General features: G+C 48.1%; 3 protein-coding genes and 1 pseudogene across 14 annotated transcripts in view; 2 read left to right on the forward strand and 2 right to left on the reverse strand.

The window, feature by feature from the left end:
- Positions 1-6,864: 6,864 nt before the first annotated feature.
- Positions 6,865-7,234, forward strand: LOC101603444 (annotated as a pseudogene).
- A 24,144-nt stretch (positions 7,235-31,378) lies between these two features.
- Gpat4 (glycerol-3-phosphate acyltransferase 4) lies at positions 31,379-78,205 on the forward strand. Its single transcript, XM_004669007.2, has 13 exons — positions 31,379-31,461; positions 50,114-51,101; positions 63,597-63,666; positions 65,097-65,397; positions 66,417-66,491; positions 67,513-67,602; positions 67,775-67,868; positions 68,383-68,498; positions 70,411-70,466; positions 70,969-71,054; positions 74,788-74,916; positions 75,008-75,087; positions 77,185-78,205. Exons 2-13 carry the CDS (start codon positions 50,937-50,939, stop codon positions 77,291-77,293), a joined length of 1,371 nt encoding a protein of 456 aa, XP_004669064.1. The 5' UTR covers positions 31,379-31,461; positions 50,114-50,936; the 3' UTR covers positions 77,294-78,205.
- Positions 78,206-100,766: 22,561 nt separating this feature from the next.
- Positions 100,767-104,627, reverse strand: Nkx6-3 (NK6 homeobox 3). The gene is made up of 3 exons (XM_004668982.2): positions 104,044-104,627; positions 101,970-102,139; positions 100,767-101,006 (listed from the first exon to the last, which is right to left on the reverse strand). The coding sequence occupies exons 1-3, from the start codon at positions 104,423-104,425 to the stop codon at positions 100,767-100,769; spliced, it is 792 nt and encodes a 263-aa protein (XP_004669039.2). The 5' UTR covers positions 104,426-104,627.
- A 3,186-nt stretch (positions 104,628-107,813) lies between these two features.
- The window catches only part of Ank1 (ankyrin 1), a 241,506-nt gene continuing 207,096 nt past the window's right edge, over positions 107,814-142,223 (reverse strand). For 2 of the 12 annotated variants that reach the window (XM_045131507.1, XM_004669009.2), the window contains 10 exons: positions 141,882-141,960; positions 141,535-141,609; positions 140,368-140,499; positions 138,800-138,946; positions 129,602-130,139; positions 126,529-126,805; positions 118,198-118,281; positions 116,832-116,897; positions 116,427-116,561; positions 107,829-109,541 (listed from right to left, as the gene is read on the reverse strand). In XM_045131507.1, coding sequence (XP_044987442.1) covers positions 116,463-116,561; positions 116,832-116,897; positions 118,198-118,281; positions 126,529-126,805; positions 129,602-130,139; positions 138,800-138,946; positions 140,368-140,499; positions 141,535-141,609; positions 141,882-141,960 — 1,497 coding nt within the window. In that variant the 3' untranslated portion in view covers positions 107,829-109,541; positions 116,427-116,462. Of the gene's footprint in view, positions 109,542-116,426; positions 116,562-116,756; positions 116,898-118,197; positions 118,282-118,929; positions 119,227-126,528; positions 126,806-129,601; positions 130,140-130,761; positions 130,879-138,799; positions 138,947-140,367; positions 140,500-141,534; positions 141,610-141,881; positions 141,961-142,223 lie in introns of those variants that run through there. The other 10 variants (XM_045131506.1, XM_045131505.1, XM_045131510.1 and 7 more) reach the window with 9 other exon arrangements.

Here is a 142,223-nt window from a genome sequence, read left to right on the forward strand (position 1 = left end):
GCTCATTATGTTTCTTAGAGATAATAGACCGTTAGATATTGTTTTTAATCCAGTCCTTTAGCCTGCATCTTTTTTATTGGTGAGTTGAGACCATTTAACTTTAAATTTTAGGTTATTAGTAGTTTTATTTTTTTCTTTTTTGACAAAGTGGCAATGAGTTTATTTGGCTTAGTTACAGAGCATGGATGAGGGTTTACTTACAGGAGCATGAGAAAGTCTTCTCACCTCCCCCAAGACAGACAAACAGCTACCACGTAAGGAAGGGAGCAAGTAGGTAGCCAACAAACAGACCATGCAGAAGAACAGTTCACTTGTCAGCAGTTTACAGTGGCAGCAGCCAGGGTCAGCCAGCCATCCACAGTGCCTGTGACCTCTGCCATTGTCCAGTCAGTCCTGTTAAAAGTCTTGGGCTGCGTGGGGAGAGGTTACAGCTCTGTGGTGTCAGGTTGCAGCAATCCAAGGCTAGCTGCCGGCAGGCTTAGGAGAAATGCTTACTGGGAACCAGCTCCCAATTTACCGCTTTTCTTCTACATATCATACGAGCACTTGGGAGGCATAGTTCAGATGATTATGTACATCATGAGTTTCAGGGCAGGCTAGCTAGCCACAAACAAATTAGTCAACTGATTGACTGGTCAGAAAAAGGGACAACTGGTCGACCTTGGTTTTTAGAGCAAGGGAAAAAAATTTTTTTTTCCCTAAGGTTCTTTATTTATTTATTTATTTATTTAGTGGTGCTGAGCCATTTCAGCTATCTCCATGTTTTTGACTTCCATTTTAGAGAAGTTGCACAGTAACAAGCCTGCTGTGATGGTTTGTCTTATAGTTTTGTGTTTGTTTTGTTTCTTTGTATGTCTTGTGTATTTGTGGGAATGGATATATCTCCCATTTTTTTCAATTTTTTATTTTCACTTTATTTATTTATTTGCTAGAAGAGAGACAGAGAGAATGGGTATGCCAAGACCTCCAGCTGCTGCAAATGAACTCCAGATGCATGTGCCTCTTTGTGCAAATCTGGCCTTGCATGAGCACTGGGCAATTGAACCTGGGTTGTTAGGCTTTGCAGGCAAGTGCCTTAACTGCTGAGCCATCTCTCCAGCCATGTCTCCCAATTTTATCTCTTTACCTTTTTCCAACTCCACTTTGTTGTTTGTTTGTGTGAGTCCTCCTAGGGTTATGTCACCACTAGGAATTGTTTTCTGCAGAAGTTTAGAGGCAGACAGTGTTGATTCTCACCAATTTGTTGGCAATTTTGGTTTTATCTAGTTCTAGAAGGCTTTTGCATTATACCTGCATTCCCTTTGGGTTAAAGAGACTGCTGCATTATGATACTGTTTGGAGAAGGTGAGGCTTAAAGAAATTATTTTAGAGCAAAGGGTAGCAGTGAAATTAGGAAGTAATGGAAGAGGATGGAAGGGATAAGTATGTGGGTTGGAAGTTTACAAGGAAGGATGGAGGTTGTTGTAGATGTAGGAATGTACAGAAGTAGATTTTTACAGGTGTAGAACAATAAGACAAAGTCAAAAAGTTCTATTCTGGTGTGATGGAGGTTTTAAATACACTAGTTTAATAATTGTTATATGTAGTTATACATACTAATAAAATTAAGTAATGAGAGAGAAAAAACTATTAAAATATTGATGCAAAAAAAAAAACTGAAAGACAATAGCAGAGATGTAAGGAAGAAAAACGGTAAACTAGGAAAGGCAATAAGAAAAGAAGACAAGCGCGGTGGCGCACGCCTTTAATCCGAGCACTCGGGAGGCAGAGGTAGGAGGATCGCTGTGAGTTAGAGGCCACCCTGAGAATACTGAGTGAATTCAAGGTCAGACCCTACTTTGACAAACCAAAAATAAAAAAAACAATGATAAAGTAAGAAGAGAGAAAAAAATAAACCAATAAAAATACCAAGTACAACCACGGGTAGTGATGCACACCTTTAATCCCAGCACTCAGAGGGAGAGGTAGGAGAATTCCCATGAGTTCAAGATCACCCTGAGACTACACAGTCAATTCCAGGCAGCCTGGACCAGAGTAAAACCCTACCTTGAAATACCAAAATCCTCCAGATCCCATATATAACCAGACTCAAGTGACATGAGCATGCAATGCCAAGCATGCCCACAAGGGGCCGCACAGGTCTGGAGTTAGTTCACAGTGGCTAAAAAGCCCTGGCATGCCCATTCTGTACCTCTCTCTCTCTTTCCTCTCCCTCCTCTCCCTCTCCCCTCAAAAATAAAATAAAAAGTTGGACATGGTGGTGCACGCCTTTAATCCCAGCACTCAGGAAGCAGAGGTAGGAGGGTCACCATGAGTTCGAGGCTACCCTGAGACTATATGGTGAATTTCAGGTCCGCTTGAGCCAGAGCTCTATAATGATAATTTGAAAGCACTGAAAAAAGATATTTAGGAAGACATTAGAAGATGGAAAAGGGCTTCCCAGTTAAGGCATTTGTCTGCAAAGCCAAAGGATCCCAGGTCTACTCTCCAGGACCCACATAAGCCAGGTACACAAGAAGGCACATGCATCTGCAGTTTGTTTGCAGTGGCTGGAGGCCCTGGTGCACCCATTCTCTATCTCTCCCTCCCTCTTTCTCTCTCTCAAATAAATAAATAAATAATATATTAAAAACGAATAAATTAATAAACAAAAATAAAATATTAAAAACTTGGGCTGCAGGTTCGATTCCCCAGGACCTGCATTAGCCAGATGCACAAGGGGGCACACACATCTGGAGTTCGTTTGCAGTGGCTGGAAACCCTGGCACATCCATTCCCTCTCTCTCTCTCTCTCTCTCTCTCTTTTCCCCTCTTTCTTTGTTAAATAAATATTTAAAAAAAAAAACTTGGGCTTGAGGGACGGTTTAGCGGCTAAGGCATTTGCTTGCAAAGCCAAAGGACCCAGGTTTGATTCCCCAGGACCCACGTTAGCCAGATGCACAAGGGGATGCACATGTCTGGAGTTCGTTTGCAGTGGCTGGAAGCCCTGGTGTGCCCATTCTCTCTCTCTTTCTCTCCCTCCTTCTCTGTCAAATAAATGAGTAAACAAAAATAAAATATAAAAAAAAGAAGATGGAAAGACCTCTGTCACAGTCAGGTTCACATTGCTGACAGAAAACAGCTGACCGAGAGCAGCTTGTGGGGAAAAGGGTTTGTTTTGGCTTAAAGACTCAAGGGGAAGCTCCATGATGGCAGGGGAAAACACTGGCATGAGCAGAGAGGGGACATCACCTCCTGGCCAACATCAGGTGGACAACAGCAACAGGAGAGTGTGCCAGACACTGGTTAGAGGAATCTGGCTATAACACTCATAACCCCACCCCCAAAAATACACTGCCTCCAAGAGGCTTTAATTCCCAAATTGCCATCAGCTGAGAACCTAGCATTCGAAACACCTAAGTTTATGGGGGACACCTGAATCAAACCACCACAACCTCGTATGCTGATGGATCAGAAGATGCCATCCAACCAAAGGCAACCTAACATAGTCAATGCAATCCCAGTCAAAATTCCAACACTATTTACAAAAATAGGAAGAAAGAAAAAAAAAGTCTTGGGCTGGAGGGATGGCTTAGTGGTTAAGGCACTTGGCTGCAAGCCAGAGGATCCAGGTTTGATTCCCCAGAACCCATGTTAGCTAGATGCACAAGGGGGCGCATGCCTCTGGAGTTCATTTGCAGTGGCTGGAGGCACTGGCGCGCCCATTCTCTCTCTCTCTCTCTCTCCCCCTCTTTCTCTGTCAAATAATAAATAAATAAAAATATTTTTAAAGTCTTAATTTTATATGGAAACACACCATCTTTCCATTTCTACTTGATTTTTTTATTACTTTTTTTGACACAAGATCTCCATCCCAGGCTGGCCTCAAAACAAACTTCCTTTGTAACTGAAGGTGGCCTTGAACTTCTGATCCTCCTGCCTCTACCTTTCAAGTGCTGGAAGTACAGCTTTGCACTACTATGCCTCATTTATGTAGTACTGGGGATCAAACCCAGGGCCTCCTGCATGCTAGGCAAACACTTTACCAACTAAGATACCTCCCTATCCCATGTCAGTCTTTCTAATTAGAACTGATTGGTAGACCTGCTGCTAGTGATAGGAAGTAGGAGTCAGATAGTTCATATTTTGTGCACAGCTAGTCAGTCTCGAAAAGAATAAATAGATATGTGTATGGCCTGACAGAGCAGATGAGCACTGAGATTTTATGTTAAGTACAGAATGCAGAACTGAATGGGAACTGAAATCCAAAGGCTCTGACTTCCAAAATTCAAAAGCCCTGACTCATGCTGACAGACCAGGAAGTCAGCTGACCCACACATACAAAATAAACAATCCTTTGTCTAGCTCATCAGCTTATCAGAAGTCCTCCACATACATTCAGAGTAACCAACAATCTACCCTGACTTAATCCTTAATTTATTTACATCTCCCAGTCAGTATGTGACTCCCCAGTCAGGTCCCCTCTCTGTCAGGTTTCCTCTCCACTCAGGACCCCTCCCCACTCAGGACCCTCTCCACTCAGGACCCCTCTCCACTCAGGACCCCTCCCCACTCAGGACCCTCTCCACTCAGGACCCTTCTCCACTCAGGACCCCTCTCCACTCAGGATGCTTTTCTTCTCTGGAGCTTCCCTGCTTTGCTTTTTCTAATAACTCCTTATTTAACTCGTCCTGCTTTGTCTGCACTGGTCATTCTTCAGGGGCCACAGATGATGAACTTTAGAACCACTGACTTGGGGAGTTTTAGTGGCCGATGAGCATCTGGCACTCTACCTCTAAGCTAAGCCTTTTTAGATCCCAGAAAGGCTCCGTGCCTCCCAAAACCCACAACACTAGATCTCACTTGGTGCATCGAGAGGGCACATGCATTACTATCATAAATTTTGATAAGTTTTGCTAAGTGTGTTTCAATGTAATAAGCTACCTTTTAAAATTATATATGTGCATTTTGTCCTTAGCTTTTTTATTTGTTTGAGAGAGAGAGAATGGGTGCACCAGAACCTTGAGACATTGTAAATGAACTGCAGGTGCATGTGCTACCTTGTGCATCTGGCTTACTTGGATACTGGGGAATCAAACTTGGATCTGAGGCTTTTGCAGGTAAGTACGTTAACCACTAGACCATGTCTCCAGCCCTTATCCTAAATGTTTAAAGATATTATTGTGAGGAGTTCATAGCTTCCTTAGAATGCCAAAGGGATCTGTGAAACAAAAAATGTTAAACACTCTAGCCTAGGGGTATCAGAGTGACAACTAGGGTGTTCAATGCCCAGGATCTCCAGGAAAGCACACTCACACACACCATTAACTAATCCAGTTTGTTTTTCAATGTAAGAAACTTGGCTTATTTAGATACAATTGTTATTTATAATAACCATTCTACCTAAACATTGGTCTCAAGTGCTCTTTAGACAATTTATTGGTAGTGCTAGGGATTGAACTCACAGCTTCTGATTGTTGGGCAACAACTCTCCCATTGAGCTATACCAACAGTCTAACATGCTGTTTAAATACACTTGACAGTATTTAGCACAATTAAGAAAAATTATGCTGGAACTGAGCTGATAACCTCCTCCAGCTGACAGAAAACTGGAAGATGCCATTATGCATACAGTTCAATGGGAGAAAGAGAAAACACCAGTGAAGATACTCAACAGTGGACACTGCAAGCCTTATATTTGGCCAGCCAGGCCAAATGAGCCAACGGGCGCAATAGTGGCCTGTCTGTCATGGTGGAAACCAACTGCCCTCTAATTGGACTGGAGGCTCGCTCCATGGGAGAGAATACATCCTTGATACTGCAAACCTAAAACAGGGTTAGTCATGAGCCCTAGGGGTGTAACGTCTGCTGCTGTCTGGCTAAATGTATATACTATACTTATCAAACTGCCCAGTTAGCACTTCTCTTAATGTTCATACCCTTATATTAATGCTACTCTCATTTTTGGTAGAGAATCTTCTCTTTTCAGATGACAGTGACCTTGGGACGACTCAGAAGGCATCATAGTGCTAGAAGGAAGTGACAGGAGTGCTCAGTACGGCAATATCTCCATCACACCTTCCAAGGCTCAGGGTCTATTGTGGAAGAGGTGGCAGAAAGAATATAAGAGCCAAAGGAAGGATAGGACTCCTTATAACGTGCTCCTCCCAGACACAAAAAGGCCTGGATATCCATGACTTCACAGTGCCTGACATTTACCTACACAAGACCATCATAATAGGAAGAAAAGATCATGACATCAAAATAAAAGAAAGACTGATTGAGATGGGGAAAATGGAGTTTCAAAGGGGAAAGTGGGGGGAGGGAGGGTATTACCATGGGATATTTTTTTATAATCATGGAAGTTGTTAATAAAAAAATTAAAAATAATTTCCTTTTCTTTTTCCTTCCTTCCTTCCTTCCTTCCTTCCTTCCTTCCTTCCTTCCTTCTTTCTTTCTTTCTTTCTTTCTTTCTTTCTTTCTTTCTTTCTTTCTTTTTCTTGGTTTTTTGAGGTAGGGTTTCATCCTAACCCAGGCTGACCTGGGAATTCACTCTGTATTCTCAGGTGGCCTCAAACTCATAGATAGTGATCCCCTACCTTTGCCCCCTGAGTGTTGGGATTAAAGGCATGTGTCACCACCTCTGGCTCCCTAATCAACTATTTAATTAAATCAATTCCATAAGAAAAGAATTTTCACCAAGCATGGTGGTGCACACCTTTAACCCTAGCACTTGGGAGGCAGAGATAGGAGGATCACTGTGAGTTCAAGGCCAGACTCAAACATAGTAAATTCCAGGACAGCCTGAGCTAGAGCAAGACCCTACCTCAAAAAATAAACTGAAAGTTTATTTTTTTTTATTTAAAGTCAGATTTTTTTTTTTGTTGGTGTTGAGGACATTTACCACCATGGCTTCCGGTGCTTTGGCAAAACCTCAGATGCGAGGTCTTCTGGCCAGGCGTCTGCGGTTTCATATCGTTGGAGCATTCATTGTCGCCGTGGGAGTTGCATGTGCCTGTAAGTTTGGTGTGGCTGAACAAAGAAAGCATATGCAGATTTCTACAGGAATTATGATTCCATGAAAGATTTTGAGGAGATGAGAAGAGCTGGTATCTTTCAGAGTACAAAATGATTTTGGAATATAAAGAGTTTCTTTGCATTGAATTCCATAGAAGTTTCGTCACTGACCTGTGTTCCTGAACTGTGAATATGTGGGTTAAGGAGTTGTTTTTCTCAATAAATAAAAATTACTATGCATAAAAAAATAATAAAGTCAGATTTTTCTTAGTATAATGATATTAAGTTATTAAGTGATAGTTAAAGGAAAATAGCTTATTGGTTAGGAAGCAAATATAAGCATTTTCCTATTTAATCATTTTCACTGGTGGCCTTAAGACCAGTTTTGAATTATGAAGATGTCTGAAAAACCTTCAACTTACAAACTGCATTAAATCTATCCATATTGCTGGTGTCTCCAGGCTTTTGGCAGGACAGACTGAAATAATCTCTGAGGACAGATAACATCCTAGGCCTCAAGTGATTTCTATAAATAAGTTACAGTGCCTAGTGTAAAGATAAGCAGGCCCAGGAGGAAGAAAGATAATATGAAGGAGAACTGATAGAAGCGACTCAGATAGTGGAATTACTAGACACGGGCTGTAAAACAGCTCTGCTCATGAAGATAAGTCTCAGCAAGGAACTAGAAGCAATAAACAGTAGTTGGGAGGTGTGGTGATATGTACCTGTAATCCTAGAAGCAGTCCCTGCAGACTGTCACATAGGGGAAAAACCAGGAATGGAATGTTTAATGTGTGCTTTATTCATAGAGTCAGACTTCTGAGGACACAGTAGATTAACATCCTAATCGTCTGTCTTCCATCTTTTGCCAGCAGGTTATATAGGGAGGAGAAACAAAAGGAGTCCACCACTTCGAAGTTTAGTCTTAAGTTGTGGTGAGGTGGTCATTCTCCTATGTGCTGATGGTGCTGGACTCCTTTCCATCTCCTCTCTCTGCAGCAGGGGAGGGTTATGCTCTGCGGCAGGGGAGGGTTAGTATGCACCAAGGCAATGCTTTCCTCCGGACCCTCCATGTTGGATGAGATTGAAGGGAAACAAAACAAACTAACCTTCTGTGGTGGGCACATGCTGCGTTGCTTATGACAGGCACACGGAGGTTCCTCGCTACCACTGTGCTCATTCAACATGAGCTATGGAGTGCCCATCACCGTGCCTCTTGTCAGTCCTGCATGTAAAAGGTAGAGGCAGGAGACTCAACCTGAGGCCAGCCCGGGATCCACAGTAAGGTCTTACTTAAAAAAAAAAAAAAAAAAGAAAGAAAAGAAAAAGAAAAGATGTACAAAGGCCTACTTTTATTTTATTTTATTTTATTTTATTTTATTTTATTTTATTTTATTTTATTTTATTTTATTTTATTTTATTTTTTTTTTTTTTTTGGTTTTTCGAGGTAGGGTCTCACTCTAGCCCAGGCTGACCTGGAATTCACTATGTAGTCTCAGGGTGGCCTTGAACTCATGGCGATCCTCCTACCTCTGCCTCCCAATGAGTTGCCTTCTTGATGCTGTGAACAAAGTGGAAGCAGTTTAAGGGAGGAAGGATCGCCATGAGTTCAAGGCCACCCTGAGACTACATAGTGAATTCCAGGTCAGCCTGAACTACAGTAAGACCCTACCTCAAAGAAAAGAAAAGAGGTAAACTTTTAGTAATAAATCCAGTGAGCTATTTTCAATTTTGAAAAATGTTTTCTTATTTCTTTGAGAGGAAGGGAGAGTGTTGTAGTGACCTTCTTCTTGCTGGGATAAGCACAACCAAAAGCAGCTGGTGGGAGAAAAGTTTATTTTTGTTGTTTATTTGGTTGGTTTTTTCTAGGTAGGGTTTTTACTGTAGCCCAGGCTGACCTGGAGTTCACTATGTAGTCTCAGGGTGGCCTTGAACTCACAGTGATCCTCCTACCTCTGCCCCCTGAGTGCTGGGATGAAAGGCATGTGCCAACATGCCCAGTCTAGTACACTGATTTTTTTAATGAACTCAACAACTCAAATACATTTTTAGTTTTTATATTTATTTGTTGGGCCTTGAGAGGCCCGGGCATGAAGGCTAGAGGAACTTCCTGAGCCTACCTAAAGTTTGGTGACCTGTCTCTGGACAGCTAGGACTCAGCAAGACGCCTAATGGCTTCTGGCCTGCCACTTCCGCACAGGAGTTGGAATTTTCATTTCAATAGTCACAGTTTACTATTGGCCCTTACCTCTCCCCCCATCCTAAAATCCCCGCCTTTGTCCCCAACATTATATAGGCAACTGCTTGTAACAATAGAGCAAGTTCCTGCTTCAACAAGACTCCCGACTCAGTGTGGTGTTTCTCCCGTGACTAGGAGAGGTTCTGAGTCGTCCGACGCTCATCTTCCTTTCCAACCCCTCGGGGGGACACCAGCGGGCCTGGTCCCTCCTCAGCACTACCTGCCCGCCGGGGAGGAGCCCAGCGTTTACTATTTGCACAAGTATGTTCGTGTGGGTGCTGGTGCCAGAGCCTCTTGTCACTGCAAACGGGTGTCAAATGCTTGTACCACCTTCTTTGTTTTGCATCTGGTTTACATGAGTGGTTTGGGAACTCAACCCACACCAAGACTTTGAACAGCACCAGGACTGTTAAAGTTATGGGGACTCTTGAAGCTGGAGTGAATGCAGTTTTGCATCATGACATGACCATGCACTTTTAGGGGTCAGGGGCTGAATGTTTTGAGTATAAAATGTCTCCCACAGGTTCATGTGGTTCGCACTTGCGTGCTGGTTTGGGAGGTTATGAGGAATGGCAGGCAGAGGTGGGTTGCTGAGGTGGCCTTGGCAGGTATTGCCCAGCTCTGATCTAGACCTCTCCGTGTCCCGGTCCACCAAGATGTCACAAGACACATGACAGGTTCTCATCTTCCCAGACCCCATTACGTCAGCCACCATGTTTCCCCCACTGCGATGGCCTGTATACTCTGGAACTGTGAGCCAAAGTAACCTCTTCTATGCTGCTATTGTTAGGTATTTTGCCACAATAACAAGAAAAATTGAACGTGTGCTGGCCCTGGCTGTCAGGGTTTACACACTAGTGCCTTTAACCCCTGAGCAATCTCTCCCACCCTTTAAAATCTTTTAAAAATTATTTCTTGGGCTGGAGAGATGGCTCAGCACTTAAGGCACTTGGCCTGCAAAGCCTAATAACCCTGGATTCAATTCCCCAGTTCCCACATAAAGCCAGATGCACAAAATGAAGCATATGTCTGTAGTTTGCAGCAGCTAGAGACACTGGTCCACCCCATTCTCTCTCCCCTTGTAAATAAATAAAGTTTTGAAAATCATGTCTTTATTTGTGTGTGTGTGTGTGTGTATGCACGTACATGCACACCAGTGTCTCTTGGGGCTGCAAACAAATGCCAATTCAGTTTTACATGAGTGGATTAGAAATTTAATCTGGGCCTGCAGCGTTTGTGATACGAATGTTTATCTGTGAGATAAGTTATCAGAAAGATGGGCTGTGTTTTTTCCTAAAGACATTTCCTCTTCTAGTGACTTTCTCCTTGGCACCAGAGCTCCAGCTTATTTTCACCCAGCATCTTTCTCATCCTCTTAGCATGGAATTTCCTGGAGAGATTCTAGTTCTTCAGAGCCAGTCTGTCACTGTTACAAAGAGGTATCAAAAGATTAAGAGCCAGAGGGCTGGAGAGATGGCTTAGCGGTTAAGCGCTTGCCTGTGAAGCCTAAGGACCCCGGTTCGAGGCTCGGTTCCCCAGGTCCCACGTTAGCCAGATGCACAAGGGGGCGCACGCGTCTGGAGTTCGTTTGCAGTGGCTGGAGGCCCTGGAGCGCCCATTCTCTCTCTCTTCCTCTATCTGTCTTTCTCTCTGTGTCTGTCGCTCTCAAATAAATAAATAAATAAATAAATTTTAAAAAGATTAAGAGTCAGGGGGCTGGAGAGATGGCTTAGCGGTTAAGTGCTTGCCTGTGAAGCCTAAGGACCCCGGTTCAAGGCTCAATTCCCCAGAACCCACATTATCCAGATGCACAAGGGGGTGCACACATCTGGAGTTGGTTTGCAGTGGCTGGAGGCCTGGCATGCCCATTCTCTCTCTCTCTCTCTCTCTCTCTCTCTCTCTGCCTTTTTCTCTCTCTCTGTCTCTCTCAAATAAATAAATAAATAAATAAATAAATAAATAAATAAATAAATAGGGGGCTGAGAGATGGCTTAGTGGTTAAGCACTTGCCTGTGAAGCCTAAGGACCCCGGTTCGAGGCTCGGTTCCCCAGGACCCATGTTAGCCAGATGCACAAGGGGGCGCATGCATCTGGAGTTCATTTGCAGTGGCTGGAAGCCCTGGCACGCCCATTCTCTCTCAATCTCTCTCTCTCTCTCTTTCTGTCACTCTCAAATAAATAAATAAAAAATTTAAAGATAAATAATTAATTAATTAAAAGAAAAAAGATTAAGAGGCAGGCATGGTGGCGCACGCCTTTAATACCAGCCCTTGGGAGCCTCTGGTGGGAGTATTGTCATGAGTTTGAGGCCAGCCTGGGAGACAGAGCGAGTTCCAAGTCAGCCTGGGCTACAATGAAACCCTGCTTCAAAACAAAACAAAACAGTCTTGAGAACTAAAATCGTATGCCTCGATAAATGATTCCCCCATGGACTTCGTCCACTTCCAACACTCTGACGTAGACAGAGCCGGCGTGTGTGGCCGTGCCGACAACGTAGCACCCCCACCTCAGACAAACCAGCTGCGTGCCTCCGACCTCACTCTATCCTCAGGGGAAAAGTACGCCCTGGCCCTGCGTCGTTTAGGTGGCGCTCACACAGCTGGTACCTGCCCCAGTGCCTGGTTTCCAGCTGTGTTAAGTAATAAGGTTGCTTTGGTTGCTTTGCCTTTTCCAGTTCTAGCTGGCTAAAATGTTCTTTCAACTCAAGGTCTCTTTGTAGGTGAAAGGTTTAAGGTCGCTTTGTGGGTGAAAGGTTTTTGAATGTGTGTGTGTGTGTGTGTGTGTGTGTGTGTGTGTGTGTGCGCTCTGCTCCGCCGACTGTGTTGTCCACATCTTCGGAAGATCTACCCTAAGCCTGTAGCGTTCTGTGGAAGCTGTCCCGTGGTCTCTGCCCGTGGTTCATCTTCACAGCTCTACATAGTGGCCTCACAGATCCTCCCTGGCGGGCTCTGAACCCTGCCTCCCATTGCCGTCTTCAGAGTCATGTGCACTTCACCACCTCTTTCCTGCCTTTGTGTCGTAGTTACCTTCTTATTGCTGTGGCCAAGCACCTGACTAAACGGCGGCTGATGGGAAGAATTTTTTTTTTTTAAGTTTGTTTTACAGTCCTGAGGAGAAGCTCCATGAAGGCAGGAGAAAGGATGCCACAGCAGGCGGAAGCAGCAGTAGGAGAGTGAGCTGTTTCCTGGCAAGAGAGAAGTGGTTATAGCACCCCTAAGCCTGCCCCCCAAAACACGCCTCCTCCAGCAAGGCTCTACTTCCCAAATTACCATTAACTGAGAGCCAAGCATTCAAAACATATGACTTTGGTCCCCCAACTCAGGAGGCCGAGGTAGGAGGATCACTGTGAGTTTGTGGCCAGCCTGGGACTACATATAGTGAGTTCCAGATCACCCTAGGGTAGAGTGAGACCCTACCTTGTAAAAAAAAAAAAAGGAACTCTCTCAAGCAGCTCAAAGGGGTCCTAAAACAAACAGGAAGGCAAAGTCTGATGGGCACTGACGGGGAGAAGTTACCAAGGGTCAAACCTTCTCAAGAGTCCAAAACAAAGTCCAAATACTCATTTTTCTGCTTCATAGAAGTAAAAAGCAGCTAGTGCTAGCTAAAGTAGGAAGATATGAAAAGTCCCTGTGATAAAATTGTCCCACAGCTACCAGCCTAAATGAGATGTTCAGCAGCTGACAAATGGATAATGAAGACGTACACAATGAAGGTTTATTCAGCTGTATAGAAAAAATGAAATCATGAAATTTGCAGGAAAATGGATGGATCTGGAAAATATTATATTAAGCCAGGTATGGTGGCACACACTTTTAATCCCAGCACTCGGGAGGCAGAGGTAGGAGGATCACCGTGAGTTGGAGGCCACCCTGAGACTCCATAGGGAATTCCAGGTCAGCCTAGGCTAGAGTGAAACTCTACCTCGAAAAACAAAATAAAAAAAAAATTATATATATATATATATATATATATATATATATATATATATATGATGTGGTAACCCAGACTTGGGAAGACAAACATTGCATATTCTTTCTGACATGTGGATTCCAGTGAATTTTTAGGTTTGTATGTGAGTTGAAGTAAGAGTCAGTAACAGAGGCCAGGAAGCTAGAAAGGGAGGGAGGAGAGGGGAGAATAAAGTAGATATATAATTAGAGGAATACTGGGGGTGGAATGGTCTAAGTGGGGTCAGAAGGAGATGAAGGAGAGAAGCTAAAAGGAGGATTAATCAAAATTCAAGATGTAGCCAGGTGTAGTGGTGCACACTTAATCTCAGCACACGTGGTAGTGCATGCCCTTAATCCCAGCACTGAGGAGGCAGAGGTAGGAGGATCACCATGGAGTTCAAGGCCATCCTGAGACTAGAGAGTGAATTCCAGGTCAGCCTGAGCTAGAGTGAGACCCTACCTCGAAGCCCCCACCCCCCCAATAAAAGAAAAGTATATTTTAAAAGAGAGATAGAGAGAGGGAGAGAGTGTGTCTTTGGCACTTTGGCAGAACCCTGTGGGGATAGATAAGGCTACACCAAGAAGCCATGGATTATTAAAATTTCAGTGCCAGGAGTGAGATGCCTTCCACTGATTGTTGGTCAGAGAGGTCCCTGATGCCCCTACAACAATACAAGCTATTGCCAAGGCTCTGATAAATAACTGAACATCTGATCATGTGCTTACAATGTTCAGCAGAAATGACTGGAGAAGCCTATGGGACAGTCAGTGGGAGATCCTGATAGATACATAGTCTGGGGTCAGCCTCTTCCCCTTGGGCAAAGTTTCCAATGAGCAATTCCCACCAAAGGATTTTCTTTCTTTTTTTTTGTGGCTGTACTAATTTATTTTTTCCAATTTTTATTAACATTTTCCATGATTATAAAAAATATCCCCTGGTAATACCCTCCCCCCCACTTTCCCCTTTGAAAATCCATTCTCCATCATATCCCCTCCCCATCTCAATCAGTCTCTCTTATTTTGATGTCATGATCTTTTCCTCCTCTTATGATGGTCTTGTGTAGGTAGTGTCAGGCACTATGAGGTCATGGATATCCAGGCCATTTTATGTCTGGAGGAAGCACATTGTAAAGAGTCCTACCCTTCCTTTGGCTCTTACATTCTTTCTGGCACCTCTTCCACATTAGACCCTAAGCCTTGGAAGGGGTGATTGAGATGTTACTCAGTACTCCAGTCACTTCTTTCCAGCACTATGATACCTTTTGAGTCATCCCAAGGTCACTGCCATCTGAAAAGAGAAGATTCTCTACCCAAAGTGAGAGTAGCGTTAATATAAGGGTATAAATATTAAGAAAAGTGCTTACTGGACAGTTGATAAGCATAGTATATACATTTTTCCAGACATCAGTAGATGTTATACCCCTAGGCTCATAACTACCCCTGTTTTAAGTTTTCAGTATCAGGGATGTGTTCCCCCTCATGGAGTGGGCCTCCAGTCCAATTGGAGGGCGGTTGGTTTCCACCATGACAGACATGCCACTATTGCACCCGTTGGCTCATTTGGCCTGGCTGGCCAAATATAAGGCTTGCAGTGTCCACTGTTGAGTATCTTCACTGGTGGTATCTCTTTCTCCCATTGAACTACATGTAGAATGGCTTCTTCCAGCTTTCTGTCAGCTGGTCTATATGGAGGAGGTTATCAGCTCAGTTCCAGCAGGATTTCTCAGTGGCCTTGCAGCCCAAGTATGTGGAGTCTTTAGCAATAGGGTCTTAACTTCTATTCCTGGTGGGAAACCAAGGGCCTCGGCAGTGGCCTATAATGTTTTGGGGGCATCAGGGATCTCCCTGGCCAACAACTCACTGGAGGTATCCCATCCCTGGCACTGAAAATTTTCTAACAACGGTCTATGTTAATTTTATTTTTAAATTTATTTATAAGCAGAGCTGGGCATGGTGGTACACACCTTTAATCCCAGCACTGGGGAGGCAGAGATAGGAGAATCACCATGAGTTCAAGGCCACCCTGGGACTACATAGTGAATTCCAGGTCAGCCTGGGCTAGAGTGAGATCCTACCTCAAAAAACCAAAGGACAATTCATTTATAAGCAAGGAGAGAATGGGCACACCAGAGCTTCTGGCCACTGTAAGCGAGCTCCAAATGAACACGCCACTTTGTGCATTTGGCTTTACATGGATACTGGGGAATCAAACTCATTAGTTTTTACAGGCAAGCAGCTTAACCGCTGGGCCATCTGTCCAGCCCACACAGGTATTTTCACCAAGGGGTAAACAATACTGTCAAGTCAAAGTTCAAGCCTGAAGAGCTGGAGCATGCCAGACAGCTTCAGTGTTTTCAACCCTTGGACTATAAACATGCTTGGGTCTGAGACAGGGAGGAGGGGCTTACCAGGTTCCCAGAGTGGGTTCTTAACAAGGTGAAACAGCTTGTGGAAATTTGCCAGTGTAGCTTAGGTAACAGGCCACACCGGTAAGAACAAGGCCCAAGCCTGTCTTGTCTTCTGTGATTTCTTTGAACACACTTATAATCATCTATCTGTCAGCGGTGGTGAGTGGGATGGCAATTTTATTCTCAGTCCTGCAGCCTGAAGAATTCCTTTTAGAGACCTCCACCCAGGTGGATTTCCAGGGTTAGTGGATTCTAACCCTGGGAATTTGTTGTTGTTTTGTTTTGTGAGATAGGGTCTCAATCTAGCTCAGACTGACCTGGAACTCACTATGTAGTCTCAGGTTGGCTTCAAATTCGCAGAGATCCTCTCACCTCTACCTCCTGAGTGCTGGGATTAAAGGTGTGCGCCATCACACCTAGCTTTATAACCCTGGGAATTTTAGGAAATTGAATTTTAGGCTGACCTGATTGAGAGAGCTGGTAACTTTTATTAAAAGACAGAAAGAGCTGGGTGTGGTGATGCACACTTTTAATCCCAGCAGTCAGGAGGTAGAGGTAGGAGGATCGCTATGAGTTCAAGGCCATCCTGAGACTACATAGTGAATTCCATGCTAGCCTGGGATAGAGTGAGACCCTAGCTCAAACAAATAAAAAAATTAAAGTGGGAAAAATATCTAGGGGCTGGAAAGATTGCTTAGCAGTTAAGGCGCTTGCCTGAGAAGCCAAATGACACAGGTTCAATTCCCCAGGATCCATGTAAACTGGATGCACGAAGTGGCTCATGCATCTGGAGTTCATTTGCAGCCACTGAAGGCCCTGGCATGCACATTTTTTTCCTCTCTCAAACAAAATAATTTTAAAAAATGTATCTAGGAGGGGAAATGTGTGATACTGTTAGAGTCCACAGGTGTTAAAGGTTATTAAAGCTATGGAAAGTTATAGTTATGAAGTATAAAGAAGAAGAGATAATAAAAGGGAAAGTGGGATAAAAAGTTGTAATGAGAGGGAGAGTATGAGTTGTGTGTGGAAAAATTAGTAGAGTGCCCAGTTGTAGACAGGGTGGAGAAACATATAGGGCAATCTTAAAGTCCAACTGAGCAAGGCATCATGAGAAATGCATGCAAGAGTGGAGATTAAAAATAGTCACTGAAAATTCATACTAAAAATGATGAAAACATGCCATCAAAAAAAGGCATAGTAAGGGCTGGTGATGGCTTAGCGGTTAAGGTGCATGCCTGCGAAGCCTAAGGGCCCCGGTTAGATTCTCCAGTCCCATATTAGCCAGATGCACAAGGGGGCACATGGGTCTGGAGTTCGTTTGCAGTGGCTGGAGGCCCTGGTTCACCTATTCTCACTCTCTCTCTCCTTCTGTTTCTAATAAATAAATAAAAATTTAAAGGTATAGTAAGCTGGGCATGGTGGTGCACGCCTTTAATCCCAGCATTCAGGAGGTAGAGGTAGGAGGATGACCGTGAGTTTGAGACCACCCTGAGACTACATAACATAGTGAATTCCAGCTCAGCCTAGACCAGAGTGAGACCCTACCTTGAATTTTTTTCTAATTTTTTTAAATTATTTATTTGAGAGCGACAGACACAGAGAGAAAGACAGACAGAGGGGGAGAGAGAGAATGGGCGCGCCAGGGCCTCCAGCCTCTGCAAACGACCTCCAGACGCATGCGCCCCCTTGTGCATCTGGCTAACGTGGGACCTGGGGAACCGAGCCTCGAACCGGGGTCCTTAGGCTTCACAGGCAAGCGCTTAACCACTAAGCCATCTCGTCCAGCCCCCTACCTTGAATTTTAAAAGATTATATTCATCAGTATTTATGCCTTGCATAAATGGGTTTGAATTGTTTTCTTCCCTGTGATATTTGTTCATTTTTCTTTATTTCAAGGCAGGGTATCACTCACTCTGTAGTCCTAGGTTGGCCTCGAGTTCACGGTGATCCTCCTACCCCAGCCTCCCAAGTCCTGGGACTAAAGGCGCGTGTCACCTGGCTTTCCTGTGATATTTCATTAGCAAACTGCACTGATAGGGGAGGTGCAATTTACGCTTCCAGCTTAAACCTATAGAACCAGATTTGGGGTATGCACTGCCTCAGTGGAGCTCAAACAAGCACCTCAACCACTGAGCCATCTTCCCAACCTCCTCAGTGGAGTTCAGACCAGTTACCTGTGCCAAGTTGTTGACTCCATTCCCCGTCTGCTTGGCTTGGCTAGGCTCTGTGCTATGTGAGAGAGGGGTGAGTGGGGAGCCCTTGGCTTCCTCTGTCCTCTTAATTTTCCCAGGGCTGGCATATGGGACAGGAGAGACTGTGAGATGCTACCTGATGGTTGCCATGGAGCTCAGCTGCTCCTGTCCTTGACTTCAGGTTCTTCTGATCTTGCAAGGGGTGTGTGTGTGTGTGTGTGTGTACGCGCATTTAGAAAAACATTTCCCAGCAACCAGTGATGGTTTCAGCTTGGCATGCAGAGCCACAGCCTCCTGCTTCCCACAGAGAGCTCACCTGGCTTAATAAATTCATTTACAGATCATGTATTTTGCAGAAAAAGAGCTTGTTATGGACTGACACTTCTTCTTTCCCTGGGTTTTGTTAGTGACACTTCTAATCCATCAGCTTACCCAGAACCCTCCAAAAGAAAATTTTAAAAATATTTTAGCTTTATTTATTTGAGAAAGAGAAATAGACAGGTTGGGGGGTGGGGACAGTGGGTGTGCCAGGGCCTCCAGACACTGCAGATGAACTCCATATGCATTTGCCCCTTGTGCATCTGGCTTACATGAGTCCTGGGGAAATCAAACCTGGGTCCTTTAGCTTTGCAAGCAAGCACCTTAACTGCTAAGCCATCTCAAAAAAGAATTAAAAAAATATATTTTTATTTATTTGCAAGGAGAGAGAGAGAGGGAGAGAAAGGGGGGGAGCACGAGAGAGAGATGGGTGCACCAGGGCCTCCAGCTGCTGAAACAAACTCCAGATGCATGTGCCACTTTATGCATCTGGCTTTATGTAGGTACTGAGAAATAGAACTGAGGTCCTTAGCCTTTGCAGGCAAGTGCCTTAACCACTAAGACATCTCTCCAGCCCCTCAAAAAATTTTTGTAACCACAAAGTCTTTAGTGGACATGGTGATATATGCCTGTATTCCCAACACTCTTGAGTGGGGGCAGCAGTAGGATCAGGAATTCAAGGTTATCCCTGGCTACGTAGCAAATTTGAGTCCAGCTTTAGCTACATAAGGTCCTGTTTCAAAAAGGGGGGGCCTGGAGGGATGGCTTAGTGGCTGAGGTGCTTGCCTGCAAAGCCAAAGGACCCCAGTTCAATTCCCTAGGACCCACATAAGCCAGATGCACAAGGTGGTGCATGCATCTGGAGTTTGTAGTGGCTAGAGTCCCTGGCGCACCCATTCTCTCCCTCTCTCTGTTTTTCAAACAAGTAAAAATAAAAAATAAAGCCAGGATGGTCGTGCACACCTTTAATGCCAGCACTTGGGAGGCGAAGGTAGGAGGATTGCAATGAGTTCGAGGCCAGCCTGAAACTACATAGTGAATTCCAGGTCAGCCTGAGCTAAAGTGAGATCTGCCTCAAAATAAATAAACGAATAAATAAAAGAAAAATAATAAAATCTTCTTGGGCTAGAGATGATGGCTTAGTTGGTAAAGTCCTTGTTTTGCAAGCATTAGGATCTGCATCTCATCCCTAGAACCAACATTTTAAAAAAGCTGGGCATGGTAGCATACCCATGCCAGCGCTGAGGGCGGAAAGACAGGCAGGCAGATCCTCAGGCCTTGCTGGCCAGCCAGTCTAGCCTACCTGAGACAATCTGGGGGTGTCCTCACACAGGCTGTAGCCACTACCTGTGACAATCTGGGGGTGTCCTTATGCAGGCACAGTGGTGGGATTCTCTCACGGGTACCATGCATCCCAAGTGTCTGTCTTGTGGCCCTAACTGATCCCCACCCCGCAGATGTCATACATCTAGAGATACGGACAGCTCAGACATAGAAACCAGGTCCAAAGGGGATCATGACAGAGTGTGAATGAGCACAGGCCAGGGGGTGTTTACAGTGTTGCAGAGAAGCTGACTCAGTGAACAGATGGGCGGAGGATAGAAAAGTTAGGAACCCCTGGGAAAATTCCACCTACAGGGTGTCTGCAACTTCTCACTCGTCCAAGCTTGTTTCACAGCGGAAGACCGGCCGTCACCTGGCTCCCTGGCCGCAGGCACTTTTCTGTTCGTGGCGCTTTTATCAGGTCATCAGCCCCTTTGCTTGAGGGGGAGAAAGGCTGGGATGCCCGCGGGGGGTGAGGGCAAGCCTGGGAGGGCAACAGCTGGAAATGCCTGGTCGTGTCCTCATCGGGATTTTCTCCCCTTTTAGTGGGAGGTCGCTTGCGGAGCGAGGCACCGCCACGGAGACCACAGCCTGTCCCGCAGCCTCTGAGAGCGCAGCTGCGGCGAAGGGACGCTCCCGCCCGGCACCACCTCCCGCCGCTGCAGGCGCAGCGCTGCGGATGCGCACTGCTCGCTGCTAACGGTGCACGCCTGCGCAGACGGCAGGCCGCGGCTCTGCGTGGACTCCTGTCTGCCCGAAGCAGCCTCGCCCAGCTCGCCCGGGGTCACGCTATCCACGTTCATGATCTCCGCGGGTGCCCAGGGGAGCCTGCGCGCCCGGGGCGTGCGCCTGGAGCCCTGTGTTCCTGCAGGTGGCAAGGACAGCTTCCAAGTCCTTTCAGGTGACTTTGCTGCGTACACCCGCCCCGTGGCCGCGTGCAGGACTGCTTGTCCAGCACGTGCACAGCAGCTTCTTGGGGAGGGGGGCCGCGCAATCAAGGACAAAACGACTGGAGCTGGATTTGCAGGCCCTGATCATCAGAGGACTGCTGAGCACTTCGCTGCAGTTCCCTTTTCTGGCAGGCAAAACCTCGATTTTGTTTTCTTTTTCTTTCTTTTTTTTTTTTTTTCAAGGAAGGTCCCACTCTAGCCTAGGCTGACCTGGAATTCACTATGCAGTCTTAGGGTGGCCTCGCACTAAGGACGATCCTCCTACCTCCCAGTGCTGGGATTAAAGGCATGTGCCAACCCGGATTTCTTGAATAGGATTATTTATTATTCCCATCTCTTCCTGAACTTTGCTCAGACTCTCTTGCCCCTGAATGCATGGACACAGAAGAGATCATGTCATGCAGAAGATCTCAAGTTGAGGCAGGATAGAGACAGGGGAGATGAAAGGGCCATGGGAAGGAAGAGGAGTCCCTCTCGCTTGAATCTGGTAGGAGTCTGATGAAGTCTCTGGTCAGCTGGTGTTGCAGTCAGGTTCTCATTGCTGGCAGGAATCACCCGACCAAGAGCAGCTTTGGGGGGAAAAGGGGTTTATTTTAGCTTATAGGCTTGAGGGGAAGCTCTGTCATGGCAGGGGAAAACAATGGCATGAGCAGAGGGTGGACACACCCCCTGGCCCACATAAGGTGGACAATAGCAACAGGAGAGTGTGCCAAAGAGACTGGCAGGGGAAACTGGCTATAACACCCATAAACCCACCCCCCAATAATACACTTCCTCCAGGAGGTGTTAATTCCCAAATCTCCATCAGCTGGGGATCTAGCATTCAGAACACCCAAGTTTATGGGGGACACATGAATCAAACCACCATATCCTGCCCCTGGCCCCCATAAACTGATTTCCATATGCGATGTAAAATATAATGCATTCAGTTCAACTTTAAAACTCCCCATAGTTTTTATCGATCACAATGATGTTCAAACATCCCCATAGTCCAATATATTTTTTCAAAATATTCTATTTTTACTTATTTATTTGACAAAGAAAGAGCGAGCGAGAGAGAATGAGTGCACCAGGGCCACCAGCCACTACAAACAAACTCCAGATGCATGTGCCCCTTGTGCATATGGCTAACGTGGGTCCTGGGGAATTGAACCTGGGTCCTTTGGCTTTGCAGGCAGATGCCTTAACTGTTAAGCCATCCCTCCAGCCCTGTCCAACATCTTTTTATAAAAAATATTTTTATTTATTTATTTGTGAGAGACAGGTAGAAAAGAGGCAGACAGAGAGTGAGTATAGGCATACCAGGGTCTTCTGCCACTGCAAACAAAGTACAACTGCATGCTGTCCAACATCTTTAATTGAGCCATAATACCAAAAAATTCCCCCCCAAAACCCATGATAGCACAGAATAAACACTCACACTGCAAAAGATGGCATTGGGCACAGCAAAGAAATATTCAACCAATACAAGACCAGGGCAAACATCAAACCCTGTAGCTTCAAATCAAACAACTCTATTCAGTGACAAGTCTCTAAATTCAGTAATTCTAACCAGCAACAAGTCTCTTGAGTTCCAATTCCACCCCTCCAGCTAAGCTACTCACAGTCCTGGAAAACTTCATCAGGGTCGGCAGTTCTCCTTGGCACCCATCTCGTGATCCCAGCATCTCCACTAGGTCTCCATTGCAATTCACGTTTCAGCCTCATGGCCCCATGGGGTCTCTATGCAGGCAACCAGCAAACCTGCTTCACTCTGCCCATGGCCATTTCCAAAACACAAGACCACATTGCAAACTCAATGACCCTCTTTTTCCTGTATTTCTTTTACTCGATAATACCAGGTAGAGTGCCAATTTGTCAATCCAGGGGGAAATATAGCAGACCTTGAAGAACAGGACACTCCTTGAGCACTCAGTCCCCTCCAAAAGAGTCTACATTCTTCCTGTTGCCCCAGTGCAGTTCAGCTGGCCCAATTTCAAAGGTTGCAATCTCTCAATTCCAGCTGAATGGGAAGCAGTTCACCCAAAGACTTTTCTTTCTGTGCCATATCCCTCTGCTCACACCAGTTCATTTCTACACAAAACAACCCCACACAGCTTCTTAGGATACAGGCATAACAACAAGCTTTTCACACAACTGCCTCTAGCCCAGTCCAAGCAAAGCTCTTTCTTACCCTTATAAGCCAAACCTCACCTTCCATAGTCCTTACTGCATTCAGGTCTTTCAATTCTGACCAGAATAGTCCATCAAGCTGTATTTACAGCACTGCAAGGTTTCTCTTAGGCCAAGGTTTCAAATCCTTCCACATTCCTCTTGAATATCAGCTCCAAAAGGCCAAAACCACACAGTCAGGTGTCTAGCAGCAATCCCACTCCTCGGTACCACTTTACTGTTGCTGGCAGGTTCGCATTGCTGGCAGAAATCACCCGACCAAGAAAAGCTTTTGGGAAAAAAAGGTTTATTTTGGCTTATAGGCTTGAGGGGAAGACCCATGATGGCAGGGGAAAACAATGGCATGAGTAGAGGGTGGACATCAACCCCTGGCCAACATAAGGTGGACAATAGCAACAGGGGAATGTGCCAAACACCGGCATGGGGAAACTGGCTATAACACCCATAAGCCCAACCCCCCCCCAATAATACACTCCCTCCAGGAGGTGTTAATTCCCAAATCTCCATAAGCTGGGAACCTAGCATTCAGAACACCCAAGATCAAACCACCACAGCTGAAGAGTCAGGAAGTCCAGCATAATTAACAAAATTTGCTCTGAGGGCTGTGAGGCATAGGAGAGATGTTCTGCCTTTTCTGTCAAAGGATTAAAAAGAAACTAGAAAAAAAAAATTTTTTAAATAAAAAAAAAAAAAACTCGAGACTGGAGAGAATAGGATCAGTGGTTAAAGGCACTTGCTTGTAAAGCAATTCCCCAGTACCTATATAAAGCCAGGGTCACAAAGTAGCACATGCATGTGGAGTTTGTTTATAGTAGCAGGAGGCCCTGGCCAATCCATACTTTCTCTTTCTTTAATAAATAGAACTATAGATAGATAGATAGACCAACAGATAGATAAAAGATTTGGATGGTTTCATCTTAAAAAAAAAAAAAAAAGAGGAAATAAATAAATAAATAAGCCAGGCATAGTGGCGCACACCTTTGATCCCAGCACTCAGGAGGCAGAGGTAGGAGCATCACCATGAGTTTGAGGCCACCCTGAGACTACATAGTGAATTCCAGGTCAGCCTGGGCTAGAGTGAGACCTAACTCAAAAAAACAAACAAAAAAAAAAAGAAAGAAAGAAAGAAAGAAAGAAACAAGTATAGAAAGATGCCATGCCATTCTGTGGAAAATTCCCCCTTCCTAAACCAGCTGTCCTTGAGACCAGAAGTCAACAACCCTAAAACCAAGTTCCTACTTCTGCATTTGGTAAAAGGTCCCTAAATATTCCATGCTTTAGCTTTCCCCTAGAAATTGTGTCATTTTTATATTTTAGCCAATTGTGTGACATTGTGAGGCCAAACTCAAGAGTAATGCCCAGGACCCTGCCTGTGTTAGGGAATAAAAACCTCAGCAGACTTACAGTTGGTTGTCTGCTTGTCTGAACTCTTCAAGAGGGTTGTACCCTTCTGCAGCAGGCATTGCCTTGCCAACATACTTTGGATTGTATGGTTATTCTCAGACCCTAGATCCATCTCCAACAAGGCTGTCTGTCTACATAGAGACAATCTTCTTTTTATATAGAACTATTTCAAATAAGCCCATTAAAATAAAAATAACAATGAGACATACTTAAGGCTTCACTGTATATGACCTTTGAGTGTGGTCTTATTCTCCTTTTTTTTAGAGAGAGAATTGGCATGCCAGGGCCCCAACCACTACAATCGAACTCCAGACGTGTGTGCCACCTAGTGCACACGTGTGACCTTGTGCTTGCCTCACCTTTGTGTGTCTGACTTCTGTGAGATCTGGAGAGAGATCAAACATGAGTCCTTAGGCTTCGCAGACAAGCGCCTTAACCACTAAGCCATCTCTCCAGTCCAGTGTGGCCTTATTCTTATGATATGCTAACCTTTACTTTGTGTATGTGTGTTGGTATGCCAGAGTCTCTTCCTGCTGCAGAAAAAAAAAATATACTTGTGCTACTTTTTTGTTTGCTTGTTAACAACTTCCATGGTGATAAAAAATATCCCATGGTAATTCCCTCCCTCCCCCCACTTTCCCCTTTGAAACTCCATTCTCCATCATATCCCCTACCCCTCTCAATTAGTCTCTTTTATTTTGATGTCATGATCTTTTCCTCCTATTATGATGGCCTTGTGTAGGTAGTGTCAAGCACTGTGAGGTCATGGATATCCAGGCCATTTTGTGTCTGGAGGAGCACATTGTAAGGAGTCCTACCCTTCCTTTGGCTCTTACATTCTTTCTGCCACCTCTTCCACAATGGACCCTGAGCCTTGGAAGGTGTGATAGAGATGTTTCAGTGCTGAGCACTCCTGTCACTTCTTTCTATTGTGTTACTTTTTGTGTCTGGCTTTTTAAAAAAATTTTTGTTTTATCTTTATTTATTTATTTGAGAGTGACAGAGAGAGAAAGAGAGAGAGAGAGAATGGGTGCGCCAGGGCCTCCAGCCACTGCAAACGAACTCCAGATGTGTGCACCCTCTTGTGCATCTGGCTAACGTGGGTCCTGGGGACTCGAGCCTCGAACTGGGGTCCTTAGGCTTCACAGGCAAGCACTTAATCACTAAGCCATCTCTCCAGCCCTGTGTCTGGCTTTTATGTGGGTTCTGGGGAGTTGAACCCAAGCTGGCAGGCTTTGCAAGCAAGTACGTTTCACTGCTAAGACATCTCCCCAAACCCTTAATCTACAATTTTCCAGGTATCTCACCAAAAACAATAAACTTTATTTACAGGAAAAACATATTTTGACCTGAGGTTACATAATAGGTAACCCTTGTGACATGTTTTTTTTTTTTTTTTTTTTTGGTTTTTCGAGGTAGGGTCTCACTCTGGTCCAGGCTGACCTGGAATTAACTCTGCCATCTCAGGGTGGCCTTGAACTCATGGCAATCCTCCTACCTCTGCCTCCCAAGTGCTGGGATTAAAGGCGTGCGCCACCACGCCCGGCATGACATGGTTTTTATCTTATCAGATGTAATCATATCCAGTACACCTCAGGAGCTACCCTGTGATCTCATTTACCAAAGAACAGATTCCACAGCAACCCTTTGGGCTGGAACTTCAGAATCCATCCGAGTCATACATATGGCTACTGCTAAGACATGTCAGACTCTCCACCACACACCCGCTCGCTCGGAGGCGCACTCTCCCTTCCTAAAGCGCCACTCTGTGCTGAATTCTATGTGAAAATCTCTTCCTAATAAACTCCAAATTGGCATCACAGAGACGTTCTGAAGTTATTTTGATGTCAAGATTTCCGGCCTCCCCTCAGTCAAAAGTGTGTGACGACAGCTCCTCAGGCTGCTGCTGCAGGACCAGTTGGAGCCCTGTGTCTCCAGCCACACACCCAGGAGCACAGACAGAAAGCCTGGTTCTTCTCAAGGAGCAGAAGTGCTTCCTGACTCAAGAGATAGTAATGGTCCAGCCCTTCAGGAAGATTCTGGAAATGACACCCTTCCCCATTTGCAGGACACCTGCTAAAGGGAGGAAATGGAAGAAATGTAAATAAAACTTTTTATATGTAATTATTTAAAAGTACTACAGGGCTGGAGAGGTGGCTTAGCGGTTAAGGCGCTTGCCTGTGAAGCCCAACGACCTAGGTTCAATTCCCCGGTACCCATTAAACCAGATGTGCAAGGTGGCACATGCATCTGGAGTTTGTTTGCGGTGGCTAGAGGCCCTGGAGTGCCCATTCTCTCTATAGGCCTCTCTCCCCCCCCCCCCCACCCAATGTCAAGTAAATGAATAAAAATTTAAAAGGCCTACATGAGTGTCTACAAAGACCTGGCCAGTTCATGGGCCCTCATGGGGGCAGCTTGCATGTGTGTCTTGTGTAAGACGGAGAAGCTGGGGAGGGCTGTGTACACGGAAGAGTGGGGTCTTTTATTCTCCTCTCCATCTTGGAAGTCTAGCTTTTGTTGTTGGATTTTTTTTTTGAGACAAGTTCCTATAGTAGCCCAGGCTGATCCTGAACTCACTATGCAGCCAAGGGTGACCATGAACTCATGATTTTCCTGTCTCCATCTCCCAAGTGCTAGCATTACAGGTGTGGGCCCCCACACTCAGCACGAACTCATATTGGAAGGACTGATGAGGTACCTTAGTGGTAGAGTTTTTGCCTAACGTGTAAGAGCCTGGGTTCAATCCCTAGCAATGTAAAATATAAGTTTAAAAAGCAGAGCCAGGAGTGGTGCCTCACACCTATAGCCCAAGTACTTGGGAGGCTGAGGTAGGAGGAGTGCCTTGAGGTCAAGGTCAACCGGGCCACATAGTGAGGTCCAGATCAGTTTGGGTAACGGTTACCTGTGGGTGCTCTCTGGCTGTTTCCAGATGTTTGGTGTCTTACTCAAAGTATTAGAAAAGACGCACCATACAGATGGTAAAGTGGAAACTTTGTTGTAACCCACTGCCAAGAGGGGCAGAAGACCTCTTGAGTGGGAAAGCATTTTAGGGCTCCAGGTAGTTTCCTGGGACTTCTCTCTATGGGATTTTAGGGGAAAGTGTTGCTGATTGCTAAAAGTAGTTTGGGTGATTTCCTGGTTTGACTGACAGGTTTAGGTTATATAAACTTTTTTTCTACTGTGCATGTCCCTTCTGATGTTGCATCTGATTTTAATCATATGTATACTCAATTATCCATAAGCATAAGATGGTAAATAGGGGATTTTGCCTAATAGTTCAGTCAGGACATATGCACCCAAAAATAGTCTAGGCCAGCTGTCTTCCCAGATATATCTTAGAACATTGCTAATTGGTTCCTAATGGTCAGGAGGAGAGGAGAAACAAAATAAAATTTAAAAATTGAAATATTTGATATTTTCAACACCTTATAAAAACACAATTTTGTTTATTGCCCTTTTTGGTTCATTCTTTTTCGTGTTAAAATATTTAAGTGTGAAAATGCATATCACAATTGTCTTTCTTCCTCCCTCTCTTTTAAAAATTTTATTTATTTAGGTTTTGTAAGGTAGGGTCTCACTGTATGTAGCCCAGGCTGACCTGGAATTCCTTATGTAATCTCAGGCTGGCCTTGAACTCACATCCATCCTCCTACCTCTGCTTTCTGAGTGTTGGGTTAAAGGCGTGCACCACCATGCCTGGCAGAAAGGTGGGGGAGAGATAGAATGAGCACACCAGGACCTCCAGCCACTGCAAATGAACTTCAGTTGCATGTGCCACTTTGTGCATCTGGCTTTACAAGGACACTGGGGAATTGAACTCAGACAAACACCTTAACTGCTGAGCTATCTGTCCAGTCCTAAAATTATTTATTTTTGAAGAGAGAGAATAGACGCTGCAAACAAACCCCAAATATATGTGACACTCTGTGCATCTAGCTTTACATAGGTACTGGGGATTTGAACCCAAACCAGCAGGTGTTCCAAGTAAGTGCCTTTAACCACTGAGCAATCTCCTCAGTCTCTCTTGTGTGCTGTCTCTCTTTGAAGTAGGGTCTCTAGCCCAAGATGCCTTTAAACTCATGGCAATACTCTACTCAGCCTCTCAAGTACTGGGATTAAAGTGTGTGCCATGGGAGATGGCTCAGTGGTGGTTAAAGATGCTTGCTTGTGAAGCCTGCCTGCTCTGGTTCACTTCTCCAGTACCCACATGAAGAGAGATGCACAATGTGGTGCATGTGTCTGGAGTTCATTTACTGAAGCAAGAGGCCCTGGCATGCCCATATTCTCTTTCTAATAAATAAAAAAGATTAAAGTTAAAATAAAGTTATGTGCCACCATGCCCTCTCTTCTTTGAGATCTGATCTCACTCTATAGCTCAGGCTGGCTTGGAAATATGTAGCCCAGGTTAACCTCAAACTTGAGGCAGTTCTCTTGCCTCAGCTTCCTGAGTGCTAGGATTACAGGAGTGAGCCAACATGCTTAGCTAACTGTCATTTATTCTTTTTTCCATACACCCCAAGCATTGACTACCAAACTCTGTGCATCACGAATGAATTTAGGGCTTCACTTTATTAATAAAATATGTGCATAATTTTCCTAGAGTCTAGTAGTAATCATGTGGCTTTTCCTCCTTCAACTTATAAAAGCAGCTACCACGTGTCCATGTGGGATGGAAAGACGAGCAGGAGCCAGACATTCCGAGAGGTAATCAGTTAAGCAGTGTTAGAGAATGAACCCCTGGAGGAGAGCAGAGAAAGCTTCCTCTGGGAGCTGACCCGAGAAATGAGTTCTTAAAATAGGAGTAGATATTGATTAGCCAAACATAACATTGACATTAGTTTAAGGGGCTTTATTCAGGTTCGATCTCTACTACACTTTTTCTTTTTTTAAAAAATATTTATTTTTATTTATTTGAGAGAAGGAGAAAGACAGAATGAAAGAGGGAGGGAAAGAGAGAGAATGGGTGCAGCAGGGCCTCCAGCCACTGCAAACGAACTCTAGTCACATGTGCTACCTTGTGCATTTTAATTAAGTGGGTCCTGGGGAATTGAACCTGGGTCCTTTGGCTTCGCCAGCAAATGCCTTAACCGCTAAGCCATCTCTCCAGCTTCTACCTTTTTTTGAAATTCACTATGTAGTCTCAAGGGTGGCCTCGAATTCATGGCACTCATCCTACCTCTGTTCTCATAGTGCTGGGATTAAAGGCGTGCTCCAACATACCTGGCTCTACTAGACTGTTCAATTTTTTTTTTTTTCTAGGTAGGTCTCACTTTCCTTCGTGTTGGCCAAGAATTCACTATGTAATCTCAGGGTGGCATCCAACTCACAGCAATCCTCCTACCTCTGCCTCCCAAATGCTAAGATCAAGCCACCACACCCAGCTACTCAAAAAGTATTTTTAATATATTTTTTATTTTTATTTATTTATTTGAGAGTGACAGAAAGAGAAAGAGGCAGATCGAGAGAGACAGAGAAAGGGCGCACCAGGGCTTCCAGCCATTGCAAACGAACTTCAGATGCAAGCGCCCCCTTGTGCATCTGGCTAACATGGGTCCTAGGGAACTGAGCCTCGAACTGGGGTCCTTAGGCTTCATAGCCAAGTGCTTAACCGCTAAGCCATCTCTCCAGCCCCCCCAAAAGTATTTTTACTGGGCTGCGGAAATGGCTCAGCAGTTAAAGGTGCTTGCTTGCAAAACCCACTGACCCAGGTTCCATTCCCCAGGACCCACACAAAACACACAAAGTGATGTATGCACCTGGAGTTCATTTACAGCTGCAGGAGGCTCTGGTGCTGTGCCTAAACACTCTCACTGATTGCAAATAACCATTCCTCAGCATGTAAATATCAAATTAGTATATCTTTAGATTGAATTGTATTAGTGATTTTAAAAACTGCTGTTTGAGTTACTTGGTTCAGAAAAAAATCGTTATAATGAAATTTGGTTTGAGGTCCGGACATATTTTCCAACAATTTTCGAAGTGGCCTTGAACCTTCTACTGCTACTTTGTACTAAGTATTTGTGCAAAACAGCACTGACCATTACAAAATGAAAACACAGATCTGCTCTGAGCGACACTGAAGACGCTCCATGCCCTCCCTGCAGCAGCAAATGTTCGGCCAGTTTTTTTGTAAAAAGTAGACAAGTGCATCCGAGGACGCAAATTACCTTTCATCCTTTTTTTTTTGTTGTTGTTTTTCGAGGTGCGCCACCACACCTGGCTTGCTTTCATCTTTAATTCATGGCAAGGTATTTAGCATTATCATAGAATTATTTTAAGATAAAGTTATGATTTATTATCAGTAAATGTTTGTCTCGTGTATCTTTTTAAAATATATGTGCCAGGGTCTCTTGCCACTGGAAAGGAACTCCTGATTATGTACCAATTTGTGCATCTGGCATAACGTAGGTGTGAGGGAACTCAGGCCGGGAGGCTTTACAAAAGCAAGTGCCTTTAACCACTGAGCCATCTCTCCAGCCCCTTACCTCTTTTAGATACCTTTCTATCGAAAGTCCTGTTTTTAAAAAGAATTCCTAGGGAAGAAGGGGCTGCAAGGTGCAAGTAGAAAAACTTTTTGTAAAAAAATAAAACAAAACAAAACAAAAAACCCTAACTAGGGGCTTGGTACTGGAGAGGGGTGAGAGGCTTTTAATAGGAAGAAGGAAAATTCTGTGTGTGTGTGTGGGGGGGGAAGCCGGGCGTGGTGGCGCATGCCTTTAATCCCAGCACTGGGAGGCAGAGGTAGGAGGATCGCTGTGGGTTCGAGGCCGCCCTGAGACTACATAGTGAATCCCAGGTCAGCCTGGGCTAGAGTGAGATCCTACCTCGACAACCCCCCCCCCCCCCGCAACCCAAAAAAAAAGGAGGGCTGGGAGGCTGGCTTAGCGGTTAAGGCGTTTGCCTGCTAAACCAAAACACCAGGTTCGATTCCCCAGGGCCCACATAAGGCAGCAGCTGCACAAGGTGGCACACGCGTCTGGAGTTCATTTGTAGTGGCTGGAGGATTTGGCGCGCCCATTCTCTCCCTGTTTCTGCCAAAGAAATGAATAATACTTTAAAAGAAGAAAAGCCCAAACGAAATTAATAGTTAGAAAGGAGGACCCACTTCAGGCGAGGAGCGCTAGGGTTAGGCGCCGAGGAGACGGAGAGAACCCGAGCGCACGCCCGCCCGCCCGCGGGGGCCACGCACACGCCCCGCAGCTCTGCCGCGAGCCTCGGGGGCCGCCGCTCGCGGTGGCGGCTCCCGCTCGTCGCCGCACCGAAGCGCTCCACACCACACGACACGACACGGGGACGTGGCGGCTCAACCGTCGCGCAGCCCCGCCACGCCGCGACTCCCGAGGCGGCCGAGCGCGAAGGCCAGGGCGGAGCGGGCGGGCGCGCGCGCGGGGGGGGGGGCGACGTAGACAAAGGCGGGCGCGCGCACGCTCTGACGCACGCCTGAGCCGACGTCTACGGCGGCGGGAGGGGGCCGGCACCGAGGACCGGGAGCCGGAGCCTCACGGGCGGGTAAGTAGGAGGGATCGGGCCCCCGGAGAGCCCCTGCCCGGGCCGAGCGCGGACGGGGCGGGCTGCGGTCCGGGCCCCGCGCGAGGCCTACGGATCCCGGCGTGGGGCGCGGCCGCCGCGCGGAGCCCGAGCCCTGGCCGCGCCTCCTCCTCCTCCTCCTCCTCCTCCTCCTCCTCCTACGCCCGCCCACATGGGCCGCTCCGCGGGGCTCCCTCGCGCGGTTTCCCTCCCCGCAGGCCCCGGCGGAGCCGCTCGCCTGCACCTATCCTCCCGGCTTCCCCGCCGCCCATCGCTTCCGCTTCCCGGTGGGCTTCTCCCCCGCACTCCCACCCCGGGCCTCACCGCAGCCCGGGCTCGCCTGCCACGCGTGACAGTCCCGCCTCGCCCTCCCGGCTGATGAGATGACCGGCGTGGCCCACCACGCCGAGGGTCCCTTTGCCCTCTTCGGCCCCTAAAATGTCCCCTGCCCTTCAGCTCTGGTTCCACATCCCCCCCACACCCCACCACACAACACTCCCTGAGGGTCTTGCTGCTTTCTTCACTGTACACGTGAGCCCGGGGCTGTAAACTTCTGCAGTGTAGGAGTTATTATTAAATCTGTAGGGAACTTAGTACAGCTTTATGGAAATAAGTTTCATCCTATTATCAGATACTGGGACCTTGTCATTGATAGCCTTGAAAGCATCTGAAGCATTTTGTTCGTGGTTTGTTTTCCTTAATCTTGGCAGAACTTGAAGAGCCTCTTCCGACTAGCAGTGTCTTGGAGATTCTATCTCAACCCAAGGGAAACGGTGTTGTGAAAGCAATTATACTGAAACCAAAGGTTGTATGGATAAAATCCTGTAATTGTGCCTGCCAGGTAGCCTTTTCTAGCATTGAAAGCAAGTTTGCTTGCACACGTCTGTATGATGGGGAATTTCAGATGTCCAAAAATAGAATAGCGAACCAACATATATCCATCATCTGGCCACAGCGCGGTAATTCACCCATGTCTAATCCTGTTCCACTCATCTCTCTATCCATTTCCCTTCTTGTCTCTCAAGTCGAAATTTTTGTTGAAGCTTAGAAAGATTTTATTATACACCTTTAGTTTTTAGAAAGCGGGGTGGGTCTCTCTCTAAGCCAAGCTGACGTGGAACTCACTCTTTAAACTCAATTTGGCTCAAATTCAAGGTGATCCTCCTACCTCAGCCTCTCAAATGCTGGGATTAGAGGTATGTACCACCGCACCTGGCTCAAGTAGGGGTGTGTGTGTGTGTGTGTGTGTGTGTGTATGTGTGTGTAGTAAGAGAAAGAAAAAGGTTTATTTCAAATTGAGAGAAAAAGAAAGCATAGAAGAGATTCCTAGGAAGAGGGTATTCTGGAACTGAAAAAGCTCTTATTTATAGTTTTAAATCATAATTTTTGTTGTAGATGGAATCGATGGCTTGGTACATAAACAATGTGTGTTTTATCACTGTGCTATATCCCCAGCCCAAGGAGAAATTGTGGATAGAAGATGAACCTTTATTTCTCAAAAGTATCTTCAGATTAAAAATAGAAATCATAGTATTGTATAAAGCTATAATGTCCTTTATTGGGAGGAACTAAGAAACACATGAGTTGGAGAAAGGCCATAGAAAGTTATTTAATATCAGACTTCTGGAGAACAAGTTAAAAAACAAACAAAAATATTTCTGATCAGCCAGGTGTGGTGGCGCACACCCTTAATCCCAGCACTTGGGAGGCAGAGGTAGGAGGATCTCCGAGAATTCAGGCCACCCTGAAATAAATAGTGAATTCCAGGTCAGCCTGAGCTAGAGTGACACCCTACCTTGAAAGAAAAAAAATTCTGATTTGGATGAGAACTGGATCTTCTTGTCCAGTTCTTCATTTAAAAAATATTTTTATTTATTTGAGAGAGGGAGAGAATAGGCACTCCAGGGCATCCAGCCAATGCAAACAAACCTCAGATGCATACACCACCTTGTGCATCTGGTGTACGTGGGTCCTGGGGAATTGAACCTAGCTCCTTAGGTTTTGCATGCAAGTGCCTTAACCGATAAGCCATTTCTCCAGCCCCAGTTCATTGTTTTTGTATTTAAAAAATTTTTTTTTGTTTATTTATGTATTTGACAGCAACAGATACAAAGAGGCAGAGAGAGAGAGAGAGAGAGAGAGAGAGAGAGAGAGAGAGAGAGAATGGGCACACCAGGGCTTCCAGCCACTGCAAACGAACTCCAGACACATGCACCCCATTGTGCATCTGGCTATTGTAGGACCTGGGGAATCGAGCCTTGAACCAGGGTCCTTTAAGCTCAACTGCTAAGCCATCTCTCCAGCCCAGTTCATTGTTTTTTAAAGTGTGTGCATGTATGTGTGTGTGTATTTTCACATATGTGTACAGATTGGTGCATGCGGAGGCCAGAGACCTTCAGATGCTCTTCTCAGTTACTAAGCTGCGTACTTCCTTAGGATGGGGTGTTTCCCTCTACTTGGAGCTGCTGTGTTTGGTCACTTAGCCCCAGTGTTTCTCTTATCTTGGTCAGCAGATTAGGGTGATTATTAGGTCTAGCTTTTTTCTTTGTTGTTTTGTTTTTTGTTTTTTGTTTTTCGAGGTAGGGTCTCACTTTGGTCCAGGCTGGCCTGGAATTAACTATGTAGTCTCAGGGTGGCCTTGAACTCTCGGGCGATCCTCCTACCTCTGCCTCCCAAGTGCTGGGATTAAAGGCATGCGCCACCACGCCCGGCTAGGTCTAGCTTTTTAAAAAAAGTTTTTCTAAGTTTTTTTTTTTTTTAAGCATTTTTAAGAGAGAGAGAGAGAATGGACGCATCAGGGCCTCCAGTCCAGATGGCATGTGCACCTTGTGCATCTGGCTTATGTGGGTACTGGGGAATCAAGTCTTGAACTGGGATCCTTTAGCTTCACAGGCAAGTGCTTAACAGCTAATCCATCTCTCCAGCAATATTTTTTTTTAGATTTATTTTTATTTATTGAGAGAGAATGGGTGCGCCAGGGCCTCTGGCTACTGCAAATGAACTCCAGACACATGTACCACCATGTTGCATCTGACTTACGTGGGATCTGAAGAGTCATACCTTGGTTCTTAGGCTTCGTAGGCATGAGCCTTAACTACTAAGTCATCTCTCCCGCCCTATTTTTTTTTTTTTTTAATGTGGGTTCTGGGGGACCCAAACTTGAGTGGTCTTGGGTCCTCCCAAGTCTCCAGGCTTAAGCAGCAGTGCTCTTAATCACTGAGCCATTTCCCCAACCCCAAACATTTTCATTTTTTATGAGCTTTCAGGTCCAGAGAGGTTTAGTTGTCTAGACCCACAGTATGAAGATGCTGAGTGAGAAAGAACATCTCCGTCTCCCTTCTGTATATTCAGTCTTTACCACAATGCTTATTGCATTCAGGTTGCCTTCCCGAAGGGAATGTATAGGGAGGTCATGACTGAAAACTTACATTCATGAAGGGTTTCGGTGGGTAAACATGAACTTTCCCACCAAGGTCCAAAACAGTAAAACAGGAATATGATTTAAATTATAATTTTAATTTGTTTTTGACATTTTCATACTTGTATTACATTTTGTTCATATGTACTCCACATTACCCACCCTTATCTCCCTCAGTCTCATTCTACTCCTCATGACTTACCAGTGGCCCTGACAGAAGAGAATGACTCACCTCCACTGGGAATCCTTAACTGTCTTTAGTTCATTAGGGAGGGGAGTGGCCTCCTAAGCACCTCCCCTATGTATAACTGAATGCTGGGTCCCATCATGTGTAGGTAACCACAGCTAGTTTGAGTTCATGTGTGCAATGTCCTTGCAATGTCCAGATGCCAGAGTGGCACAGTGCTCTTCCCCATCTTCCAGTTCTTTCCATCCATATTCAGTGGTGGTCTCTAAGCCCAGGAGGGGTTGGTCTATATGGCCTGTGTAAGACCAAGCACTCATCAGTTACTTATTTTCAGTATTTTACCAGTTATAATTCTCTGCATTGACCACTTTCCACTGCCAAATAAAAAAATCAGCACAATTTTTTAAAAAGTGCCAGGTGTTTCCAAGGCTCAGGATCCATTGTGGAAGAGGTGACAGAAAGAATGTAAGAGCCAAAGGAAGTGTAGGACTCTTTACAACGTGCTCCTCTAGATACCAAATGGCCTGGATATCCCTCGCAGTGCCTGACACTACCTACACAAGACCATTATAGTAGGAGGAAAAGATGATGACATCAAAATAAAAGAGAGACTGATTGAGAGGGGGCAGGGTATGATGAATGATGGAGAGTGGAGTTTCGACGGGGAAAGTGGGGGGAGGGAGAGAATTACCTTGGGTCATTATCTATAATTATGGAAGTAGTCAACAAAAAAAAGAAGGCAAAAGTGCCAAGTGTGGCTCAAGCTTTTAACCTTGCCACATAGGCGACTGAGGTAGGAGGATTACTATGAGTGTGAGACCAGCCTGAACTACAGAGTGAGTTTTAGGTCAACCTGGGCTAGAGTGGGACCCTGCCTTAAACTAAACAAAAGATAACCAACAACAGAAATGCTTTTCTGACTGGGGCTGAGAGCAGAGCTGATCTGTGATATAAAGATAAATGTTACCAGGCATGGTGGCACACACTTTAAAAAAAAAATATTTATTTATTTGAGAGAGAGAGAGAGAATGGGCACACCAGGGCCTCCAGCTACTGCAAACCAACTTCAGACGCATGTGCCCCCTTGTGCATCTGGCTAATTTTGGTGCTGGGGAATCAAACCTGGGTCTGTTGGCTTTGCAGGCAAACACCATAACTGCTAAACCATCTCTCCAGCCCTGGCACACTTTTTTTTTTTTTCTTTCCGAGGTAGGGTTACACTCTAGTTCAGGCTGGCCTGGAATTCACTATGTAGTCTCAGCGTATCCTCAAACTCATGGTGATCCTCCTACCTCTGCCTCCTGAGTGCTGGGATTAAAGGCGTGCACCACCACTCCTGGCTACCTGGCATACACTTTTAATCCCAGCATTTGCGAGGCAGAGGTAGGAGGATCACCATGAGTTCAAGGCCATCCTGAGACTACACAGTGAATTCCAGATCAGCCTGGGCTAGAGTGAGGCCCTACCTCAAAAAACAAAAAATAGTAAATAAATAAATGTTGAGGCAGTTGACGACACATTTTAGTAATACAGCAATGGTAGGGTCCTCCTAGGACCTACATTCTCCCCAGCCTAGTTTCTTGACCTGGCTTTCAGCACCAGACATGTCTTTGCTCCTGTGGAGAGGGTCTCAAATCCAATCAGAAGTTCTTGGTTACTCCTTTAACAGTTATGCCATCGTTGGACCAAAGGGCATGTCTTGCCTTTTGGGTCAGTATTGTAGAATGCAGCATTCACCACTGGGTGGTATTGTTGATGACGTTTTTTTCTGCCAGCAGACTGCATAGCATCTTCTGGTGCTATGAAAATGAGCCAGCTTGGTTTTTCTGTGTCCTCTAACCAACAAGTGTGTCTTCAGCACCTTTCAGTTCTGGTGGGCTGCCAGGAGCCATGACAGTAGGCTGTTCTGTTGGAGGGTCTCAGAGGCTTGTTGGAGGCACCCCACGCTGGCCGGCCTCGGATGGTGTTTGATAGCCCACAGCAACTGGAAGCAACGTTATCCATGTGTAGGACACCTCTGTTCATTCTATTTGTGTGTGTGTGTGTATAAATATACATAACTTTTATTTTATTTTACTTATTTATTTTTCCAAGGCAGGGTCTCACTGTAGCCCAGGCTGACCTGGAATTCACTATGTAGTCTCAGAGTGGCCTTGAACTCAAGACGATCCTCTTACCTCTGTCTACCAAGGGCTGGGATTAAAGGTGTGTACCACCACACTCAGCTTACTTTTATTTTTTTATTAGAGAGAGAGCGAATGGGTACAGCAGAGCCTTCAGCCACTGCAAACAAACTCCAGACAATGCGCCACCTTGTGCATCTGTCTTAATGTCGGTCCTGGGTAATTAAACCTGGGTATAAGTTTATTACATAGTAGGTTTTCTCCCATCCAAGTACTAAGCAGGACTGATCCTGCTTAGCTTCCAATATCAGATGAGATTGGGCACATTCAGGGTAGTGTGGCCATAGACAGTAGAAGGTTTTCTTAAGTTTTTTTGTATATCTTCTGAATTTCGGTTATCCCTTCTTCAATCCCTCTTCTCCCCACCCAACCCTTTCAATCCCAGTATCTCCCTTACCCCTGCTGCTTTTCTGTCCCCTGTGTTCATCTTTCTTCTCCTGAAGGGCTCCCCCACATCCCTCATCCCTTTTCTGCATTGATCACCTAGTCAACTTTCTGTCTGTGCAGACACTGTAAGTTGTCCTCACAGCTCTGGAGATTTGAAGTTAGGCTCTGCATATGAGAGGGAAACATACAGTGTTTGTTATTTTGAGCCTCAGTTACCTTACTCAGTGGAATTTTTCCAGTTCCATTCATTTTCCTCCAAATTTTGTTATTTCATCATCTTTTTATAGCTGAATAAAGTTCCATTGTGTGAATGTACCATATCTTCATTATTCATCAATTGATGGACATGTAAGCTGATTTTATTTTGTAACTGTTGTGAATAGAGCAGCAATGAACATGGATAGTAAGTATTTCTGTAATAGGCTATATATATTTTCTTTGGGTTTAAGCCCTGAAGTAGTATATCTGGGTCATACAGTAATTTTATTTTTAGTGATTTTATTTTGAAGACCCTACACACACTGACTTCTGTTACTGTACCAATTTGCACTCCCACTAGTTCCCTTGGGGCTGGAGAGATGGCTTGGTGGTGCTTGCCTTCAGTGCCTAATGACCTGAGTTTGATTCTCCAGTACTCACATAAGCCACATGCACAAAGAGGTAGGTGCTAACAATGCACTTTTTGGAATGGTGTCCTTGGGCTGAATAGCTGGCTCAGCGGTTAAAGGCACTTGCTTACAAATGTAATGGCCCAGGTTTTAGTCCCCAGTAACCATGTAATGCCAGATGCACAAAATGGCATATGTGTCTGGAATGTTATTCCCCATAGTGGCAGAAGGCTCTGGCGTGCCATTCTTGCTCCCTCAAATAAATATATAAATAGAATATTTTTACAAAAAAAACAAACAAACCCAGAATGGTATACTTACTGTTAAATGTTATATATACTGGAATTTACACATCTTTTCATGTATTTATTTATTTTTACGTGAGAGAAAGAGAATTGGCATGCCAGGGCCTCTAGCCACTACAATTAACTCCAGATGTGTGCATAAGAATAAGAAATAGGCCAGGCATGGGGGTGCATGCCTTTAATCCCAGCACTCAGGAGGCAGAGGTAGGAGGATCACTAAGAGTTCACGTTCAAGGCCACCATGGGAGTACAAAGTAAATTTCAGGATAGCCTGGGCTAGAGCAAAACCTTACCTACCTGTTGTTAGCAGGTTTGGGTATTGGAATACCATAGAGTATTCTTGAACAAACTAAGATAACAATATTGCCTGCCAACGAACAGTAAACTTTCATGGGACCACTATCCTATAGGTGGTTTGGTATTGACCAAAATGACCTTATGCAGCAATGTGATGGTTAATCTTGTTAACTTGATTGGATTGAAAAACACCTAGGAGATTAAGACTCTGAGGATGTCTGGTAAGGTATTTCCAGAGACAGGTAGCTCCTGAGGACTCTGAGTTAGTGAATTAACCTGGATAGATTCATTATATGATGGCATGATTGGAAGGTGGTAAAAGGTGAGAAGCGTGGTCCACTGGGGTCATGTCCTTGGGGGTTTTGACTTGCCCTGGTCCATGACTGTATTCCATGTCTGCTTCCTGTGTGCCATGAGGTGAACGGCTTAGTCCACCACACACTGCTGCCATGTTTGATCCAAGTGCCTGCAGCCAAGCAACTGTGGACTGACCCCTCAGAAACTGAGTCAAAGTAAGTCATGTTACTCTTAATCTGGTCACAGCAACAGGGAGTCTAATACAGTCTGACACGTGTGAGCCTAGTTATGCTTGTACCTCAGTTTTCTTATTGGTGATTGTTGCAGTCCGGTTCGCCTTGCTGGTAGAAATCACCCAATAAGAATAGCTTCTGGGAAAAAGAGATTTATTTTGGCTTACAGGCTCGAGGGGAAGCTTCACGATGGCAGGGGAAAACGATGGCATGAGCAGAGGGTGGCCAACATAAGATGGACCACAGCAACAGGAGGGTGTGCCAAACACTGGCATGGGGAAACTGGCTTTAATACCCATAAGCCGGCCCCCAACAATACACTCCCTCCAGGAGGCATTAATTCTCAAATCTCCATCAGCTGGGAACCTAGCATTCAGAACACCTAAGTTTATGGGGGACACCTGAATCAAACCACCACAGTGATGTGTATATGTGGGGGTGTTTTTTTTCTCCACACAGTGCTATGAGCAAGCAAACCCTAATATGGAGGGTTCTTTGTGTTTGCTCATAGGGACAGACTAGGTCGCAATGTAATTGTACATTTATGTTCCTGTTGGACATTTGCAAATTGGTTACCACAACAGTGTCCCTATCATGCAGGTGAAGCTTATGGAAATGCCAGTAATGTAACACACCTTGCTGACACAGTAAAACATTACTTCTGTGGTGCAGTCTGTGTTTTGTGTGTTCATGATGTCAAGTTAGTCTCTCAGGATTGTAGCCCAACTACTTTCTGCTAAGGAACAAGTCTCTTCTCATCAGTGCGTATGTCACCAAAAGTTAACTTTTCTAAGAACACCTTGCTTTCTAGAGCTGACTGGGCCTGTTGAAACACAGGACGTATTGCAGTTTAGCTCCTTCCACTAAACTAGGACCTCATATTATTGGCCTTTTTTGTTTTTTGAAAGTTTATAAAATTGTGTTGGGTTTTTTTTGTTTGTTTGTTTGTTTTTGTTTTTCGAGATAGGATCTCACTGTGGCCCAGGCTAACCTGGAATTCACTCTGTAGTCTCAGGGTGTCCTCAAACTCTGGCAATCCTCCTTCCTCTGCCTCCTGAGTGCTGGGATTAAAGGTGGGCGCCACCACACAGGGCAAAATTGTGTTTTATGTAGTTTTTTTCACTGGGTGCATAGTCTTGAAGCATCCTTTTGAAGATGGTCACTTAGTCCAACTTAGCAAAGCCTGTGCATCTATCTACAGTGCTGCTGTGAACGCTGCTGGCCCACAGTCATCTGGTGTTTCTGAGCAGGCCACAGCTGTTTGAGTAAATGCACCACGGGCGAGACTCTTGGCTCATGAGTGGCCCTGGTAGAAGCTGGTGACCATCTTGCCTTCAGAGGTACATGGAGGGAAAAGGTCGTTTCTTTCTTCTCCATCATTCTGCTCGCCGAGACACCTTGATGGAATTCTCTCCATTCCATGTCTCACTTAACAGAATAGTGCCCCTAAAATGTGATTGATGCTTTTTGAGAGAATGGAATTGGGAAGTTAGGAGTATTCTAAGTGCTTGGAGTTGTACTTTAAGGGAATTTTCTCTTGCTCTGTCTCTTTAAAAGTTTATGCATTTATTTACAGGAGAGAGAGAAAGAATGAGACAATATGGGTATGCCAGGGCCTACTGACAAACTTCAGACGCATATGCCACTTTGTGCATCTGGCATTTTGTGGGTACTGAGGAATTGAACCCAGACTGTCAGGTTTTGTAAGCAAGTGCCTTTAACCACTGAGCAATGTCTCCAGACTACCCCTCCCCCTTTTGGAGATAGTCTGCTGTGCAGCCTAGGCTTTTGCTTTCCTCTTCTGAGTATTGGAATTTCAGGCACACACAACCACATTTGGGTCTCTTTTTCCCTTAAAACACATGTACATGCCACACAGTCACGGGCTTGTCACCTTGGGTAGGGCACTACATTGTATAATAATCATTAGCTGTTTGCCTTGCACCTGTTAAACTATATAAGCCCAAGGTCTGTGACAGTGGGAAAATGCTTTATCACAACTTAGAACATTATTATTATTATTGTAGGAGCTTTCTTTTTTGGGATGTGAGGAATGAAACCCAGAACCTCAAATGCATTCTCCCACTTATGTGCCCTTCACCTCCATTTATTTATTTGCCCACAGAGAGAGGAGGAGGGAGGAAGGGGGGTGCACTAGGACTTCTAGCCACTGCAAGCGAACTCCAGATGCATGTGCCACCTTGTGCATCTGGCTTTATGTGGGGAATTGAGCCTGGGTCCTTAGGCTTCCTAGGCAAGCACCTTAAACACTAAACATCTCTCCAGCACCTCCCCCTCTTTGTTTTGTTTTCTTTGAGGCAGTATCTAACTATGGAACTTGGGCTGGCCTTGAACTTGTGATCCTCTTGCGTCTGCCTCCCAAGTGCTGGGCTATTACAGGTGTGCACCATCATGTCCAGCTCACCCTATGTATTTTTTAAAATATAGTTATTTACTTGAGAGAGAGAGAACAAATCAGAGAGAAAGGGAATATGGTCATACCAGATCCTCTTGTCACTGCAGATGAACTCCAGATGTGTGTGCCACTTAGTGCATCTGGCTTTGTATTGGTACTGGGGACTTGAACCTGGGCTGTCAGACTTTGCAAGCAAATGCCTTTAACTGCCGAGCCATTCTTCCACTCCTTGTTAAAAATATTTAATTATTTATTTATTTGAGAGAGAGAGAGAATGGGTACACCAGAGCCTCTAGCCATTGCAAATGAACTCCAAACACATGTGCCATCTTATGCATCTGCCTTACGTGGGTATTGGGGAATCAAACTTGGGTCTTAGCTTCACAGGCAAGGGCCTTAACTGCCAAGCCATCCAACTTCATCCCCTTTTTTGAGGTTGGGTCTTGCTCTAGCCCAGGCTAACGTGGAGTTAGTCTCAGACTGGCCTCAAACTCATAGCAATTCTCTTACCTCAGTCTCCCAAGTTCTGGGATTAAAGGTGTTGCGCCACCATGCCTGGCCAGCCTCCCTCCCCCCACACAGGTAGGGTCTCATTCTGGTCCAGGCTGACCTGGAATTAACTATGTGGTCTCAGGGTGGCCTTGGAGTCATGGTGATCCTCCTACCTCTGCCCCCCCCCCCCCCAGTACTTACTGGGATAAAAGGCATGTGTCAATACGCCCGGCTTTTTTTTTTTTTTTTTTTTTTTTTGAGGTAGGGCCTCACTCTAGCCTAGGCTGGCCTCAAACTCACTACAGTCTCCCTACCTTAGTGCTGGAACTAAAGGTATGAGTCACCACACAGGGCAATCCCACATTGCATTTAACCAGCCCTTCTCATCTTCAAGACTATTGTCTGGGCCCAGCTCTCTTTTAAATTAAAACAACAACAACAACAAAAACCTGGCAAGGATACCTAAATCCAGGAGAGCCGCATTACTTATTCATGATCATAAAAACTAGAATAACACCATTGTCTAGAATGGATAAAAGTTGTCAGTTACAAAATGGAATAGCTTATGGCTGATCCTAACAATGTGGAGTTGGGATACTAAAGGAAGATCTGTTACACACCCAGGTGTAAAAACTTACAAAATCTCTCTGAAAACCAGGACCTTAAAGAGTACTAATGTGAGGAGGCCTACCAAGCCACTGCTCATTCAGCCTTAAGACTGATGCTTCTGGGGCTGGAGAGATGGCTTAGTGGTTAAGGCCTTTGCCTGCAAAGGCAAAGGACTTAGGTTCGATTCCCCAGGACCCATGTAAACCAGCTGCACAGGGGCACATGCGTCTGGAGAACCCAGTTTATCCAGAATATTAGCTCAGTATGTAACCATTGTAAGCATCACTGATGGGGTCATTTGTGCAGTTTTCATGTCATAATGATCAGGTGTACTTTACACTTACGGCATGTGCCAGGTGCCCTGCGGGCCTCTGCTCTGTTGGACTCTGCAGCATCAGTGCTGTTGGAACATAAAGATGCACACATTTTCTTGTGAGCTTGTAGAGCCTGTTATTGGTTCCTTTCATGTTTTTGTGATTTATTTGCACTGCTAGGATTGTTTTTAGTTCATGGAGTTGAACCAAAAAGACCGATGTCATAAATTTTGTGATGAAACTTTTCTCTTTCTATTGTGTTTTAAAATTTTATTTATGTATTTATTTGAGGGGGGGAGAGAATGGGCACGCCAGGGCCTCCAGCCACTGCAAACAAATTCCAGAAGTGTGTGCCCCCTTATGCATCTGGCTAGCATGGGTCCTGGAGAATCAAGCCTTGAACTGGTGTCCTTAGGCTTCACAGGCAAGAGCTTAACCACTAAGCCATCTCTCCAGCCCTCCTTCCCTTTTTTATTTACTTATTAGTTAATGCTTTTTTGCAGTGCAGAGGTGGAAATAGGGCCTTGTGTGTGCTAGAACAAGCGCTTGACTGCTCTACTGCTAATCAGCATCCGCAGTTCATATTTTAGCAATTGTGAATTGACTGGAGCAGATAGGGGAGTACATGTGCCTTTGGGCTGCAGTTGATTTCATCTCTTTCTGATCAGTAGTGGAATTCCTGAATCATATCAGTGGTTCTATTTTTACTGCTTTGATGAATTACTGTATTTCCCATAATGGCTATGCTAATTTGCATTCCTACCAATAGTACATTAGAGTTCCCTTTTGTTTCTACCCTGGTCAACATTTATCTTTGAATTCAGTTTTCTGTTACCTGCTCCAGGATTCCCATCTTCTCCTGGTTAACCACCATGCGAGCTTGGAATGATGATTTTTACACTTACTTGCTTATGTCACTCTTGTTTGTAGGCATTATTTCATTCACAGCTTCGTATCTGACCCTAACCTGATGTCCAGCATGTAGTGTCTGCCCAGTAAATATCTACTGAATTAGGCTATTTGGAGACCTAAAACCCTGGATTTACCAGTCAGGGTGTTGAAGAACTTAGTTGACTCCAAGATGGGCTCTGTCAACCTCCTGTGAAAAGTCATCTTCCTTTCTGACAGGCTCAAAATGAATTGGTTAGTGTGTTTTTCTCTAGAACAGCTGAGCTGTTGGGGTGTGGGGGGGACTTTGATCCACATGATTCTCAGTTAGTTTGGCAGGTGTGGAACATGTATAAAGATGAGTTAATAGCCTCCTTACCTCACCTGTAAGAAGTCATATTATGGGCTGGAGATATGGCTCCATAGTTAAGGTGTTTGCCTGCAAAGTCTTAACAACCTGAGTTTGATTCTCCAGTACCCATGTAAAGCCAGATGCACAAAGTGGCACATGCATCTGGAGTCCATTTGCAGTGGCTGGAGGACCTGGCACACCTGTTCTCTCTGTGTCTCTTTTATTGCTGTCTGCTTACAAATAAATAAAAAAAATTTTTTTTAAGTCATGTTTATGTAGGTTCTTTGTCTTTTTTCTTTTTCTTTTTGTTTTTCAAGAAAGGGTCTTAAGCTAGCGCATAGCCCACGCTGACCTGAAACTCACTCTGTAGTCCCAGGCTGGCTTCGAACTCACAGCAATCCTTCTACCTCTGCCTCCCAAGTGCTGGGATTAAAGACATGTACCATCACATCTGTGGTTTGATTGAGTTCTGATGTGGGTACTTTTCTTGTTCACTCATCAGTCTGTGGTTAAGTGGGCATAAGGTGCCAGGTACTTCTGGCTTTAATGAATTTTTTTTTCTACTGCTCCCCCAAGATGTTTAGGGGATTATTTGATAACCATAGTTTGCTTGCTGTTTACTTCCAAGAATTTATGTTAGGGTTGGTGTTGGCCAGAGAACTAGTTTGGCCAGTTCTCTGCTCTGGAGGGAGCATAACGTTCGCGTTCACGTTCATGTTCACCAGTAAGCACGTGCTCGGTGTGGGGCGGGATGAGGAGATAGTTCACCACCTCTGAGGGAGAAGGATCAACTGGGCCACAGGTCAGGCACAAGTGGTTTCTGTAAAGGGTTGGATAGTGGATATATTAGGCTCTGGCAAGCTTGATATTTCCTTGTTTCCATATCTCTCTAAGGATGTAAAAAGCATACCAAGCTCCAGAGCCTTGTAAGACCATAGCCAAACGTAGCCCACTGGCTGTGGGTGGCCAACTCTTGAATTAAGTGAAGAAACTAGTTTGTTGCTACATATGTTTAATGTTTTGGGGACATGAACCCAGAATAACCTTGGGAATTCTCAGTTGATTGTGATCCAAAAAAGAATGATCAAAACTTTGACTTTGTAGGGTCATATTTGATGTGTGGCAGTCACATTGGGCCCACAGAACTGAGTAACCTTGGCCAGTGGGACAGAGGGCTCTTTCTGCATCTTTCCAGTGGGAATGCTGGTCAAGGGTAGCAGGGGACAGGAACGGAAGGGAGGAATGACAGGTGCAGGAACATGGTGATGCAGACCTGCTTTGCGGATATAGCTAGAAATCTGTGTGGACAGTGAGTTGAGCCAGCATACAAAAATGAAAAAGCACATCTGTACTTTGGATTCTGAGAAGACCAAACTCTGATATATGAAGCCAGATCTGCCCTTTGGGTTTTCCCTAATCACAGGAAGTTCTGTAGTGCAGGCCTGACATGGGGGAGGTGTTAAGTATTCTCGGGGCAGTTTGGGAGGTAGGAAGGCATAGTGGCTAAATAGCATGAGCTCTTTATGTCCCTGTAGAGACAGATCCCACTGTGCCACTTACAGGTTGGGAGGCCCTGGGTAGTTTGTTTACTTAATCTCCAAAGTCTCATGTCCTCACTTGTGAATGGCAGCAGTGACTCCACCGTGGAGTTGTTATGAGAATTATGTGAGGACATTATGTGGAAAATGCTATTATTAACTCAGTGCGTGTTATGTTGTAACCACTCAGCAAATGTTAGCAGTAGTAATAATGTGACCATGGAAGAAGTGGGGATAAAAAGTAGAGTGCGTGTGTGTTACCATCCCTATGAACTGCCCCCAACTGAATATTGACTGCTAGCTAGGGGAATGTACTGGGAGTAATTCAGGAGAACTGGCTGTATGTCTGCCTTGTCTTGTTTCCTGCTTTGGAAAATGGATGTAATACATGTTGACAGGTTAGGGATAACCAGATGAGATTACATGTTGAATTTATAAAACTGAACAGAGCTTAAGATGAAGTTAGTACCTATTTGTTCAGTTTCTTTTTTTTTCTTTTCTTTCTTCTTCTTCTTTTTTTTTTTTTTTTTTGGTTTTTCGAGGTAGGGTCTCACTCTGGCTCAGGCTGACCTGGAATTCACTATGTAGTCTTAGGGTGGCCTCGAACTCATGGCAATCCTCCTACCTCTGCCTCCTGAGTGCTGGGATTAAAGGCATGAACCACCATGCCCGGCTTGTTCAGTTTCTTGAAATAAATCATGTATGTACATGGTTATTCAATATGACATATTTTCCTTTTTTAAATTTTAATTTTTTATTGACAATTTACATAATTATAAACAATATCCCATGGTAATTCCTTCCCTCCCCCCACATTCCCCTTTGCAACTCCATTCTCCATCATATGTTTTCCCCTCTTACTCAGTCTCTCCTTTATTTTGAGATCATCTTTTCCTCCTATTATGATGGTCTTGTGTAGGCAGTGTCAGGCACTGTGAGGTCATAGATATCCAGGCCATATTGTGTCTGGAGGAGCGTGTTGTAAGGAGTCCTACCCTTCCTTTGACTCTTACATTCTTTCCACCACCTCTTCTGCAATGGACCCTGAGCCTTGTAAGGAGTGATAGAGATATTTCAGTGCTGAGCATTCCTCTGTTACTTCTCAGCACCACGGTGCCTTCTGAGTCATGCCAAGGTCACTGCCATCTGAAAAAAGAGAAAGTTCTCTAACCAAATGTGAGAGTAGCATTAATATATGGGTATGAACATTAAGAGAAGTGCTTACTGGGCAGTTTGATGAGCATAGTATATACATTTAGCCAGACACCAGCCGATATTATATCTCTAGGGCTCATGACTATCGCTGTTGTAGGTTTTCAGTATCAGGGATGTACTCCCTCCCATGGAGTGTGCCTCTAGTCAAATTAGAGGGCAGTTGGTTTCTCCCATAACAGACATGCCACTATTGCACCCATTGGCTCATTTGGCCTTGGTGGCCAAATGTAAGGCTTGCAATGTCCACTGTTGAGTATCTTCACTGGTGATTTCTCTCTTTCCCATTGAACTGCATGCAGTGTGGCTTTTTCTAGCTTTCTGTCAGTTGGTCTGCATGGAGGAGGTTTTCAGCTCAGCTCCAGCAGGATTTCTCAGTGACCTTGCATCCCAACATATTTTTCCTTTTATCTTTTATTCTAAACAGAAAAATATAAAAGGTTAACATGTCATGCTTGCTACTGGTATCAGTAGTAACCTTTGATAGCCTTGACTGAACAAATTCTGTTGTTAAAACAACTGTCATGTGATTGATCACCCATAAAAAATAATTCCAGTGACTCGTTCAACAAATACTGACCAAATGTTGAGATTATGAAGATCTTTAAAATGGAAGATAGTCTTACTTCTGACCATGAAGTTTCTGAAACATCATGTGGTCAGTGGTTGTTGCCTATTACTAGGAGTGTTTACCATTTACTGTAAGATTAGTGCTGAAATGCTTGCCCAGAGAGAACACAATTCATTACTTTTTTTTTTTTTTAAATTATTTATTTATTTATTTGAGAGCGACAGACACAGAGAGAAAGACAGATAGAGGAAGAGAGAGAATGGGCGCGCCAGGGCTTCCAGCCTCTGCAAACGAACTCCAGACGCGTGCGCCCCCTTGTGCATCTGGCTAACGTGGGACCTGGGGAACCGAGCCTCGAACCGGGGTCCTTAGGCTTCACAGGCAAGCGCTTAACCGCTAAGCCATCTCTCCAGCCCACAATTCATTACTTTTAGTTTGTTCCTTGAGATATTTAAACAAACAATGTTTTTGTAGTTAAATATTATCTTTTCCTTTAGTATTGTATGTCCAAAATGCATTTAATACAAAATGAACTACAGGGCTGGGGAGATGGCTTAACAGTTAGGGAGCTTGCCTGTGAAGCCTAAGGACCCAGGTTCAATTCCGTAATACCTGTGTAAGCCAGGTGTGCAACGTCATGCAAGTGTGGGGAGTTTTCAGTGGCTGGAGGCCCTACCATACTCCTTTTCTCTCTCTCAAATAAATAAAATATTTTTTAAATGAACTATAATTATATGCTTTCAAAGTTAGTATGACATGATATCTTAAAGTAAAATTTTGCTACACATCAAGGACACACTGTAATGTACTGACTTACATTTAGTAGTCAACATAGTTACTCTGGGATCTTTGCAAATTGTAACTGGTAATTGATTTTTTACTATCATAACTTTGAAAAGCTTAAGCTGGTCGTGGGGCACACACCTTTAATCCCAGCACTCAGCAGGCAGCGGTAGGACCACTGTGAGTTTAAGGCTAGCCTGGGACTACAGAGTAAGTTCCAGGTCAGCCTGGCCTAGAGTGAGACCCTACCAAAAGCACACTGGTAACACATAAGCAGATCAGATGCACACTGCAGCTGGATTAGTGAAGAAGCAGGTTCTATAGAAGGTGGATACAAGTGTCTTTGTTTGTTTTTGTTTCCGAGGTAGGTCTCACTCTAGTTCAGGCTGACCTGGAATTCACTATGTAGTCTCAGAGTGGCCTCAGACTCATGGCAGTTCTCCTACCTCTGCCTCCTGAGTGCTGGGATTAAAGGCGTGTGCCACCATGCCTGGCTTACAAGTTTGTTTTTTATATTTGTGTGTGTGTGTGTGTGTGTGTGTGTGTGTGTGTGTGTATGTGTGGTTTGTTTGTTTGAAAGCAGAGACAGAATGAAAATGAGCATACTAGGGCCTCTCTAGTTATTGCAGATGAACTTCAGACCATAGATGGCTTTACATAGGTACTGAGGACTTGAACTTGAGTCATTAGGCTTTGCAGGCCAAGTGCCTTAATAGCTGAGCCATCTTTCCAGCCCCCCAGAATTGTTTTTCTACCCTAGAATTTTTTTAATATGCTATTTATTAGAGACAGATAGAATGGGCACACCAGGGCCTCCAACCACTGCAAGCAAATTGCAGATGCTTGTGCCACCTTGTGCGTCTGGCTTACTTGGGAACTGGGGAATCAAACCTGGGTCCTTAGGCTTCATAGGCCTTAACCATCTAGGCCATCTCTCCAGCCCCCAGAATTGCTTTTTAACAGTTGAAAGGTAGATTAGCAGCATCTAGTCATAGGAGAGAGATGGGTTACCTGAATGTTGGTATGTTCTTAGAGTTGCATACTGGGCACTGGGAAGAATGGGGAGCTCTGTCTGCATGGATACAGCTCTTGCAGGTTAGTTAAAGTAGAAATCAAGATGAGGAACTGTGTCCTTGTTAATACTGTCGTCGTCGTTGCCAGGGCCTGGGAGGGGAGAGGGCCAAAAGGAAACAACTGACTTTCCGCGTAGTGGAGACTCTTTGGGAAAGAGAATGGAGCTGGGGAAGAACAGTGACATCTGTGGAAAGGAACTCTGGGTAACTAGGAGACAGGTGTATGGAGACTTATTTCACAGTGTTTCTTTAGATAATAGTCTACTCAGAAAGTTGGAGTGGCTACAATTCCTCTCATTGGAATTGAAAATGGTACGGAACATCTGTGCTTTCCTCTCACATCTGAGTCTGCCTGCCCTCTCCCTTTGACCTTGTTGGTTGGACTCTAAAACTCATGCCGCACTTGTGGAAGGAAGCATTATTGACATTTCTGCTCTTGATTTGTGTGACTGTGTTTGTTTCCACCCCCAGCTCTGGCAGCATGTAAACAACCCTTTGCCAAGAACCTGGGTCACTGCTAAGAAGGACCTTCAGGGGAGACGACTACCAGAGGACACCAGTGCCAGGCACGTCTGGGATTGTGCTCATGGCAGGCAGCATGAGACGTTCTGTGCCTACCTCTGGATGCTACTGGCAGAGGCTGGAACTGTCCAGGTAGGAGGGTCCCGGGGCAGCCAGCGCCAGGAGCCTCCTGAGGGAGCATGGAGCCCAGATATGAACTCTCTACAGTGAACTTGGTTTCAGTTTATGAAGGATTTTAAGTCAAAGTTATTTAATTTACACATACCGACTTTTAGAAGCCTTTGGCGTGAAGTGCCAGCAGTCACCCTTGCCCACTGGACTTACTGGGATTTTTCTGGCACCAAGGTGTGCTCTTCTTGGTACTTCTGGCAGCACGGATCTGCAGGACAGGTTTACCTACTGAACGTCTCCGGCAGGAAGAAAGTCGACCTCTGGAAGTGGAGTACACATAGCCCCACAGAGCTCTGGTTTGTGACAAGCTCAGCTGGGACTCGAATGCTGCTCCTGAAGCCTTATCCTGCCTCATCCCTCCAAGGTCCACTGCGCTGGGGAGACCTGGCGTTTTGGGGCAGCCTCCTGTGGCCCTTTTCTACTGTTACTCTGCCCACCCAGCCATATATGCAAGCAGTTGGATGACGTGATTTTTGGGATGGCGCTTGTTACTCATGGGCAGCCGGCTTCCTTTCTCATGCTGATACTGTTGGAAGGGACTGTCTGAAGGCTGTATTTTTGTGTGAGGAGGAAGGCATCGGCCTGGCCTGCATCCTCCACCATGTTCCTGTTGTTGCCTTTTGATAGCCTTATTGTCAACCTTCTGGGCATCTCCCTGACTGTCCTCTTCACCCTCCTGCTCGTTTTCATCATCGTCCCTGCCATTTTTGGAGTCTCCTTTGGTATTCGAAAACTGTACATGAAGACCTTGTTAAAGATCTTCGCGGTGAGTTGTGCTGTTGTGGTGGGTCTGTTGATCAAAGAGGCAAGTGTACTTAGCACAAAGAGTGCTTCTTACCCAGCTGCTGCCTGTGGAGAAAGCTGGGAGTGGGAGCTTATACTTGGGGTAGGAAAGATAGTGAATGTACACTCTGAAAGTTACCGGAGTCGTCTTCTCTGAGCTAAGCTGGTGTGTGTGTGATTCATGCTGCGCAAAGGGATCTATTCTAGGACTCCACAGCTTGCTTGTTTATGTCACAGAAGGATCTTAGAACTAAAGAAAAAAAAATCACTGCCAGGCCATGTCTTCTTTTATAAGCAAGGCCTTTAACAGCTGAACCACCTTTCCAGCCCTGTGTCTTCTCTTAGAGCAGGTAGTAAGGCATACAGCTCCTGCCTATGAGCCTCTGATAAGTCTTTCCTTCACTCACTTTAAAAAAACGTAATTTATTTGAGAGGGAGCAAGGGGCAGATAGAATGAATGCACCAGGGACTCTAGCCACTGCAAATAAACTCCAGACACATGTGCTACCTTGTGCATCTGGGGAATTGAACCTCCAGACACATGTGCCACCTTGCGCATCTGGGGAATTGAACCTGCTTCACAGTCAAGCACCTTAACGTTCTGAGGAGATCTTGCATGTCAGACTCAAGTTATGACCAGAAAAGGACATTTGAATTGTTATATTTTCTGGGCAATGTAGGAAAAGGATAAAGACTTTGTGAACATGTGCCAGAACTTACCTGATTGTGCCACTGAGGACAACTGGCCTTAGAAGCAGGGGGAGGCAGCTTTCCGAGAACTTGTTCTGCATGTGACACAGGACTTTTAACATTTAGCCAAAGACTTTGTAATGTAGTGTGTAAGGTATATTTTCAGTAGTCAACAAATCATCAGGGATTTTTTCTTTATTTGCAAGCAGAAGAGAGAGGGAGAAGGGGTGGGGAATAGGCACACTAGGGCATCTTGCCACTGCTAATGAACATCAGATGCATGTGCCACCTTGTGCTTCCAGCTTTATGTAGGCACTGGAGATTTGAACCCAGGCTGTCAGGATTTCCAAGCAAGCACCTTTAACTGCTAAGTTTCAGCTCCCAGGAATTTTCAAAAAACATATTTTATTTTTATTTATTTGAGAGAGAGAGTGAGAGAATGGATACACCAGGGCCCTCCAGCCAGTGCAAAGGAACTCCGGACGCATGTGCCACCATGTGCAACTGGTTTATGTGGGTTCTGTGGAATTGAACCTGAGTCCTTAGGCTTCATAGGCAAGTTCCTTAACCACTAAACTATCTCTCTAGCCCCTGGGTTTTTTTTTTTCTTTTTGGGGTGTGTGTGTGTATGTGTGTTTTTCTACAGCTGAAACATGTATTGAGAAATGTGCCATCATGGTATACCACACCTTTACATGTTTATATATGATATTTTTTTTAATATTTTTTTGTTCATTATTTATTTATTTTATTTGAGAGTGACAGACAGAGAAAGACAGATAGAGGGAGAGAGAGAGAATGGGCGAGCCAGGGCTTCCAGCCACTGCAAACGAACTCCAGACGCATGCGCCCCCTTGTGCATCTGGCTAACGTGGGACCTGGGGAACCGAGCCTCGAACCGGGGTCCTTCGGCTTCACAGGCAAGCTCTTAACCGCTAAGCCATCTCTCCAGCCCTATATATGATATTTTTTTTTAATTTTTATTTATTTATTTATTTGAGAGCGACAGACACAGAGAGAAAGACAGATAGAGGGAGAGAGAGAGAATGGGCGCGCCAGGGCTTCCAGCCTCTGCAAATGAACTCCAGACGCGTGCGCCCCCTTGTGCATCTGGCTAACGTGGGACCTGGGGAACTGAGCCTCGAACCGGGGTCCTTAGGCTTCACAGGCAAGCACTTAACCGCTAAGCCATCTCTCCAGCCCTATATATGATATTTTTAAGTTCCATTCTGTTCTACTTTGTTTTGTTGGGCAGTGCTAGGGATCAAACCCAGGGCCCTTCACATGCTGTGTAAGCACTCTTTCCCCAACCCAGTTATACAGATCAGAATTTTTTTTCATTTTCCTTTGGTCACTTAGAATTCTGTGATGGACAGGATAAATACCCATACCTTATTAATAAGAAAGTAGTTTAGAGAGATTGAGTAACATCTTTACATGTGGGATATATTTCTCTATTTGTCATGGAATCACGGGTTTTCTCTTTTGGTATTTAATGCAAAGATTATGATTTGGTTTCGCAAGGTAGAGTCAGTCTCATTTTAGCCCAGGCTGACTTGGAACTAAGTTGTCTCAGGCTGGCAAAGAACTCCATGATGATCTTCCTACCTCTGCCTCCTAAATTCTGAGATTAGAGGCATGTGCCACCACAGCTGGCAAGTAAATGTTTTTTCTCATTAAATAAATGACCACAAGGGCTGGAAAGATGGCTTAGTGGTAAAGGCATTTGCTTGTAAAGCAAAAAGATCCTGGTTCAATTCTCCAGGCCCCATGTAAGCCTGATGCACAAGGGGGCGCATGCACCTGGAGTTTGTTTGCAGTGGCTGGAGGCCCTTGTGTGGCCATTCTTACTCTCTCTGTCTCTCAAATAAATAAATAAATAAATGAATAAATAAATCAATCAATAAATAAATATGACCGCGAGTCAGGTGTGGTGGCACACACCTTTAATCTCAGCCCTTGGGAGGCAGAGGTAGGAAGATCACTGTGAGTTCGAGGCCACCCTGATAGTACATAGTGAATTCCAGGTTAGCCTGAGCTAGAGTGAGACCCTACCTTGAAAAACCAAAAAAAAAAAAAAAAAAAAAGACTAGGAGCTAGAGAGATGGCTTAGTGGTTAAGGTGTTTAGGTGTTTGCCTACAAAGTCAAAGGGTCCCAGTTCAATTCTCTAGGACTCATGTAAGCCAGATGCACAAGGTGGCACATGTACCTGGAGTTCATTTGCAGTGGCTGGAGGCCCTGGCATGTCCATTCTCTCCCTCTCTCTTTCTCTCTCTCTCTCTCTCTCTGCCTCTTTATCTCATTAAAATACATAAATAAATACAATATATTAAAACAAATAATAAAAGACCAAGGGCTGGAGTGATGGCTCAGTGAAAAAGGTGCTTGGCTATAAAGCCTAATGACCTGGGTTCAGTTTCCCAGTATCTATGTAAAGCCAGATGCAGAAAGAAGCACATGCATTTGGAGTTCATTTGCAGTGGCTGGAGGCACTGGTGAACTCATTCTCTGTGCCTGTCTCTCTTCTCTCTCTCTGCTTGCAAATACATAATTTTTTTTAATAACCCATCTGGGTGTGGTGGTGCATGCCTTTAATCCCAACACTTGAGAGTCAGGATAGTCAGGATCACTGTAAGTTTGAGGCCAGAATGAAACTACATAGTGAATTTCAGGTCAGCCTAGGGCTAGAGCAGGACACTACCCTGGGGAAAAAAATAAAAGACCCAGTAGTTGTTCTCTTACCTCCACACATACACCATGGCATGCGTGTACACATGCAGACACAAACAACTGTACACATAGACAGATAAAACCATAAATTAAATTTTTTTTAATTGAGGACAATTAATAAAATGTTAACTTAAACATGTTAAAACAGATCAGGGTTACTCAGTATACTCAATTATACAGCCACCATGTCTTTACCTACACACAGTGTCAGACAGGTCAGTGTGCTCATGATCTACAACCACCACCTCTTCACCTACACACAGTGTCAGTCAGAGCAGTGTACTCATGATCTACAGCCACCACTGCTTCACCTACACACAGTGTCAGACAGAGCAGTGTACTCATGATCTACAACCACCACCTCTTCAAATACACACAGTGTCAGTCAGAGCAGTGTACTCATGACCCACAGCCACCACCTCTTCACCTACACACAGTGTCAGTCAGGTCAGTGTGCTCATGACCCACAGCCACCACCTCTTCACCTACACACAGTGTCAGTCAGAGCAGTGTACTCATGACCCACAGCCACCACCTCTTCACCTACACACAGTGTCAGTCAGAGCAGTGTACTCATGATCTACAGCCACCACCTCTTCACCTACACACAGTGTCAGTCAGGTCAGTGTGCTCATGACCCACAGCCACCACCTCTTCACCTACACACAGTGTCAGTCAGAGCAGTGTACTCATGACCCACAGCCACCACTGCTTCACCTACACACAATGTCAGTCAGAGCAGTGTACTCATGATCTACAGCCACCACCTCTTCACCTACACACAGTGTCAGTCAGAGCAGTGTACTCATGATCTACAGCCACCACCTCTTCACCTACACACAGTGTCAGTCAGAGCAGTGTACTCATGATCTACAGCCACCACTGCTTCACCTACACACAGTGTCAGTCAGAGCAGTGTACTCATGATCTACAGCCACCACTGCTTCACCTACACACAGTGTCAGTCAGAGCAGTGTACTCATGATCTACAGCCACCACCTCTTCACCTACACACAGTGTCAGTCAGGTCAGTGTGCTCATGATCTACAGCCACCACCTCTTCACCTACACACAGTGTCAGTCAGAGCAGTGTACTCATGATCTACAGCCACCACCTCTTCACCTACACACAGTGTCAGTCAGAGCAGTGTACTCATGATCTACAGCCACCACCTCTTCACCTACACACAGTGTCAGTCAGAGCAGTGTACTCATGATCTACAGCCACCACCTCTTCAAATACACACAGTGTCAGTCAGAGCAGTGTACTCATGATCTACAGCCACCACCTCTTCACCTACACACAGTGTCAGTCAGAGCAGTGTACTCATGATCTACAGCCACCACCTCTTCACCTACACACAGTGTCAGTCAGAGCAGTGTACTCATGATCCACAGCCACCACTGCTTCACCTACACACAGTGTCAGTCAGAGCAGTGTACTCATGACCCACAGCTACCACCTCTTCACCTACACACAGTGTCAGTCAGAGCAGTGTACTCATGATCTACAGCCACCACCTCTTCACCTACACACAGTGTCAGTCAGAGCAGTGTACTCATGACCCACAGCTACCACCTCTTCACCTACACACAGTGTCAGTCAGAGCAGTGTACTCATGATCTACAGCCACCACCTCTTCACCTACACACAGTGTCAGTCAGAGCAGTGTACTCATGATCTACAGCCACCACTGCTTCACCTACACACAGTGTCAGACAGGTCAGTGTGCTCATGATCTACAGCCACCACTGCTTCACCTACACACAGTGTCAGTCAGAGCAGTGTACTCATGACCCACAGCCACCACTGCTTCACCTACACACAGTGTCAGTCAGGTCAGTGTACTCATGATCTACAGCCACCACCTCTTCACCTACACACAGTGTCAGTCAGAGCAGTGTACTCATGATCTACAGCCACCACTGCTTCACCTACACACAGTGTCAGTCAGAGCAGTGTACTCATGATCTACAGCCACCACTGCTTCACCTACACACAGTGTCAGTCAGAGCAGTGTACTCATGATCTACAACCACCACCTCTTCAAATACACACAGTGTCAGACAGAGCAGTGTACTCATGATCTACAGCCACCACCTCTTCACCTACACACAGTGTCAGTCAGGTCAGTGTGCTCATGATCTACAGCCACCACTGCTTCACCTACACACAGTGTCAGTCAGAGCAGTGTACTCATGATCAACAGCCACCACCTCTTCACCTACACACAGTGTCAGTCAGGTCAGTGTGCTCATGACCCACAGCCACCACCGCTTCACCTACACACAGTGTCAGTCAGGTCAGTGTACTCATGACCCACAGCCACCACCTCTTCACCTATCCTTGCTTGCTGACTAGCGGTTAGCAGCATGTGTATTACCCAGGAAGTTGTTACAGATGAATCTTTCAAGCCCACTGTAAACCCACTGAGTTTGAATCTACTTTTAAAATACTTTTTATGCCGGGCGTGGTGGCACACGCCTTTAATCCCAGCACTCGGGAGGCAGAGGTAGGAGGATCGCCGTGAGTTCAAGGCCACCCTGAGACTACAGAGTTAATTCCAGGTCAGCCTGGACCAGAGTGAGACCCTACCTCGAAAAACCAAAAAAAAAACTTTTTATTTATGGCATGTATGTGTGCTATACTGTGCATGTATATATACTGTATGCAAGTGTATGTGCAGTTGCATATGCCTCCTATACATGCATGATGAGGCCTGATCATTTCCATGTGACAGAGTTCCTCACTGAACCCCCACAGGTGCTCTTCTTTTCAGTTGTACCAGCTGATCAGTAAGCACCAGTGATCCTTGGGTCTCCATTCCCCATAGGTTTGGGGTTACAGACATGCCTCCATGCTTGACATTTTTAATGTGGGTGCTGGGGATTGAACTCAGGTGGCCTCTGGCCCTCGCAGTCATGCTTCTGTAGTAAGCACTCTTACCCTCTGAGCCCTTTCACCACCCCATCTATATTTTTATATTTTGTTTATTTTTTTAATGTTTTTTAAAAATTTATTTGAGAGAGGGAAAGAGGCAGAGAGAGAAAGAGACAGAGAGAAAGAATGGGCATACGAGGACTTCCAGCCACTGTAAATGAACTCCAGATTCATGTGCCACCTTGTGCATTTGGCTTATGTGGGTCCTGGGGAATTGAACCGAGGTCCTTTGGCTTTGTAGGCAAGCGTCTTAATTGCTAAGCCATCTCTCCAGTCCTATTTTTTGTTTTCTAGTGTTGTTGGTGTTATAACCAACAGCCATGCCTTATAACTGTTAAACAAGCCCTCTCCCACTGAGCTACACTCCAGTACAAAATCTATATTTTAACATGATAAAGGCAATTCAATTTTGTCTATCAAAATTTGGGAAGTAGTTGGTTATCTAGTATGTATTTGGACTGCCTATTTTACTAATATAAAATATTTTAATTAAATAATCAGGATATGTAACTTTTACATTTCAGACCAAGAAAACCTTTAACAGAATATAGGATCCTTGTGGATCAGACCAGCCTGGGCTATAATATGACTTAATGCTCTTTTTTTATTATTATTAGAGAGAGAGAGACACAGAGAGAATTGGTGTGCCATGGCCTCAGCCACTGCAATCAAATGCCAGATACATGCGCCATCTTGTGGGCATGTTTGACCTTTACTTGCCTCACCTTTGTGCTTCTGACTTACGTAGGATCTGGAGAGGTGAACACAGGTCCCTAGGCTTTGCAGTTAAGTGCCTTAAGTGCTAAGCCCAGGCTGACCTGGAACTCACTTTTTGTATTCCCAGGCTGGCCTTGAAATTAAGGTATTCCTTCTACCTCTGCCTCTCAAGTGCTGGCATTAAAGGTGAGTATCACCATGCCCAGCTGGAGTTTATTTCTTTATTTTTAAATATTATTTATTTATTTATTTATTTGAGAGAGTCAGAGAGAATGGACATGCCAGGGCCTCCAGCCACTGCAAACAAACTCCAGATGCATGAGCCACCTTGTGCATCTGGCTTACATGGGCCCTGGAAAATCAAACCAGGGTCCTTTGGCTTTGCAGACAAATGCCGTAACTGCTAAGCCATTCCTCCAGCCCTGAACTTTATTTTTTATTTAGTTTTTTGAATCTAAGGTTTCATACAAGCGGGTACACTGTTACTGAGGTGCACTCCCAGCCTCACACGAGCGGGTACACTGTCACTGATGTACACTCCCAGCCTCACACGAGCGGGTACACTGTCACTGATGTACACTCCAGCCTCACACGAGCGGGTACACTGTCACTGAGGTGCACTCCCAGCCTCACACGAGCGGGTACGCTGTCGCTGATGTACACTCCCAGCCTCACACGAGCAGGTACACTGTCACTGATGTACACTCCCAGCCTCACACGAGCGGGTACACTGTCACTGAGGTGCACTCCCAGCCTAACACGAGCGGGTACGCTGTCACTGAGGTGCACTCCCAGCCTCACGAGCGGGTACACTGTCACTGAGGTGCACTCCCAGCCTCACGAGCGGGTACACTGTCACTGAGGTGCACTCCCAGCCTCACACGAGCGGGTACGCTGTCACTGATGTACACTCCCAGCCTCACACGAGCGGGTACGCTGTCACTGAGGTGCACTCCCAGCCTCACGAGCGGGTACACTGTCACTGAGGTGCACTCCCAGCCTCACGAGCGGGTACACTGTCACTGAGGTGCACTCCCAGCCTCACACGAGCGGGTACGCTGTCACTGATGTACACTCCCAGCCTCACACGAGCGGGTACGCTGTCACTGAGGTGCACTCCCAGCCTCACACGAGCGGGTACACTGTCACTGAGGTGCACTCCCAGCCTCACACGAGCGGGTACACTGTCACTGAGGTGCACTCCCAGCCTCACACGAGCGGGTACACTGTCACTGAGGTGCACTCCCAGCCTCACACGAGCGGGTACGCTGTCGCTGAGGTGCACTCCCAGCCTCACACGAGCGGGTACGCTGTCGCTGAGGTGCACTCCCAGCCTCACACGAGCGGGTACGCTGTCGCTGAGGTGCACTCCCAGCCTCACACGAGCGGGTACACTGTCACTGAGGTGCACTCCCAGCCTCACACGAGTGGGTACGCTGTCGCTGAGGTACACTCCCAGCCTCACACGAGCGGGTACACTGTCGCTTTCCGTCAGCTGGTCAACATGGACGAGCTTTTCACCTCATCTCCAGCAGGATTCCTCAGTGGCCTTTCAGCGCAAGTATGTGGGGTCTTCAGCAATATGGTCTGACCATCTATTCCTGGTGGGAAACCAAGGGCCTCGGCAATGGCCTGTAATGTTTTGGGGGTATCAAGGACCTCCCTGACCAACAACCTTCACTGGAAGGTATCCCACCCCTGGCACTGAAAATTTTCTAGCAACAATCTAAGGCTCCTGAGTGTTCCATTGTCCTAAAACATAGGTTTCCATATGACTTACTTATATCCTCTTAGATTTTGATTAGCCTGCCCTCCACCTTTCCTTTACTCAATCTCTTCCCCTGACCTCACTTAGGCCTTTTTCTCCCCTTTAATCTGTTCTTCTACTTATATACAATACCATGCTATTAAGCCCTCCTCCCTGCCTCTATATCTTCTTTCTAGCTTACTGGCCTCTGCTACTGAGTTTTCTTCCTACTCACACAGAAGTCCAGTTCTATAGCTCAGATCCACATATGAGAGAGAACATGTGACATTTGGGTTTCTGGGCCTGGGTTACCTCACTTAGTAAAATCCTTTCCAGTTCCACTCAATTTCCTGCAAATTTCATAACTTCATTTTTCTTTACTGAGTAGAACTCCATTGTATAAATGTGCCATATCTTCATTATCCACTCATCAGTTGAGGGACACTTAGGCTGGTTCCATTTCCCAGCTATTGTGAATAAAGCGGCAGTAAACATGGTTGAGCAAGTATCTCTAAGGTAGTGAGATGAGTCCTTAGGATATGTGCCTAAGAGTGGTGTAGCTGGGTCATATGGTAGATCTGTTTTTAGCTGTGTCAGGAACCTCCACACTGATTTCCACAATGGCTGGACCAGATTGCATTCCCACCAACAGTGTAGAAGGGTTCCTCTTTTTCCACATCCTCTCCAGCATTTATGGTCATTTGTTTTCATAATGGTAGCCATTCTGACAGGAGTGAGATAGAATCTCAAGGTAGTTTTAATCTGCATTTCCCTGATGACTAGGGATGTTGAACATTTTTTAGATGTTTATATGCCGTCTGTGCTGCTGCTTTTGAGAACTGCCTATTTAGTTCCATAACTTTTTAATTGGCTTGCTTGATTTCTTATTATTTAACTTTTGAGTTCTTTGTATAGCCTAGATATTAATCCTCTATCAGATGTATAGCTGGCAAAGATTTTTTTCCCATTCTTTTCTCAGTGTTTTTTGCTTCAGATGTCCCTTACATCGTGAAAATGGTAGTTTTTGGACTGAGATTCCTAGGAATGTACTTTCACCTGGGTTGAGAGTAATTTGGAGAAGGGAAGAGAAAAAAGACTAGATATAAGGAAAGAGATGAAAATAACCTGAGTTTTGCTACTTGGATGAAAAGAATCAGTGAAATGAGAGTAGAAAAGATGGAGTCTTGCCATCTGGTCAGGCCCTAGCTGCACAGTGAATGTTCCGGTGCAGGCACAGAGCCTGGGGCGGTGCCGAGGAAGCTCAAGACCAGCTTCAGTGGAAGTGAGATTGGGTGGGGTCCATAGCCACTGTTCAAAAGTTTTTATTTGCATGGGCATGCATGCATATGTGTGTGTATTTGTGTGGGGGAGGGACACGCTAGAGCTGCTGAATGCCAGACACTTTTGCACCATTTTTTTCATCTGGCTTATGTGGGTGGCCTTGGAATTGAACCTAGGCCAGCTAGCTTTGCAAGCAAGTACCTTTCTCTGTTTAGCTGTCTTCCCAGATCCCAGACATTTAGTTTTGAATACTTGGGCTTTTCCATCCAGCTCTGAAACTTGACCATGATTGTTGAACTTTGTGGTCTGTTTCCTCATCCAGAGAGGGAGTGGCATGGCAGTTGTGAAGAAGCCATGTTGTGAAGATGAGAACGGTTTGTGACAGGACAGAAGGACATTTTAGAGTGTATTGGGGGCTGGCCCTCCACTTTCAGGTCCTCGTGCTTACATGGCAAGCACCGTGCCCCTTGAGCATCTCCTTAGCTCACCCCCAGCCATCATAGCCAGGCAGTCCTCGCACATGAGCCGTCCTCCAGCGGCCTTGTATGTATAGCTCTTTGCGTCCTGCAATCCAACTGGCAGAGTTGTTGGACAGAGTCAAGTTTCTAGTCTGAGTATTCTTGTGAAGCCATACAGGGTCCTAGGCAGAATGTGAAACGAAATGTTGCAGATTCTCTTACCATTTTTAAGCTTATTTCTAGTTCTAGAACACCAGATAGCATTCAGTTCCCTCTATTTTAAGTGTTTGCGTTCCCCCCCCCCAGAAAATATTATCCATGTATAGAGCCAAATGACATCAGTGGGCAAATATCTGAAATATTGAACTGAGCTGTGAGTTCCATTGCCTTTGGACCTGTCTTTGAGTGGATGACTTTGGAAGTCATGACTTGTTATTTTCTAGACTGTGGGATTTGCAACATTTCTGGGTGAGGCAAGTTTACTGATTTTGGCTCTTGTCCTGCTTTTGGCTTTGCAAGACATGCAGAAATCTTACTGATTTTGAGGATCGAGCAGCAGTCTACACACCAAATATTATGAGCTGCGTTCCCTGTGGTACAGCACTGCATGATAGGTTCTTGTCCACTTGACTGTGGAGACAGAGAAGAAAGCTCGTGAGGCCTCCCTTCTGTTTCCTTGTCACTGTTGGGTTGGCTTTGTGTTTGGTAAGACAGCATGCTGCAGCAGGAAGTAGATATCACTCACCTCATCAAGTGATAGGAGAAGACAGTCCTGGCTCTTTTTTTTTTTTTTTTTTGAGGTAGAGTTTTATTCTAGCTAGCCTAGGCTAACATGGAACTCACTTTGTAGTCCAGGGCTCCAGGAAAAGCCTTCCTCTTTGCCCCATCTCTTCTAGAGGCCATGGATTTTAGTAGTATTGAGTCCAAGGTCTGTCCCATACATGTTTTTTGTTTCTGGGGGACCTCACAGAGAAGAAGGCTGAGATAGCATCCTTTAAGAATCTGAGCTTAAGCCGGGTGTGGTGTACACGCCTTTAATCCCAGCACTTGGGAGGCAGAGGTAGGAGGATTGCCGTGAGTTCAAGGCCACCCTGAGACTCCATAGTGAATTCCAGGTTAGCCTGGGCTAGAGTGAGACCCTACCTCGAAAACAAAAAAAGAAAAAAACAAAAAAAAAATCTGAGCTTGAGTGAGTTATTTAAAAGGGACCTACCTAGTACACATTAAACTTGGAACTTGAGCCTGGATTTTTCAAATCATCTAATAGTGACTCTTTTTTCTTCCCCATACTTACTAAGCAGTCCAAACATACAGTATTTAAATTCTTATTTCCTTGGAATGATTTGGTGGTAGGCAGCCTTGCAGGGGCAGGCAGGCAGTAGTTAAAAGGGACATTGGTGGGCTGGAGAGATGGCTTAGTGGTTAAAGTGCTTGCTTGTGAAGCCTAAGGGTCTCACATTCGACTCTCTAGGTCCCACATAAGCCAGACACACAATGACACAAAACACACAAAGTCTCCCATGCACACAAGGGGGCACATGCGTCTGGTGTTCAGTTGCAGTGGCTGGAGGCCCTGGTGTGCCCTCTCTCTCTCTCTCTCTCTCTCACACACACACACACACACACACTTGCTGTCTCACATAAAATAAATGGGGGGGGCTGGTTAATTGGTTTTGCTAGCCAGTTCCTAAATGCCATGAGAAGTACCCTGAGCAGCTTGCCCATGCTCCCTGGCTTTGCACTCTCTGCTGAGTGTCCCTGGCAGGGGGATTGCATCCCCTTTGGAATACATGCTGCTTGGCTGCCATCTGGCCTCCGGTAGCTGGGATTGAGACCTTTACAGGGTGGAAGTGGAGGATGCAAATTCACCGAGTTTCATTCTTTCTCTGGCATTTTGCCGTTTCCCTTCTCAGTGGGCTACCTTAAGAATGGAGAGAGGAGCCAAAGAGAAGAACCACCAGCTTTACAAGCCCTACACCAATGGTAAGGTCAGCTCTTGCGTAAATGTGCTTGTTTGTAGTCCTAGTTCATTTATTTTTACTCCGTTCAAAATACCTGAGGCTTGGTACTTTGCAGAGGACAAAAGGCTTATTTGATTAAAAATTCTGGCAGATAGAAAACCCAGGCACTATGGTATTGTTCTGTGTCACAGTGTGGCAGGTGGCGCCACATGGCAGAATTGCACGAGAGGGCAGAAGGGAGGTAAGGGTTGGTCACATGGCAAGAAAGTACCAAAGAGAGTGGGGAGGGGCCAGGCTTACAGTTATTTTTTACATACTTTATTTACTTATTTTTTTTTAACTTAAAAGAGAAAGAGGCAGATGTATATATAGAGAGAAAATGGGTGTGCCAGGGCCCTCCTGCATCTGGCTTCACGTGGGTCCTGGGGAACCGAGCCCAGGACATCAGGCTTTGCAAGCAAGTGACTTTAACCAGCGAGCCATCTCTCCAACCTCACACTTGCATTTATAAAGCCTTCTCTAGGACTAGGGATGTAGCCCAGTTAGTCAAATGCTTTTCCTACAAGCATGAAGACCTGAGTTTGGTCACCAGAATCATCATAAAAATACCAGGTGGTGGGTGGATTCAGGCAGATTTCTGGGGCTGGCTCTGCCAGCCATCCAGCCTAATTGATGAACTCCGGGCCAGGGACAGACCCTGCCTCAGAGAGGTGGATGGTATTCCTGAAGAATGAATCTCCAGGTTATTCTCCAGCCTCCACCCACACATGTGCATGTATATATATACACAGGCATTTAAAAAGGCACCAAAGCTGCCTGCCTTTAATGCCAGTACTTGGGAGGCAGAGGTAGTAATTCCTTGTCAGCCTGGGCTACAGTGAAACCGTACCTTGAGAAATCAAACCAAAACTAAGCAACGCTCCCCCCCCCAAAAAAAAAAACAACAAATACCCAAAACATCAGCAGCAGGAAAAAAAAAAAAAACAACACTTGATCTAGAGAGCTGGAGATGGTGGCACATATCTGTAATCCCAGCACTTGTGAGGTAAAGGTAGAAGGATCTAGAGCTCAAACTGGCATAACATGAGGCCCTGACTCAAAAAAAAAAAAAAAAAATCTAAAAAGAAAAAGGGGGGAAAAAACCAACAACCTGATTTTACATGAATGAACTTAACACCTACTGATTTAAGCCACTTGGAGAACCATGTTTCCCTGTGCTGGGCAGCAACCTAATGACCTAACCCCCTTCTACTAGGTCACATATCTTACAAGGACCCACAGGTTCTTGCTACCATCACACTGGGGCCCAGTCTTTCCGCTCATGAATTGTTGAGGAGCACATTCAACCCATACACATCCAGGCCATGACATTGTACCCTTTGTGGCATAAATGCAATCAGTATATATGCTTTCTGTCAGCATGCTGCTTGACAGGGCTATTATCTTTTGCAGGAATCATTGCAAAAGACCCCACATCATTGGAAGAAGAAATCAAAGAAATCCGTCGAAGTGGCAGTAGTAAAGCTCTGGATAAGACGCCAGAGTTTGAGCTCTCTGACATTTTCTACTTTTGCCGGAAAGGAATGGAGACTATTATGGATGATGAGGTGACAAAGAGATTCTCCGCAGAGGAGTTGGAGTCTTGGAACCTGCTGAGCAGAACCAATTACAACTTCCAGTACATCAGCCTCCGGCTTACTGTTCTCTGGGGGTTAGGAGTGCTGATTCGTTATTGCTTCCTTCTGCCACTCAGGTGAGGCCCGAGCTGCTGGAGGTCAGACAGGCTGCTCTGCCTAACCCAACATGTGCCCTCCTCACCCTGCTCAGCTTCATTTTCCATTTTTCTAGAAAAGAGAGCAAGATTCTTCCCCTGGCTAGCTCATCTGACGCACGGGAATGGTATGCTAGGGACTGTCCTTTCAAGCCCTTACATTCTCTGCATAGCAGGAGGACAGATTGCTTGTTGAGAGGTACTGAACACCAAACAGGGAACATCATGTACTTCCTGGCCCCTCCTCCCCAGGCAGGCCCTTCCCTGAAGCTTGCCTCTCCAGTACAGAGACAGTATTGATCTGCCCCTCTGTGCCATGTGCCATGTGCCGTGCTGAGTTTCTTGCTGGCACCTTTCCGCTCTGCCTTCTGTTACCTCACAGAGGCTTCGCTTCTGCCATGTGTTCAACCAACGGGAGGTCAGGCAGCAGGGCAGCTTACCTGTTCTTCTTAACTGCCTGATGCTGAAGAGAGTATCATCTGGAGCCCGCCCACAGCTCAGGGTCAGCTTGGAGTCACGGTGATCTCCCAGGACAAGTGGCTGCTCGCATTTCCAGGGGCCACTTTGTTTAGATCTTGTGCACTCAGGCCTCAGGGGTAGTCTTCATGATTCTTGCCTTGTTTTCACATATACACTGTTTTTTTGTTTATTGTTTTTTTTCTCAATTTTTATTAACATTTTCCATGATTATAAAAAATATCCCATGGTAATACCCTCCCCCCACTTCCCCCTTTGAAATTCCATTCTCCATCATATCCCTTCCCCATCTCAATCATTTTATTTACGTATATACAATACCAACCTATTAAGTACCCTCCTCCCTTCCTTTTTCTTCCCTTTATATATCCTTTTTAACTTACTGGCCTCTGCTACTGAGTTTTTTCCTTCTCACGCAGAAGCCCAATCATCTGTAGCTAGGATCCACATATGAGGGAGAACATGTGGCGCTTGGACATCCACTGTTTAACTGGTTGTTTGCTGTGTTTTAATTTGTCTTACAGGATTGCTCTGGCGTTCACAGGGATTAGCCTCCTGGTTGTAGGAACCACCATGGTGGGATACCTACCAAATGGAAGGTGAGCAGAGTACAATGCTGGTGGCAGCAGCTGTTCTGGGCAGGGGGCCAACACTGGCATCATTGCTTTGGCTGCTAACTAGCCTACCATTCTTGGGTGGTTAAAAGAACTCCATGGATACAGTGGTGTCTGGATTAACAGCTTCATTTAGTGACCGTGTATACTTGCCTTCTGGTTCTCTCTGTCTTCCTATTTTAAAGTCAGAAAGGTAGAAACCACAAAAAGGAACCCATGCTGATGTGAACAGGTTTCGTAGTGTGCTGTTTGTTTTGTTGCCCCCAGCTGTGTGCGGGTTGCAAGCTCCACAGTCTGATAAGAGGACAGAGCTTAAACATGACTTGCCATGTAGGTAGATTTTTTTTTTCTTTTTCTTTTTCCTTTCTTTCTTTTCTTCCCTTCCTTCTCTCTTTCTCTCTCTGCCTTCCTTCCTTCCTTCCTTCTTTCCTTTCTGTCTTTCTTGGAAAGCCAGGCATGGTGGTGCACACCTTTAATCCCAGCACTTGAAAGGCAGAGGTAGGAGGATCCCTGTGAGTTGGAGGCCAACCTGAGACTCCATAGTGAATTCCAGGTCAGCCTGGGCTAGAGAGAGACCCTGCCTCGGGAAACAAAACCAAACAGAAAAGAAAACTTGGCTCCCTCGTGGAAGTCTGTAAGCTTGCGTACCTCTCTTCTGCCAGGGCTGCCTCTGGGGTAAGTGAGTAGGGGACCAGAAAGAAGAGCTGCTCTGCCGGTGCTGGGACTCTAGATCTGTAAGCTCTCCACTGCTGCCTTAAGTGAGCGACATTGAGTCTCATTGAGGGTGTAAGGATGCTCGTGTACTGCAGGCTTTCCACAAGCGCGTCACACTGCAACTCTGCCACATGCTAGTACACGGACCACAGGGGCTTCACACACTGCAGTTCACCATGTTCTAGTGCATGGACTAAAAGGGTTCTTCACACTGTTAAGTGGTTGGAGTCAGCAACTCATATCCTGTCTTCCTATACATAAAACTGACCTTTAAACTACCCTGTCATTACAGGTTCAAGGAGTTCTTGAGTAAACATGTTCACTTAATGTGTTACCGGATCTGTGTGCGAGCCCTGACAGCTATCATTACCTACCACGACAGGTGAGGGACTTTGTTACTGATGCACAGGGGAGGCACTGGCCAAAGTGAGACTCACCTGCATCCTGCTGAGAGGGAAGAATCTCCTTTGATTAGAGCTAGAGACACTTGTGAGGTGTTTGTTCCACATGAATCGTCATGCTTATTTTTGATTTTGTGTATGCATTATACCCAGGAAAAACAGACCAAGAAATGGTGGCATCTGTGTGGCTAATCACACATCTCCCATTGATGTGATCATCCTGGCTAGTGATGGCTACTATGCCATGGTAAGCAGCCTCTTTCCATGGTTTTCTTGAGTTAGGACATCTTAGTTAAGGCTAGTCATGGCTGGCTGGCCTCTGAGCCCTCTGCACAACACTTTGTTAAGGGTGCAGACATGTGCCATGCTTTTATATGTAGGGTGTAACCTGAATTGTCACCTTCAGGATATCCTTGGGACTGAGATAGAAGCTGGGCAGTGTGACTAAGAATATGTCTCTATGTCCCCAAATCAAGGAGGGTGCAGGAGGGGGAGGGGCTTGAGATCAAGCACTGGGGTAGGAAGCATTTGGGAATACCCAGGAAAGGGCCTTTGATACAGAGGATCCATCAACTTTATTGTTTTTTGGAAACTGAGAGTGAAGGAGTCTGAATAGTAGATTATTGGTAAAGAACCATACAGTTAAATGTTAGAAGGTGAAAGGCTGGATATGTGTTTTCTGGGACCTAGGGCTTCCTTCCTGTATTGGGAGGATTTGTAAGGATGTCTTCACTACTAATTATTCCTCTATTTGAAATTAGGTGGGTCAGGTGCATGGGGGCCTCATGGGTGTGATTCAGAGAGCCATGGTGAAAGCCTGCCCACATGTCTGGTTTGAGCGTTCTGAAGTGAAAGATCGCCATCTGGTGGCTAAAAGGTAAATGGGCAAAATGCTGTTCAGCTGGACCAGTTAGTTATGAAGTAAACAGAAAACATTTTAGAGGTAGTTGTCCCTTTGCACTGAGCCTATACTATTCTCATTATAAAGGTTTTTAAAAAATAGGAAATGCAAAAAATATATAAATTCAGGTACTATTTATCAAGTTAATTAGGGTTTTTTTTGGTTTTTCTTTTCTTTTTTGTTGTTAATTAGGTTTTTATTGTATCTATCCTAATAAACAAAATAGGAACCTTGCTTCTTTCTTTTCTTTTATCTGTCTGTCTACCTATCTAATAATGTTGGGCCTTGCTAGCTAGGCAGTTTTTCTTTTTCTTTCTTTTTTTTTTTAGGCAGTTTTTCTATCACTGAGATACACTGCTAGCCCAAAGAACTTGTGTTGCTATTTGCAATCTCAAAGTGAATTGATTACCAAATAAGAATAAACCTGGGGTCTGGAGGGATGGCTTAGCAGTTAAGGCATTTGCCTGCAAAGCTAAAGGACCCAGGTTTGATTCCCTAGGACCCACATGTTAGTCATATACACAAGGGGGCACAAGTATCTGGAATTTGTTTGCAGTGGCTGGAGGCCCTGGCACACCCATTCTTAGTCTCTGTCTCCCTTTTTCTCTGTCAAATAAATAAAATAAAATATTTTTTAAAAAAATAATAAACTTGGGCTGGGAAAGTGGCTTAGCAGTTAAGGTGTTTGCCTGTAAAGCTTAAGGACCTCGACTCAATTCCCCAGGACCCACATAAACCAGATGCACAAGGGGGTGCATGCGTCTGGAGTTTGTTTGCAGTGGCTGGAGGCCCTGGTGTGCCATTCTCTCTCTCTGCCTCTTCCTCTCTCTCAACAATAGAATATTGGAAAAGAAAACATTTTAAGAATAAACTTAAGGCCATGAACAATGTGGTGCTCTGTCTTTACCTCTCATGTGAGTAATGTAAAGGGCTATGCATCACAGAGAGTGTCAAAACTTGGTAGACCTTCTTGTGATGCTGGGTATTGAACACAGGGCTTGTGAATGCCAAGCAAGCATTCTGTCATTGAACCAGCCTAATACCATGTTTCACAGGATCCCTGAGACTGGGTCATTTATAAAGGAAAGTTTGTTTGGCTCATGGTTGTGGTTAGGAAGTCCTAGATTGGCCACATCTAGCAAAGCTTCTGTGCTGTGGCATAGCATAGCAAAAAAGGAGGGCGAGTAGGTATGTACAGAAGAGATGGGAACAGGCGGGCTGTTGTGTTTTCTAATAACTCATTCTTGTAGAAGCTGATCCACTTCCATGAGAACTGCGTGAATCCCTCTAACAATCTAATATCCTCTTCAGAAAGACCTCACCTCCCAGTGCCACAATAATAGCAGTCATGTTTCACCATGGATTTTGGAGGGGGATGACCATTTCAAACCATATGATTTCAACTCAGCATGGCTGTTGGGCAGTTGATCAGTACAGGTTTATTGAGGGTGGGGCTGTAAGATGACGTGGCACTTGCCTCCTTCAGATAGTGCCCAGTCTGCACAGTATCCTCTTTGGACAATTTTAATGTGAATTTAACAATTACATGAATTAAGTAGTTGTCATCTAATTTTCTCTCCCTTATAAAGTTTTCTTTTTTAAATATTTTAGAGAATGGGCCTCCAGCCACTGCACAAACACTCCAAATGCATGCATCACCTTGTGCATCTGGCTTACGTGGGTCCTGGGGAATCGAACCTGGGTCCTTTGGTTTTGCAGGCAAGCGCCTTAACTGCTAAGGCATTCCTCCATCCCCTTACAAAGTTTTCTATGTCTTTGTGATAGGGGTTTGCAAAGGACAGGGGCAGATGTGCTAATGTCTAATGTCACATATGCGTGCATGTACTTGAGTGACAGTCACTGACACTTGTATTTCTTTGTTCTAAAGACTGACGGAACATGTGCAAGATAAAAGCAAGCTGCCTATCCTTATCTTCCCAGAAGGTACAAGGGCCAGTCACCTCAGAGGGCTTTGGGGTGGGGCCTTGGTGTCCTGGGAACCAAGCTCCTCAGTTCTTGTTGGGGTGTTTTCATTGGGTAATGTTGGGTCTCCTTTAGATTGTGGGTGGGATTAAAAACTAGGAAATTCAATAAGTTGGACTTTCATAGGGTGTACTTCCTCAGTGCAGGATCCTTTCTCTGTGATCCTGCTGACAACAGGCTTTCAAGCCTCTCATTAAGTGACCACTCAGTCCTCCTGAGTCTGCTTAGTGTCCCTGTCCCATACCTAATCTGGGATGTGTCAAGCAGGGACAGTGGCCTAAGAAAGAAGGACGTGTTGCTGTTGGCCCAGCTCTTCTAAGTGTTTGTTCATTAGTTGGGGTGGAGACAAGTATGTTGTTTGAGGATTATCATTATTTTTAATGCTGAGGAAATCCAGGGTAAAGGGCCTGGTCCTGCATAAAAGGCCAGAAAGAAACAATGCTTTCTCTTGCCTTTATTTCAGGAACCTGCATCAATAACACATCAGTGATGATGTTCAAAAAGGGAAGTTTTGAAATTGGAGCCACTGTTTACCCTGTCGCTATCAAGGTATAGGACCTCTGAGGATGTATGTTGTCATTGTCATAGCTGCCAAAACCTGAATGCAGCAGGAAGGGGAGGTGGGGGCTGGTGCCCTGTCAAGGTTGCTCCTCCCCCTCACGCAGCACTGCTAGGGGCTGGGCACAGAGCCGAGTGCTAGAGGAGAATGCTAATGGGCTGTGCAGAGGTGGGGAGGTCAAGGAGGGGGAGCCAGGTCCACACCCAGAAACCTCTCACAGGCTCTGCAGTTGTCCCTCACTCCCTTGCCTTCACTGGCCTTGCTGAAGTGAAGTGTGGAGAGAGCTGTAGCTAGGGTGTTGCGTTAGATAGAGAGGGAGGACAGACCGGGCCTTGTGACACTGCTTGTAGCAAATGATTCCACTGTTTTGTGTTGCAGTGTTTGTCATGTGCCAACAATGATAGCATGGGTTCTAGAGGTTCTCCACTCTATCCCGCGCTCTTTAGGACCTTGTCCTTCCAACCGCTTGGGCTCCTTAGAGACGGGAGAGGGGTCGGCCTCATAGTTATCCTTCTAGTGTGGACCCATGGTGGAATCTATACCTCACCACTCCCAAAACACAGGCTGTGGTCAACCCCTCCTCATCAGTGTGGTCATCACTGAGTGTGGTTAGTGAGCTTCCATGGGAGTTCCTTCTCACCCCTCCTCATCAGGTCTGCCAGCATTTCCTAGCCTAAAGGCATGCCAGATACAAATGTCATTCTAAATATCCATAGGAGGTACTTAAAGTACGGGTTGGGGCTCACGCTGGTTGGCGTCTGCTCTGCAGTGTAGTTCTCATTCCTTATGGAGTACCGAGCCTTGAAAGAGTTTGGGCTCCTCCATAACAGTAACTGTTGCAGGGCTGGAGAAATGGTTTAGCAGTTAAAGTGCTTGCCTACAAAGCCAAAAGACCACAGTTCGATTCCCCAGAACCCACATAAGCTAGATGCACAAAGTGGTGCATACATCTGGAGTTTGTTTGCAGCAGCTAGAGGCCTGGCATGCCCATTCTCTCATTCTCTCTCTCTCTCTTTCTCTCTCTCAAATAAATAAAATTAAAAAACATAAAACTGTTACAGTCAGGTTTGCATTGCTGGTAGAAATCACCCAACCAAGAGCAGCTTCTGGGAAAAAAAAATAGGTTTATTTTGGCTTACAGGCTCAAGGGGAAGCTCCACAATGGCAAGGGGAAATGATGGCATGAGCAGAGAGGGTGGACATCTCCCCCTGGCCAATGTAAGGAGGACCATAGCAACAAGAGAGTGTGCCAAACACTGGCAAGGGGAAACTGGCTCTACCATCCATTAGCCTGCCCCTAACAATACACTCCCTCCAGGAGGGGTTGATTCCCAAATGTCCATCAACTGGGAACCTAGCATTCAGAACACGTAAGTTTATGGGGGACACCTGGATCAATCCACCACAATAACTGTGTGTAAAACGCCCACATGTTACACACAGATACTTCCCTGGTTTTGGTGAAGCCTCTAATTGGTAACTGAACGTGGGAAACAGGATTGTCTAGGCTTTTATTGAATTTCCACCAAAATCAAGGCATTATGTGATTTTGAGGACAGTGGTCCTATTTTTAGCTTTTGCTTTTTTTTTTTTTGGTAGCATCTGTCCTTTGTGGATGAGAATCTGACCTAAACAAACACATCTCTTGCTCCTGAACCACAATTTCTGCTTATAAAATGTAACAGCACTTTTTTTTTTTTTTTTTTGTTTTTTTGAGGCAGGGTCTCACTCTAGCCCAAGCTGACCTGTCTAGTCTCAGGGTGACCTGGAACTCATGACCATCTTCCTACCTCTGCCTCTCGAGTGCTGGGATTGAAGCCGTGTACCACCACCCCCGGGATCACCTTTTATAATAATTGTTTTATGCTTTTGAGACAGGGACTCCTTATGTTACGCAGGTTGGCTTGAAGTCCTGGGTTCAAATCCATCCTTTTGCCACATTTGTTTGTGTGCATGTGTGTGTGTCTGTCTCCTTCGCCCCATCTCATCAGCTTTGACTGGAAAGGCCTAAAAGGTCAGGCAGTTGAAACTCCGTCCCTTAGAGCAAGAATCCTCATGACAGCGCGCCCTGCAGGCATGCTTCTGGGGGGGGGCGGGGGAGGGTGGAAGGACATTGGTAGCAATTGAAATTCTCCTTTATCTACTTTCCATCCACACCTGTGCCTTATAATTCTGCGGTCAGGGTAGCGCCCTGCCTGCCATAGCCTTCAGATGGCTGGTGAGAGTCCACGCTTCTTTGTATAGGCAGCTTTCTCAGGACCCGCGCTCTTGCTGTGGTGTCTCATACAACTTCCTTCTCTGGCCTGTCTCCCACGGCTCCTGCCATTTAGCTTCCTGTTTGCTGATCACATAGTCCATGGCTGCAGTGCCAATGTCCTGCAAAATACCTCTGAGAAAAGGTTTTTAAAAAAATTTTTTGGGGGGCTGGAGAGATGGCTTAGCAGTTAAGCGCTTGCCTGTGAAGCCTAAGGACCCCGGTTCGAGGCTCGGTTCCCCAGATCCCACGTTAGCCAGATGCACAAGGGGGCGCACGCGTCTGGAGTTCGTTTGCAGAGGCTGGAAGCCCTGGCGCGCCCATTCTCTCTCTCTCCCTCTATCTGTCTTTCTCTCTGTGTCTGTCGCTCTCAAATAAATTAAAAAAAAAAAAAAAAAAACTTTTTTTTGAGGTAAGGGTTCGCTCTAGCCAAGGCTGACCTGGGATTCACTATGTAGTGTCAGGCTGGCCTGAAGCTCACAGCAATTCTCTACCTCGCCTCCCAAGTGTTGGGATTAAAGGTGTGCACTACCAAGCCCAGCTAAAAACACTTTTATTGAGAATTATATATGAATATACCGTAATTTAGTTACCCTCTTTTGTACCCCCCCCCCCCCCCCCCGCTAATCCACCAAGCACCCTCTCTTTTCACGTAGTCGTCCTGTCTGGATAGCTCACTGTTTTTGTCCTTCATCCTCTTAAGTCAAAATGTTGATGGGCTTAGAATTGTGCAGGCTTGTAGGGGTGACAGCAACCACTGTGAGGTCATGAATGTACCAGTCTCTTCTTGCTCAGATGACAGTGTCCTAATGCACTCTTTCCGTCCCCTCTTCCAAAGTGTTCCCTGAGCCTTGGAGGGTGTGACAGAGACAGATGTCTTGTTTAGAGTTGCGGTCTCAACTGCCTGTTTATTTTGAACTTTGTTAAGTTTTTTGAGTCTCAGTGTCTACTGCCATTCCATAGAGGGGCTTCTCTGGCTAGCAGGGAGAGCAGCAGTAGTTTTCTTTCTGTCAGCTAGAGCATAGCTTTTGCCTCTGGTAAACATGGTGACAAACCCAAGTGTCTGTTATCCCCACCTCCTGCCTGGATGAGACCTCCTGAGACTGGTGCAGTGCCCCTGGGATTTCATGAACACACTTCACTACTGGGATCATTTGCTTTGTTAGAATTGTAAATACATAAGTTGCATTTGTGATTATTCTTAAGCTTTCTAATTGTTTCCCTCTTGGTCCGGGAATAAGAGAAGCCCTGCCTCAAACAAGGTAGATGCAAAGACCTTCTGGCCTCCACCCAGAAGTATGATGTACATGCACCCACATTCAGACACATGAACGTGGAGGGACCTTTTATTTTAAGATGCAGTAGTCATGTTGGTGAACATGATCCTCATAAGAGGGAGGGGCAGAGGTGTGAAACAAGCAAGGAGGAATGTCGGAAGTCATACCACCCAACCTCTTGTTCTCCTGCAGTATGACCCTCAGTTCGGTGATGCCTTCTGGAACAGCAGCAAGTATGGCATGGTGACGTACCTGCTGAGGATGATGACCAGCTGGGCCATTGTCTGCAGTGTTTGGTACCTGCCTCCTATGACCAGGGAGGTAGGTCTCCAGCCCTCAGCTCAGCCCTTCCCTTGTGGTGGTGACCAGGAACCTGTCCCAAGGATGCTTGTTCATTCATTCTTTGTTACAGAAAGACGAAGATGCTGTGCAGTTTGCCAACAGGGTGAAGTCGGCCATCGCCCGGCAGGGAGGACTGGTGGATCTGCTGTGGTGAGTAGAGCTGACTCTGGAGAACACCAGCTTCTAGACAAACGTGCCCTGCCTTCTCCCTGACAGGCAGAGGGAAACCTGACAGCCACAGAGGGGAACGCCAGATTCCTTTCCCCTAGCTCCAGCCTGACAGTGCCCGTGCTGCCTTGCCTTGAGGACCAGGGAATCGGGCCTCTGTGCAGCCTTCAGAGGCTTCCAGACAGCTCTTCCCTCTAGGCAGGGACCACCTGTAGCTGATTTGGAGGTCTTAGGGCCATGCAGAGCTTCTTCCGGTCTTTGTATTAGGCAGGCATTTCACTTGTCACCTCTAAAGCAGGAGGACATAATTTCTGCACAGTCAGTAAACATGTAAAGAGAAAAGGTCAGCATTCACATTTTAACCTGCATTCTGGAGCCTCAAATAGTAGCATGGCCTCTTAAAAGCTGAAAATGTTAGTTAGATATTGTGAGACATACCTATAACTTCAACACCTAGGGGGATCTCGAGTTGGAGGCTGTTGTAGTCAGGTTCGCATTGCTGGCAGGAAACACCCCACCAAGAGCAGCTTGTGCAGAAAAAAGGGTTACTTTGGCTTATAGCTCAAGAGGAAGCTCCATGATGGTAGGGGAAAATGATGGCATGAGCAGAGGGTGGACATCACCTCCTGCCCAACATCAGGCGGACAACCGCAACAGGAGAGCGTGCCAAACACTGGCAAGGGGAAACTGGGTATAACACCCTTAAGCCTGCCGCCAGCCATACACTGCCTCCAGGAGGTGTTACTTCCCAGATCTTCATCAGCTGGGAAGCCAGCATTCAGAACACCTAAGTTTATGGGGACACCTGAATCAAAGCACCACAGAGGCCAAGATAAGGCTACCTAGTGAGACCCTGTTTCAAAACAAAAACAACAACCAGGGCTGGCAAAATGGTTCAGTGGTTAAGGCACTTGCTTGCAAAGCCTAACAGCCTGGGTTCACTTAGTACCCATATTAAAGCCAGATGCACAAAGTGCATCTAAAAGTGCAGTGCTAAGAAGTCCGAATGTACCCGTTTTCTCTTTCTCTCCCTCTCTCCTTGCAAATAATAATAATAATAATAATAAACCAGAAGCCAGAAATGGTGGCACATGCCTTTAGTATCAGCACTTGGGAGGAGAGGTAGGCAGATCTCCATGAGTTTGAGGCTATCCAGAGACTACGTAGTGAATTCCAGGTCAGCCTGGGCTAGAGTGAGACTCTACCTTGAAAAAAAACAAAAACAACAACAAAAACCCAAAACACACAAGAAAGCAAATTGCAAATGATCTCTAGGATGGTGGTGGTTTACCTCATAGCAACCCTGTGGGAATAGGTCATATTCCCCTTTACACTTGAGAAACTCAAATTCAGAAAAGTTTAGACTGTTTTCCAAAGTGATAATTCTGGAGTTTAGGCAAGAAACTGGGTATAGGTGGGACTGGGACCTTAGAGAATTTTCATGAGGATACTTTAGGGAGGCAGAAATGCGGTGAGGACCACGAGTCAGTCCACCAAGGAGTCTTTACTGTGGCTAGCTTACAGTACCAAGCCTTGAGCACAGACAGTGTGACGCTGCATTTCCCTAGAGCTGGAGGTGTAGCTCAGTGGTAGAGCGCTGTGCAGGACGCTCAGGCTCAGGGATAGGCAGCCCTGCTAGCCACAGACAGGCAGAATCCCTTGCATTTCCCTTCTGCTGGTTCTTGGCATGAATTGGAAGCACCCAGGCCCTGGTGTTTACAGGTCACATTTGGCAGATTTGACAGGTGCATTGAGGCTCCCCTCCCATGATGCCAGATTGCCTCCTCATCCTTTATCCTTTGTAGGGTGAAGGTAGATGTTAAACTCTAGTAGATGGGAGCAGGTACAAAGTACCTTGAACCCGAGTTGTAAACACTGACCTCAGAACAAGCAAAGCTTTCACGATAGAAAGGGTGGTTTCCAGTCATCTGGTGCCTTCTGCAGTTTTTGAAAGTGGGGACCATGGGGTACCCATGTTTCCTGTAGACTTTCCTGGGTTTTTAGCCATGTGGTCCATCTGCCATCATGCAGGGCTGGCCAGGGGACCTTCTCTGCTTTACATTGCCTTTCTCTTGTCAGGGACGGTGGGCTAAAGAGAGAAAAGGTGAAGGACACGTTCAAAGAGGAGCAACAGAAGCTGTACAGCAAGATGATTGTTGGGAACCACCAAGATAGGAGCCGGTCCTGAGTCCACGTCGCCTGCTGGAGCCGCCTCCGCTTCCTGACACGTGAGCCAGCTGACTTGTTGCTGCTCAGCCTCTGCCACCACCACCTGCCACCAACTGCCCCTCCCTCCAGACTCGGGTCCTCAGGCTGCTCTGGATCCCAGGACTCAGCTTCTTCAGAGCCACACAGCCTGCCTGCCTGCCACCCTCTGACCAGATCACTGCTGGGTGGGGCTCCCTGGGACAGTCCGCCCTCTGGAGGGATGCCGTTGCAGCGGCTCTCTGCCTGTGTGCTGGGCCGTGCTGCTCTCTGGGGAAGATGGACCCACTGTCCCCTGGTAGGAGATTGGGCGTTAGTTTGTAGCAGCACCCATGTGCTGGGGACTTTGCTGGGGAGGTGTACAGCTCCAGAGGAGGGCACTGCCAAGATGATCTGGCCTGCTTCAGCCTAAATACCCCCAGCCTTGGAGTTCTGTAGGCCAGAGGAAAAGAAAACTCTGCAAGTCTATTTGTTCTGTTGAGCAAAACGAAGTGTTAAGTTCTTGTGTTCCTGCTTAGGGGAGTCACCAAAGGGGGTGGGAAGAGGCTGGTGGGCCACAGGCCAATCCAGTGTGCGCCAAGAGTTGCTTTGTGCTCAAACTCCAGGCTAGGCCTGCATTATTCCCCATGTGACTTGCTGCTGAATGTGTACCTTGGTTTCCCCATCTGTCACATGGCTCAGCAGGGGAAGGTGGTGATACCTACCTCACAGAGTTGTGTGGGGATTCCAGTGCTGCATGCAGAAAGGCAACAGTGCACTGTCACATCCAGCCTCCTGGGCTGAGGCTGCAAAAGGTGGGGCTCATCGCTGCTGCCAGGGCTTTGGACTTGTTTTGTGAGTAAATAAAACCCGATGGTGAATAAATTGAGGGGGTTTCCCCTCACTCCCTGAGAAATGTGTTTCTTACCAGTTCCAGCTGTCGTATGTGAATGAAATCTTGGGCTTGGGCTGCAGCATCGCCAGTTTACTCTGGAATGAGGATGGTTGTCCTTGGAAGGCAGTAAACTTTCATACCGAGTGTTCACACATCTCTGGTTAGGTTTTCTAGCCTAGACACCAGCTTCTCCGAGATGGAGCTGGACATGGGACATTGCTTCACTGAGGGTGAGGAGAGAATGGGCGGGGGGGGGGGGAGCGGGTCCAGGTGTAAAGACTGTGAGAAGCATCAGATAAAAACTCAGGGGCAAGACAGAAGCAGAGAGGCCGAGCAGTGGATGGTACACTGCAGACTGGCAGCGAGAGGGGGAAGGGCTAGTCTAGTGGCCACCACACAGGCACATGCAAAGTCAGCACTCTCTTGTTTCTGGGGTCCAACTTCAGGTTCCTCCAAAGAGTCTTGCCATGACACAGTCACAGTGCCTCCAAGTATTCTGTAAGCGTCACATCTCCAGGGTTGACTGGGATTTGGAGATGTGCTGATGGTGAAGCCTCGTTCCCCTCTCCTGCGTGTGACCCTGTCCTCTTTGATCAGTGGTGTTTACCCCACCTTTCTGTCACCTCATCACATAGCCTCCAATTTCTTGCCTGTTCCATCGCCAGTGAGAAATACTTGTCTTAAATAAATACACATAACTAGCCTCTTATCAACTGTTTTACAAAATGTTCAAGAAAGCAGGTTTCAGTTTGTAGAGAATGTAGTATTTCAATGCCAAACAGGTGATCTTTAAAAATTGTTCTTGAAGATCAAGTTCTCTTTAAAGAAGTTCTTTTAAAACTTCTGCTCATGCTTTATTGTGTTACTTCATGATCTGCACAGAGTTTCTATGTTGTTTTCACTTGGTCCACATCTCACGGACCTGGTTATGGACAACATTAGGGAGGAGGAAATGGAGTCTTAGCGTCTTTCCCAGGCACTCAGGCCACCCTTTTACTTGCCAGTCCTGCAGGCTCCCAAACTATCCTTAGGCCAGGAATTTGGTCTCAGGTTGCTGATCCTGTCTTACGTCTGAACCATGTGACACCCGGGAATGGGGAGAACATGGTGCATGCTGTGCTCATCCTTGGATCCCAGCAAAGTCAGGGATGGTACTGAGACCGGCCAGCCTCAGTCCCACGTACAAACCTGCGGCCCTCAGCTGTATTGTCTTGCCTTCCCTCACACCTTTCGGATTCATAACTAGGGACTTGGGCTAAGAGACACGTAAGGCCTTTTCCACCTCTGAAACTTTGCTGATTCTCACACGCATTGTTCAACATTGGGCTTTGAGCCTGCACGTCACCTGGGTTCTGATGGAAGCCCATTTTGAGCCATTTGCTTTCTGATAAACCCAGCTAGTTAGGGACAGCTCTAATAAGGCAGTTTTCCCCTCCATAAGAGGCAGACAAAAGGCTTGATGTATGAAGAGTGGCTGCCACACCGGCAGCAAGGGACTTTGGCTCCATCACATTCCACATCTTCGTGGCAGACCCATCCGTGGACCCTAACTCAACGGCCCTGTGGAAATCCATGAGCGCTGTTGCTTCCTTCCTAGACTTGATGGTGCTCCCGCGTGCTCTGACGTTTGAGAGATGCCACTGCGGGCAGGCTTCTGCCTGCCTGCCCCGTCCGTGTCTGGGTCGCAGACTCCACTTCTCCAGGTACACTCTTCCCGTGTGCCCTAGGATGTCCCAACTGGAAGGGCAGCTCGCGCACACCGCCAAATCTTGGCTAGGCAAAGAGATGACCATCCAGCCATCCATCTTGCATTGCACTCACACCCTTTCCCCAGTCAATACGTCTCTCCGATGGGAAAGTTAATAAATTTTGCTCTAGATTAAAAGTATTGATCATTTCATTTGTAAACGATAAATAAAAAGGGGGAACTTCTCATTGCACCCCGGCTAGCATCTGGTGTATTTTGCTGGTGGAATTCTGCTCGTGGCTGGGTTGGGCTTCTCATATGCATTCCGTCCGGCCAGTTGCATTGATTTCCTATTAGTCTCCCAGCACCACCCAGTAACACATCATTTCAGTACCTGCTATTAATGGTCTTTTGATAAATAATCACTTGTAAGTCAATAAATTTTTATTAAACAGTGTGGCTCTTTGATTTATTAAAATCCGACCATGTTTGTCTGGGAGAAAAGGGATGCTGAATTGAAGTGAAGGTTTTCATACATCTTCCTGACGCCGGGCAGCCACTGCACACTCCAGAGAAAAACAATTGCATTTTAACAGAAACAAAACAGCCGAGTTTGGAACTTAGGCCCAGGGAAACTTTATCTCAGTCAGTGTGGGGCTTACTCTGCTGGGAGCAGCAGTGGGCCCCTCCCAGTCAGGAACTTGGGTTGGTTTCGGGCAGGCCGCACACTCCTGCCTCTCTGCCAGGATGGGACTCTGTAGCCTGGACGGGTACAATGGGGACCCACAGGCAGCCTCTCCCATGATCAGGAGCCGCCGCTTGTTCAGGCAGATGATTGGAATGGACCAGAAAAATTGGACTGTAGGCCCTTTTAGCTCCCTTCCTCATCCGATCACCCAAACCACATGTACGTCAGGAATGCCAAGACAGTGGGTGTCTTACAAAAGTAAGGCAGTAGCTGAAGACAAGTCCATTTTGTGGGCTTTTTCCATTGGTCTAACATTTGCTGCACACCATCTGGCTCCTTCGGTCTGGCACCAGACAGGTCGCTCTAGCCTAGACCATGCAGAGCTGAGACCACCCAGAGAGTTGGTAAAGAGATGGGGCTGGACACTGTGTGATGGAAACTGAACAGTTGAAGGTCCTTCCCGGACTTTCCCTTGTTCTGAACATGCTGTTGATGTCTCTGTCCATACCCACTATCATGGGCAGGAGCTTGCGAGGTGGCATCCCTGGCAAGAAGACATCCTGCACAGGGTTCTGACATTTCCCTGCCTGCTTCAGACTTTCTCCACTTGCTTGGACTTCCTTCTGTTCTGGTGTGTGTAATGGGGAGGAGGGGAGAGACTGGCTAGGAAGCCTGGCTCCTCTTCCCTAAGCACCTTTGAGGTCTGCCTGTCCCCCAGATTCAAGATCATGGGTTGGAGGGCCAGGCCCAGGGAGCCAGAGGAAGCATGGGTGCAGCTTTGTAAAATCTGAGTGACAAGGCACCTTGGATTTTTTTTTTTTTTTTTTTTGGTGGGGGTGGGGGTGATTTGAGGTAAGAGTCTCGCTCCAGTCCAGGCTGATCTGTAACTCACTTTGTAGCCCCAGGTTGGCCTTGAACTCACAGTAGTCCCCCTACCTTTGCCTCCCAAGTGCTGGGATCAAATGCTTGTGCCACCATGCCTATTTATTTCTCCCTCTTTGTTTTTTTATTTTTTTTGAGGCAGAGTCTCACTGTAGCCAGGTTGACCTGGAACTCACTCTGTAGTCCCAGGCTGGCCTCAAACTCACAGTGATCCTCCTACCTCAGCTTCCCAAGTGCTAACATTAAAAGGGTACACAATCACGCCAGACTCATCTCGGGTTTTATAAGAACAAATTTGAGTTTGTGGGGCTGGACAGATGGCTTAGTGGTTAAGGCGCTTGCCTTCAAAGCCTAAGGACCCAGGTTCAATTCCCCAGTACCCATGTAAGCCATATGCACAAGGTGGTGCATACATCTGCAGTTCGTTTGCTATGGCTAAAGGCCCTGGTGCGCCCATTCTCTCTATATATGCTTCTCTCAAATAAAATATATGCAAAAGGGCTGGAGAGATGGCTTAGCGGTTAAGCGCTTGCCTGTGAAGCCTAAGGACCCCGGTTCGAGGCTCGGTTCCCCAGGTCCCACGTTAGCCAGATGCACAAGGGGGCGCACGTGTCTGGAGTTCGTTTGCAGAGGCTGGAGGCCCTGGCGCGCCCATTCTCTCTCTCTCCCTCTATCTGTCTTTCTCTCTGTGTCTGTTGCTCTCAAATAAAATAAATAAAAAATTAAAAAATATATATATGCAAAAAATTCTTAGTTTTTTTAAACTTTATTTTTTATTTATGAGAGAGAAAGAGGCATAGAGAGAGAGAGAGAATGGGTGCACCAGGGCCTCCAGCCACTGCAAACGAACTCCAGGTGCATGTGCCCCGCTTGTGCATCTGGCTGACGTGGGTCCTGGGAATCAAACCAAGGTCCTTTGGCTTTGCAGGCAAACGCCTTAACTGCTAAGTTATCTCTCCAGCCCCCAAAATATCTTTTAATAAAATTAAAGTTTTTTTTTAAGACGGGGGTCTTGGAGTGTAGCCCAGGCTAGCCTAGAACTTGTGAGCCTCCTGCCTTAGTCTTCAGAGCACTGAGATGGGTACCACCACACCCCGCTGAAGTGCACGTGCAAGATGAAACATGACTTTTCTGCGACGTTTCACATGGGGCCCCACCTCTAGCCTTCATTGAATCTTTCACCTTGCTTCCCCTGCCCACGTCATTTCACTCCTGGAGGACTGACGGAGAAGCAGAAGGGCTGTCTCAGTGTCTCCTGTGCTCTGAGTTGACTTTCTATGAGCTCAAACATCAAGCCTTGGAGGCTTACTTGATAGCTCCCATTCTAGCCACCAGTGGAGGCTGAGGGGAGAGATGTCCCAAACGACATTTGGGTGATCATCAACCCAGTACTCCACCTCCTGTGGATGCCAGCCACAGCGGCCAGGGGAAGTCAGAGGTTGGGAGGTTCCCTTGGCAGGAAGGGAGGAGACCTGAAACTTCCAAACGAAGGAAGGTTTGGTGATCTTAGGCACAGCTGTGACAGTTTATTTTCTTCACCTGGGCCCACGGGCCGTAAACTGCATTAGGAGTGCACATGAACCCCTCTGTGGATCACCGGCGCATGTAGGAATGGCTGAAACTGAATGGTGATGGCTAGCCAGCACTTCTCCACCCATCCATGCAGTTCCAGTCACGTGACCTCAGGCTCAGACGCTCCACTGCCCTGACTTCAGGGGTGTCTGGCTCCTCCCTCCGGAGGCCCTAGCCCGGCTCTGCTGGTCCCCAGGCCCGGCTGCTCCGCCGGGCCCTGCCCTGCGCAAGCCAGCCGGCTGCAGGCAGATTGATCCCCCAGCTGTGATTTGTCATCTCTCTGAGGCAGGCGCTGTTTTCTCTTGCTTCAAGAGGCCCCTTCGACACCTGCTTTATTTTTCTTCCTGCGCTGACGTGACGGGAGACAGGTGTTAAACTACTTAATCACTTTAAAATTGTTTTAATTTTCTGTTTTTTATTGATCTCTCCAGCACCAATTAATCAGCTCACTGGACCAGGCAGTTAGTACATTAAAAATTGTCAGGGAGGCCGTGCATCTTGCAAAATGTCTAAAAAATATTCGGCTAGCAAATTTTGTTTTTCCTTCACATGCAACAGTCCTTGGCCCAAGGAGCTCCCACTCGGGCCCCTTCATGTGGGGTTTCCATGTCTGGGAGTTCTTGGGGTTCAGGAGGAACCCTGGCCAAAGATTTCTGTAGGGACCACCAGACGCAGGAACCCTTTGATTGCCAGCTTGTAACTTTCTGCCACTTTTGTTCTGTCTGTGGAACAGCTGTAGATCTGCTTGTCCCCCAGGGTGTCAGGAATTTTTGTGGAAGGATGTGTCACTGCCCTTGTGGCCAGGGTTCATCAGCCCTTCTGTTGTGCTGACATTGCCAAAGCCACCTCCCTTGGGCAGGGGCTGGCTAAATTTGGTACACCCTATCTGTTGGCAGGCAGCTGTGTGCTAATGCTGCCTCACCTCTCTCACCCCAGCAGTGGGCCTAATGCCCTTCCATGGAATGTTCTGGGCAGCCACACTGTGCCTGTTCTGCAAGCCCTTGCCATGGCTTTTATCACCCCACTTGCCAATGATTTACCCGCTCAGTTGTAGGTTCTGAGTTAAAGTGCACAGGGTCTCTTCAGGAGCGTCAGGTTCACTTCTAGGGAACAGAAAATCGGTTTCTGACATCCCTATCTTAGCCTGATTGTCTAACACTTGCCAAAGGCAGATTCTTATTTTTTTTCTAGAACAAATTATCTATTATCACCCTGCCAGTGTGGTCTGAGCTGTCTTCCTCCCCAGGGAGTGCCATCCCCCCCAAAGGGTCTTTCACCCACTTGCCTTCTTTCTTTTTATTTATTTATCTTTATTTTTTAAAGTATTTTGTTTATTTGACACAGAGTGAGAGAGAGGTATAGAAACAGAATGGGCATAACAGGGCCTCTAGCCACAGAAAATGAACTCCAGATACATGCACCACCTTGTGCATCTGGCTTACGTGGGTACTAGGGAATCGAACCTGGGATCCTTTGGCTTTGCAGGGAAGCACCTTAACTGCTAAGCTATCTCTCCAGCCCCCACTTGCCTTCTTGCACACTCAGCTCCCCTTGTGAATATGGAAGCAGTGTTCATAGCTTCCTGATGTCATAGGACCTCTCCTGAGACCTTAGGCAGGTCTTTCAGAATCAAGTATCCCAGCCCCTTCCTAGGAAGGGCTGGGGCATGAATCCCATGTTGGGGGATGCCCAGAAGGGGTATGAGGCCCGCTGAGGGGCCGGCCCAATATGCCCCATGTTCTGGTGGCTGGAGCCTCCTGCTCAATATTAATTGGTATGTGATTGGGTTAGGACACAGAACCTCATATTGATTTTCTCTCTGAACGCCACAGCTTTATTTGCTCACATCTGCCTTGTGTTTAATTGGTGCTTTGCTCTGGAAACGAGGGATCTTATCGGCCCGCTGGTTTCTTTTCCTGAGCACAGAGGCATGCACACACGCCAACACCCTCCAGCTCTCAGCCTCTCCCTGACCCTCCCACCTCAAGGTGTTCCTTGGGGTGTGTGTGCGTGGGTGGGTGGGGAATGGGTAGTGACCCAGAAGGGCTCTCTTTACACTTGACCTTGTGAGTGTGGCCGATCCTTTCTCATGTGGAAGTGTGTGGGTGAGGATTTGGGGGAGAAATCTGGCTTTGAAGTGAAAGCAGAGTTCAAATGTGCCTCCTCCATATCCATGGCCTGAACCCATTACACTTTTCTACACAGTCATTTCTCTTCCTTGTCTGAGAAAAAGGCAGAACACCTGCTCTGTAGGATTCTCAGAGTCCGCACACACAAGCCAAGCAGTTTGCCGTGCTCAGTCAACAGCAGTTCCTTTGTCAATCGTCTCGCCTGCCTGGCACAGCACAACCCTGACAGGCGGAGCACCCAGAGACACCCTGTGTGCCCGAGTGTGGGCAGCAGTGTGCCCGAGGTCCAGCGAGGGTCTCTGACTTGCAGGCATTGTCTGGTGGCCCCTCACCTTGCCCGAGGCAGGGACTTATTCTGCCCGCTTCTCTACCTGGTGTCTCCATTCCCAGCATACCCAAGCTGGCACCTGACTTTTTCGTTCTGCTTTTCCTCTTCTGACTGGTTTGGCATGTGGGCTGGGCCACTTTGGACTTTCTATAGTGAAGGGAGCAGGTGAGGGCCAGAGGTAAACACTCATTTCCTGTCCACACACAGTAACTCTCTTGCTTGGACGCATGAATGTGCTGCCCTCAGGTTGGTAAGATTAATGGTGCTTGTTTGCCAGCTGGGAGAGGCTGGAGGAAGGCTCTGTACGCTCGCCTTCTGGGCCAGCTGCGGGGACCGTGACTGCAAACTGCTGCACACAGGGAAACAGGCCCTGCTCCCTACTTCAAACATCATGGTTCCTATGAGGTCTGGTGGCTCCCCACATCCCCTCCCCCGCCCGAGTAGGGACAGGAAGAAGTGTGAGCTGTCAGCAACATGGTGTGGTCCTCAGGTGACCTTTCCTCCCAAGAGATCTCAAGTGGATCTGGGGGCCAATCTGCCTTCCTACCCTTGCCTGAAACTCTCTGACCAGGGCACGTGGGCCTTTGCATTAAGTGCTCCCCGGAGGTTGGTTAAATGCAGGTTAAATAGCCTTGGTTCGTTGCTCTACGAAGTGAGAAAACTGGGGAAAGACAGCTAGCCCGGTGAAAAGGCAGCAGTGAACAACCAGACCTCAAAGCAGGCGGAAGGCAAGGGTGACGCCTCAAAGGCCTCCACCGACCTCCACAAGCCCCATGCATGTGTGTCCCCCCCACACACGAGAGAGACACAGACAGACAGACAGACAGACAGACAGGACTGGGATCCAGTGATGCCACTTCTGGGTCTTTAGCTGCAAATTTGGGAATCAGCCTGCAGAGGAGAGGTCTATACCCACATGTTCTCTGCAGCCCTGTCCTCACCATAGCCAAGGCATAGAAACGACCCTTGTCCATCAGCAGACAGACAGACAGACCCAGCAAGACATCTGGCACGCACACGATGGACTCCTCCCATCCGGCCTAAGAGAGGAGGACATTCTGTTATTGTAATAACAAGTGGAGAAACATTCTAGGACCATAAGCCAGGCACAGAAAGACGAACGTTGCACGATCTCACTCACATGTAGAATCCAGAACTGAACTCAGTGGCAGAGAGAACAGAACGGTGCTCACAGAAGCAGGAGTGGAGGAACGGGATATGGCAGTCAGAGAGGAACAAGCATTCACACAGAAGTAATAAGGGCTTGGCTTTTTGTTTGTTTGGTTTTTTGTTTTGTTTTGTTTTTCAAGGTAGGGTCTCACACTAGTCCAGACTGACCTGGAATTCACTCTGTCGTCTCAGGGTAGCCTTTAACTCACAGCAATCCTCCTACCTCTGCCTCCCGAGTGCTGGGATTAAAGGCGTGCGCCACCCGGCCTGGGGGTTTGTTTTTAACTCTTATATCCTGTGGCGTGGTAAGCACGAATATTGTGTTGTGCATCTCAAACCTGTGGAGGGTGAGTCTTTTGTTTTGGTTTTTCAAGGTAGAGTCTTGCCCTGGCCCCAGGCTGACCTGGAATTCACTATGTAGCTTCAGGCTGACCTCAAACTCATGGTGATCCTCCTGCCTCTGCCTCCCAAGTGCTGGGGTTAAAGGTATGCACCACCACATTCAGCTGAGGGTGATTCTTACTAATTGAACATGACCTGCATTTTGATGCCATTGTGCCCCGACCCGTGGGACCAATCTAACATGCGGTGGTCGAGGAGGGCTGCAACCTGAAAGAACGGGCGGGAAAGAAGAAGGAGACCAAGCGGAGGATTTGTCAAGGTCTCATTTAATGTTGGGTTTTTTAGCTCCTTTATAATCAACCAGCAAGCAGGGTGGTCAAGCAGGGGGGCACAAGGAAAGGAGGAGATAAGGCCACCTGGCCGTGATCTTCTGGAGCATCCTGTGGCTTCTCTCAGAATGTAACATCTTGTAACATTTCTCGGAGCAGCTGTTTGTTCTCGGGGGAGGAGCCACACGAGGGCTGTTAGTTCTCTTTTTCTTTTGTTCCAGGGCAGCCAGGTCATGGTCTCTGACATTTCCTCCCTCTTTGTATAATTGAAATGGGCGAAGTACCCTGTCTTAGGCTATATGGCATGCTTCCAATCCCAGCACCAGTTACTGAAGATGGCCCGCCTGTCTTAAGCTATGAGGGCTGCTTCCACTCCTGGATCCACAATAATCCCGTCATTGGGCACGATCACAGCTCATGGAAGGTGATCCGCCTGTCTTAGGCTATGTGGATGGCCTCCAGGGAATGGGCCCTACAATATTCTCGTCTCTGGCTGCGGCCATAGCTTAGCGGTGTGCCTCTGGGCTTGGTACCATAATAATCCCGTCATTGGGAGCCTCGCAGCCATTTAGGGAATCGAAACCATGACCTGTTGTCAGCCAAGGGAGAAAAATCAAGTCGGGCTGAAGGAGAGCCGAGGGGTGTCTCATCTGTTTGGCCCTCTTCTTCTTGTAGCTGTAATATGTGGTAATGGACAGACACCGAATTTCTGGTGGCAGAATCAACCTGTTCTTTGACAAAAGAAGTTAGTCGTTTAAATGCCCAAGGTCCAAAAGAAAGAAGAAGGAGGAGTCCTACAAAGGGACCAAGAATAGAGGGGAGTAATGTGGAAAACAGAGGAGAAGAGGAGAACCAGTTTTGGTACCATGACTCCTGCTTTTCCTGGTTACGCTTTCGTTCCTCCAAGCTGGAACGGACCTTGTCAATACTATTTTGAACTAGGCCAGTTTTGTCCGCATAAAAACAACATTCTTCCTTAAGTGCAGCACAGAGTCCCTCCTCTTGTAGAAAGACTAGGTCTAGCCCACGTCTGTTTTGGAGGACTACTTCAGACAAAGATACCATAGAGTCCTTTAAGTCTTGAAGACCCTTTTGTAATTCCTGTAAGTCCTTATCTACTGCCAAAGAGAGTTGATTAAATTGTTGTTGGGAGGTGACTAATGAAGCGATGCCTGTGCCTGCTCCGGCGGCACCCAGCCCCAGAATAACAGCAAGAGCGATGGCAGTGATAGGCTCCCGTTTGGCACGTGACGGAGATGTTCCTCCCTCCCAAAAATGGAGGAACTCATCTTTGGAATGTATCGTTAGCTTGGGGAAGAGTTGTACAAGGACACAATAATCTTTGTGAGCTAAGACGGTGGAAGTTACAACGTAAGGAGTGAGACCAGTAGAGCATGCGAAGTAAGTGCCAGCAGGGGCAACAATATAGAGAAAGCTAGAGTTAACAACAGGAGTGAGATTGCAGGTTGTTTGAAGCTCTATAGGGGGAAGCATGGACGGACCCAGGAGGCACACCCCACACCCAGATACCTGGGTGACCGTGAGGCCAACCCCATCTTGCCGTTGCCACCGTAAAGCCATGGTGTCATTGGGCACCGTTAATTCTGCATATAAGGCTATCCCTTCATAAAAAGGGGGTCGGGGTGAATAACATACCCAGCATTCCTGAAATTCAGATACATTGGTCTGATGTATGGCCTCTATAGAGGCATTAACCATGGTCAGAATAAGGCCTGCCGATGAAGGCAACCCTAGTGGTAAGGTAGGTTGGAACAGGGTGATGCTGGTGACTGCTTGTGGGGTTGGGGGAGACGGAGGGATTTTTTTTCTTTGCTTGGTTGGGAGGGGGTTGATGAAGAACGGGATTTGGTCCTATTGCAACCTTAGAGAACTGAGGGGGTGTCTTAAGAAGTTTAATTTTAAAAATAAGGCCGATGTCTTTTCCTGACACATATAAGCGAAGGCCCCATTCGAATCTGCGGAACCCCCAATCCTGGGTTTTAGCATGATCTGTAAAGGAAATAATTAAAGGATTGCACCAGGTGTTACAATTTGGATCCAAGGGCACAGGGCCCAAGTTAAGTTGATGTTTTGAGGGATTTTTTCGTTTGACTGTAATATAGTCCAAACTTGAAGAGGGTTTCCAATAGGTATCACCAGTGGTCTCGCAACCCCAAGAGGCACAAAAAAATTCTGACGAATCACCGCATTTTGTATTCAAGGAATGATCTCTATGTGCTCCGGGGCAGACATATATAGGAGCCATGTTTAAAAAGTTTCGAGCAGCTGCATTAAAGCAGCGAGGAAGGGAAGTATATCTGGCTAAGGTATTGACGGGTTGAGCTTGGGGTAGGTAATGATTAGGAGTGCCCCAGTCACTATTGGCGCCCAGGGCTAACTTACGGAGATCTACTTCTAGATCTGGCCAAGGAATGGCAGCGGAGACTTGTGAAGTTGAGTTGGCAATGTCACCTGCTTGATTGATGATTTGCCACGTGTAGTTGAATACCTGATATGTTGTCTTTGTGGCATTAGTCGGTGGATGTAAGGTTATCAATAGCAGAACCAGTACCTCAGTAGTCGCCATAGTTTTGACTTTCCTGTCACACAGCACAATTAAGGGACTTCTCAGGGTTTTTCCCTGGGTGGGTTATATAGCTTTATTAATCTCTCAGGGAGCCATCTGGCATTGTTAGTTTGTGTGTCATAGACACATGCGTGTCCTTTGCCCCAAATAAGCACAGGGTCGGGTCCCTGCCATTGGAGTGTCAGGGGGTCCTTCCAAAGGGCTTGTGAATAGTTATCAATAGTGGAGGGGTGCCACAGACGGTCTGCAGCAGATCTTCCTTCTTGATCTAATGTAAGAAAATTTATTACAAATAGTGCATGATTAAGCAGATTTTTTTAAAAAAAATTTTATTTATTTATTTGAGAGCGACAGACACAGAGAGAAAGACAGATAGAGGGAGAGAGAGAGAATGGGCGCGCCAGGGCTTCCAGCCTCTGCAAACGAACTCCAGACGCGTGCGCCCCCTTGTGCATCTGGCTAATGTGGGACCTGGGGAACCGAGCCTCGAACCGGAGTCCTTAGGCTTCACAGGCAAGCGCTTAATGGCTAAGCCATCTCTCCAGCCCGATTAAGCAGATTTTTGTAGTTTCCTGTAAGTGGGTATAGTATTCCCCCACTCGACTGTAGTTTGGTAATGGTATTTTTGAGAGTTTGATGAGCTCTTTCAACAATTCCTTGTCCCTGTGGATTATAGGGAATGCCTGTGATATGTCTGATACTGAGCTGTGAGCAAAATTGCTTAAAAGAGGAAATGTCAGAGACCATGACCTGACTGCCCTAGGACAAAAGAGAAAGAGAACTAGCAGCCCCCGTGCGGCCCCTCCCCCAAGAACACGTTCTGCTGCTTCAGTGAGCCTGCCCACGAAATCAGTATAATCCTCTTGGGCACCCTGAGTAATTTTTGACAAAGGGGAGGTAACCGAGCCCCGTGTAGGGATCATCCGCCAGGCAGCAAGAGCTGCATTGGCTGTCTGTGCCAGGAGGCTGGGAGGAAAGCCCCGCTGACGAGCCTCGGTGGCATATCTACCTTGACCCGCCAATTTATCAAGGGTCCAACTCGCAGTGGGCGAATTGGGGTCTCTTAAATTAGCCGTAGCAATTGATTTGGCATCTGTCCAAAAAGTCCGCCCTTCCAGGATAGAAATTGACCCCGGGTTAGAACTGATTGGACAACTGGGGCCCACTCTCCAGGGGTTAAATGACCCCCCCCCCAGAGGTCCTCAAGGAGGGAGAGAGTAAAGGGGGGTGTTGGACCATATGCCTGTACTGCAGAGTGAAATTCTTTTATTTTCTTAAACTGCAGGGGGCGATAGTGAGTCTCTGGGGCCTGAGCACCTGGAGTAGCAGCGGGGATTCTAACGGGGGGGGGGGGCGGGGACGGACGACTAAAGGGTCGTCGGGGCCTTCCTCTGCCTCGGAGGTTTCATCCTCGTTATCAGAGGCCGGAGGAGAATCATGGTCTTCTAATGGGGCATCTGAAGAAGAAATTTGGGGTGTGGCGGTGGAGCGTGTAAGCACCGGAAAAGCTAAAGGAAGTTGTGAAACGGGAGATTTATTAACAGTTTTGGCCGAGGGCTCTTTAGGGGGTTTTAGTACAGCTTCATTAATGGAGTTTTGTAATAAGTTTAGATCCGAAGAGAGCCGAGCAAAATCCTTTTGTAGTTTGAGAACGTCCTGTAATTCAGTGATCTGTCTAGTGAGATGTTCTTTAGCGCCAGTGAGGGCGGAGGGAAGAAATCCTGAGGACAATAAGGTGGGAGCGCAAAGCGGAAAGGAATAAGGGGGGGGGGGCTAAATGGGGAGGCTGATGTCGTGGGAGGCCAGTCGGGATTGTGGCACTTAGCAACCTCCTCCTCAAGGGAGGCAGCGTCACCCCGATCAAGGGGCTTGGGATCGCAATTTTTTGAAAAAACCGGGTTAATGAGGGGTGTACATTGAGAAGCAGTCTCGGGGGGGGGAGCGGGCTCGGGCAAGGGCGGGTACAACCTTTCTACTGCTTGGGGAGCACCAGAGTTATTGGAGTTAGAACCTATATCGATAACGACCGACGGGCAAGGGGATTTTTCAGGAGGAGAGGAAAGTGCAACTAAAGAAGCGCTACGTGAAAGAGGATGGAGGGAGTATTCTGCGACAGAAAGGAGTCGTTGTTTATCGGGGTCTGAGTGTGCTTCCTCCACTATGTCTCTTATTAGTCCCCAGTAAGAAAAGACTGTGGAGGGGACAGAATTGGACCCCTCTTCTAGGAGGCGGCGACTTAAATCTTTGCCGACCTTTTTTTGCCATTTTCCAGGGTGGATATCGGGACCAGAAATAATGAACCATGGGCAGACCTTGTCAATAAAGATAAAGAATTTAATAAGGTCCCTTTTCTTAACTCTTACCCCTCTTTCCCTGAGGGAGCTCTTTAAATCTTTAAGAAAGAGAGCTTCCTTAGTAAGCTTTTGGCCCATTTTAAAAATCTGACGAGAATGGAGAATAAGGATCCTGACTTACAGTGAGCCGTAGCCGAAATCGCGAGCGATGAAATGGAGGCACTCTTCCGAATGTCTCTCGGCGTCCCGAGGAGATTTCCAATGCGCTCTGTCGTGCGGTCCTGACCCGTGCCTTGAGCCCCACGTTGGGCGCCAATTGCCCCCAACCCGTGGGACCAATCCAACATGGGGTGGTCGAGGAGGGCTGCAACCTGAAAGAACGGGCGGGAAAGAAGAAAGAGACCAAGCAGAGGATTTGTCAAGGTCTCATTTAATGTTGGATTTTTTAGCTCTTTTATAATCAACCAGCAAGCAGGGGAGTCAAGCAGGGGGGCACAAGGAAAGGAGGAAGTAAGGCCATCTGGCTGTAATCTTTCTGGAACATCTTGTGGCTTTTCTGGAACCTCCCTTGTGACATCTCCCAGAGTAGCTGTTTGTTCTGGGGGGGGGGGGGGAGCCGCATGAGGGCTGCTAGTTCTCTTTTTCTTTTGTCCCAGGGCAGCCAGGTCATGGTCTCTGACACCATTGCTCTGTATTAGATGGAGTGCTTTTAACAAACTGTGGTGTCTTAAGAATCAACTATAAACTGCTTTGTTAATGGCTGTTCCCTCTGCCCTCATCCCAGTGTCCTCCCTTCCTTCCTCGCAGCCCTTCTCCGGAGACTGGGAGCGTCAGGAGGCGGGGAGCTCTGTCTGGGTTAGTGTTACCAGCTCCAAGCACAGAGCAGGCAAAGAGCTCAAGGGCTGGAGAGATGGATTAGTGGTTAAAGGCGCTTGTCTGCGAAGCCAAAGGCTCCATTCCCCAGGTCCCACGTAAGACAGATGCACAAGGGGCGCATGCATCTGGACTTCGTTTGCAGTGGTTGGAGGCCCTGGCATGCTCATTCTCTCTCTCTCTCTCTCTCTTTCTCTGTCTCTCTTTTATATCTCTCTCTTTCTGATTGCAAATAAATAAATAAAAGTAAAAAAAAAAAAGGCTGGGTCTGGAAAGATGGCTTAGTGGTTAAGCGCTTGCCTATGAAGCCTAAGGACCCCGTTTTTAGGCTTGATTCCCCAGGACCCATGTTAGCCAGATGCACAAGGGGGCACACACATCTGGAGTTCGTTTGCAGTGGCTGGAGACCCTGGCACGCCCTCTCTATCTGCCTCTTTCTCTGTCTGTCGCTCTCAAATAAATAAATAAAAATGAACAAAAATTTTTTTTCTTTTTTTAAAATTTTTATTAGCATTTTCCATGATTATAAAAAAAATCCCATGTTAATTCCCTTCCTCCCTCCCCCCCTTCTCCTTTGAAATTCTATTCTCCATCATATTACCTCCCCATCACAATCTTTCTTTTCTTTTTTTGAGACAGTGGTCTCGTATAGTTCTGGGTGGCCTAGAACTATATGTAGTACAGGAAAATGACCTCGAATCCCATATCATTCTACTTCCACCCCCACCCCCAGTCCTAGGATTAATTTGGCTGACTTTCTGCTAAGCTTTTTTTCTTATTTTTTTTATTATTATTTTTTTATTTTAAAATTTTTATTAACATTTTCCATGATTATAAAAAAATATCCCATGGTAATTCCCTCCCTCCCCACCCCCACACTTTCCCCTTTGAAATTCCATTCTCCATCATATTACCTCCCCATTACAATCATTGTAATTACATATATACAATATCAACCTATTAAGTATCCTCCTCCCTTCTTTTCTCTTCCCTTTATGTCTCCTTTTTACCTTACTGGCCTCTGCTACTGAGTTTTTTCCTTCTCACGCAGAAGCCCAATCATCTGTAGCTAGGATCCACATATGAGAGAGAACATGTGGCGCTTGGCTTTCTGGGCCTGGGTTACCTCACTTAGTATAATCCTTTCCAGGTCCATCCATTTTTCTGCAAATTTCATAACTTAAAAAAAGGCTGACCTCAATCGGTGATTGTATAGATTTATTTTTAAAGAGAATGGTTACATTAATCAAATATTTTCCTTTCATTTACTCATATGTAAATGCCATTAGAAGACTTTTTTGTTTTTTTGAGGTAGGGTCTTGCTGTAGCCTAGGCTGGCCTGGAATTCACTATGTAGTTTCAGGCTGGCCTGGAACTCATGGCAATCCTCCTACCTCTGCCTGCCCAGTGCTGGGATGAAAGGCGTGCACCACCACCCCTGGCTAGATTTTTATTTATAGCACTATACTTAGTTTTTCTTTCTCATGGTCATACCCTAGCCTTACTTCAAACAAGCGTTCTCTCTGCTCTGGTTTGTTGGTTAGTGGTGTAAATCTTGGCTTTATCTACTTAATTTTGGTGCTGGGAATTGAACTCAGTATGTGCTCTGCCATTAGGTAATCAACAAGTTACCTAACCCTGATTTTTATTTACTTACCAATTTTTAAAACATTTGTTTTTTATTTTTAATATTTTTATTTATTTGCAAGAAGAAAGTGGGGGAATGGGCATGCTAGGGCCTTTGCCACTGCAAATGAATTCCAGATGCATGATGCATGCCCCACTTGGTGCATCTGGCTTTATGTAGGAATCAAACCTGGGCCATTAGGCTTTGCAAGAAAACATCTTTAACTGCTGAGCCACCTCTACAGCCCTTTTTTGTTTGTTTTTGTTTTTGGAGGTAGGGTTTCACTCTAGCCCAGGCTGACCCGGAAGTCATGCTGTGGTTTAGGGTGGCCTCGAACTCACAGTGATCCTCCAACCTCTGCCCCAGCCCCCAGTGCTGGGATTAAAGGCACGCGCCACCACACCTGGCTCAGCCGTTGTTTTAAGATCAACTCATTATGTGGCTCAGACTGCTCTTGAGCTCATGATCCTTCTGCCTCAGCCTTCCAAGTAAGAGGATTATAAAATCATGTGCTCACTGCCATACCACTCTTGATTTTAAAATTTGTTTTGGTTATTTAAATTTTCATTTCTCCCCCCACCCTTTTTTTTTTTGGTTTTTTGAGGTAGGGTCTCACTCTGGTCCAGGCTGACCTGGAATTCACTCTGTCATCTCAGGGTGGCCTTGAACTCACGGTGATCCTCCTACCTCTGCCTCCCAAGTGCTGGGATTAAAGGCGTGCGCCACCACGCCCGGCATCTCCCCTTTTTTTTTAATTTTCTTTTTCTTACTTTCCATGCTTTGATTTTTATTATTGTGTTTTCAGTGTGGCTGAATGGGAGCTCAAGGGTCTGCCTGGGTTAAGCTGGGTGATTTCCAGCAAGTTGATCTAACTTCTCTGCAGTTCAGCTTTAAAGTGAGTATAATGGGGCTGGAGAGATGGCTTAGCAGTTAAGACATTTGCCTGCAAAGCAAAAGGACCCAGGTTTGATTCTTCAGGTCCCACATAAGCCAGATGCACATGGTGGTGCATGCATCTGGAGTTCATCTGCAGAGGTTAGAGCTATTCTGGTGTGCCCATTCTCACTCACTTTCTCTCTCTGACTCAAATGAATAAATAAACAAATAATAGATAAAGTAAATCTTTAAAGTGCATATAATGGGTATAATGATAATGCCATTGGTAGTGCAAGGTGAGAAACTGAAGGTGAACGGAGCCTTTGTGAGGGCCCTTCACTGCACCCCAGATGGCAGCAGTTCAGGGAACAAGCAAGAGCCCCTTTGGCCTTACCTGCTGCTGCACAGCGAGGTCTAGAGCTGCTGTGATGGGACTGTATGGACTCCAGGTGAGGTCAGACTCCTCTGCCAAGTGCCCACCTACAATTTCTGAACAAGCCCTGTCTGTCCCCAGGAGGACACATCTGCAAGCTGCAGTCAGCTCCAGGCGTCAGGGTGGATCCCTGCTCTAGAGCCCAGCATTCTAGGGAGTTCGCAGGAAACTCTGGGAGCCCTTCCATGGCCTCCCAGGCATCAGCTGGCCAGTGGAACTCAGGCAAAGACAGGAGCAGGTAGCTGATTGAGACCAACTGTCACAGTCTTGAGGCGACTTGTCTAGAATGGGCTCCGCCACTTCTCACTGGTGTGAACTGGAAGGGGAGGACGGTGTATGTAGAATGAATGTACCCATGCTCTTCTGCATGTGGAATACCAAGTTTTGCCAGCTTCATTCTATAGACATGACACTGGCCTTAAAAAAAAAAAAAAAAAAACAAAAACTGGCAAAGAGGGGAGACAAACCCAGGTCTGTGTCTTTTGTGTACAAATGCTGCTATAACCCGGTGTCCAAGCCTGGGGGATTTGTGAATAATAGAACTTTATTTCTCATGCTCTGGAGGCTGGAAGTTCAAGGTCAGGGTAACAGTGTGCTCAGAATCTGGGGTGGCCTGGTTTCTGCTTTCAAGAGGGCACCCTGATCTGAGTCCTCATGTGGCAGAAAGGACAGAAGGAGCAAAGGCTGAGCTCCAGGGTCACGTGGTGTTCAACACGTGGTGAGGGAGCGCTCCTGACCTGGTCACCTTCTGAAGCCTCATCCCTCAGCACTGTAACCCTGGGAGTCACGTTTTAACACAGCTGTTGCAGGAGGCACACACATTCGAAGCATAGCTGCTTCCAGGCCTTTTCTGGGTGACTCTGGGCTGGTGTTTCCTGCTGAAAAACACCAGGCACACACAGTATGCTAATCTTGCTAAAACCCTATACAGTATGCATAATCATTCCACTTACAGATGAGTAAACTGAGGCACAGGGGTTAAAAAACCCATCCAAGGATACAGACCATAGCAGAACCAGTGATGTGAGTCCAGCTCCAACTGGCCACTCTCCCCTACATCACACTATATAGAATTAACAGGTTCCAGACTCAAATCCTAGGATGGCCTGAGTATGAGAAGGGGTTCACAGACGTGAGACTCAGTATTTCCTCTACTTTTTGATTATTGCCATCAGGATATGGCCATCTGAACCTCGTAGGACATTGGCAGCTACCTACCCTCCCCCACAGCCTGTTGAGCACGTGACCTAGGTCCTTCAAACGCAAGGGGATGCATGTGAGAGCTGTGCCCGCCTCTGAGAGGTGCTTGTCAGGGCAGAATTGGCTGCTGTGGTCAACAGAGGACTCAGTTCTCTTCCCCTTGGCTCCGAAACATTTGTGAGCTGCACAGACCATGGATGTCCACAAAGTCCTGGGCTTTGTTTGGCTAACAAACATGTTGGTTGTCACACTTTTCAGAGAGACTTAATGTGTAGCATTTGTGTATGGTATATGCTGCTATCACCCACTGTCCAGTGGTATACCACTGGTCAGTATAATGGGCAGTGGTTGGAAGGACTCATAACTTCAAAGCAGGTATCAGGAGGACTCTTCTTATTCGTGCTTTGTGCTGAGGAACCTGAGAGCTGGGGAGGTGAAGGGCCTTCCCGAAGTTGCAAAACTGGGCCAATGTCAAACTGGAGTCAGAGCTGGTGGCCAAGCTGGTGGGTCATTTCTAAAGACTGAGGTGCTTCCAGGAAAATTCTTACAATAAACTTTTTGTCATTGTTGTTAATTGCTTATGGTTAGTGCTGTGACCTGGTATTTTGTTTTTGTGAGTTTTGGAGGAGGTTAGGTTGGGGAAATTTGTTGAGATCATCTTGTGATCTAATAAAGAATCATATTTTCTGGTGTCCATAAAAAAAAAAAACACGTTGGGCTGGAGGGATAGCTTAGCGGTTAAGGCATTTGCCTGCAAAGCCTAAGGACCCAGGTTTGATTCTCCAGATCCCACATAAGCCAGATGCACAAGTTGGTGTATGTGTCTGGGGTTCATTTGTAGTGGCTAGAGGCCCTGGGGCAACGATTCTCTCTCTCTCTCTCTCTCTCTCTCTTCCTTTCTCTGTCTCAATTAAAAAATAAAATAAATTTAAGCCGGGCGTGGTGGCGCATGCCCTTAATCCCAGCACTCGGGAGGCAGAGGTAGGAGGATCACTATGAGTTCGAGGCCACCCTGAGACTCCATAGTGAATCCCAGGTCAGCCTGGGCTAGAGTGAGACCTTACCTCAAAAAACCAAAACAAAAAAAAAAGTTTCACACTTTAAAAAATAAAATAAAATTTAAAAATAAAAAAATGTTGGACGTCCCTTTATAACCGGAGATAAAAAATTGAAGCCCCTGCTAATTTCTTTATGACATGTGTTCACCCCAGAATAAGCTCACACAAACCCATGCACATGCGCGTGCCCATCAGCAGAGGGAAGACACTCCAAATTATTCTGGATCATTCGCTTTGAGCTCTTCTCCTTGCACTCAAACCTGTTTTAGGAACAGGCTTAGTAATTGGTAAAGTGAAGGCAGGGCCCCTGCACTTAGCCCCTAGGTTCTCCACTGCCAACAGCCAGCAGTCAGGAGGAAAGAGGCAGAGGGGAGGCCTGTGAAGGGTGGACAAGTTTGGCTCAAGGTTCCCGTGGCAGGTGTCTGGGGACATGGAGAGTGAAGGGACTTTTGTTTAGCTCAGCAAATGTCTCCCTGGGAGAATCTTTCTCCAAGCTTGATTTAACATGGGCACCACATGGCTTGGATAGGGTGAGCAAGAATTATGACTAGACTAGATAAGTTATGATTAGAAGAAACCTAAGGAAAAAGCAAACAAGCACGTGCTTCCCTCCTGTCTGTGACATCTTTGTACCTAGATTACGTCAACAGCCTCCCGGGGCCTCCATGCGTGGAGCGCACAGGTGCCATGCTCCATCTGAGAAGCCGTCTCCTTTGTCCTCCAGGCTGCAGAATGGGAAATGGGCTCTTGAGCCAGAAGCGCCTTCATGGAGCGAGTTAGATCCCAAAAGCACCCTTGTCACCTTTTACCTTTTTCTTCTGGGTCCATCAGATGTATGATGGAAGGGCGGCGCCTCATTTTCTAAAAGGTTTCCCAACCCATCTTGGACTGACTAGAGGCCAGGTGCTCCTGCCCTGTAGGCTGAGGGACTTTGGGGACAGCAAGGGGCTCCGGTATTTTGCAGCTCTTGTCTGCCTAGGCACAGACTGCTGAGCCCCCGTTGACAGAAAGGACCTTGAAGGCTCAGCGCCACGCGCTGCCTGCGGAGCAGCAGGCAAGATGGCCCCCGAGGCGGCCTCTTCTCACTTCTGTGATTTCCTCGAGGAAGCTCGGGCGGGCGTCACGCACTGAGGAGGTGCAGTGACGGCTCAGAAGACTCGGCCATTCTACCTGGGAGAAATCAGACAGAGGCCGGGTTCTGCTGGTGCTCCCAGACTCCCCTCACCATCATTTCCTTCTGGTACCTGATTTTCCCAGTGGGCTGGGAATTCTGGAGATGGGGTGGGGGGAATCACAATTAAATTCATCTTGAATTTTAAAGTAACCAGGAAGGTCCTTGGCATACGGAGGTGTCAGACGGGCTCTCTGCGGTTCATGCAATCTCTCAGTCGCACTTCAAGAGCGCTGGCCTCTGTGGGAGCTGGGACACCAGCTTCCCGAAGCCCAGTCTGGCCACTGCTCCCTCCACAGACACGCGAGAGCCATGGGCAGGTTTCTGTGACTTTTATTTTTTACTTTAGTTTTTTTTTTTTTTTTAAAGCCATTGAGGATGGATACAGTTTGATCCCCTTTGGGCTGAATTCACTTATGGTCAGCCTCATTCCTCCCTACCCTACCCCTCCCTCTAATAAGGAGCACAGTATCACCTAGGATAGACGATACCAGTTCATGATCAGGCCACAGGGTGGACCAGGAAAGGGGAAGTGGTGAGTGTCCAACACACTGTCCCAGCCCCCTTTCCCTGCCTGGGAGCAATCTGGGCCTGGTGTCCCTGTTGTAGGGGTGGGGGTTCTAATGCCTTTCCAACCCTTCCTTCCTCCCTGCTGAAGCACTCCCCAGTCGTGGTGGGCAGCTGGGTGCGTCCAGGTAGGTGGCTCTCAGAGGCAGCACAGCCTTAGCAAGCTCTCATTGGTTCTCACCTCTGCCAGCAGCTTCCCCCTGTTTTCCCATTACAGAGGCATCTGCCCCCAGGGCCAGGGCTGGGCAGGGTCCTGTAGAGCAGTGTCAAAATGAGGTCCCCTTGTTAGGGGTGTTTTTTGTTTTTTTTTTCAGGACCTGATCCCCCCTCCCTAGAGTGGATTTCGTCCGGCCTGGTGAGTGATGGGCTCTGGCCACCTCCAGTGGGATCTTTGGGGAGCACATCCGGACGGGCCACCTCTATCCTCTGCAGTCACAGCCACTGACCTGGCCCCAGTACCCTGGCCTTGTGACTCCCTAGCCAGCCATCCCCTGGGGGAAGAACCCCACGCCACCCCAACAGCTGGATTCCAGAAGTATGTGCTGAGCTCCCCGCAGCCAAGACCCCTCGCCATTCTGTCTCCCTGGGCAGCAGGGTTGTCTGGGCAAGTCTCCTCCCTTACTTACACTGACCATCCCCGCTTCCTGCTTCCCTCCTTCCTTCTCCTCTGTTCTGCCCTCCTTTCTCTTCCTTCCCCCTTCCTCCTGGGCCCCCCAAGCCAGCCGGGAAGGGAAGGGGAAGGCGGGCGGGCGGAGCGGCTGGCGGGGCGTCAGACGCCGTGCGCGCCCAGGCTGAGCACCGAGAAGGCAGCGCGGTGCTTGCGGAGGAGCAGGCGGATCTTCTCGTCGTCCGAGTCGGGGTCCAGCGGCTTGTTGTATTCGTCGTCCTCGTTCTCCGAGGCCGCGCGGTCCCCGCCCGCGCCCGCGCCGCCCGTGGCCCGCGGCGTGGAGGACGACGGCTCCAGGGCGCTCTTCTTCCTCCACTTGGTCCTGCGGTTCTGGAACCACACCTGCGGAGGGCGGCGCAGCCCCGCTTTAGGGGGACAGACAAATGCTCCCCCCTCACCCCCGGGGCCATGGAGGGGCCCAAGAGTTGCATGACTCAGAGGCAATAATTTAAAAAAAAAAGGGGGGGTGTCATCATCTTCCATTGCCATTCTGTAGCCTTCACTCGGGCCTCGACCATCTCCTTGCAGGCATAGAGGATACCAGTGCTCTGAGCTGTGCCCAGACCTGGGCCCTCACCCCGCCCACCCGGCACCTCCCAAACCTGCTCATACTTCACTGATTGGGCAGTCATGGTGGGGCTCAAAGTTCCTTTCTCTCAACGTTTGTGGAGAGACTAGCTTGGCAATGGGAAAGGTTGACCCGGAGGATCCCGCGGGGGACTCTGCAGACCCATTCATGAGGCTCTTGCAGATTCCTGAGGGTGTGGTGTCAACACCTGCCCTCCCTCAGCTTCACCCAGGCCTGCCAGGGCCATTAATATCCCACACCCTCCTTTTCGTGGATAGATGGGAGCAGAAGGCCATGCTGTCTTCATTTTATTGGGAAACTGAGGCCAGCTCCTCTGCTGATAGATGGATCCAGCCCGAGTCCAGTTCTAGCCTGACTCAGGGGCTGCTGTGGACACTTGGGATGTCTGGAGAAGGAAAGCAGGAGGCCTGTGTCCCACAGAACTGGGTTCAAGTCCAACCAGGCAACTACGAGCCCCAACTGTACTGAGGTTCCCCTTGTGAAACAGGCGGTGACAGCGACCTAACACTATGGCCAGAGTTAAATGAGGCATTGCATTCAAGACTCTCACAAAGTGGCTTGGTAGAGGGCTGTTGTGAATTCTAACAGTCTGGAAGGCAGGCAGTGTCAAACACCAGGAGCACCTCCCTCTGAGAATCTGTGAGATGCTGGGAAATCACAGCTGCCTTCTTCTAACCCGGTAACCCGCCGTCCTGGCAGGCGCCACACAGACTCACCTTGACCTGTGACTCAGTCATTCCCAGTGAGTACGCCAGCCTCGCCCTCTCAGGACCAGCCAAGTATTTGGTCTGCTCGAAGGTTTTCTCCAGGGCAAAGATCTGATGGCCTGTGAAAGTAGGTCGAGTGTGCTTTTTCTTGTGAATATTGTCACTCAGGGGATCTGGGGCTGGAGGCAAGAAGGAAAGGGGTTAGCGAGGGTGAGTGGGGGTGACCTGGCAGGAATCACGGACTGCCAGCCCCATCCTGCCTCTTCCACAGGGTGAGCTCCCACCTACTGAGGAGCCACTGAGGTTGTGGAGACGTGGTGACACTTAGCAGAGCAGCATTCAGATAACAATGAACATGACCTCTATCATGCCCAGGTGGACTGTCCTGAAAGGTCAGCTGTCCCCCAGATTATAGCTACTTTGGGATAACGGGGGGGGGGCGGGCTAGAATGGGTTCTCATGCCTTTCTGTTTCATTTTTATTTCATAATTCAATAATGCTACCTTCACCAAGGAACAAAAGGAGTTTCCTCTCTGTCCCAGTGTCACCAGGAAAACACTGGAGCCTTTCCTCTGCCTGTTAATTCCTTCTTATTTCCTTGTCCTGGGATCCCAGCTCCCCAGGTCTTCCGGAAAACATGGAGAGGCAAGCTTCCAGTTCCAAGAGAATGCTCCCTCAGGGGCTCTCCTGCCCCATGGCCAGCCTCTCCAACAGCCCAACTCTCCCTCAGGCCTCGTCAATTGCAATCTATTATATGGTCTGGTTTTGGGGTGCTGGAAGTCTTCTGGAGAGACTGGGCAAAGATGCTGCAGACCTCAAAGCCAGCCAGGGCTGCCTGCTCAGGGAAGCAGTGTGGGACTCAGGAAGTAGCTTGGGGCTCAGAGGAAGCAGAGTACTGGTGTGTTGGGCTTGGGTCAATATAATCCAGCAACCCATGTCCTCTCTTGTCATTGGCAGGGAGACTGAGGCACAGAAAGAGACCTCCGAAGAGATAGATAATCATCGTGAGCCTTAAACTCCTTTGCCTCAGTTTGGCCACTGGCTTTCTTAGCTGTTTTTCAACACGAACATAGAGTATGGACTTTCAGGACTTGGGGTGGGGGTAGGGATATGGAGAGGAGCGTGTGTTGGGAGGGGAGATGAGATGGAGATGAGGGAGAGATAGCTTGGGTCTTATGGCACCCCAAGATCAGGCTGTGTATCCCATGGGAAGCAAATGTACTTTGGGATGTCTGTGCCTGGATCCAAACCCCTATTCAACGGGGATCTAGAGTTTAGATGGAATTGGGGATACTCTCTGCCTCTCGCCCTGCCAGATCTCCATCCCATCCAAGACTTTGGTGGCACATGATGGCTCTGGAAGCACTCATGCATGATGCCTCACCCGCCTGCACATTTCCCCGCCACCCCTGGATCCCTGACTGGCATCAGCCCCTCTCCCCAGTCCTCTGAAACTTGAGGTTCAGGGTTAGGTGGGATGAGGAGACTCCCCCTCCAGCAGTCTGGGCAAAGGTCAGCTGGGCTCAGCTGCCCCTGGCGGCTGGGCTCGGGTCCCAGCTATCACTGACTGAGAAGGAAGTGGGGAGATGGGCCCTCGCTCACAGATGGAACCTCGGTGGGTCTTGAATGGTGCCATGCATTCATGGGCTTTTGGAATGTGACACGGCAGCAACTTTTCCTCATGGGGTGGGTATCTTTGCCTGCTTTGGGCGAAGGAGTCACGGTGGCATGGCTCTGGACAGAAGTAAGGTGCGGGGGGGGGGGGGGGGGGGAAGGCTGGGCTGTGTGGCCTTCTCTGGGCCTGGAACTCTGGGGGTCCCTTGGAAGGCAGTTGAAATGGCAGTGGGTAAGCTGGGGGCTCGGATACCCGTGCCAGGCAAAGCTACGGTTAGGTGCGGGCGAGGCTGGAATTCCATCCTGCTCGGAGGGAGCTATGGAAAGGGACCAGGTGTAGGGCTGGGCTGTATAATGGCCGCTGCGGTGAGGTGGCCCCCCAGTGTGGCCCGACCCCAGACAGGCCCCCCGGGCCTCCTGCCTCTTCCCCTGGGGCTGGCCGGCCTGGAAGCAAAGGCCGGGTACTCACTGTTGCTGCACGGCCGCCCGCCTCGCCAGTCCTGGCCCGTGTCCGCCCAGCAGCTCCGGGTCCGCGTGGGGTACTCACTGCCCGTCTTGGAGAAGTTCCCCACCTGGGGGCCGTAGTAGACTCCCTGGGAGCCGAGTCCCCCGAAGCCGGCCACGTGGGGGTAGCCCGAGAGCAGGCTGCTGTTCGGCGTGGCCACAGGCCTGCTCAAGATGTCGGTGATGCCGTGGGGAGTCCCGGCGGCCAGCTGGGGGCCCAGCCCCGGGGGGCTGAGCTTGTAGAAGGAGTTCTGCACGGAGTACTGGCACACGGGGCCCTTCACCTCTGAGAACTGGGCCAGCGGCGTGTTGTTCAGCAGGAATGTCCCTTGCAGGTTGGACTCCATGGTGTCCAGGTAGGGGTACAGGAGAGCCGGGAGCCCCGATGCAGGCCCCCTAGAGCCCAGCACTCCAGATTGTGGCCAAGAATCTCATGGCAGGTTTGGAGGGTCAGAGCTGCCTAGAGCCTCTGACTGTCCTCCAAGCCAGCCCTTGCTCTGGGGCGAGGACCCCCAGGTCAGGTGCTTGAGAGTCAGGTGGCCCGCAGCTAGGAAGCCTCCCTACCTTCCCTCTCTGCCTGCAAGCCTGGGGTGGGGTGCCCCTCACGCTCAGCACAGTCCGCTCCTCTGCCTCTGAGTCTGGGGACCCTTCAACAGAAGTTTTAAGTTCAGAGAAGGGACATTTCCCTGATAAAGATATGGCCTATTAGAATACAGACCAGAGAGTGGCTGAGCGGCCAGAGCTGTTCTGCCATTGGTCGGAGCCCATATGGGCCTCACATTGGCTTTTCCCAGACAAATTGCACTTTGAAAGATTGACTGTAAGTCAGCCAGGGTGTGTGTGTGTGTGTGTGTGTGTGTGTGTGTGTGTGTGAGAGAGAGAGAGAGAGAGAGAGAGAGAGAGAGGAAGAGAGGGAGAGGGAGAATTAGCTCTAGAAGCTCCGTTCATCATCAGAGGGTTCACCTGCTCTTCCTAAGTCCAGTGTCTAGGAAAAGGTGGGTGCTTGGAGGTGCCTTGGGGACAAATGGACATCACAGTTTCGGCAGCTGCTTTCCCTGAGGGCGAGAAGCCTGCCTTGGAGGTCACTCTTGACCTGCTCCGGTGGCTCTCTGTGCTGCAGCGAACCTTTGCAGGAAGCCTCAGCTGCCGCCCGGCCGCCTCCTTGGAGCTTGCTGGACCACGTAAGTGAGGAGGGAGGCTGGGCCATGCCTGCTCTCTGGGATGATGGCCTGAAAGCCTTGGATTGGAAGCCTGGTAGGCAGGGTGGGTCAGTGGGCAGTGGGGCAGCTCTCAGAGTGGAGGGTGTGCTTCTGGCACTGGGGCTGAAGAAGGTGTACTGTACACGTGTCCCTGCCTTTGCCTTGGACCAGCAGTGCTCAGTCCCAGAAGCCAGAATCTCTTTGCTCCCCCTGGCTGGTGTCAGGTGTAAGTATCTGATGTGGGAGGTCCTCTGCCTTGGTGGTGGAGCCTCCTTGAGGGCAGACAATTGGCTGGGACTCCAAACAATCCAGGCAGGGAAGTGGGCTGAACCTCAGAGCACTGCACACCTTGTCTGATAGATTTTTATAACTGATGGCTCTGCTGGGCCAATCAATCTTTCATTTACAACAGAGAAACTGAGGCACGGAGGAATCAGAGCATATTTTCCAGATACTGGAGTTATTTCTGCTCTGGCAGCATTCTTTCCTGAAATTATTCTCTAAAAATGGAAACCAGCCTGGCACTTGTCTGATTGTTCAAAATGACAGTAAAAAGTGATTTTCTAGGCAAACAGACTCTGTCTTGCTCCTGCTGGGTTATCCTATGCCATTCCTGATCAGGCTCTAGAGATTTCGCTTTCTCCCAGTGCTTGGACTATGTTTCAGCAAGGAGGAGGCAAGAGGTATCCCTTTGCTAGCCATCTTGGAGGGACATATCCAGGGTCGGGGAGGGAGGCTTCCCATGTAGAACTTGACTGCAAGCTGCCATCTTGTGACAAAGGTGATTTAAGGGAGAGAAGCTATCTCATAATGGCTGAGGAGATGTCTTTTCTACAAGTTTGGATAACAATAAGAAAAAAAAATTCTTAAAGGACCCAGTTAGGTTTGCAACCAGGCCATGATGCATCACAGCTGTTTTATTTTATTTTTTCTTCCAGGTAGGGTTTCACTCTAGCTCAGGCTGACCTGGAATTCACTATGTAGTCTCAGGGTGGCCTTGAACTCGTGGCGATCCTCTTGCCTCTGCCTCCCAAGTGCTGGGATTAAAGACATGCACCAATATGCCCACTTGATTTTGGTTTTTTGAGGTAGGGGCTTGCTCTAATCCAGGCTGACCTGGAATTAACTGTGTAGTCTCAGGCTGGCCTCGAACTCCCAGTGATCCTCTTACTTCAACCTCCAGAATGCTGGGATTAAAGGTGCGCAGCACCAAACCAACCACTAGCAAATCTGACAGTTTTAAAAGCCCCCTGGAGAGTGCAAATAAGTTGAGGTGGTGCGGTGCTTTCATTCACTGGGGGACAGAGAAGCTTGAAGTGAGACGAGGGCTATGGTAATCCAGGGACCTTGGGACACAGACTTGGTCATCCTGTGATAATGGAAACTTATGAAGGACATTTGCTTCAGATGAGTTGAATCATATTTAATGCCAACGCTGAGAAAGGTGTGCTGTCTGCTAATCCCAGAATGACAAACAGAAGAGACTTTAGTAAGTGTTTTAATCCATTCCCCATTTGAGATATGTAATGAAACTGAAGCCAGTGGGGAGCCCAGCTTTGCATAAAGTGTTGGAATCTAGTTAGGCCCAGGACCCATTGCTGCTCTAGCAAGAGCAGGCTGTTGAAGGTAGAATAGCAGGCCTTCACAGCAGGACCTTAGAGTCCCCCTTAGTTTGTGGGGTCATCTCACCCACCCCAGCCTCACCCCATCGGTGGTAGCCAGAAATCTACTCTGTGGCCTCTCTGGATACTTCTCCCAGGTGAGTGGTCCTGATTAAGGGCCTATCTAGGCTTCCAGGAGAAGGCAGGCTTTCAAAGGGCTGGCCCCTGATCCAGCCACAGACCTAATCTCCCCTAACCAGCACCTCACACACCCTCAACGACGAGCCAGAAAGGAGAGACGGAGCCCTGTGCATGAGTCAGTTTCTTTATTAATTTGACATTTATTCAGCTGGTGTAGGGAGAATGGTCTCTATACATCAGAGTGGGGTGAGGGGAGGGGGACGTTCTCTCCCAGTAACAGAACATGTTGGGAGAGCCAAGAAATGATTCATTTTCATAACATTAAAAAAAATCCAGGTCATTTCAAAACTTCTAAAAAGCGTCTAAGGTGCAGACTGCAGCATTCTCTAGGCATCAAGTGGAGACCCCAGACACCTCTCCTAAACAGCTCCTAAACTAGCAACGGGAGCGCACAGCCATGCCGCCTAGGGCCGGGGCGGCGGGCCAAGCAGCCATGCCAGCCGGAGCGGAGGGTGCCAAAGCGGAGCCGGGGGCCGCCGGGGTGTGTGTGTGGGGGGGTGGGGGGCTACCGGAGGCGGCGGCGGCCTGGGAGAGGAGGTGCGGGGTGTGGGGAGGGGCGTTGGCGCTCCGGGGCCCGCACCCCGTCCTCCGGGCCGTGCGCCCTGCTGCTGCTGCGCTCCGAGCCCCGGGGCCGGGCCGGGCGGTGCCTCCGCTCACCGGGCCGCAGCAGGACCGGGCGCCGGGACTTGGAGTTTGCTTCCCCCGCTCTCTCCCTCCCTCCCCGCCCCGAAAGCAAAAGCAAGCCCCGGCCGGGCGAGGGCACCCGGGGCTGGTCTCCAGGGCCGTGGGCTCGCGGACACGGAGGGCGCTTCTGTGCTACTTGGAAGGTTTCGGTGTCCCCGACGGGCGGCCGGCGGGGGACTCGGCGGGGGCCTCCGGGAGAGCGAGAAGAGCCTGGCAGTCTCTCTCCCGGCCTCGGGGGGCGCCCGCCCGGGTCAGGGCGGGGCCGGATTGTGCTGATTCGAGCCTCCCTCTGCCGGAGGCTCTAGGGTAACGTTAAGGCTCTTCTCTGACGGGCTCCCAGGTGGGTTCCTTTTCCTGCCCCCGGCCTGGGGAGCCTGGGGAAAGGGTGTCTTCCCAGCCCCCGGCCTCCTGGTGGGTTTAGCAGCTCTGTCCTCCTCTGTCCGCGTGGTCAGAGCCGGGCACCGGGGCTGCCCAGCCTGAGCCCAGCGCCTGGGCTTCAAGCACCAAGTTGGCTCTGGGAGACCTCGGGGTGGTCTGACGTAGGAACTAGCCACATACGTTCACTAGCTCTACTTCGTCCTTCTTTCCTTCCTCTTTCATCGAAAGACAGTCTGCGCTCCTTCTCCTGCAGCCCGGGGAAGTCCTCAGGAGCTGAGCTGTTAGTGCTTGGTACAGACTGCTAAAGTGTTTTCTATTGGTTTGCATAGTATTTATTGTTTTCATATACACAAGGCTGATTACTGTACAGTTTACACTTGGAACACAGACTATAGAGAAGTGCTGTAAGATATAGAAAACCTCTCCTGTTTGGAACATGCTGGTGCGATCCTGGGACAGCCACAGGCCCTCCTTCTCCAGAGGAGAACACCTTTCAGATGGGGCCCTGGCTCCCTTTAAGCCCTACTGCTAAGTTTGTGGAGGGGGGATGTGGGGGGGGGGTCCTTGCCTCAGGTTCTTAAGTTCCTAGCATAAGGAGCCCCAGATGTCCTCTCAGGGTGATGGTTTCCCACCGGAAGATGATGGATACTATAACTGGCAGAGAGAGAGAGAGAGAACATAAAAAATTCCAGTTTATCCACAAGAGATGCTACACAGCTTTAGAGGTCACAGTAAAGTCATCGCGTGGGCTGGGTGAAGGGGAAAGGTGTATGTCCGCCCCTGTGCGTGTATGTGTCCTGAATGTCACCCGGGGACTTCAGGGAGGAGCGGTCCGCTGGGGGCTGGGGAGGGGCCTGTCACAAGTGGCTTGTGGTTATGTGCAAGGTGCTGGGAGCTGGTGGGTGAAGACATGGAATGAAGGCGCTACACTGATTTCATGCCTACTTTTCATTTTTCTCTTTCCAGGAAGCCCATATGGATTTCTTACAGATGAAGTTGAACAAAAATACCCTGTACGAAGTCAAGATCAAAACAAAACAACAATAACAAAAAAACCCCCCACAAAACCATCCCCCAGCCACAACAGAGCCCTGGTTCACTTTTGCACCCATGCCCCTTTGCATTTGTTTCCTCTCCCACTTGCTCCTCTCCCCCTTCATGCTGTCTTTGTCCTGATTCTCACAGAGATCCACAGTCGCCAGAGGCAGAATTGAAGACTGAAGGTCATGCGTCTACAGTCAGTCACTCATGCGAGTAGGAGACTAAAGGAAGTCCCTTACAGAGGTCATGCCGGGAGCCTAGAACTTGTGCGGCACTTCAGTTAGCCCTCTGGTCCGTCTCTCCTCCTGTGTGCATGGCAGAGTGTGTGGAGTTCAGGGTTTGGGTGTTGAGGTGTGATCCTGTGGGATACAGAGAAAAAGAGAGTCACTCGAGAGTTTTGTGCTGGCTGCTCAGGTTGGGCAGGCCAGGAAGAAGCAGTGTCCCCAAGCAAGGTGATGAGCTGAGAGGTGCCCCGTGCGCAGAAGCTGATCTTCCTGAAACCCTGATCACTCATCTCTGCTCCCTGCCCGGAGGCTGCATCTTGGCCCTGGCCACCCAGCCTTCGCTGAGAGCTCCCAGGAGCCTTGCGTGGGGCACAGGAGGGTGTTGTCCTCCTCCCTGTGTCCAGGAGCAAGGGCTAGGAGACTCCCATGCCTCCGGGGGGGGGGGGGGGCAGAAAGTTGAAGGGTAGATTCTTTTTTTTTTTCTGAGTTAGGCCCTGTGCCCAGAAAGAGGCTAGGCTAGGCAGCAGTGCCCGTTACATTCTCAGTAGGCTAGCCCACAGCACTGATGTCTGCCCAGACAATTGCTGGCCTCTGGGAGCTTATGGCCTCAAGGAACAACACCTCTGCCTGGGCTCTGGTCTACAAGCTTCTATCCTCATGCCTGGTGGTGACACACTCTTATGGCAAAGAGAGTTTTTTTTTTAAAAAGACAGGTGACTCTCTCTACAATATTATGTGCCTCAGGCTGGGAAATAGCAACTTTGTGTATGAAGTCCAAACCCAGCAACACAAGATTCACGTCACAAAAATATTCCTGACCTACTTACCTTCCAACCAGCCTGCCTTTCTCCCTCCCTTCCTTCCTTTTTTTCTTCTTTTCATTCTCCCCTTTTCCCTTCCCTCCCTCCATTCCTTCCCTTCTTCCTCTTTCCTTTAAAACATGTTTGTTTTTTTTTGAAATCTAACAGTTTTATTTAATGAGCTGTATTCTCTAATTTCTGCTTTATTTTTCCTGTTTTAAAAGTAAAAAAAAAAAAAAAAACAATTTTTTTTAAAAGACAAAGCCTTGTTCTACAACCCAGGCTGGCCTAGAACTTGCCCTTCTCCTGCCTCTGTATCCCTATGCTAGGATTCCAGACGCGTGCCACCACATGGCTAGCTTCATGTTTTCAAGACTAGTCCCTCAAGATTCTGTCTCTAGAGTTCTAGGGGCTGATGGAGATGAGGACATTTTGAAAGTTTGGCTTTTTGAGGCAGAATCTCATTCTGTAGCCCAAGCTGGTCCGGAGCTCACTATGCACTTAGCTGGCCTAAAACTCATGGCAATCCTCCTGCCTCAGCCTCTTGAGTCTTGGGATTACAAGTGTGAGCCATCAGCTTGCCTAAGAAGGCCATTTAAATGAAGGGGAGCGGGCCGTGTCCTGCGTCAGGTAGGAAGTTGTTCATTCTGAGGCACAGATGTCCCTGTATGCTGAGCTGTCTTGGGCCCTACAAGTGATGGGGCTGGCCAAGACCAGGAGGACTCGTATCTGGGTGGTTCTGCAGGGAGGGGATGGGAGTGCCAAGTGCCTTGCCAGAAGTAGCTGTGAAGACTTACACCAGGCCCTTCTGGAGGGCGCTGTCGGCTGGACCATGAGACTATTTCTGCTGGGCCCCATTTCCTCCAAGTCTGCCTCAAGCTACGTGCCAGGGTTTCCTGGGCTGTCTGTTTCAGGCCACAGTTCTCCAGTCAAGGCTGCCATCCGCTCACTTCCCTGTTCAACTTCTGCCCTCAGCCTGTGCGACCTGTCCTCTAAGACCCTCCGGATAACTTCAGCTCCTCCCAGCACGGCAAGCTCTTTCTTCCCACCACCACCACCAGTTAAGAAATACCATTGAGAAGATGTGGCACATTTATACAATGGAGTTCTACTCAGCGGTAAAGAAAAATGAAGTTACGAAATTTGCAGAAAAATGGATGGATCTGGAAAAGATTATACTAAGTGAGGTAACCCAGGCCCAGAAAGCCAAGCACCACATGTTTTCCCTCATATGTGGATCTTAGCTACAGATGATTGGGCTTCTGTGTGAGAAGGAAAATACTTAGTAGCAGAGGCCAGTAAGTTAAAAATGAGATATAAAGGGAAGAGCAAGGAAGGGAGGAGGGTACTTAATAGGTTGGTATTGTATATATGTAAGTACAATGATTGAGATGGGGAGGTAATATGATGGAGAATGGAATTTCAAAGGGGAAAGTGGGGGGGAAGGTATTACCATGGGATATTTTTTTTTATAACCATGGAAAAATGTTAATAAAAAAAATCAATATTAAAAAAAAAGAAACACCATTGAGAATCATGGTCAAGAACAAGGACTCTGAAGCCAGGCTGCTCAAGTTCAAATCCTGCCTCTGGCAATTACTGGCTCCCAGACCTTAGCCAAGTTACTTACCCACTCTGTGACTCAGGGTCTGCTGTTGTAAACATTTTGGAGGCAACAGTAGGACCTGCCTCACTCGATTATGGATGTTTGAGCTAAGGAGAGCCACGTGAGCACTGAGGGCAGCGGGCACTCTGGGCACATGGGTGAGTGCTGGGTTCTCTGGACTCACTGCTGCCCACGCACTTTTTCCTTCTAACCAGCTGCAATATTCCTCTGGCCGGATTATGAACGTTGAAAGAGGCAGGCACTCCTTTCTGACGTTCCCCATGCTGCTTGCCCTAGTACTGAGCGCTTCTCAAATGAGAGACTACTGAGATCTGAGGCTAAGATTTCCCACTCACTCTTCTGACAGGTCCTAAGAGGAGACGGGTCAAGCCTTAAAGATCACTCTGGAAGTACTCTGAGAAAGGCTCGCCCTTCTGAAGCTTACAAAGTGGCCCTTCCGCTGTGCTGTGGGTGGCCAGCCATGCACCAAGGCTCCTTCCCTCAGTTTTCCCTGTGCTGTGACACCTGTTCCCCCAACCTCTGACTCTGAAGTCCTTGAGGTGGCAGTTGTGAGGTCAGATTCTATCTTGAAACAAACAAATGTATCTCATCTTCTTGCTTCCCACCACTGAAACTGTTGATTCATTTTGCACAGCTTTAGTCCCAGCACTTGGAGGCAGAGGTAGGAGGATTGCCATGAGTTCGACACCACCCTGAGACTACATAGTGCATTTCAGGATTTCAGGTCAGCCTGGACTAGAGAGATAACCTACCTTGAAAAAACAAAAACAACAACAAAAATTCTACTGTCAGGATTAATGTAAGTCTTATAATCACACTGTCTGCATGGAATGTGTTTCTTAAACAGGAAAAGAAAAAGGCACTGGCTTTTCCCTCCCTCTGATCCCTAGAAAGCCCAGAGAGCAGAGCCAGGCCCATGATCTACTGCTTCCCTGGGGATTTCAGTTACATTTTGGATATGGCACCTAGGGCTGTACCCCACCCATGACAGGAGGTTTGGTGAGGAGAACCAAAATGAACCTAACAACTCAACTTTCAGCAGGTATGAAGACGATCTGAACAGCACGATGCAGCGCACTGAGCTCTAGAGTGTTAGCTGAGCAGGCCTGGGCGGGCAGCAGGGGTCTCCTCTTACTTTGTGCTGAGGATAGAACACAGCATCTCCCGCGCACCAGATAAGCCCATATGGGCTTAGCCCAGAGGCCCATCTGAATACCCCGGATGACTGCAATATGGGGATATGGATGGCTCTCTGAGAAATACTACGGGAAAAGAACCCTCTGGAAGCCTCTTCACAGACATGAGCCGACCTATCGCCACACAGCCACCCTGCTCAGGGAAATACTGGCATTACTGCTATGCATGGATAAGAATGCCAACGAAGGTGCCGGGCGTGGTGGCGCACGCCTTTAATCCCAGCACTCGGGAGGCAAAGGTAAAGAGGATCGCCGGGAGTTGGAGGCCACCCTGAGACTACAGAGTGAGTTCCAGGTCAGCCTGAGCTAGAGTGAGACCCTACCTTGGAAACCAAACCAAACCAAAACAAAACAAAGTCTATGAAGGTCAACTGACTTGCTCATGGTGACACTACAAATACAATCTGTCATTGACCGAGCGCTAGAGTGCATGCACTTTTATTTACTCCCCTCGCAGTTTTTCTTGGTAAGCTTTTCCCCCCCTTGTAGTTTTTGGGAAGGAACCCAGGGCCTCAGGCATGTCAAGCATGCGCTGTACCACGGGGCCACACCCTAGCTCAGTAAATGCTTACTGAAGTAACAGGAGACATTTTTCAGGCTGGAGAGATGGCTAGGTGGTTAAGCGCTTGCCTGTGAAAGCTAAGGATCCCAGTTCGAGGTCAACTCCCTAGGATCCACATTAGCCAGATGCACAAAGGGGCACATACGTCTGGAATTTGTTTGCAGTGGCTGCAGGCCCTGACACGCCCATTCTCTTTCCCTCTCTCTATCTGCCTCTTTCTCTGTCTGTCATTCTCAAATAAATAAATATTTTTTTTTTTAAAAAAAAAAGACTTTTTTTTTCATCTTCTCTTGAGGAGTGCAAAGCTGATGGTGACTAAGCAACTAAAGGTCACACAACGGCCATAGGAAGAACCAGGTATTGAATCCAGACTCTAGATTCAATGAAAGCTTGCTTCCACTCTGAGCCCAATACAGCAGATTCTTCTTATTTGTGGTAATTCTGTTCTGTGAAGTGTGGGCACTTTATCAGAGAATACTGCACTCTCAGGGAAACATAAGGCTAGATTTTTTTCTTTTCTTTTCTTTTTGGTCACAACATTTCCCTCAACCAATGAATATATCACCTTGCTTTAGGTATGTGTATTTCTGCTTGAATTTATTTAATACATGTGGCTCATTCCTTCACACAGACCTCACTGTCACCAACACCATAACTCCTCCCTTATGAAGCTTTGGAAACAGTTTCCCTGTGAAGTACACCAAGCCTCTTTGCCCTTAGAGACACGAGACGCAATTTCAGCACAACTCTGGGACCATGTTAAACAGCAAAATCACCAACGAAAAGCACAGACATGCACTAAACACGGAGCTATCAATAGAACAGAAAAAGAACACGTGTTTCCATGTTGATGGTGTGAGAGCTGGAGCAAGGAGGAATGTGCTCACCCTTGGATGGGAACATGCATGCCAGTGACTTAGATGTGTGTGTGTGTGTGTGTGTGTGTGTGTGTGTGTCTATGAACAACTGACCACAAAAGTATGGTGAGGGCTGATTTGGGGTTACCAGTAAATTTTAGCAAGTGGGAGAATCCACAAAGGAATGATGAGGATTAACAATCTGGCTTGGGAGTGGGGGGGGGGGGGGCAGCACACAGTGGGAATGGGGCCTGTCGTTCTCTTCCGCATCCTTTGAGGGGTGGAATAGTCCCATTGCCTTCCAACCCTTAGGCATTTGGGCAGGAGCCTGCTGAGACATTTCCTCCCTCATTCCTATCCCCAGCCACGTGCCTCCCCCTGCCTTTTATTGGCAAAATACTCAGGCACTGTCCTGGAGCCCGCCCCTCGCACTCATGTGGTCATCTGTGGGGGGATCGAACCTCTTTGTGGGTCATCTACAGCAAATTAATAAAACAATTCCGGGCACCCTCCATGCCCAGCCTGACTTCATGCTGCCTGCCTCCTGTTGCAGAAATTGGCACAACCTGGGTCAAACAGGAGCTCAAATTTAAAGGTGCCGCTGCTGCTACCGTAAGAAAAAAATAAGGCAGAAAATTGTACTTTTCTTTCCCCTCTCCTTTCAAAGTCATTTGCACCTTTGGATCATCTCCAGGCCATGATAGCAGCTAATCCTGGCCTCCTAAGTCAGCAGTGGGGTGGGACACCCCCCCCCCCGCCACCCCCCCGGCAGCACAGGGTTAATGCTGTGACCTCCTTAAGCTGCTGAGGAGTCAGGTCTAATTTTACCCTCCAACTGGCTCCAACAGTCCTCATTCCTCCACCCCCCCCCCAAGTGCTGAGATATGTTGGGAAACCCCAAGTCAGCACTTCTGGAGCCCAGGAGGCAGCGGGCCCTGCTTTCTGCAAAATGCAGGAACCCAGTGTTTGGTCGCTGCTTGGCCCCAGAGCCTAGCCCCAAGGGTTCTGATGGGGAGAACTCAGTGCTGTGAGGGGGGGCGGGGGGGGGCTGCGACGCTTCCTCGCTCCCCGCTGACTCCCACCCCGACGCATCCTGTACTGAGCTGCCCCGAGCTGGGCACAGTGAAGGGCCTCGGGGCAGCTCAGTACAGGATCCCTCAGGGAGGGTAAGATCAGAGCTGGCCGCCGAAGCCCCCAGCACTGCAGGCCCACCTGGAGACTTTCACCCTGGACACCACAGCCCACGCCTCCTCATCTCACTGTCCCAAGTGACGCTCTTTACAAATCAGAGCTCAACCCCGGCCCTCAACACCCTAAGGTGGCCTTGAGGGAAGCCGCCACCCACATTAACTTCGTTCCTCCCTAGAAAACAAGGAGGCAGTCTGAATCACAGAAAAGCAAGAGAAGCAAAGCCGGGACTGGCCAGGATTCTGATAGAGTTTCAGGTTCAAGGGGCAGCCTGGCGCCAGGCCTGGGGGGTGCTTCCTGACCAGGTGTGGTGAGAGATTCCAGCTATGCTCTCCGGCACCCTAGCGACCAACTCTAGAACCCGTTTCTTTGTTTCCAAGAGGGTCACCGAGATTCACAAGATTCACATTCTGCACAGTGTTGTTTCAAATCATACAGGGGTTTGGGGTGTGACTCAGTGATAAGAGTGCCTGCCTAGCACGTAGAAGGTCCTGGGCTCTATTCCTACCACCGCACAAAACAAAATCATAACAATAAAAAGCAAACATGCAAAAATAAAACCAAGCCCCGCTGTCCTTGTGTACTCCCTGAGTGATCAAGGTGAAGGAAATACGGTTGTCGGCTTGAAGACGAAGTTGAGGGTCAGAGATGGTTCTAGTCTGGGCTGTGGAAATTTGAGCATCAACTTGTAGCTCTGCGCTGTGCTGGAGTGGGGGGTGGGGGTGGGGGGACAAGCGAGCAGCCACTCCACCAGGTGCCAGGCCACACAGGACAAGAAAGCTGCTGTTACCTCCGAGGGGCCAGTCCAGCGAGAGAGGGACTCAGATCACTGCTTGCCCCTTTTCAGGCTGGCCCGCTTCACTATCTGAGCCCCCTTCCTGCCCTCTATCAGGTCCGGCTGTAGGCCACTCCCTCTCAGCTCCACCTGGAGACAGCAGCAGAAACAGAAAGTAGGAATCACACAGCCAGACAAGAGAAAAGCAGAATGAAGGAAAGGAATGGTATGGAGGTGCGGGCACCCATCCACCAGGAAGGTGGCGGAGGGACGACGCGGGCAGATAGTGCCAGGGCAGCAGGTGAACTCGCTGGGGCTTCTGGGAGTCCACAGCCCTTTCAGTACCTTGGAAAGTTTCATAAAGGACTCAATATCAGCTTCCAGCTCCCTAGGGTCCTCTAGGGGCCCCTCAACAATCACCTCCTCATGCTGCTGGGTGGCGTCGGCACTGGAGGAATCAACCTGCCGAACAACTTTTCGAATGATCTGGAAAAAAGAAGGGAGGAAGGCCTAGTCAAACCATTAGGACAGATTGAGAAGAATAAGGCCCCACGAGTGACATCTGGGCAGGGCGGGGGGGGGGGGGGGATGCAGCCTTTGCCCGTTAGGGACCGAGAAAAGGCGCTGATCTCCGGCTGTCACGGTTAGCGGGAGATGTGAGCAGGGCTGGGATGTGTGGAGAACAGCTGGCAGGCTTCACGTAATGACCAGGCGTGGCCATGTGTGAGGCTGTCTCAGCCCTCAGCACTCTATTCTGACTCGTGGGATGGATGGGGGCTTGTGTTGACCATCCCACCTCCAGGGCCTGAGGGCAGCAGATGACACGTTTTTTGTTTTTTTTTTTTCTTTCAGGCAATTGTACCCCTTATTCATTCGCCCAGTGTGAGATGTACATCAGTAATCCTGTGTCCACAGGATGGATCAAGGATGGACAAGGACCTCACTTCCTGTCCTGTGAATGGCGGCCCCGGGGAAGCACATGCCCACATTTGCCTGATGGCTGCCCGGGACTCTAGCTGGCATAGGGCCCATGCTTGGCATGCCGCTCGAGCCTACTGACTTGACGCATGCTGTCAGTTCAGTATGTCTGGATATCCTTTTTTTGTTTTGTTTTTTCCTTTTTATTAGAGGAGGCCCTGGTTGGCTAGGGTTGGTTACAGATTGCTTCAGGAATAGGCTTCAGAGCACCAGTCTGTTTTTCTTTTTTTCTTTTTTTTTCAAGGTACAGTCTGTCTCACTCTAGCCCAGGCTGACCTGTAATTCACTATGTAGTCTCAGGGTGATCCTCCTACCTCTGCGCCCGACTACTGGGGATTAAAGGCATGCGCCACCACGCCCTGGCTGTTTTTTTTTTTTGTTGTTGTTGTTTTTTAAATAATTTTACTGTTTTAGCTTTTCAAGGTAGGGTCTTGCAGTAGTCCAGGCTGACCTAGAATTCACTTATGTAGTCTCAGACTGGATTCGAACTCATAGCAATCCTCCTCCCAGTGCTGGGGTTAAAGGCGTGCGCCACCATGCCTGGCTAGGTGTGTATGTTTTTGTGGGGACCGATTCTTCAGGAAGAGGGCAGCTGGAATGATCCCTGCCGAATCAGGCTTGGAGACGACAAGGACCTCCGTGTCCTGACTACTAGAGCCCTCATGAGCTGTCCCTTCTGAGCCCCTGGGCACGGCAGGCTGCCGACATGCTCACTCTGTTAGCGAGACAGGGCCGTGGAGTGGAGCGCCCGAGCCTTTTAGCTTCTAGCCCTGCCGGCTTCCCCCCAGCACAAGGGCCCTGCACCCACCTTCTTGGTGACGATGTTGCCCTGCTCATCCGTGAATTGTTCCTCTGTCACCTGCTCGCCTGGAATATTTTGAAGCTCATCACCCTGGGATTAGAAGAAGGGGAAAAACCCAGATTGGATAGTGGGATTTTTGAGGCTGAGAGTAAGAAGATAAGGGAGGCCTGGAGGGGGATGGCTTAGCGGTTATGTGCTTGCCTATGAAGCCTAAAGACCCAGTTCAAGGCTCGATTCCCCAGGACCCACGTTAGCCAGAGGCACAAGGGGGCGCATGCATCTGGAGTTTGTTTGCAGTGGCTGGAGGCCCTGGGACGCCCATTCTCTCTTTCTCTCTCTCTGTTAAATAATAAAATAAGTAAAATTGAAAAAAAAAGAAGGGAGGAAAAACAGCCACGGGGGCAGTGGCCACATCCGTTAAATCCCCACCACGGCAGAAAACCTGAGCCCTCACCAAGCCAGGGCTGCCCGAGTGTGGCGCCCTAAACCACAGAGCCAAGCTTTCTGGGCCGCTCCCCCGTGCCAAACACTGGGGGTGGTTCTGATCAGGCTCAGCTCTGGCTTCCCGCTCAGAACCTGACCCTGGAGACCTTCTTGGTCCTTTTTTCCCATCGCCTCTCCTGACTTGGGCTGGCATTCTCCCAGCTCTACCCCTAGCATGCACCAGAGTCCCCTCTGCCTCATCCTCTAGCACCCCTGGACTGGCCTCTGTCCTGCTGCCTGGCTGGCTGGCGTTACCTTGAGGAAGACCCGCCGGCGGACCACCCTGGTGGAGATGGTCTCCTCGTCATCACTGAGGCCCTCGCTCTCCCCCAGCTCCTTGTCCAGCTCCTGGTGGATGTGCTTCAGCACAAAGCACAGGGAGCCCTTGACAATGTGCATCACATTCTGACAGCTGACCAGGAAGAAGCCCAGCAGCACCAGGGTGACCAGAAGCTGGGTAATGAAGGTCCACATCCTCCCCTCCTTGCCCTCCTCACCAGCCTGGCCCTCCAGGGACCCGAGGAGCCAGGCGCCTGCCCTCTGCAGGGATCCAAGGGCTCATTCTTCACTTGGGCTCCCGAGGCCCCCGGCAACACCTTCCATTGTGTCTCTGCCTGTCTTGGGTCTGCTTTGCCGTCTGTCCTTCCTTCTCTCATTCACGTCAAGCAGGAGACCATATGGGCCTCTCCCAAGTGGCTCTCTCTACTAGGACAGTGTGGCCCAAATGCCCTTCCTGTCTAGCAGCCAGGGCTCTGCCCTTACTGCCTCCCCCCTGGGGGAGGGGGGGACAAGGAATGTCAGCCATCTATAATTTTAGCTCCAAGCCAGTTGCTGGAACTGTCCAACTGGGCTAGAAGGGAGGTGGCAGGTGCTGAGTCCCAGACTCTGGAAGCACACATCAAAGTCACCATAGATAGGGAAGCAGGACTCGCCTGGTCTTTCTTGCCTGCCTGTCCCCATGGAGCAGAGAAATTTCCGCTCTGGACAAGTTTTTGGATTTTTTGTGGGGGACGGGGGCTCCACCGGACGAGATGTTCTGAGAATGTGGCTACTTGTATGTCACTCTGGACAGCTATCGCAGTGATCAGAATGACGTTGGTCTGCAGCAGCGAACATCCAGGAAAGTGAAGGGTTTATTTTAAAAACAAGCTCCAGGGGTGACCAATGTGCTCAGGTTCAGCCTGAGCCAAGTGAGCTGGGCAAGGCTCCAGCACAGGTGGCGGGCCAGTGGGTAGCCAGTCTATAATCCGCATCAGCCTGAAGCTTCTCAGTCCCTTCCTTCACAGGGCACGGCAACCCTAAACTCCAGTGTGGAGCTGGAGTCTATTTAAGGCCTGTCCTCAAAGGCTCTTCCTGAGCTAGGCAGAAGATGCCCAGAAAGCAGGAACCACGCATATTATTCTATTTGCATTCACAGCACTGATTCACAGATGCAGCTGCGGCTAGAGGGAGTTTAGTGTTCTGGGTCAGGCTGTTCCCCTTTGAGGAGCAGCCTGGCAGAAAGAAAGCAGCAGACTGATGCTGCGGCTCGCCGCCACCACGGGGGGGGGGGGGGGGGGGGTTTGGCCAGGCCGCGCCCTCTCTCCGTGCTTCAGTTCACGGCCAGCATGAACTAGGGTGTGCTGCAGCAACAATTCTGTCGCCACAGTTAACCGAGGGAACCCTTGCACTCCCCTGCCAGGTTGGGGTCCCACGTTACATAAAGACACAGGTAAGTGGAGTGACAGTAATGTGTCTAAGTGAAAGGATAAATAAATGAAAGAGAATTCAAACTTCTATCACTGCCCCCACCTCCACAGTAGGAAACTGCTCAGAAAAAAAATAAAATCTCAGTAGCACATGCAAAGTTGCTGGTCACAGGGGAACATTTAGTTTTAGCTCAGCCAAGAAGAATGTGTGGGACTGAGGGAATACATCAGACGAACAGCACTGGGGCTGCAGAGGTGGCTTTCGGCAGTTAAGGCGCTTGCCCGCAAAGCCTGATGACCAGGGATTGATTCTTCAGGGCCCATGTAAAGGCAGATGCACAAAGTGGTGCATGCACCTGGAGTTCATTCTCAGTGGCTAGAGGCCCTGGTGGGCCCATCCTCTCTCTCCCTTCCTCTTTCTCTGTGTGTGTGTCTCTCTCTCTCTCTTTTCTCTGTCCCTGTATGCTTGCAAGTAAATAAAATAAAATAATTTTTAAAAGCCAGGCATGAAAAACCCAGCGGACAGCACTCGGGAGGCAGAGGTAGGAGGATCGCTGTGAGTTCAAGGCCACCCTGACACTACATAGTGAATTCCAGGTCAGCCTGGCCTAGAGAGTGAAATCTTACCTCAATAAAACAAAACAAAACAAATCAAACCAAAACAAAAAAAGCCAAGCATGGTGGCAGACGCCTTTAATCCTAGCACTCGAGAGGCAGAGGTAGGAGGACTGCTGTAAATTTGAGGCCAGCCTGGAGCTAAAGAGTGAATTTTCCAGGTCAGCATGGGCTAGAGTGAGATTCTACCTAAAAAAAAAAACAACAACAACAACAAAAAATGTACAACACTGTGAAACACGCGTGAGGCCCTGGGTTTGACCCCAGCATGCATGCACATAAATGAACAATCACACCAAGTTCATTCAGCTTTGGGTATTTCCCCAGGAAATCACCTGCCTGAGTTAAAGTCATTTCAAGTTTGCCAACCCCAAGCGATTGGGAAGCTCTCTGTTACTCCTTCAGAAATCTGGCAAAGATACTGATAAGTAGCTTTGTAAACCGTCACTTTTAGCAGGCCTCGCTGTCATCCCCTGGGGGCTGCCAGACAACTGTAGACAGTGGCCAGTCCATCTGTCCAGTGGTCCCCAGGTGAAGCAATGACATGTCTATTTCCAGGATGGTCCTGTATGCTTGCTCTCGGCCCACAAGAATGTAGGGCTGGACTAGGAAGGGGCAGATCTGAACTCTCCCAGTCCTGGTCCATTGTGAGATCCTGAAGAAAGCCCGTGGCCTCTCTCAGCTGGCTGTCCTTTGGACATGCCAGGGACTTAGACATGTGGCCTACAAACGTCGTCTGTGATGCTCTCTGTTCCTGGCCTTTTCCTCTCTAAGGTCTCTCCCCTTCCCTCCCCTCTTGTCGCTTCTCTTCCTTTTCCCTCCCCTCCCTTTCCTTTTCTCAGGGATTCAGAGCAGAGCCAGTTGACATCACCTGTGCCCTGGGAGCCATTGTTCCTGGTAGGTGCTAAGGAGCACCCAGTGGGAAAGAATGTACAAGGGAAGGGCTCTGTGGTTAAAATGGACAGGCAGCCTGACATGTCCAAGTGCACACAGCTTTGGACAGCTTTCTAGACAACCCCCTCCTTAAAAATTTTATTTTTTTATTTATTTGAGAGAGAGTCAGAGGAAGAGGTAGATAGAGAGAAAGAGAGAATGGGCACGCCAGGGCCTCCAGCCACTGCAAATGAACTCCAGATGCATGTGCTCCTTGTGCATCTGGCTTATGTGGGTCCTGGGGAATTGAACCAGGGTCCTTAGCCTTCATAGGCAAATGCCTTAACTGGTAAGCCACTTCCCCAGCCTGACAAAATCATTTTTGATTCAGCCAGCAACTCAGCACCACTGGAATGCCAGCCTAACCCTAACACAGCCAAACGTGGTTTGCTAGGGCTGAGGCCAAGAAGAGAAAAGAGAGAAGGAAATAAAGGAACAGGTGGGCAACATGGCTGCTAGATGAGTATGTAGAGGCTGAGTGAAAAGAGGTACATAGAGCCCATGGGTCAGGTGCACATTGAAATACCTACCACCAAAGCAGCAATGCAAGTCCTACTAGAACATAGATCAAAAGACGTGTGGGTGGAGAGATGGTTTAGTGGTTAAGGCACTTGCCTGCAAAGACTAAGAACTCATGTTTGAATCTCCAGGTCCCACATAGCCAGACGCTCAGTGACACAAGTGTGCAATGTCGCACATATGCACAGGGGGTCACATGCGTGTGGGGTTTGTTCACAGCAGCTGAAGGCCCTGGTGCACCCATTCTCTCTCTCTCAAAATAAATAATAAAAAAAATTCTCAAAAAAGAAGTGTGAGTTGGGAAGATGGCTCAGCAGTTACAGGCACTTGCTTGCAAAGCCTACTGGCCTGGGTTCAATTCCTTGGCCACCCACATAAAACTGGACAGACATTTGATTGCAGTGGCAAAAGACCCTGGCACCTGCCCCCCCCCAGTGATATACACATGTAAATACATAAATAATATATAAGTAAATTTTAAGAAAACATGTGAAGATAAGATTTTGGAGATATGGAACTTCTCAATCATCTGTGGAGAGAGGGGATGGGTGCTGGTGCAGGTGGAAGAAGAATGGCATGGATGAGCGTCTGTGAACCTGAGAATGGAGAGGACGGATGAGCGTCTGTGAACCTGGGAATGGAGGGGACGGATGAGCGTCTGTGAACCTGAGAAAGGAGAGGACGGATGAGCGTCTGTGAACCTGGGAATGGAGGGGACGGATGAGCGTCTGTGAACCTGGGAATGGAGGGGACGGATGAGCGTCTGTGAACCTGAGAATGGAGAGGACAGATGAGCGTCTGTGAACCTGGGAATGGAGGGGACGGATGAGCGTCTGTGAACCTGGGAATGGAGGGGACGGATGAACGTCTGTGAACCTGGGAATGGAGGGGACGGATGAGCGTCTGTGAACCTGGGAATGGAGGGGACGGATGAACGTCTGTGAACCTGGGAATGGAGAGGACAGATGAGCGTCTGTGAACCTGGGAATGGAGGGGACGGATGAACGTCTGTGAACCTGGGAATGGAGGGGACGGATGAGCGTCTGTGAACCTGGGAATGGAGGGGACGGATGAGCGTCTGTGAACCTGGGAATGGAGGGGACGGATGAGCGTCTGTGAACCTGAGAATGGAGAGGACAGATGAGCGTCTGTGAACCTGGGAATGGAGGGGACGGATGAGCGTCTGTGAACCTGGGAATGGAGGGGACGGATGAGCGTCTGTGAACCTGGGAATGGAGGGGACGGATGAGCGTCTGTGAACCTGGGAATGGAGGGGACGGATGAGCGTCTGTGAACCTGGGAATGGAGGGGACGGATGAACGTCTGTGAACCTGGGAATGGAGGGGACGGATGAGCGTCTGTGAACCTGGGAATGGAGGGGACGGATGAGCGTCTGTGAACCTGGGAATGGAGGGGACGGATGAACGTCTGTGAACCTGGGAATGGAGGGGACGGATGAGCGTCTGTGAACCTGGGAATGGAGGGGACGGATGAGCGTCTGTGAACCTGGGAATGGAGGGGACGGATGAGCGTCTGTGAACCTGGGAATGGAGGGGACGGATGAGCGTCTGTGAACCTGGGAATGGAGGGGACGGATGAGCGTCTGTGAACCTGGGAATGGAGAGGACGTGATGAGCGTCTGTGAACCTGGGAATGGAGAGGACAGATGAGCGTCTGTGAATCTGGGAATGGAGGGGACAGATGAGCGTCTGTGAACCTGGGAATGGAGGGGACGGATGAGCGTCTGTGAACCTGGGAATGGAGAGGACGGATGAGCGTCTGTGAACCCGGGAATGGAGAGGACGTGATGAGTGTCTGTGAACCTGAGAATGGAGAGGACGGATGAGTGTCTGTGAACCTGGGAATGGAGAGGACGGATGAGCGTCTGTGAACCTGGGAATGGAGAGGACGGATGAGCGTCTGTGAACCTGGGAATGGAGAGGACGGATGAGCATCTGTGAACCCGGGAATGGAGAGGACGGATGGGAAAAAGACAGCAAAGCGGGGTAAACTCCAGGAAAGGAAGAGAGGGAAGGAGGCCAGAAGAGAGGGAAGGAGGCCGCTGGCCACAGGGAGAGCCCCATGATAGCAAGAGTTGGAGAGAAGGAAGCTTTCACCAATCTACTGCCTCCTAACTCAGAGTCAGAAGTAGAGCCAGGCCCACGTCGGCAGTGGTCCAGTCACTTCCTCCATTACCAGTGGGGACCCTGGGATACTGAAAACACTGCAGCTCATACATGGTTACATGGGTCTCACAGTCAGCCTTAATGCACAGTTCTCGCAGCTCCAAGTTCTTTGTAAAACGTGATAGGCAGCCAGGAGTGGTGGTACACACCTGTAATCTCAACATTTGGGCTGGGGCAGGAGGAATCTGAATTCTAAGCCAGCCTAAGCTATATAGCATCTCACAAACAATAATAAAAACAACAACTACTATAAAAAAAAAAAAACAGGCTGGAGAGATGGCTTAGTGGTTAAGGCACTTGCCTGCAATGTCATAGTACTCATGTAAAGCCAGATGCACAAAGTGATGTATGTATCTGGAGTTCGTTTGCAGTGGCCAGAGGCCCTGGTGCACCCATTCTCTCTCATAAATGAGTAAATAAAATCTTACAAAAATAAAAGAAAAAGGAAACCAAACAAACGAAAAACTCACAATGGCCAACCAGGCCAAATGTGCCAACTGGTGCAATAGTGGCATGTCTGTTATGGGGGAAACCAACTGCTCTCTAATTGGACTAGAGCCTGCTCCATGGGAAGGAATACATACTTGATACTGAAAACTTAGTCAAAAGTCTATGGCTGGGGAGGTCATGAGCCCTAGAGAAGTGATTTCTGTTGTTGCCTGGATAATTTACATATGTTATGGCCACTAAACTGCCTTGTAAGTACTTTTTTAAAGCTTTACACCCTTATATTAATGCTACTCTCACTTTTGGTTAGAGAAGCTTCTCAGGTGGTGGTGATCACTGGGGTGACTAAAAAGTCACTACAGTGCTGAGAAGTGACAGAGGAGTGTTCAGCACTGAGACATCTATATCACACCCTCCAAGGCTCAGGGTCCATTGCAGAAGAGATGGTGAAAAGAATGTAAAAGCCAAGGGAAGGGTAGGACTGCTTACAATGCACTCTCCCAGAAACAAAATGGCTTGGATTTTCCTGACCTCATAGGATCATCATAATAGGAGGAAAAGATGATAACAGCAAAATAAAAAGAGACTAATTGGAAGGGGAAGAGGATTTGATGGAGAGTGGATTTGAGTGGGGGAAAAGGGAGTGGGGAGGGAATTATCATGGTTTATTGTCTATACTTATGGAAGCTGTCAACAAAAACTTTATTATTACTATTATTATTATTATTATTATTTAACAAAACCCCACAATGGGCACAGAAGATCAAAACAAAACTTTGGCTTTGGATTCACCTAGACCTAACTCAAAGCCCTCAGGGCCAGGGGTGGAATGTGGTAGTTTGGATGGATGTCCCCCAATCAATTCAGGAGTTTTATTAAAGCTTGTAAGTTGGTATCACTGTGGATGGATCACAGGGTCCAGCCCTAAGGCGTGGGTGGGGGGGGGACCTGGAATTCCAAGGTAAAGATCTGTAACATGTTTCAGTTCCGACACTCTGAGTTCCTGGACTGTGCCTCTTTGTGTTGCTGCTGGTGGATTCTCTCTGTGCTTGGACCTGTGAAAGGGGGCCCAATTTCTTCTGCCATTAAGTAACTTCCCCTGAATCTGTAAGCTTCAATAAATCCCTTCCTCCCATAAACTGTGCCTGGTTTGGAAGTTCATCCCAGCAGCGTGAAGCTGTCTACTACACAAGGCCTTAGGCAAGTTGTCCAGTCGCTCTGGACATCTGTGGTGAAACGACAGAGTCTCCTGACTGCTGTGGGATGGGTAGTGGCCACTGCTGTGTCAGTCCTTCCCTTCCGCAGTAGAGGTCAAGGAGGCAGCAAGGTAGACGACTATGGCCTCACAGAGACAGTTAAGTCACCGACACAATTTATAAAGAGAGGAAGCATGCTCCGCTCACGGCCCAAGCCCTTGAACTTCTGAAGCTAGAAGATCAAGGGAGGCGCACGGTGGGGGCTCTCACCTGTACTTCCTGGGAGAAGGTGCTTTCCAAGGCCCACGGGCTCTGGTCCCTGCCTGCCTGGGAGCTGCCAGCCTCAGCTGCCCCCGCCGGCCCGTGCTCTCTTGCAGATACCAGCATCTTCTCAAATTCCTGAGATGTGCTCGGCTCCAGCCCTTGGATGGTGGTGACCCTTCTCTGGAACGAGTGTGGGCCCTGCACGACCTCCTCTGGCCAGGAGCCTTGGGCAGCTTCTTGCAGCTGGGATACTTTGGAGCCTTGTTTATCCCAGTCCTGTAGTCTGCGGCGCCACGTGATGGAGGGCCAGGGAGAGAGGAAGGGCAACCGGTCACTTCCAGTCATTGTTCTCAGAGGACCCCCTTAGCCCCGGGCTTATCCAAGACGTAGTGGGTGCTGTCATTCTACCATCTTCTGCCCCTCAGGGTGGAGAGAACAGGAGGTGTCACTCCGTGAAGGAGGCACACAGGACCCACTCGTGCTTCCGGGTGGAGAGAGCCCCAGACATCAGGGCCCTGGCCTGCCTCCTTGCTTTGTCTCACACCGTATCAGTCAGAAAAATTTTCAAAATATATCTTGAATCCAACTACTTCCTACCACCACCAGCACTGCCACCCCAGCCCCCGCCGCCATCAGCTCCTGCTCCCAATGTGTACCTTGCTTCCGCTTCGCCATGCTCCTCTCGAGGCAACTACCAGATAGATCACTCCTATTCTTTGATCAAAGCCCTTCGGTGGCACCCTGTCCCTCCCAGGGGTTACCACAGTCTTTTGGAGACCCTCACAGCCTGACACATCCCGCCCAGTTCTACTCCCTGGTCTCACTTCCTGTCCACCTCACCCCAGAAGCAATGACCTCTCACTGTCACTGGGCAAGCCAGGACCCTTCATCCTCACAGCCTGTGACTTTGCTGGGCTTTCTGCTGGGTATCTTCCCTTGGTACACCCATGGCTTACTCCTTCAGTCTTTAAAGTCTGGCTGGAGTTGTCACCTTATCTGTAATTTCAATCACTCTTCACACACATACCCATTTCCGGTTTCCCTTCTCAGCGTTGTTTCTCCATTTAGCACTTGTCATTTTATCCAGCAAAATTTCTATTTTAATTCTAGTCATCGCTTTGATATACAAAAGGGGGACTGGTTCCAGGAACCATCTGGATACCAAAATGCATGGATGTTCAAGTTCTTTATGCCTAATGAAATGCAAATGCTGAATAAATAGTTGCTATATAGTATTTGCTTGGGGGAATACTAACGAGGAACGTCTGTACATGGCCAGTAAGAATGCGACGTTTTCTGTAATCTATTTGATCCATGGTTGGTTGAACCTATGGGATTGGAACCCATGGGCATGAAGCTATGGTGGCTTCCACAAACACAAAGGCTTATTGTACCTCTGATTTTGTTTACATTATCTTGTTACCTGTCAATTTCCCACTAGAACATAAGCTTTTTTGAGGGAGGCTTTTGTCTGACTGGTTCAATGCCACACCCTCAGCACCTAAGCACTTCTTATAAGTGACTGCACACAGTACGTGCTCAGTATCAATGAAAAAGGGAATGAAATGCACCTGTCCACACTGGGGGGCTGACCAAGGTCACAGGGCCAGGCCTCAGTGACCCTGCTACTTTAACACAGCAGTGGTCAGCTGCACGCTGAGTGACCGCCACAGCATGCTGGAAGATGAAGATGCCCTCCTTCTCCCAGACATGTCACTTTGACCCTCCAGGTGTAGTCTGTCCAAGTTTTTCCACTAATCAAAGGACTTGTTCAGGGAACAAAATAAATTATTTACTGTAATATTGTTTAACCACCTCTCTTTTTCCCTTCCAAGATGGTTCCCAATGAGTATAGTCTGGCCAGCCTGTGGGCCTCAGGAAAGATCAAGTGCACAGCTGCGCCTGGTCTGGCCAGTCCTCAGCCCCTTGGGTGGTTAGCCACCTGCTGGGACAACATGAGCTACTTTGCTTCCGGGAGAAAGTGACGCGGAGCACAGGGCTTCTCGGCCAGCACGGGGGGTGGGTGGGGGGACACCCAGCTCATGTCTGCCTCATGCCTCTGTCACCACAAGGGACCGTTTCAGCTCTTGTCTGTACTCAGTGCAGTGTTGGGGGCCTGGTGGGTGGCTGCTATGGGGACGGAGTCTGCAGAGGGATGCAAGGGTTACTGTCTGCACTGCCTTCCACTTCCCTTTGCTGGCACAGTGCCCTACCCACTCAGGTTGGGAGGCCTGGCAAGGAGAATCGCCATTGTTCAACTCCTAAGAGCTCTGCCCACCCAGATTACAACCCTCCCCCCACCCTAGGCTGTCTCCTTTAAAGGGGGATAAATAGAAAAGCTATCGCTGTCATTTCTATCACATGCAGGCTGTGTGACTACACACAAATGATTTCCCCGTGTCCTGGTGCTTCTGGGTGTCTAAATATGGCCTTCCACTGCAAGTATCCGCTGGTGGCAGGAGCCGGGAGCCCCAAGGCCCCAGAAGCACCATGTAGCCATTGTTCCTGAGGATGTGTGGCCCAGGCTTGTGGTATCATGTCCCATCCCTCTTAGTGCCTCTCCTGCTGGCTATTCCTGGGGTGCTCTTGTCAGGGCCTTGGCAGGTCTCAGCAACTTTTTTTTTTTCTCGAGGTAGGGTCTCACTGTAGCCCAGGATGACCTGGAATTCACTATGGAGTCTCAGGGTGGCCTCGAACTCACAGGAATCCTCATACCTCTGCCTCCCGAGTGCTGGGATTAAAGGCGTGCGCCACCACGCCTGGCAGTACTCAGCAACTTTCTTACATGTGCTTTTTTAAATTTATTTTTTCGAGGTAGGGTCTCACTCTAGTTCAGGCTGACCTGGAATTCACTATGTAGTCTCAGGGTGGCCTTGAACTCACGGCAATCCTCCTACCTCTGCCTTCTGAGTGCCCCGATTAAAGGTGCGCACTGCCGTGCCTGGCTCTGTCTTACATTTTTGGTGGCTTTCAAGGTATATGGATTTATATGCTGCCAGGCATTTAGCAGCACCCAAGCCTTCTTCCTGTGCCCACTGACCAGGACAGAAGGGACCTCACCCCACGGCCCAGCCCTTACCTGGCCTGGCTGCTCTCCAGCACCTGCCTCACCGGGGGCGACTCTGTGATTCGGGCGTGCACCCGCTGCTGGCCTGAAACAAGAGACACTTCAGTCTCCGAGTCCTGCCCTGTGCCTGAGACCGCCTGCCTCTTCTCTTCTGACCTCTGACCTTCCTCCTGGCCAAGCAAATCGGCCAGGCCATTTGTGGCATCTGAATCGACCGTGTCGTCCTCCACCAGGTCCTGAGAGCCCAGCTCTGGGCCCTGTGGTTCCTCTGAGAGTGCCCCCTCCAGTTTCCACTCCTGTGTGGCGTCAGAGTCCTCGGCCTTGCTGCACTCCAGAGAGGAGTCTTCAGCAGTGACCAGGGAGGGCGTGAGGCCAGAAGACCACACTTGCATGTCAGACATCTCCAGCATGGCGTCATGCTCCGTGGCCGCCAGGGGGATGGCGTCTATGACAGCCACCTCGTTCCAGTACTGGTCTGCGCACAGCGGAGAGGGGAGCGTGTAGGGCAGGGAGGCAGGGGGCAGCAGCTCGTCTTGCAGTGAGGAGTAACCTGGAGGGGCAGACAGAGGGCAACATGCTCCAGAAGCGATTTTCGTCACACACACGCACGTGCAGGTCCACACACACACACACACACACCACACACACACGCGCGCGCGCGCACACACACACACACACACACACACGTGTACACACGGGCACGGCCACAGAGAGGCATGCACATTCAGGGCGGGGGCTTTCCAAGCTCCAAGTCCAATGCTCAGGCCTTGTGGCTGCTGCTGGGACACCCTGGCAAGAGAAACAAGGCTCTGAGCTGGGCGGGGGGTGGGAGGCAGCCAAGGGGTGAGGGTAGAGAAGGGGCGGGGGCTCCTTTGCTGGAGGGCAAAGAAACGCCATTGGAATTCATTCTTATCCAGCTCAGAGCACTAGATAAAAAAGGCTTTATCCAAAGGACTTGTGCTCCGATCACTCTGGATGGAACCGATGAAAGTCCCATTCTCTGGCTGGAGGAGTAAAGGGTAATCTTTCTTTGCTTAAAACTTCACTTTAACACGGCCTTTCGAGTCCTGGTAGGAATGTCCCTTGGAGGGAGGGTGCAGCCCACCCAGGACCAGGGTCAGTAACCAGGCTGCCCTGAGGGGGTCTGAGGGGTACACTGAACATCCACAGACCTCAGTGCGGTGGTCAAGTGGGGAACAGGCTTCTGGTTTGTCATGAAGTGACTTTTCCTCAAGGTGCATATTGGTTCCACAAACTCTGAATGATCTACAGTGGCACAGGTGAGGGTTCTAAGGGTTCAAAAATGGGGGGCAAGGTCAGAGGCACCATGGGCTCCAGCACACCTGCCCCACAGCATCTCATCCACAGGCCCTGAGCCATCCACCCAGATCTGGCTCCGTAGGGACCTGGAGGGGAGCTCAGGCCCCCAGGTCTGAGTCACCAGCCTTCTCCCACACTTGTTCCTTGCTAGCTGGCTCTTGCTACCTAGGTGGTGTCTGTATGTCTTTGGTCTCAGCTCCCTGATGTTCAGAAGTAACCATGAGGGGGCTGGGGTAAGGGAAACATCTGCATGTGGGGAATTCATGTGGCTGCCACTGCTCTGCCAGGGGTGCCTCAGTACTTCTTAAGCCTACAGTTCCACTCCAGAGCAGTCCGTGGGTGGGAGAAGAGGCTAGAAGACAAGCTTTCCCATGAAGCTCAGCTTCTCTGAGGAGCCAGTGCTGGCATGCGCCCCGTAACTGCTGAAGACCCGGAAGAAACAAAGGAAGGCCTTGGTGTGTAAGGTGGGTGGAGGCATCTCTAGGGATGTTTCTACTGTCCAGAGTCCCCTGAGCCTAGTGCCCAAACCCTTCAGTCAGCTGTCTCCCACCCCAGCACCCCACAACCCACCCTTCAGGCTAGTTTTTCTCCCCACATATTCAAGTGGTCTTTTTCATGGCCCAACTTGTCCCTCTCAGCTGGGGGCCTCAGCATGGCCACTGCTGTTGACAACACTATTTCTGCCCCTCATTCACCTGAGTGCTCAGCCAAAAACAAACAAACAAGCAAAATAAATAAATAAATAAATAAAAATTCACCAATGTCCATCTACACACCAGGTAGTGTGCTAAAGGATTGGAAAATATACAGAAACATACATGCCCACAGACCGGATCTCTGTTTTAAACACTGCTTATAGCGTGGGTCTGTTTCAACTTGTGTAGGTTTGGAAAAGTCTTCAATTTTGCCTTCAGTTATTTTTATTTTTAACTCTTTTTGGGTGATAGGGTTTCCCCTATTGGCCCTATCTGGCTTAAAACTTGCTATGGGATATGACCTTGTTGCTATGAATCTTGTAGTGATCCTCCTGCCCCAGCCTCTTGAGTGTTGGGATTACTGGAGTGCACCATCATGCCTAGCTTATTTTTGCATTCTTTGTAGTGTGTGTGTGTGTGTGTGAGAGAGAGAGAGAGAGATGAGCACCAGGGTTTCTAGCTGCCGAGTGTCTGGCTTTATGTGAGTGCAGGGGAACTGAACATGAGGCTGGCAGGCTTTGCCATAAAGCACTTTTAACCTCTGAGACATCACCCCGGCTCTTTCATGTTTTTTTTTTTTTTTTTTTTTTTTTGTGTGTGGTTGTGGTTTGTCTCACTGTAGAGCACATTAGCCTCCAGCTGGATATGTAGCTCAGGCTGGTGTTGAACGCTCAGTCTTTCTGAGTGCTGGGATTATAGGCATATGTCAAAACACCCCATGTTCTTCCTTCATTTTGAAAGCTACTTTTGCAGGGTATAAAAGTCCAAGCTACTTTTTACTTCTCCTCCTCCCCCTCCCCTTCCTCCTCCTTTCTTCTGAGGTGTTTCGTACACGAGGCAAGCGTCCTACCATTTAGCTACACTTCCAGCCCTATCTGTTATTCCCCTCTTTAAAGATGCAGTCTGTTGTCACTCCATTGTTTTTTGCACATATGGTTTCCATTAAGACATCTGTCATCTTTGTTCTTCCTTAGCACTGAGCATTTCTTTTCTTATTTTTAAGGCTTTGTCTTTTTCCCTGGTTTTGAGCTTCTAATGGACCTTAACATAGTTGCCTTAATGCTTTTTATTCAGTTTTGATACTTACTGGATTAATGCATTCCTAATTTTCATCAAATTTGGAAAATTTTTTTTTTTTTTTTTGAGGTAAGGTCTTGCTCTAGCCCAGGCTGACCTGTATTTCACTATGTAGTCTCAGGGTGGCCTCAAACTCACAGTGATCCTCCTACCTCTGCCTCCCAAGGGCTGGGATTAAGAGGCACATGCCAACATGCCCAGCTAAATTTGGAAAACTTTTGAACCATTATTTTAAAATACTTTTTCTGTTCCTTCCTCTGTTGGGAACTCTAATTTTATGCATATTAGGTTCCTTGAAATTGCCCTGTAGTTCACTGACGCTTTTTAAAAGTTTTCTTAGCTGGGTGTGGTGGCGCACGCCTTTAATTCCAGCACTTGGGAGGCAGAGGTAGGAGGATCGCCCTGAGTTCGCAGACACCTTGAGGCTACACAGTGAATTCCAGGTCAGCCTGAGCTAGAGTGAGACTCTACTTCTAACAACAGCAACAACAACAACAACAACAAAAGTTTTCTTATTGTATTCCACTTCAGAGAGCTTCTATTGCTATGCTTTTTGTGTGGTGGAGCTGGGGATCAAACACAGTATTTTTGCACATGCATCGCAGGTGCTCTGCCACTGAACTCCACCTAGCATGTGAGCACGTGGAGCATTATTCTGACCACCCTACCATCCTCCTCTTCTCATTTGTGTTGGGTCTGCTTTTGCTCCAGCTGGTGTTTTTCCTCTTCATTATGAGTGGACCTGCGTATCTTTCACTGGCTACCTGACACTGTGAATTTTGTAGTTTTTGAGGACCGGACAGTTTTGTAGTCCCACACATATTCTTGTGGCTATTCTGTTGTGCAGTTTATTTGAAAGCAGTTTTATCCTTTTGCATGTTGCTTGCAAGGGTTCTTAGGCAGGGCTTAAGCGCTGCTCAACCTAAGGTTAATCATTTCCACTTTGCGTAGCACAACCTCTCTTTGTCTGTAACCAATGTCTGTGGATGGCTAGGCTGGTCCCTGGGAATTGTTGGTTGATACTGAGTTGAAACTTGCGTGGGACCCTCTGCAGGAGCCCAGAGGTCTGTATCCCAGCAACTGTCCCACGTCCGGCCCTTGGTCTTGGGAAGTCTAGCTGTTTTAGTCTTCTTAGCCTCTGCAACTTCTCAACCCAGGAGGGCTGCCTGGGTTTCCCTGGAAACACTCTCAGAACCAGACGGAGGCATCAGAGGACTCATCTCGCCTCATTTGCATCCCCTCCCTGGATCACTGACCCTCTGTGCCTCATGACCAGTGTCTTGCAAACTGCTGTTTCATAGGTGTTCTTGAATCTTTGGTTGTTTCAAGTAGGAAGGCACATCCAGTCCCTATCACTTGGCCAGAAGTGGTGCACACCACAAACAGTTCCTCAGATATGACCTGATGGCCATTTTGCCATTCCCCGGGCATCTCAGTAAGATTTGAGAAGAACTGGGAGGGCTTAGCTCTGCTGGCTCTTGGAGAAACCTCTGAAATCCAAGTTTCCACTTTGAAAACTCCCATGGTATCTATGTGAATGGCATTTTATCCAAAGGAGGTATGGGTGGAGAGAACACATGCACAGTGTCTCTGTTTGTTGTTGCCCCAGGCGATTACTTCCAGATTGCTCCCTCCCATTTCCAGAGGATCCCATCCACCCACCTAGACTTAGATCTGAGGCTCATGGCAAACACAGGCCAGGCACAGGTGGGAGTCACTGTCAGCAAAGTGCAGTGGTCACTGTGGCATCCCAACGAGGAAGCTCTTACAAGGCTAGTGAAGGACCAAACCCTGGAAGATCTGACATCAGCCCTACCTGAGTTTCAGAAGTGCCCATCTCTCTAGGACTTTTTCAGCTCTATACAACTTGAGTCAGCAGCTCAGTCTAGAGGCCTTGTGTTTGGGATTTGATGTTGGAGCAATCAGACAAGTAGAGGCATACATGCTTGGAGCACAGTAAGTCAGGTGGTCCTCTTTCATTGCAGGAGATTGCCCTGGTTCTCTGGTAATCCAGATGCAACGATAATCCTATTAGTTCAATGTCAGCAGCCAACAGAAGAGAACAGGTAACTCAGCCTCAGATAGGAGTCCTACTTCACTAAGCAGCACTGAAAGTTGATATACATAAAACACATTCTATTTCCATGTAGAAATCAATGTGTCCAATATTCAAACCAGATGGAGCTGACTAGTGTGAGATGCTCACTTTTTCTTTCCAATTTCTTTCACTTTTAGGAACATGGCTTTATTATTTTTTCTTTATGGGTATTCATGGGCCAAGGCCATCCTTTCCCATGCAGAACCTAACTGGCCTTCGGACTCGTCTCCTTTTCCAAAGAAGTGCAGGAATATAGGGCAGGAAAAGCCATGGAGGAGAGGGCTCCTCTGTCCAAACCCCTGCTTTTCTGCAGGTGCTGCCCTGAGTCCTGTGGCTTCAGAAGACGTCTCCCCCCCTCCCCCCGACCAGAGGTATGATGTAAAACACAGAGGAACCGAGGAGACTGCGCAGGTCCGGGCTTAGGCCAGGGTAGCTGTAAGACACCTCTGCCAGGGGCTTGCCAAGGCTTCCACCTGCTCATCCTGCACCTCTGAACTGCTTTATCGCTTCATTCCAGACCAGAGAGGCACCAAAAGCGAGATAGTCTTCCAGAGACAAGGATGAAGCACATGGAAGATAATTCCAGTGCACAGGAACAACCAGGCAGGCGTTCATTTACTCTATCTGCTCGGGCTGGGGGTGCAGACTGTGAGGCCTGGAGCCCAGGCCCATCTGGAGACATGAGGAGCAGTGGGGTGCAGAGGGCCATGGCTAAACAGAGAAGTTAGGAAGTAAACTGAGCACTTAAACTTGACAAAGCAGGGAGAGGCTCCTTTGAAGACTTAGTTAGATCATGCCATTAATGTCTGTTTAAAGCCCAGCAAACAAAACCCAATGCCCCTTCTTTGGGGAGATTTCTTTTTGTGGCAGGGAAATAGGACATTTCCAGTGTTCTTCTGATAGTCCCTTCCCCACTTCCTCTGGGTCCTCAATGTCCTGTGAATACACCAGGCATGCCTTCCTTTCCACATGTTCTTTTCCTGTTGCTTACAATGGCTCATTCCATCTCTTCTGTGACTTTGCTCAAATGCAACCATCCCTCTGTGCTACAGAGTCCCTCACCCGCCCCCCCCCAACTCTGGTCCATTCTTCCTGTCCTGCTGACGTGATCTATTAGCACGATACACAGCTCCTCACGCATTGTGCCATGCGATCTCCTGTCAGAAGGGGGATTCCACGAAGGCAGAGCTCATTTTATTTTCTTGTCTAAGAACCAACGTAACTCCCTTGTATGGAATAGTGCCTGGAATGCAGCTGATGCTGGAAAACTCTTTGCCAAATGGGCTGGTACACTGTACCAGAGCCTTGCCACCAGACATGGAATGCATATTCAGTCCCAGTTTGGCATATTCTCCTAACCTGACTAGAGCCAGTATTTCTTATTCAGACATAAGGATCTCTGTCTGTCTGTCTGTCTCTCTCTCTATATATATATATACATACATATAATTTTTTCTGTTTTCTTTTGAGAGAGAGAACTGGTGTACCAGGGCCTCAGCCACTGCAATTGAATGCCAGACACTTGCACCACCTATTGGGCATGTGCAACCTTTTGCTTACCTCACCTTTGTGTGTCTGTCTTACGTGGGATCTAGAGAGTCAAACATGGGTCTTTCGGCTTCACAGGCAAGCACCTTAACCACTAAACCATCTCTCCAGCCCTTATAAAATTACTTTACTTTTCCCCTGAGGTAGGGTTTCACTGTAGCTCAAGGTGACCTGGAATTCACTCTGTAGTCTCAGGGTGGCCTCAAACTCATGGTGATCCTCCTACCCCTGCCTCCCGAGTGCTGGGACTAAAGGCATGTGCCATCACGCCTGGCATAAAATTACTTTTGAGGTAGGGTCTCACTCTCGCTCAGGTTGACCTGAAACTCATACTGTAACTCCAGGCTAGCCTTGAGCTTCTGGCAATCCTCTTACCTCAGCCTCTCCAGTACTGGGATTAAAGTTGGGAGCCACCATGCCTGGCTAGACCCAAGTAATTCTGAAGGTCTACTAGTCCTGACAATTAACCTGGTTTAGGCATGAAAAATCTTGTGGATTTGACTTGATTGAAATAGCTTGGGCCGTATAAGAAACCCATACCCGTCAGCAAGGGCCCAGGGTTTTGTCACATTGATTTCCCAAAGTTTGCCCTCTCTTTTTCCCTCTGCGAAGGGTTGCTGGCTTGCTCAGGAGCCCCTGTAGGGTCCCTACCAGGTCCCCCATGGGAATGGACCACTGTCCTGAAGTCCTCTGGATCTGAAGAGTGAGTGGAACACATGCTGTTGGCAGCCACTACAAGGCGACAGAGACATCACATCATGCACACACAATGATGCCCACGGGGACAGCCATGAGATGCGTAGGGGGTGGGGCCAGAGGTCCTTCATAACATGCATCTAGAGAGGCTGGCAGTTCTCGCACGCCGGGCCAAGTGGAGACAGTGGAAAACAGGAGGCGCAAGAGAATGAGTGAACCAGAGGCCAGGATGAGGTCAGAGGCCGAGAGACAGGCAGCAGGGCATGGGCAACAGGGTGGGCTTACACCTCATGGGCCAGGACGACGTGTTTTAGGAGACACAGGACGTGGGAGAGAGATGGGGAAGGAGGGTGTTCCGCATGCACAGGCTCTGCCTGATAGAAGGGGACCTTATGCCCAGCCCTGTCTAAAGTGCACCCACACCTGCTGCTCCCCTTGGCCTCACTGGCACCATGAGCTGTGACTCCAGTGTGCACACATCTAACACGTGCATTAACTAGCAGCTTGGGGGACACCTGAATCACCACACAGCTGTCCACAGTGAGGTATGGGTCACCGAAGGAAGACAAGACATTTCCCACAGCTGATGAGTTTTTCAAGGTCTATAAGAAGTTCCAGGAATCTAATCCAACTGGCTGTTATTTATTTATTTTTCAGGATAGGGTCTTACTCTAGCCCAGGCTGACCGGATACTCCCAGGCTAGCCTTGAACCCACAACGATCCTTCTACCTCTACCTCCCAAGTGCTGGGATTAAGGGCATGTGCTATCACAGCAGGCCAACTGGTCATGTTCTAAAGGTGAGGAGACAGCTCAGCCACCTGGGGCCCACATGCAGAAAGGAGTTAGAGCCCCGGCCTTTCCCCTGAGCCTCCACACTGGGCTGAGGTGGAAGGGGAGGCCCTGCTCTGTAGCTGCTGGCCAGCGAGAGGCTGGGTGAAGAAGGCCCCAGGGGGTCCAGCTCCTGTTCCTTCCTGCTGGTGCTATGTCTGCTGCTACTGCTTCATGCAGAGCACAGGCCCTGCACGTATCCCTGTGGGGCGATGGCTGGGGTCTTACATAGCCCAGTGGGGCTGAGGCAAAGGCAAGGGACTCTCGGGTTTCCTTTCTTTGGGCTAGGTCACACTGGGGCTCCCTGCCATGCTGAACCACACCAATGAGTGAGGGGAAACAGATGAGAAGAAATAAAAAAGGGGAAGACATTATGACAAGGAAGAGAAACTGGGCTGAAGGAAAAGGCAATCGCTTAGCCTCCAAAGGGGCCACAGTGGGGTCTTAAAACAGCACTTGGATAATCCCTGTTAGGCGTCCAGCCAGAACCTCCCCTCGCTTGCAGATCACCGAGCATTCTACCCGTGGACACCAGTGCTCCGGAGAGGGCTCATGCCTCATGAAGCGCATCACAGACTTTGGATACTGTACGGCAGGGGTCTGGGTAGCTTCTTCCCAGGCTCTTTCCCACATCAGACCCTGATGGGGCTTTAGTGCCCGCGGTGAGGACCTGAAAACCGCTTCGCCCGTGGGTACAGAGGCAGGCAGTTCGTGTGCAAGAGGATGCCCACCCGCACAGGGATGTGCCACCTGTCTCTCACACCGGCCTCTGCTCTCTCTGGCAGGAGGGTTATTGCTGACGACGCAAACCTCCCATCCGGGGGAGCAGGGGAGGAGGTGGGGAGATGGTCTGGGGGGGTGTGGATACTGTGGGGAGGGGAAGGACAGTGCTGGTGCCTGGAAGGGCGAGGCTCACTCAGCCCATCTGGTCCCACAGGACACTCACCATTCATCTGGGAGGGCGACAGTGAATAGTCCCGGTCCCCGTGTCGCCTGTCTGGCTTCACGTTGCGGCTCTGCCTGCCTGAGCCCTCTAACATGTTCACAATCTCATTCCGGTCGATGTTCCGCAGGGCTGTATACAAATTCTCCACTGTTGGGCAAGAGGGGAAGAGGCTTGAGGGGAGGAGCTACAATTTTTTTTTTAAAATCTGTTTTGCAATTTATTTTATTTATTTGAGAGAGTGATAGAGAGAGAAAGGCAGAGAGAGACAGAGAGAGAGAGAGAGAGAGAGAGAGAGAGAGCGCAAGAGATCACACAAGGGTGCGCCAGGGCCTTTAGCCACTGCAAATGAACTCCACATGCATCCACCTTCTTGTGCTTATGCATCTGGCTTATGTGGGTATTGGAGAATCGAACCTGGGTCCTTAAGCTTTGCAGGCAAGCACCTTAACTGATAAGCCATCTCTCCAGCCCTAATCTTTTTATACAATAGGATTTTTTTCCCCCAAATCCTAGCCATGCCCATTTGCTGTATTATTTTATTTGTTTGTTTGCAGTGTTGGAGATGGAATCTGGGGTTCCGTGCATGCTAGGTAATTGCTTTGACACTGAGTCACAGTCCAGTTCCTCAGTGGCCAAAGGTGTGTGTATGTGCGGTGGAAGTGGAAGGCTGGGAGAAGTTAAAGGAAGAATGAGTGGACCCTCTGCCCTCTCAAGCCCTGGGTCTCTATCGGTGGATGTGAGAAGCAATGAGCTCCCGCCAGAGCTACTGAGGGTGAGAGGAGAGAGAGGGGAGGGGGGGAAGAGAGAGAGAGAATGAGCAAGTCTTGCATCAGGCCCAAGGAAGAGAAGTTCCTAGGGGAACGAGAACCACTAAAACTGGAGTTGGGTCCAGCAACTCAGCTCTGAGAGCACAACATTCAATTGGTTGAAAAATTTAACGGGGGGAGGGGGAGGCGGGGCTGGAGAGATGGTTTAGTGGTTAAGCATTTGCCTGTGAAATATAAGGACTCAGGTTTGAGGCTCGATTCCCCAGGACCCACATAAGCCAGATGCACAAGGGGGCGCATGCATCTGGAGTTTGTTTGAAGTGCTGGAGGCCCTGGCATGCCCATTCTCACTCTCTCTATCTGCCTCTTTCTCTTTTTGCCTGTCGCTCTCAAATAAATTAATTAATTAAAAAAATTATCAGGAACACATTGAAAACAATTGCCATATATCCCATATACATGCTCTATATGCATCCTATATACAAGGGGTTTTGGGCAATTTTTACCTCACTCCAAGAATAAGAAAGATTGGAGGCTGAAGCTACTGGTAATATGTAGGATTGCCTAGGAGAGCTGAGGCCCATGAGGGGTAAGAGGCAGAGGCAGAGACAGAGAGAGGGGGAGAAGGAAAGAGGTAGAGGGAGGAAGAGAGAGAGAGAGGAGGAAGAGGAGGAGGAGAGAAAGGGATGGAGGGAGGGAGGGAAGGAAAGAGAGAATAGAGGGACACCCAGTGACCAATAGCAGGAACGGGTTTTAAAGGAAGGATTCTGGCAAGGAGCCAGTCTACTGAGCGATACTGACATTTTGCATTTTCGCCTTCCCGAGCAATCCAGAGGGTCAGCAAGGCCGCACTCTGCTCCAACAAGGAGTTGGGGTTTTCCACACGGATCCGGTTGATATCTTCCACACTGAACTGCAGCTCCCGGGCCAACTCTGCAGAGGCAGGTGCAGGTGTGATGCATACATACAGTATCACAGTCCCCACTAGATCTGAGGTTCCTTCCCACCAGGCAAGAGCCGGTGCCACACAAGCGCCTGCCCCCTCTATCCCGGCAAATAGGGCAGGGGAAAGAAAGGAGCAGATGAATGAATGAGCAAGTGCCTTTCCTTCCTTTCATGGCTTCAAAGAGGAGGTGGTGGGAATGAGCTCCCCACAAGGCGACAGGACAAGGGAGTCCCCGGCCTGGGAGGGAGCTATAGCTTCTTGGCAGCCCTCAACACTGCCCGGCCACACAGGGGGTCACTGGCTGCCTTCCAGCGAGGACAGAAAAGGCAGCTCCGTGGCTAGGACAGCAGATCGTTTTGTTATTTTTTTTAAAATTTATTTATTTGAGAGAGAGAGAGAGAGAGAGAGAGAGAATGGACACACCAGGGCCTCTAGCCACTGCAAATGAACTCCAAACACATGTGCCCCCTTGTGCATCTGGCTGACAAGGGTCCTGGGGGACTGAACCAGGGTCCTTAGGCTTCGCATAAGAATTCCTTAACCACTAAGTCATTTTCCCAGCCCCCATTTTGTTCTTTTAACTGCGACAGCTCACGGGTGTTTAGAAGGAGAAGTGCTTCAGAGGGCTTCAAATACAAGCAAGACTGGAGACACGGTGACCGTAGATCAGATCATTCCCATACCCCCCCCCCCCGCAACACACACACACGTGTGTGTGGGTAATGCAAAGCCATGCAGAACACACTCCTGGATTCTGACATCTCCACCTACAGAATAAAGTGAACTAGACATCCTGGGGCTGCTTGTCCCATCAAGAGCCGATGTTGACAAGGCAAAGAGACAGACATGGAGAGGGCACTAGTGGTATTTGTTGGAAAACAGGCCGTCACAGGCCAGATGCACAGTGGAAAAAGGAGAGGGCTTGGAGATGCATCACTACTGTCCATTTAGGGAGAGACAAAAGGGGCTTTTTTTTTTTTTTTTTTTTTTTTTTTTTTTTTGCTGCAAATTCTCTGACTCACCGGCCCAGCTGAGGCCCAGGTGCTCCTTGATGACAGCCATCTTCATATCGGCACCGTCTGCACCACTGGGAAAACCTGGGGAAGACGCATTGGATTGCACTTAGCAGGCTGGGCAGGACGCAGCATGGATGGGCTGAATGAGTGGTCCCTGACTGGAGGACAGACAGGTCACATGGGGAGCTGCAGAGCACACCAAGGACAGTCTGGGCCAGAGGCAAAGGCACGCTGCGGGCAAAATGGGCCGAGGAACTGGAACCAGGGCAGAGACCTTGATGGGGAAGGGCGGTGGGGTACCCACCCTCCTAAAAGAGCAAACACATAAGGGTGGTCACACACGGGGCTCGTACCCAGCGGGGACTCGCTGAGAATGCTGTATCGCAGGGCCAGGGGCGTCAGGGTCCTCCTCCGGTCCTCAGCTCCACTGCCCTGCAGAGGACAAAGAACGCTGCGAGGCGTGTTTCAGACACACGTCCTCTTTGAGAAGCTGATGGGCGCCTTCATCTTGTGGGACAGGGACATGGTGTCCCATGGCCTGGTAGACCAAAAGTAGTTGATTTCTCTGCAGGCTCAATGCAAATGCAGTATGGGAAGAGGTGGGAATGGAAGGTTGATATCACTCATGTACTTTATTAACAATGATCAATAACGGGATCCCCAGGTCACTGTTATCACAGGAGAGCCCCCATTCA

Source organism: Jaculus jaculus, chromosome 12 (genome assembly GCF_020740685.1).
Source record: "Jaculus jaculus isolate mJacJac1 chromosome 12, mJacJac1.mat.Y.cur, whole genome shotgun sequence".
NCBI classification, from domain to species: Eukaryota; Metazoa; Chordata; class Mammalia; order Rodentia; family Dipodidae; genus Jaculus; species Jaculus jaculus.

Coding starts and splice junctions, on each gene's coding strand:
- Gpat4 (XM_004669007.2), top strand. CDS start 50,937: ATGTTCCTGTTGTTGCCTTTTGATAGCCTTATTGTCAACCTTCTGGGC. Junction 65,398..66,416: donor TGCTTCCTTCTGCCACTCAG/GTGAGGCCCGAG, acceptor TTTGTCTTACAG/GATTGCTCTGGCGTTCACAG. Junction 74,917..75,007: donor TGCCTCCTATGACCAGGGAG/GTAGGTCTCCAG, acceptor TCTTTGTTACAG/AAAGACGAAGATGCTGTGCA.
- Nkx6-3 (XM_004668982.2), bottom strand. CDS start 104,425: ATGGAGTCCAACCTGCAAGGGACATTCCTGCTGAACAACACGCCGCTG. Junction 102,140..104,043: donor CGGGCGGCCGTGCAGCAACA/GTGAGTACCCGG, acceptor TCTTGCCTCCAG/CCCCAGATCCCCTGAGTGAC. Junction 101,007..101,969: donor TGACTGAGTCACAGGTCAAG/GTGAGTCTGTGT, acceptor CGCCCTCCGCAG/GTGTGGTTCCAGAACCGCAG.